This window comes from Rhinolophus ferrumequinum, chromosome 9, assembly GCF_004115265.2.
Source record: "Rhinolophus ferrumequinum isolate MPI-CBG mRhiFer1 chromosome 9, mRhiFer1_v1.p, whole genome shotgun sequence".
Lineage (NCBI taxonomy): Eukaryota > Metazoa > Chordata > Mammalia > Chiroptera > Rhinolophidae > Rhinolophus > Rhinolophus ferrumequinum.
In genome coordinates, this window is record NC_046292.1 from 8,939,666 (window position 1) to 9,083,844 (window position 144,179).

Sequence of the window (144,179 nt, forward strand, 5' to 3'; positions counted from 1 at the left end):
TCTCTCTCTCTCTCTCTCTCTCTCTCTCTCTCTCGGTTTATTTGTGAAACCTGCAGCTTACTAGGAAGCTAAATTGTATAGGTTTAAAACCTGGTTCTGATTAGGCACATTCTTTCGCCTTTCCTGGCCTCAGTTTCCTCAGCTGTAAAACGCGGACAGTGCTTATCACACAGGTTTGCTATGAAGGTGAAGGAGATCGCCGTGTAAGATTTATAGAAGCCGGTGGAGAAGAAGAACTGGTATCATTGGGGAATTTTTAAGTCTACTTACATTCCCATTGGAGATGTGTTAGAAATTCTTTCATTTCGGTTGTACAATTTCTTATCTTTTTAGGAGCAATGTTGAAGGTCTCCTGGCTGCCATGCCAGCAGGAGCTCTGTGGTGACTGTTATAACCATATGCTGTCTTTTAAATGCACAGTGTTTTTAGTCCACACCTATTTGTTCTAATCCAGCCACATCAGAAGAGCCAGGGAGAAGAGTTTTCTTTTTCTCCCATTAAAAATATTTATCTAGTGTTCACTATATGCCAGATAGTTCTGGGTACTGGGATGTTGGGTGAGTGATGATTGTCTCCTCTGGAATGGTACTGCACGCCAAGGTACAAAATCAGCCAAGACCTGTACTAGACGTAGCTGTGGAGAGTGGAGTTTCATTCATGTTATATAGATTTAGACAGAGTGTATTTTATACTTCCATCCCCTAAGATAGAAATGGCCTATGAGATGTGATAAAAATGTCTCAATTTCCTTCCCTTATCCTCTAGCAGAATATTTCACCTTTTCAAAGAGGCAAAGAGTGATATTTAGCATATCAGGTAATACACACTCATGAAATCACATTGTATTCATGGTAGTTCATATCTTTTTTCATTAAATTGATAATATATATATAATTATTTATCCTGGGAAGTAGGACAGGTTGAAAAATGTGAACATGGTCAAGAAAACTACACAACGTCTGCTTAGTGGGGAATTCAGAAGTGCTGAGGGTGTGCCCAGCGTGGCAGGCTGGATAATACCCCCCCCCCCCCCCCCCCCCGAGATCTGTGCCTGTCCTCATCTCCAGATGGAAAGAGGATCTTGCAGATGGGATTAAGGGAAGGATTTTGAGATGAGAGGATTATGCTGGATCATCTGGGTGGGTCCTAAATGCCATCCAACGTATCCTTTTAAGAGGGAGGCAAGAGGGAAATCTGACCACACACAGGGAAGGTGATGTCAAAATGAAGCAGGAGAGATTTGATGCTGGCCCTGAAGACGGGAGTGATGTGGCCACGAGCCTAGGACTGCTGACAGGCACCAGAAGCCTGAAGAGGCAAGGAACAATTCTTCTCTAGAGCCTCTGGAGGGAGTGTAGCCCTGCTGACACCTTGATTTTGGCTTCGTGATACTGATTTTGAACTTCTGGCCTCTAGAACTGTGAGAGAATGCATTTCTATTGTTTTGAGCCACCCAGCTGGTGGCAATTTGTTACAACAGTCACAGGAAACTAGTATGCTCAGTCATTTCAGATTGACAGGGAGAACGACCAATGATCACTCTGTCAAACGTCTCTTGGCATGAGGCTCTAGCCTACGTTCTGGTTCACCATGTCACTTCTAACTTAACATTCCTGTCTTTTCCTTTGCATCCTATTGCATGCCAAATGGCATATAGCTTTTCTTTCAATTTTTTTATTTGTATGCCAGTGTTTTGATTGTGGTTGGAATAGTGGGAGTCTCCTTGATTTTCTTTTTTTCTTTTTGGGCAGATACTGCAGATGATTTCTTTTTTTTTCCTTTTTCTTTTTTCAGATGATTTCAATGCATGGATCATGTCTCGAGGCTTTGATTGAGGTAAGGGATGGAAAAGTCTGATACCTGCTCTGACCCACAGCAGAGTGCACTATTTTAGTGACCAGGCCCAGGGGCATCTCTTAGATCTAGGGTCTCTTTCCCTTGAATAGCGGAAGAAATAAGCCAGCTCATGAGGTTTGCTTTCTTTTTTTTTCTTACGTTCTGTCCTGACCCTGCCACTTCTTAAGGCCTTGATAACATTTGCTAATGAGGTATCTTCATTTGTTCTCTATATCTTACCAGGCCATTAGCTACTGCATAATCCTTTTGCAATAAGGTCATAGCATGATATACATTGATACACCATGTTTTCTAAAGATTAAAAACCCTAGTTACCTAAATGGACTTCTGGACTCCTTAAGTTTCCAAGGTATACCGCATCTAACCTAGTGTCTATTCCTTAGCGTACATCTTTTCCCAGAGGCCTAATGTTGTCTATGACATTTAGACTCTTCCTGATTTCCTTCTCTGGGCATAATTTTATGCTGAAGTATTCATGGCTTTAAATACCATCCATAGACTGATAACTCCCAACTTTCTATCTCATCTCCAGTCTGCACCTCTCTCAACGCCAGACTCCTTTCCAACTGCCTGCTGGCCAATCCCCTTGGACGTCTAATAGACACCTCCAATTCAACCCAGTTCAATTCCAGGACAGCATGGATTTGTCTGCGCCTCGGTGGTCTATTTGTGTCCTCGTTTGTAAATAAGTTCCGTAATGACAAGGCCCATGTCATGTTCTGTGCCAGAGCTGCAACACCTAGAATGGTGCTGGGCACACAGCAGGCAGGCGATAAATATTCGTTTGCAACGAATGAGCAAATAAACCCAGCTGCATCTGCCCTCTGGGGAGTTTGATCTTTTGGGGCGAGACTAGGCTGGTCCTCGAGAAGAGCGAAGAATGGGGTTGATAATATTTAGTGATGAACCCATTTTCCTTCCCCTCTGCCTTTTATGAACGGCTGTGGATTCTTGTAATAACTTTTAATTGCGCAGAATCCCAATCGTTCGGTGCGGTCACACTGGACGCGGCGAGCAGCGGGCGCTGGCCGCTGGGGTTTTCTTCCAGAGGCGTCGTCGTTCGTGGGCTCCGCGGTGTCCCTGAGAGGGCCGGCCCCGCCAGCGCGAGTCGTTCGGACGCCGGGCGTCGGGGCCCCGGTGGCCCCGGGGAGTCAGGGGCTTGTGCGACTCGTGGTCCAGTCCTGCGCGGCCCGGGTCGGGGACCGCGGGTAGGCCGCGCGTCCAGGTCCGTGGGGCCCGTGGTCGTCGGGCCGTGCGCGGCCGCAGCCCTCCGCGACGGCGCGCTGGGCTCGGGCTCCGAAGGCCGCGGCCGGCGCCGCCCGACGTCACTTCCGACCGGAGCCAAGATGGCGGCGGCGAGGCGGCGGGCGCCGAGGCGGGCGGAGCGGCGGTGGCGGCGCGGGCGACGGCTCTCGGCGCTGTGAGGCGCGGGGGTGACGGGCGCAGGTAAGAGGCGGCCTGGGCGGGCGGCTTGAGGGACGGCGGCGGGCGCGGCGCCAGGACGCCCGTTCTTGCCCGCGAGGAGCGAGGCGGCGGGGGCGACACGCTGGGGACTCGGGCGCGCAGGGCCGGGCGGGCGGGCGGGCGGACGCGCCCCCTCCGAGGCGCTGGCGTCCCGGGCCGGCGGGGGCCCCTGAACGAGACGCGGCCCTTCGGAGGCCCGGGGTCCCTGCCGGCGGCGCCCGCGCGCTCCGCCCGGCCCTGGGGCCCGCCACCGTGAAGTTGTGGGGTTCGCTTTGTGGACGTTGGTTCGCCGCGCGCCCCGCGAGGGGGACGCGTGAGGGCTGCGGGGCGGCGGAGCCGTTGGCTGCACGTCCACCGGGACCCGCCGTCCCGGGACTGCAGCGACTCAAGAAGGGGGTTCCAGGGCCGTTCCCATTTCAAGGCGTTTTGCCTCTAATCTTTTGTGTTCACATCGAACGTGTCTGGCACACTTGCATCCTCAATTTGTGTCTTGCGTCTTTGTGTTTCCGAAATACTTTTTGTGTGGTTCCTACCTGGAAATCGTCCCCCTCAGTCTTCCTCCCGCACACCCACCGCTGTTTTTGTTTTTAACAGACGTGCACGTACAGATTATTTTGTTACTAAAGATGTTCACGAACCTGTTTTTGATGGTGGCAAGTGAGACATGAACTAGACCGAACAGATCTAGTTTTTATGTGTTTATGCCCAAACCTCCGTGGTTCCTGGCGACCCACGCGGGGACCACTGAACCACGGCTGGCCACCTTCTGTGGGGCGGTGACCTGCGGGAACCATCCCACGTTTAACCGGGAAGCCCCCCCTTCCCTTAACTACGCAGATGTAATTTCCCTCCCAGAGGAAATGCATGCTGGCCCCTCATTTTTCATTCAATGTTGTATTGAGGTTTTCGGTTTTATTTCAGAAGTGGAACGCCTTTCGGTGAATCCCGCCGGGTCCTTAGACCCTCTTTATCCAGAACGCGGCTAAAATATTTCTTTAAAGTTTTTGTTTACTATAGGTTTATTGTTAAAAGCAACCACAACGTTTAACAACATGCGGGACCTTTCAATGATTGATTCTCTTACCTGCGATACCAGAGTTCATGTCATTTTGATCACTGGGTCCTCGTATTTGGAAAATGTAGGTCTTTTTAATTTTTTAAAACGTTATGAAATTTGCTGTAAAAAATACTAAGTGAGACACATAATCATATGTTCTTTATAAGGGGTCAGTTTCTGAGATGGCATGCAGCTGCTCCATTCTCCAGAAGCTTCCTTACAAACACTTGACCACACTCTTTGACGTGTCGAATCCCTCCCCAGCCAGGAGAGGACCTTTATTTCAAGATCATTTTAGTAAAATCTCTCTTTTCAAACTAGGGAAACTGAGATTGAAATTCACAGTGGGACTAACATTTGTTTACAGCTTCTGGTACTCCAGGGCCCTTTTCACACATCTTTTTTGGTTTGATGTTAAAAGTTGGTACATTTGAAGTGCTTAGAAAAGTGCCAGGCACATAATAATAAAGCTCAATAAAGCTGCTTTTTTCCTGATTCTGAAGGTGGTTTCTTTAATTGAAGAGTTGGCATATTCAGATTTTTTTTCTCATTTTGTGGACAGTTCCTGAAACAGTACGGTTCAAATTTGTAATAATGTGTGAGTTCAAATTTGTAATAATGTATTAGTTTTGTAGGTCCAAAAGTTTCTCACTCTAGAACAATGAAAAAATAAGAGAAAAGCACAAAGAAGGAATAGAAATCAGCCATAATCTTCCCACTGCTCAGATAACCACTGACCATTTTGGCAGACCTCCTTCTCATCTCTGGTGGTGTGCATGTGTGTATTTCTTTACTTATTTGTATTTATGCACTTAATATATATTTACATTTTATACAGGATTGATATCATATTGCGTATATTGTTTGTAACCTGTCTTCCCTTAACAATATCATGAGCATATATCCATGCCGTTAAAATTTCAATATGATTTTAATGGTTGTGTAATACATGAATGGGCCATAATTTATTTATCAATTCCATATTGATCAGTAAGATTTCTATAGCCCAAGATTTTCTTTTCATGAAGATTTGTTTGAAAGGCTATTCTATTGTGAATTTTAAAGTTTTGCAATCTTTTAAGATATGTGAAAATGGAAATTCTGTTTTTTAGTCCCTAAATACGCATTTTCCCCGCCAAGGCAGTTATAAGAAGCAGCAATCAGTTTCAGCTCGCCTTTCTTCTCCCTCAGCTGGGTCTGTGCATTGCATACATACATATCTCTGCACGCGTATTCTTTTGATGATTGTTTACATTAGATGTTTTATTTATTCACGGGACTGTTTCTTTAAGCTGCTGATCTCTTTTCAAGTTCCAGATCTGATTTACAAACCTTTTAAGTCCTGTTAAGTCATAGACTTTCCGGGATGGAAAGCACCTTAGGTTATTTACTATTTTCATGTCTTCTGACTTGCTTTTTATGCTATTTTTAATACCGATGCAGGGGGGAAAAAAAACCTGGGCTGCTACTAGAAAACACTGTAGTGGGGAGTGAAAAGGGAGTAGGTGGACAGGAGGGGAAAATTGTCACACTTGCATGGCGGTGCAGGGAGTTTCCAGATGATGGGAACATTGCTTGACAGTCATTAGTACTGACACTGCTGACGTGGGCCCAGTGCTGTACGGGTTGACTGGAGCTCCTCCGCGAGGCTGTCACCCTTCAGTCACCCTGCACAGCATTTGGTTAGAGGTCTGCAGGAGTGGGCTGCCGCTCTCCTTTTGAAGTTAGAAGTTTATAGATAGAGCCATAAAAATCTCCGCAGCGCGACTGAAAGCTGTGGATTCCATTACTGAAAGCAATACTTAGGTTCCGTGAAAGCAGGGTTTCTTCACCTGGGCGCTATTGACATTTTGGGCTGGATGATTCAGTCGTGGACACTGTCCTGTGCCTCGTAGGCTACTTAGCAGTATCCCTGGCCTCTACCCTGAGCTGCCAGGAGCACCTCCCCCGAGTCAGGACGACCGATAAGTCTCCAGACATTGCCAGGTGTCCCTTCGGAGGCAAAGTCACTCCAGTTCTCAACCACTGCATTAAAGGACGCTCCTCTGACTGGATGGTTGAATCACTGAAGCAGTTTATGGAATCGCTTTAGTCAAAAAACTGAAAGAATAGACTCTGGCTTACATGAACTCCACCTTGAAACTGGGGGAAGGATGTAGTGGCCTGTGGAAGTTCCCTCTTATATGTGGCTTTATGATGTCATTGAATGGTCACTTTCAGCCCTTCTGCTTTGGCGTCTGTTGTGTGGCAAGGGAGGAAACAAAGCGAGGTAACCTGGACTCGGAAGAGGTTTGTTTTCCTGACACAGGGTCAGCATCCCCAGTCTGGAGGTTAAATCATTAGGAAATTTGAATACATTTTCCTAGCGTCGAGGCATGGTGAATAATTTACGCTTGTGGTCTAGTATACTGGATAGCACAGACACAGCTGTCTTTTCTCCTAGACAGTGAGGCTGTTGAAACACCCCCTTGAAGACTGATGTTCTACCAAACTAGTTTTTCTAATAAAATCTTTTTTTTTCTTTTTTGGAAACAACCAGTTCACAGGCTCCAAAAGTAATGACTTTATCTTGAGCAGAGAAGGTTTACTTACAAAGTGCTTATGTAATTTTAATTTATTACTTTATAATGTAAAGATAGCTTATTGAGCTTCGTGGCAAACATGCATCATTAATACAGCTTTCCCTGGGTGAAAAACTTTTACACTGTCACATCTTTCTTTGTAAACCTGTATTTGTAAATCTATAGATAGTATAGATTGAATTTTAATGTGGCAAATGTACTCTAGTTAGAACTTACTGATAAATAAAACACAAAGAGATGTGCTGCTGGACCATTTGGTAACGGGGTGGGGGATGACTTTCTGAAGTACAGAATAGCCACATCATTTCCCTGGAATGAATGCATGTGGCATTTAAATACTCTTTCTTAGGGAGAATGGCTTTCACTACCCACCCCCACCTCCCTGAAGCATGAAGTAGAGTTATTGTATATAGTAAATCTGGTTCATTTGGGGTGAAATATGCTTACAATATTTTTCTCAGTACTGTATAGTATTTATTCTTATAGTCTTGGTTATGTCATACCTATACTGTGTTTTCATTTATTAGTCCTTTGGAACATGCAGTAAAGGAGGTTTCACTGAATACTTGTATATGTTTGCCAGCCATTTTGGTGAAAAGAGTATTTTGTGGCTCTTGCAATAAATCATATGATAGGCTTTGCTTTGAAAGAGCTAAATTACTTCTTGGCACAGTTTGCCTGAAATATGTAACGCTAAGTGCAACTGTGAGTTTGATTACCGTGGGCAGCCTGTCTGGAAATTGGTTAAACCTACAGATTTTACATGTGCTTATAAGTAGTTCCACTAAGACTACATTAAACCCTGGTGGGGATTCGGTGGCATTTTCAAATAGTTTAAATGCTGCCATCAAAATTTGAAAAGAATTTTGAGATTCACCCGGCACTTCTGTCCTTTAGTACGAGTCCTGTGCATAACCCACGACCTTACTAAGGCAATGTAAATTAAGCACAATTTGGAGTCTGAGTATAAAAAGGACATTCCTATGTTTCTCACTTTGTGAAGCTTATTTTAGGGACTTTGCCATTATTCGGAAAGACCTAGTTTTCAAGTCCATCTGAAAGGAGAAGTTTTAAAAAGGAGGACTCTTGAAGCTCTGTTACCACTTGTTAGAGGTCACTGAACAGGTCCTGTTCACCTGTTTCAGGAGGTAAATATGGTACCGATGTGATCCCCTAGTAATTTAATTGAGCTTGACCTCCGTGTACAAATAAACTACAGCACGGACCAAACACAGAGACTGTGTTATTTCTGGCAGTGGCAGGGGTAGGTCAGTTACCCTCTCTGGCCTCTTCTTGTTTGTAAAGTGGGGACAATGATCACTTTTTTCAGTGGGATGTTTTGAGATGAACAGATGAAGACTGTGCCAGCAATTTGTGATACTAGATTTTTCAAAAAGATTAATAGCATTTTTCTTAGATATTTCTCCTAATACACTAGCTGTAAAGGGATAACGGGGCACAGTTACTGTTGAGAGAAACTTGCAAGTTATCTCTGGGTTCTTAACCTTTTTGTCTTCCCCCTTCTGCCCCTACTGAGAATGGTGGAGGGGGTGACTTTTTCCTAGTCCCTTTCATGCCTTTCACAAAACCAAATCCTGCATCTTCTTCTCTTCTCTCTGGATATTGCTTCCTTTGGCGATTTCCTCTTTTTCTGGGTACCCCTTTGTGGCTGAAGACTTGTAAATCTCAGTCCCCAGCCAGGAAGGCAGTCGGTGCTGGACTTTTCATCCCCATTTGAAGGATGCATCTTTCCATGTGGGTGTCTGGCCTCCCCTCAAAGTCTTTCAAATGGAGTTCATGGTCTCCCACTTAAATACCACCCCTACTCCTGGCTGTTCTACCTTTAAAATACATTAATTCTCCCGGTCAGTCACATTTCACATTTTGCACCCATCTTCACCATCTCCTTTTATTATACATTTTGTCCATTCTTCTCTGTCGTGTAGGTCACTTCTTTGGTTCCTTTTAGCTGTCACCTGTGATTCAAATCCTTATTGCTGTCATTGCAGATTCTAACTGGCAGCCTTTCTGGCTGCCCTCTTTCCACCTATGTTCTCACTGTTTCCTGTCAACTTAATCTTCCTAAACTGTTAGACATTGTTTTGTTTTTGTCGCTCTCCTCAGAACGAAACCCCGTGTGGCTCCATATTGTTCTTCCAGGTGGCCGAAGCTGCCTTCATGATGCGCAGACATGAAACCAGGCTCTGGCTGGGGCCTCCTGCCCTGCATGCGTTCATGGGCTCTTCCATCTTTGTCTAAGGCCTTTAGGGCCTTTGGAGTGGGTCGGGAGTGAGGGTGGCTGGAATAAACTCACGCAACATCTGGGGGGTCCTACTCACGGAGTCAAGTTTACATTTAACCTGGAACTCACCCCTCTGCCCTGCTACAGGCTACGCCATCTAGTCTGTTACTGCTCTTCACAGACCCTCACGTGGGTCGCACTGGTTTACCACAGCCAGGACCGTGTTTCCCTGAAAATAAGACCTCGCCGGACCATCAGCTCAATGCGCCTTTTGGAGCAAAAATTAATGTAAGACCGGTATTATATTATACCAGGCCTTATATTAAAATAAGATCAGTCTTATATTAATTTTTGTTCCAAAAGACACATTAGAGCTGATGGTCCGGCTAGGTCTTATTTTTTGGGAAACATGATAGCATCAAGAGAGTCTTTCATTGTTTTTTTTTTTTTTCCTTTTTAATCGTAAATGGGGAGGCATTTATCTTTACCTTGAAACAAGAACTGCAAATAATTTATTTTGTGGAAACCCACTTTCCTTTAAAAAATAGAGACTCAGGTATGTACGACAGCTTCTTAAACTGTAGAGAAACACACCAACATTGCTTTACAAACAATAGGCATTGCTATTTTAAAATGCTCCTGAGAACAGAAGTAGTGACATTTAGAGGGTAGACTCCAAACCTCAGGTTGTGTTCGAAGTAGAAGAGTTGCTCCCTATCAAAATAGTTACTACCTTAATAAACTTTTGGGGGAAGACCTTGAGAATCTTGACGCGATATGTGTGCCTGACACCTTAGCAAAGTATAGTGAGTTGTCTGTCACTCTCTGGTATAACTTCCGATTTTGCTTTAGGTTGTTCACTGATCAGTTCAGGAATCCGCCTTGTCATTCATATGTCGTTTGTGGAACACGGGTTTTCCTGTGTGTTCTGTGTAGGAAAACCCCCACATGGCGCTGAGCAGCCGTTTGTGAGGTGATTGTATTAATGCTTAGAGAGTCTTTATATGAGGAAGTGAATACGTGAGTGCCAGCACTGGTGTGTAACGTTGTTGCTGAAGCTTCCGTCCCCGTCAGGAAATTCAGAAGTGTTTTGCCGGGTTCCTGAAAATCTCTGTGTTTTGAATATTTAATCACAACAGTAACATCTTCATTGGTAATTTCATGAGGTGGAAAAACAATAACTCAAAGGGGTTAACTGAGAATTTATTTTGGGAATTGTGAAGTGAACAATCGTGGCATCTTGCTTTAGAAACCGTGTGTTTGAGTTGGAAGTTTGACATTTGAGTGTTAGGAAAGAATCGATTTAATTTTCCTTTTATAGTACTTTAAAGTTTTTATACATCTAACGTAGGGAGGAATTAGAAAAGTATCATTTTATAGGAACTTTTTTGATTTTAATGCTGTTTTTCAGAATATACAGTCAAGAGTTGGTTAAATTGAACTTTTCTTGGGGATGGTAGGACTTGTAATATAATTTTGAACCTGTGGCCCAGTTCTTATCAGAGCATTTGTACCCTCATCCACCCACTCTTTCATGTGGATTTTTACATCTATATTTTTTGGCAATTTGTCTTGGAACTAAGGAAAGGAAATTAACTTTTTCATTCAAGGGTATTTTGACTGGGTGGAGTTACTTCATCCAGGAAAATTGACAGTGATTTTTTTATTTTTTATTTTTAGCACCATACGAAAGAATATCCTGTTAGAGTAATATGTTTTTATTTCTATAGAGGAACTAGGTAGTTTTAATTGTGGGGTTAGAGGGAATTACTGTAGAAACCCTAAATTCAGAAAACCTGAAATTTATGATGCAATAAATTACATGTTCAGTGCACTGTAATGATTAGACGTATAAATTTAATCAAGATACATAAATTTAGCATATGTTAATAGCTGTCCATAACCTCAACTAAGTAGATGATAAATAGTCAGCAATTGCTAAACATTTATTGCCAAGCTAGCTTTTCGTTAATGGATGCTTGGAGCAGTATTTTTTGAAAAATTTCCCCTTAATCTTTTTTTCCCCCTTTTTTCCAAGTAAAGGAGAAAGATTCTGAGGGAGGGAAAAACCCTAGAGTGCCGTAATCTACATTTAGATTTACAGTACTTTCCTAGGACATCCACCATTTCCTATTTAATATTTTACTATGGTGTTGTTTACCTTACATCTTTCAAACAGAAGCTCTAATCAACCCCATTTTCTCATTGGAGTTCTAAAGCAGACACTCTGCTTTTTTCCCTCTGTTTCTGTGGAAACTGTTTTCTGTATGCAATCCTCCCACCTGCAATAAAGTCACTAAACTCTGCCTCCTTATTAAGGTTTGTGTCGGGATATTGCCCTATGAATTTGGGGAATCAATCAGGCCCTGGGATATTTGCGTGTGGAGTTTCCTCAATGAGCCTCATTGAGGAAACCGATGGATTGAAATAGGAGAAATTACTGGTTTATTTGTGAGCATTCTATTGTCTGTATCGCTCACTTTTAGGTTGGGAAATTCCTCTCTGTTATATCTCTGTTAAACCATTGCCTTTTTGCCTTGGGTAGAGATCATTCTAGAGGGTGAGAGGCTGGAACACTCAGTTTCCAGCTGTAAGAGTTTATACCCTCTGATTCAGCAATTTACCAAATCTTCTGCATTCTCTGTCTTTCTCTTTATACACACACGCACGTGCGATCTCTTTATTCTTAAAATGATAAACATACCAGGTTTGATTTTTTTGGTTTAGCTTATTTAATTTGGTAATATAGTCTGCCTTTTAAAGTAAAAGTTGGGGCTATGGTTTTTAGTGTGAAACTAGATGTTCTAAATGATTATCGTGAAAATTGTTACTTTAGAAAAGGAAAATGAATGATTTTTCATTTAGCAAATTCCTGGGCAGATTCAATATTTATGAATTACGTGCTTTTGCTTAATCCAACGAGTAGGTGCTAAGTATTTTCATGTTGCTATCTAGAATTTATAGGTTGTGATTTGGTGATTCCATTCTTCTGATAGGAATTATGAGTGGTAGTTTTTTTATAACGAGTACACTAGCTGTGTTTATAAATGAGTAAAAATGGCTTTTGAGAAATTGGCATAGTTTAGATTTTTTCCTAGACTTTCCTTCTAGATTTTCTAGACTTTTCAGATTACTTTTCTGGCACTTTCTGGATTGCAGGAATCTTTTGGTCAGAGTAAGTTAAGTGTTAAACACTGTAAATCTACTCCACTGATAGCTTAATCATCTTTGTGTTCACCAAAATGATATTTATCTACCATAAAAGTTCTACTTTATGTAGTTTTAGAATATTTTTTTATCTTATGTAGGCCATGCACTTTCTAAGACACCTGTCACAAAAGTTTTTTTCAAACTTTTTTTGTCTAGTCCCTGTTTTCACTGCATTTATGATCTTTTACATTTTAATGCAACCACACTAGTTTTTATTTCTGTTTTACTATTTGTCCATAAGCTATATGTTGCTTCCTGAATCTTAAAACAATTTCTTCTGAGTCTTGATATTACAATGTGGAATTTTTTTTGTAACTTAAAGTAATTATGAAATATTAGTGACCTCTAAGTGAATGTTGTAAATTTAATTATTTTACAGATAGCCCCAAAAGATCTAAACTTTTCCAAAAGAATAATTGTAAAATACTCTCAGTGATTTACAGGTGAACAAGCAAATCAAACCAAATAACTATTTTCCTAATTCTCTCCCCTCCTTCCCAGACTTAACTAATCTTAAAGAATGTGCTGCTTTGCCTTTTATATAGTTTTGTAGTTCTTACAAGTCTACAAAGGGCACACATGACAATTGAACCTCTTGTATGTGTTAATGTTACTTTGTGTCTGTCTTTAGTTTACTTTGCCTTATCTCAGAGGATGGGTTGTTGGGGTGCGTAGAGACTGGGGTTGCAGCATTTGGCTAGAGAATGGGGTGCTGCATATCTCTCTGTTTTCTGGTCTGGCCCTCCATGTCAGATGACAGCAGCTTACCAGTTGTGCTGGTGGTCTTGACACTTTAAAGGACCAGTATTTAAATAAAGACCCTAATTTTATCGTTGCTGTACTGGTATTGATCGTGTATAATCAAATCATCTTTATGATATTAAGTTAAATATTCGTAAGGATGATTTGTCCTGGAATTTGGAAGCAATAGCTTAACAAGTTAAGTACATGTATGTTATTAACACCTTGGATATGTAAAATCAAGCTCAGGCTCTTATTTTTCTAGGAGTGTGTGATATTAGTAAAGAATGGTTGGTGATAATTTACATGCTCTGTATTTGCATATGTGCCTAATGTACTTTATCTGATAAATGTCAACAGGGTGGAATGGGAGGGATATGTAAAAATATTCAAGAGGGTTTGGTCAGGCATAGAAATCCAAAAAAGAAACTAAGGCATAAGCCAGGATCAGAGAAGTCCTAGGGATTTTAAGATTTTCAGTATTTACCTTTGGAAAACCAGAGGTATTTAATTGTTTAGCATTTTAAAAAATTTGATAGAATTAAGAGTCAATGATATGTATGGAAAGATTCCTCTTTGTCTCTACACTGATAGGATTGCTAGTTCAAGGTCTCACGTTTGATAAGACTTTGACCTTGAGGTATTAAGTGGGTATGTAAAAACAGTGCTATTGAAGTCAACACTGAGTACTCCTGTGAAAGTTATGTAGGATTGCCATGACACTTCTGCAGGGGTTCTGCGGTGCTGGAGGAATCTTAAGGAACTTCTGTCAGTAACAACTTTTAGAGTCTACAGTTTAGAGGTTTTCACCTGGGAGGGTACTGGAGACATGTGTAGGTATTTTTGACATCAAAATGTGAGTAGGCACTGTCGGCATTGATTGCACCAGTGCAGTGCTAAATGGCAGTAAAGGGAGGGACAGTCCCCCACGGGGAAAAGTTGCCCAGCCCAAAATGCAATGGCCCTCCGTTGAGAGACACTGCCAAAGTCTCAGTTCTTTTGTTGTAACATCCCTTGTTTTTAGTTTAGTTCAGTATAGTTTAATAAAGAATTTAACTTAAAAAATATCATTCGAGAAGTCAGTGTTGATTTGCAGTGCTTTTGATACTGTAAAATATTTTAGATGTATAATTTGACAGTGTTAGGAGTCAAGAGGGAGAGAGAAAAATGAGGGTCTGGTTCTTATCCATTAGGATTAGAAGCGATTGGCAGGAGGGTCCAAGCACACAGGTATGTCGTGAACTCTTAAAAAAAAAAGTTAAGATCCTTCTTTTCTTTGGAAAGAAATGATGAATGTATCCCTGTTTGGACAAAGAGGGAACAGGCAGTGTAGAAAGTCAGAGAGAAGATTATTAATTATATAACAATCTGAATTATATTCTAAATGTTTGTTAAGAAAACGTTGAGATTCATTAAGATAACAAGTGAAAGAAAATGTTTTAAGTACAGTTGGCCCTCTGTATCCATAGGTTCCGCATCCGTGGATTCAACTAACTGAGGATTGAAAATATTTGAGGCAAAAAAAAGTTAGGTTGTTGCTGATGTAATATGTAGCTAGGTGGACACTGGTTGTATCTGTACTGACCATGTATAGACTTTTTCTCTTGTCATTATTCCCTAAACAATACAGTATCACAATTATTTACATAGCATGTATGTTGTATTAGATGTTATAGATAATCTGGAGATGATTTAAAGTACACAGGAGGATGTGCGTAGGTTATATGCAAATACTACACCGTATTATAAAAGGGACTTGAGCATCTGCGAGGGGGTCCTGGAACCAATCCCCCCGCAGATATAGGGGGACGAATGTACATTCATATCTTAGTTATCAGGCTTCAGATGTTAGGGCATCTCAGTTTTTTCAGTTGTGCTTGTGGGCTAGCAGCTACAAAAGGGGAGGGCAAGGAAAAGATAAAAGTATTAAATAAAGAGGGAAAAACAAATGCAAAGCACATGGAAAGAAGAAGACGGCATCTCAGAAAGTGGCAGCTCCTGTCCTTAGGGTACAAATCCTGGTGTCAGCTCTGCCTTACTCTCGCACTTTCATACTTAGCATCTCATTGGCAGCACATCTTGGGGCTTTATTTTCAAAAAATATCCAGGATCCAGTTACTTCTCATGTCTCTTCTACTGCCTGGGCCAAGCCACCATCATGTCTTGCCTAGATTGGGGCATTAGCCTCCTAAGGGGTGTGCTTACCTCCACTCCTACGGTCTCTTAAAATCTATGTCACATTAGGTCACTTCTGCCACCTCCAACCTCCTGTAGCCATTCTGGTTAACAGTGCTTACCTGGCGAAACCCACATATATTAACGTAAATCTTTGTAAGGATGATTTCTCCTAGCGTTTGGAAGCAATATCTTGAAAAGTTACATACATGTAAATCAAGCTCTTATTTTTTTAATATCTAAATTTTCTTGATTTCTTATTCTGCTCCTTCTGCCCCCCATGCCTTTCTGACATCAGCTCCTCCACGTTCCCTCTCACTTTGTGCACCAGCCACCCTGGCATCCTTGCCCCTCCTCAGACACCCGGGCACACTGCCATGTAGGGTTTCCCACTTCCTCATGATGATGCTGCCCCATGCCTTCCAGGCCCATGGCTCTCCTGGCTTTTTTACACAGCTGTGCTTTTCTCAGTGGGCTTTCTCTGACCACACTGTTGGATAACAAACAGGCAGAGGTAGAGATGGATGGAGCTTAGAATCCCTGTCTCCTCTCTCTCACTTCTTTTCCTCTAAAGCACTTGCATTTTCTGATATACTACACATTTTACTTATTTAGTTGTTTATTGCAGGTCTCCTCCCCTAGAGGGCAGGAATCCATCTGCTCACTGCTTACAAACAGTGCTTGACACGTAGTAGGTGTTCAAGTGGAGGAAAGAGTAAAAAGTTAGTGAAATATGCTTAAGCAGCACAAGCAGAAACCAAAATTAGACCAGACTGAGTTATCATAACCTCCTTGAATCGGTGTCTTGTTAGTTGAGGATGCCAGTACTTCCCTTTGTGAAATTAACTGAGCTGATTTATGTGAAGGTAGCACGGTGGGTGCTGGTCTGAGGAGCTTTATAAGTGAAAGGTACGATGACGGCCCTGATGATTCTCGTGAGAAGGAAAAGACAAAGCAAAGGAAAAGGTAAAGCACTGTATCTCTTTCCACAGATCTTTCGTTAAAACATTTGCATTTTACTGCAGGATTTTTTGTTCTGTTCCTCAGAGAACTCCCTGTGGCCAGTGTTAGTAAATCCACCTCTAAAATCTTAGACTCGTGACATTTTATTCACTCCCGGGGGGCCTGAGATGTCACACATGAGCCTCCTGGTGGAACTGGAATTTGTGGCGGTACCACTAATCTCATCACTGCTGGGCACTCAGTTATACATTTGTAACTTCATAACGACCCTGAGTCTCACAGAGAAGGATGGATTATGTTCAGTCTAGGATGTATACTAAAGAAGGACGTGTTACGTGTATATGAGAAAGAAGCTCGATATTACAATGGAAAGGAATGGACTTCTGGGTTAACCTCCAGTTATCGAAAGTGTATTCACTGAGTACTTACTAAGGGCTTATATTCGTTCAGCTAGACTGAGTGCTCTAACAAGATGCAAGCTACACAATACGTTCCCTGTGCTGGTTATGAATAAAAGCTACTCGGGTGACCAGTCCCTAACTTAAACGTAGTGCCTTGGATTGTTAAAGGTGACCAGGTGAGTGTGGTTAAGTAGTTCCAGGAAACAAACCCCGAACTACCCTTATTAATGTCAGCGCTGTTCTTTATGATGGTGGGTAGGCAGTATCTTTTATGGAGATGTCATTAAGTTACACGTTCTTTGGTTTATTAACAACTAGAACATAGAGTTATTTGGGGGTCTAGGAAGGAGAGAGAATTATTATAAATAAGTAAGTTAATGAAGAAATAGGAGAATTATGCTTAATGGTGTGTGTATGTATACAGGCTGAAAACAGAATATTGCAGTAGAAGTGCTACTTAAAGTGGCATGATTTTCATTATTAAAAATGACTTCAAATGATTCCTAGGATCTATGTTGCAGAAAGGACCATCTTCATAGATTGGTACTTAGAAGCAAGTATGTCATATGCATTTATAAGAAATGATTTTGTCTTGTTATCTTATACTATTAATCCATTGAACAAAAATTTTAAAGGAATTATTGTAGTTCTTTCCAAACAGCTTTTTAAAAACATTTGCATTTTGCTACAAGGTTTTTGTTCTGTTCCTCAAAGAAAATTCCCCATAAAATGTTATTAAATCCCCCTTCTACTTCAGGAACCTGAACAACAAAATAATGTAACGCGGTCTAATTGTGTTTGTATTCAACACAGTGTTGATATAAGTAAAAGGACAATTACTTTGCATAATAAGTTACTCAGCACTGCTTTGTGTTTCGATTAACAAAGCTGATGTATTTCTTAGGAATGATGCAATTCCAAAGCAAAAATTTGATGTCATTCTAATGCGTCTGCTTTCAATTGTAGAGCACAGGGGAGCCCTGGAAAAGATTAGTAAGAAATCTATTTTATTGTAGCGAATAAATCTGCAAAGTATGCTGTCAGCACAGATTGGAGTGGATCTGGCATGGAAGTGCGTGGTGAATAGCCCTCTGAGCAAACCCTACAGTGCTGTATGTGGTTTTAAATCTCTGTAAATGTGTAGGCAGGTACATATTACAATTGTCTGTTTTTCTTTTTAGGGCTCATGTAATCAAAGAAGTTTCTTTGTTGTGTGTATCTTTTCAGAACACAACAGGAATTGAAAATGAATCAGGTGAGTTTAAAAATAAGAATTTATACAAATACATTACCTAGATGTTAGACCAGTTCTTGATTTTTAAAAGATAGTAAAGCACACACATTCATTCCTCCCAGATTTTCCTTTCTGTTTCTTAATGCCATTAATGAGTTCATTGATTTCATGGAGTGGGGTGTGCATTTTTCGGTGTGGGTTCGCATTTCTGCGGGGCCCTGAGTAGAGGGCTCATTCTTAGGGACCTTAGCTCACTTTTCTTTTTTTTACCTCTCCTCTGCCACACACTAGTGTTAATCTTTAGTTTTTTGTTTTGAAGCTTATTTTAATACTTTTTATTTTGTAAGTTACCTATTGGTTGAAAAGAGAAGATTGAAAGTTCTTTTAGAAACCAAAACCGATCAAATGGGAATCTTTAAGTATCCTGTCCTTGAAAAACCTGTTCATAGAATAGAAACGAGGGCGGATACTGAAAATGTTAAGATGTGCTTCTCCTTACAGTAGGGTGTGGGATTACCTGGAAATTAAACAGTTCTGCTGTGGATATTTCTTCAGCCTCAAGGGTGTTCTGATAAGTAGAACCAGTTATGTGTATTTAATGTTTTCTCAAGTAGGATTCTTATTTTCTGGTCTTAATATTATTCACTTGCAGTTATAGAAATTTATGGGTGTCAGAAAAAATCTCTTTTGAAATCTTCATAAACACATTTTTTTAAAAATGAAGGACAAAACATAAAAATGTGAAGTCTATCATTTTTAGTGCTTAGCTTAAAACTCCCAGGCTTGAAAATATTTTGCATCCCTCATCCACTGCAACTTCGGACACCTTTTTATCATTTGCAGGTGCCTCTAACCGAGACCACAAGTCCCATTTTATTAGGTGGCCAAGTTTCATAAGTCCAGTCCTGTGTTGCATTGAGATGTGAAATTTTTGGAATGGATTCTTTGATTTCTTTTCATTACTTTCTTTATCAAAAATATGTTTATTTTAATGCAGAGGACCATACATCATAAAAAATGAATCTGGCGAACACATGGGACACGTGGTTTCTATTATTTTAAAACTTGCAGATTTACTGACATGCTTTTGAAGGCAAATTATTTTTGAAATGGTAAAATGGGGGAGGGAAAAGAGAAGAGAGTGGATTTTCATAGTCATTGCCCATCAAAGTTGTGTGTATGTATATATGTCATAGACTTCATTTATGTTCCTATTTTAAGACTGATTTTTAATGTGAACCTTGTCACCCAAAGGAAAGTGGTTTCTGCTGCGCAGGAACTGTTGTCAGCGGAGTCCCGACTTGGGATTAGAATGATCGTGAATGCTTCCAAAGTAGAATCGAAATACTGACATAGCTTTTGTTACATCACTGTTCAGCAGTCATTTATTTCAGGTGCCTACAGCCGTAACCTTAATCATGCTTCAGTTCTCACACCGTGTTAGGCTAGTAATATTTTGTTTCTAATGTATTTAGACCTATTTGACACCTCACAGTTTCACTTTAATATTTCACTTATATCAAATGAACTTGTGTTAAAAGAAAGTCCACATGCCACTCAAAAGAGTTGTACCCGTTTTTGTTTGGGGGGGCGTGGAGGTGGCGGGGCTCTTACAATTTCATGTTGCTTTTGACAAGTTTCAATATTAGATCTGCAGAGGGCTGCCTTTGATGCCAAATGGCAAATAGGGATGGAAAAGTGTCTTCTTATGTTTTAATGGTTAGCACGTTTCTGATTTAGATATAATTTAAATGGTCTGGCAGTAATGTGACTTTTATTTGTGTTATAAAAACTATCCACTTTTTATAAGTAAAGTTTTCAGCATCTTTATATTTTCATTATTTGAGGAATATTAGTTGCATGACGTTTAATCTTGATTATTTTGTTATGGCAGAAAATCTGTGAGTGATTTCAACAGTTGTCCCAGTAATTTTTAAAAATTAAGAATTGTTTCAGGACATTTTATATTTTTCCCTTTTGTATTTATTCTCATTTGCACCCAGTGAAAATGAGCAATGAATACTTGAAAAACTTCAAAATAATTACACAAAATTCAGATACTAAAAAAGTCTTAACTTGAACCAGATTTTTTCTTTTTTTTTAATTAAAATCCCGATGGTGAGTTTAGGGTTAGATTTTTCTCTCTAGGGACCGATCAACATTGCTTTGGATTTTAGCTGTCAGATCTGTCTCTCATGATGGGCATGGTCGCTAAGACAATAGCACAGAATCGTTCATTCATTGTGCCTGACAGCTGAGGTTTAGGGACTAAAGGATCCTAAGAGTGAGCAGACCATGTTGTTTACAAGGCTAGTCCTTTATAGGAAACAAGAGTCCAAAGCCCAAGGCCTCGTGGTATTTTAAGCACTGACTATTGAAGCACCATTCCGAACTGCTCAGTGTCACCAGTGTGTTTCACGTCATTTCTGGTGTGGTAGCATGGCCAGGCTTTCCCTCTGACCCCAACCCTGAGCTCCTGGAGCCCCCACACCCACATGTTCTTTGTCCTTTTTTCCTTTTCCGGTCTGTTCTCCACTCAGCACTTACCCCTGTCTTACTGTCTCATGTCTACCCAGTTTAGAACCCAGCTTGCTTTGCATGTGAACCTTTGTTCTTCCAACTGAGCCCAGGCTTTGTTGGCAGGCGAGGGCAGCAGTCTCTCCACTTCCTCCCCTCGGTCTCCAGTTTCTCTTCTCTCCATTTGCAAATCATAGGTACCCTGTACTTGCTTCATTAACATTCCACATCCATCCTAATATTTAGCTTTTGAGATATTCCACTATTTTCCTTCTCTTTTTCCTAGATTTACCTAGGAGGATCCAGAACTGTATAAATGGCTCTCTCATTGCATAAAAAATGGAGAGTTCCTTTTAGTAGCTCCTCAACGCTCTTTTGTTCAATGTCCTATGATGTTGATGAGATGCTGCAGGAACTTAATTCTTGTTTGTATCAATTAGCCTATGGTAAAATTGGTTTCATTATATCACTTGAAGTTGCAGAACCTATTGATGATATTAACTGAGGACTTTGTGTACTTTATAGAACATCCAAGATGAGCAAAGTTCATAATGCAAATATGCTCATAGTAGTGTAAAGTATATATGCTAGAGTTTACTACCACTTCCTATGTAGTGAGTGCTTAACCAACATGCCAAGCACTTTGCTAAGTATTGCATATACATTTTCTTATGAATTCAATCTTTGCATTCGCTTTAGGAAGTCTAGGTTTTATAACCATTTTATGGATGAAGACATTGAGGCACAGCGTGGTGGCCATGGCTTGCCCGTGATCACTCAGAGAGTAAGTGGTAGAGCTCCAACTGATACTCAGTCCTGTCGGATTCCAAAGCCCAGGTTCTTGGTCACCGTGCTACGCTGCTCTGTCAGTCAGGATCAGTTACGCTACGCTGCGCTAACAAACAGGCAGCTCCAGAACCTGAGGGGCTTAACACAGCAGCCATTAGTTCTCGTTCTCAGTACACATCCAGTGTGGAGCTGCCATTGTAGTTGCTCCAGAGCCAAGGATGCTGGTGGTTTTATCTCAACACATGTCATTTCTGTTTACATTTAATTGGCCAGAGTTAGTGTGCGGCCACATCAAACTGAAAACTCTGGTAGGAGGAGCAGTGCAGTCCGTCAGGTGCCTGGGAGGAGAGGAGAACTGTAGTACTTGGGTACCGCTCCAATGATTGTTTTCTACTTTGTTGAGATAGTAACATCATAACACTGTGTAAGCTTTGGCCTTGATTACTAATTTACTGAGTCACACTTAATTTTTTAAAAAGAATCTTTATATAGTTCAAATTGCTACTAATATTTGAAGTTTTCTGTCAGTACAGTAGCGTAGGATTGCAGCGTCTCTACATCCTGACCAATAATCGATGGTATTGCCAGTAGCCAGTAGCAAAGCAACTTAGCAATTTAGCCTTCTAAACTTGTTTTAAAGTTTTATATAGTAAAATAACAAAGGAAGCTTTTAATCACTTGATGCTGCAAGTCCAGCCCTGAGAATGGTGACAAGCCCTCCAGAGTCCCGTTATCTTCACTGTCCTGGAGGTTCATTCATTCCCTCATTCATCCGCATAGACCGCATCCCAGTGTGTTGTGGGCGCTGCAGTGAGCCGGACAGACAAGCAAGGGCTCTGCACACAACTTACACACTCACGGAGGGAGACAGTTAAAAAGCAGGAAGATAGTATCAGATAGTGACAGGTGCTGTGAAGACAGTGCAGCAAGGTAATGTGATAAAGAATGGTGGGTGAAGGTAGGGGGAGCTTCTCTGGTTAGAGAAGGCTGTTCTGAAGAGGTGATGCATAATAGAATAATAAAGTAATAATAGAATTATTAATAATAGTCATAGAATACTAGATTCAAGTAATAACCAAGAGCCAGCTAGATGAGGATGTGGGCAAGAAAATTCCAGGCAGCATGAACAAGCAGTGAGTGCAGACGCCTTGAGGTGGGAATGAGCTTGCTGGTTCAAGGAACAGAGAGCCAGCCAGGGGCGAGAGCGTGGCAGGCGTCTGTCACTCTGGGACAGGATGAAGTTGGTGTGAGAGGCATAGGTCAGACATAATGGTCCTTAAAGGCCATGGGAAGAAGTTTACATTTTATTCTGAGTTCAGTGGGAAGCCATTGGACAGTGGTTTTTCCATATTTAAACCATCACGCTCCCTGTGCTGTGGAGACTGAATTGTAAGGGGGCAAGAGTGTGGTAATACGTTCGTTCACTGTTGAGATTAACACCGTATTTGAGGACAGTTTCTTCACTCGGACAGCCTAATGGACCTGCCAGCTTTTTGAAAGAGGCAGTTTTTATGTCTTTCAGAACTATTTGACTGCTGTTCTTTTCCAAAGACGGTGTATAAGAGTTTCTTGTTCTCTGTCCCCATCTGCTTATTGTTATTGCGGTCTTACTCATTCCTTACCCAAATACAATTTAATGCTCTCTCAGTAAACTGAAGCTTGTTTGATCCCCGCCCTCCCCCGCCCCGTAATTTGCCCTAAGAATAGTCGTTACGAGTCTTGATTGCAAGTTTAAATGAAGAGTTGCTCATAGGAATTTGAGTATTTTAACACTATTTAATTCTTGGATGTATTTTGCTGATAACAACAATTGCTATAGTGATTATTAGTCTTGTAGCAATAATATGTATCTTATTTTGAATGTACTATGATGTGTTCTTAATATTAAGCAATATTGCTCTCCAGTGTTTGTTTTGGTCAAATTGATATTTAAGAAACTAGGTGCTTTAATTAAATCAATTAAATCTGATATAACAATTCATGGTCGTTCTCTGGGTGGAGTGTGTAAAGGGAGGTACTTATATAAATTTAAATGAAATACCAGGAAAATTTGCTCACTCTTATATTCAAAAAATCAGAACATCAGTACATGTTGTCTATGGTACATGCAACCTTATGTAACAGTAGTCAGTGCCAGTGTTATGCTGTTAGCAGAGTTTCCGACCTCATTCCAGTGACTGTTTATGTGTGAGTGAGGAGAGGGAGCCGGAAGGCTGGTTCCTAGGTGCGGGCCACACACAGTGTGCCTGGAGCAGAGCAGAAAGAAGGGAGAAGGGAGTGAGCAGAGAGGTCCAGGGCTGGCTCAGTGCCCATGGAAAGGACCAGAGTGCATACACTCCCTGGGGAGAAGGGAAACTGCTGGAGGGTTTTAATCAGAGGAGTGTTAAGAGTCGGGTTAAAAGAAATCTTGAAAGAAAACCAATAAGATGCACTTAAGCCACCAAAGAAACAAAATTGTGCTAAAAAAATATTTTTTTCTATGGCATTGGTATTTTAAAAAATTTTTCTTATGCATTCAAGTTTCATTTCAACATGATTTAAAGACGAGAATGTAGGATTTATGTACTTATTTTTCTTTAAAAATCAACTTTGAGGTATAATTTACGTGTAGTAAAATGTACTCAGTCCTGAGTTTTGCCAAATGTCTGCACTAATGTAACTACCACCACTGTCAAGATCCAGGACATTCCCAGCACCCCAGAAAGTTCTGTCTTGGTGCCCTGCAGTTATTTCTCCCCCTAACCCCTACCTCAGGCAACCACGTATCGGTTTTCTGTCACTGGATTGGTTTTTAAGAATTTCACATAAATGGGGATCATACCCTTTTGTGCCCTTTTGTGTTTGTCTCCTTTTGGTCAGCATAATGTTTTTGAGATTAGTCCATGTTGTGTGTGTCAGTAGTTTATTTCTTTTACAGAAAACATTTTATGAGCGATCATCTGACCATATAGAGATCTGTTCATAGTCGTATTTCTAAAGATTTGGTGAAATCCTGGCATGGCTTTCTGTCTTTCATTTTAGGTTAGCTCCTTCACTTTTTTCCGAATTCTGAAAACATAGCATAAAAAATTGAAACCACTTTTGATGTTTTAGCATATTATTAACATATAATTATGTTTTTTTATAGGTGATTATAAGTGCAAATTTGCTTTTTCAGACTTTTTTAAAAAAAGACTCATAAGTAAGGTGATTTCTATCAGTTACGACTTAAACCTCAAATAATGAATGTATGTATAGTTCAGGAAATTAACGTATTTAATAATGATGGCACTTTAATTTCATTTTGAATCAAATATTCTACTAGATAAATTAGCAGTTTTTAAAATAAAACCTGGGACATTGTCTTTCTTAATGAAAATATTAGATTATTTCTGAAATTTGAAAAAAGTCTAGCAACTTGAATAGCATTTCCTTATATGACTTCCAGAGGAACAGTGGCAAGAAGGCTTACATTTTATGTTACCCTGATATGAATGCTTTGGTAGAGAAGAACGTTATGGGATTGTTTAGCTCTGCCTCACTTTTGCTGTCTTGTGACCCACATTCCACCTTCAGCCCTCACGTTGCCACTCCAGCTTGGTTGGGCAAGTCACCTGACTTCTTGGGTTTTGCTTTCTTACCTGTTAAATAGGGATAGCAGTGGTGCCCACCCATGAGTGTGGTCAAGAGCCAGGGAGTTGATAAACGTAAAGCACTCAAGCTAGTGCCTGGCATGTAGGAAACCCTGTGTGAGTATTAGTACGTCACCATTATTCTTTTCAGCCAATGATTCTGCCCCATCAAATACCTTCTTACCACTGACTGCTTGAGTTCAGACCCAGACATCCCTCGTTTGGACTGTTACAGAAGCCCCCTAATTGATTGCCTCACCAACAGTCTCTCTCCACGAACCATTTTCCATGTGTCCTGAGGACTGTACTTACACAACATGAATCTGACCATGGAGGAAATCAGAAAAGTAGGTAGTTGTCATGGGTTGTTTGGAATGTCTTCATGGGTGAACTGGGATTTGAACTTGACCTGGAAGAATGTAGAGGATATTGACTGGCAGAAGAATTGAGGACCAGAAGGCCCAGTGGCCTGGGGTCGTTATTAACCGGAAGCCTGAATTGGGAAAGACCCAGAGGAGTGAGAGCACCTAGTTTGGGGAAGGGAGGAAGAGCCAGAGGGTGGTGCCTATAGGGGCCCAGTGGAGCTTTTATGAGTAACCTGGGGATTTTCCTGTGATTTCCTCCAGTAGAATTTGTGTTTAAAATAAAGCGGCAGACAGAGCAAACAACACCATTGGACGTGAAAGACTGTAGCTCCACAGTTTGCTGTCTTGGATGAAGACAGTTTGAGATGTTGCAATTCAATTTCACCAATAACAGACTCACTGGCAGGCAGCAGAAGGCTCCTTCTCCTGCTCTCCCCCACCCCATTCCCAGCCTGTATCAGAATCTACCAGAAAAGGGAAAGGGGTATGTTGGGTTGAGAAAACGCTCAGGTATCTAATATTGTCTGCTCCTCTTAAACCTTGAAAGTCTCTAAAACCAGTAGAGCAACTACTGGGTTTTATTTAGAAAGTTTTAAAAAAGGGTTTTGAATCAGGTGCTTTATAGGAAAGTTAATCATGAAGGCAGAGGGTTTGTAGAAGTTGAGTGTGGAATAGACTGGAAGCCAGGAAACCTCATCACATCTCGTCACGCCCCTGCCCCTAACCTTCCAGTGATGTCTCACCACTCTCCAAATGCAATCCCGTCTCTGTACCCCGACCTTCAAGGTTCGGCAGGTTCTGGCGGTGGCTGCCTCTGCTGTCCCTGTGGCTCACTCTGACCGGGCCCCAGTGGCCTCTTATTCCTGAACATGAAGCCCTTTGCCTCCTCTGGACATTTCCCTAGAACGCTCAATCCTTCACGTGTGGGGCATTGCCATCTTTCAAGTTCAAATCCCGCCCCACCCCAGCAACCCTAACTAAAGCAGTGTCCCCTCCCTTTCTCTGTCACACATTATATTTCCTTGACCCGTTGGGAACAGCCCATCAGTCTCCTGTGTTAACCTGAGGGCTGTAGGCAGGGCCCTGGGTTGCTGCTTTCCTAGGGTAGCACGGTGCTAGCCCATGGGACACACGTTGGACATGACAGGACGAGTGGAGATTGCTGCGTTGTTTCATGTTTGAAGGATGATGGTGGCAGTGGGAGTTAGAGAAAGGCATCAGATACAATAGAATTTGAAGACACACCAGCAGCATTAGACTCTGCTGGCCACTCTCCTTCCTTGAATCTTCCCTGCCTTTCTGACCCCATGCTCTCGGTGCCCCTTCTTTGTGACGACTAGAGGTCTCCTATGTTGCTCCTGTTCTTCTCTTTCACTCTTAGATAAAGGCGTCCTGAGCACTTTGTCCTAGCTCTTCTCTCATTTTCTGCCCCCTGGACTCCATTACCAGTGGAGTTCGTGGCTCTTAGAGCCATGTCTGTGCTCCGAGACCTCTTGGCAGTTGACTGCCAGATACTTGTTTGTTTGTTCACAGGGACTACTGCTCTGAGCTAGGCATCCAGGGCCAGGCAGCAGGTACGATGGCCAGTGAAACTGAATCTGCCCTGCGTGTCTGCCACCTAAACTTGCCTCTAGTGGAGGGGCCGTTAAGCCAGCAGTAAGTGCTTCAGGATGCAGAGGCTGCAGAGGGAGCCTCCGGGGACACCCCGCCAGGTAGGACAGTGGGACAGGCTTCCTCTGGGCAGGGCAGAGGCCGGAACACAAATGCAGATCGGTCCCCTGAGGAATCTCCTTGCCTTGGTGGGGTCTCAGCCCCACCGTCCTGGGGCTTAAAGGCAGAGGGTAGGAACTCGCTTCTTGCTTTTCTTTCCCATCCACGCAGGAGGCCAAGCGGGCATTGATGATAAGCTGTTGGCTTTAATATATTGAAAGCACATATCCCAGTTTATTCTAGTTCACTTTGTTCTCCTTTAATGATCATCAGTGAAGTCCTTAAAATAAAAAATAAAAAACCCTTGTGCTATTTTGGGGGAGGAGTCCCTTCTGTTTCACTCGAGGAGCGGGGTCGGTAGGGCCCAGATGTGTGGATCCAGCCCTCCTCCCTTGCTGTCCTGGTCACCACTCTCGTCAGCTTTGTCACTAGGAGTCTCTTGTTCTGTGCCTCAGCCCTGAGATCAGGAGCTGGGGGGCCAGAGGTGGTGCAGCAGTTCTCAGGCTTTTTGTTTATGTGGATCATATCTTTGGATAGTTACTGTGCTAGAAATTGAAACAAAATTTTTTAACTTTTTTTTTTTGGAAGTCATTGTAGATTAATAAGACATTGCAATAATAGTATACTTCTTCACTCAGCTGTCCCCTGTGGTCACTTGTAACTAGTACAGTATTAAAACCAGGAAGTTGACTTGGGGCAGTGGTTGGTTAGACTACAGGCCTCCTTCGTAAATCAGAACTCTTTGAAACAGGATTAAACACTCACCCATCCCATTAGCCAGCAGAACGATGACATTATCACATGGCATAGCCTCCTGAAAACTCTCCTCTCCACAGGTGAGTGAAAAAGGCGAATAACATCTTAGTATTCTCATGAAAAGGGAGGAGGGCAAGTAGCTCTGATCTTGTGGACTCCCAAAAGGGACTTCCCAGGAATCCCCAGACGATAGTGTGAGACCCCCGGGTTTAGTGGTTAAAACATGGACTCTGGAGTCTGACTGTCTGGGTTTTATCTTGGCTCCACTACTTTAAAACCATGCAGCTTGGGAAAGGTACTTGACAGGGCTATTCCATAGCATCGTATTTGAAAGTCCAGCCTTGAAGGCTGACTGTCTGGATTTGAATCCGAGCCCTGCCACTTACTAGCTGCGACTATGGGCAGGTTTCAGTTTCATCTGTAAAAAGGGTCATAACATTACAGCTGAAGTGGTAGCGTAAAGATTAAATGAGGTGATGCATGGCAAGTGCTTAGAATAGTGTCTGAACAGTGTCCTAAATACTCCATCAATGTTAGCTGTGCTCACTGCTCGGACGTGATGCGTGGAAAAAGGTTAGCAGAGACCTTGGCCCAGAGGAAGGAATCAATGTCATACTCCCATAGCTCCCCTCCCACCCCCCTACCCCGCCCTGGGAAAGTCAGCCTGGGCCAAAGGAAAGGTATCAGGGGGAGGAACTTGAAAGACCTTTAAGAGGCTCCACAGCAAGGTCAAAATTGGAGAATCAATATATCTCTAAGGTTTCTTGTGTTAGGAAGCAGGAAAAGAGCAGCTGCTCTAGCCAGTGAGCTTCGTGAAGAGGGGCCGGGATCCTCTTTATTAACCATTGTATCTTTACCTCTCTGCCCGGTGCCAGCCCCAGGTGCCAGCCCCAGGTGCACGCGGGAGGATTTAGTAACCATTGAGTTGGGGAAGAGAGGGAATGCTGTCTGTCTTTGAGTTTGAGGTAGGAAGTTGGAGACATCAAATTAATGAGATCAATTAACAGTTAATAACTAAGTAACTTCTTCAGTTAACTTAAATGTAATACATTAATTGTATTTAATATATACTGTTCCAGATAGGTTCATTGATACAGGTTTGGAGATGGTACTTCGTTAAGCAGTGAAAGAGTTCTTAGGTTTCCTGTTAGTATGGAAGTCCTTGTGACTTCCTCCACACTCACCACAGTGAGCAGTGTTAGAGCCTTAACGTGGGAATGTGCCTTTATTCTGGGGCAGCAGGGAAGGGGTCCTGGGAGGAGCAGCAGCCAGGGCTCTGGTTGGTTCCCTCCCATCCCTCTATGGTGATCAGCAAACGGTGACACATTTGCCTCAGGCATCACCCCGGCCTCCTCACCTTCTCTGCTCTGGACACTTTGGCCTTTTCCCTGTCTGTTCTCTGAGCACACCAACCTTTTGCCTAACTCAGCAAGGGTCCTTGCTGGGCTCCTTTCCTGACATGTTTCTCCTCCATGTCGTCACATGACTCCCTCGCAGCTTGTAGAGTGGGCTTCCTGAGCATGTGGTCTGAGACAGCACCCTGCCCCTCTCCATCACTGTCTCCTTGTGCTGGAGTTTTCTTCCGAGCGTCTGTAACTAGCTGGCATCATATATTTTCGTTTGGTTCTGTCTGCCGTCCTCTCTAGGGTGACACACTGTGAAGGCAGACGTGATGCCTAGGACATTGCCTGGCCCACAGAAGGGACTCAGAAACATTTTAATACATTAATTGAGTAGATATTGAAGTTCCTTTTAGACAAAATCAATCTGGGAAACATTCCCAGGATCAAACTGTGATTCTTTAGTGTGAGAACCAAGATGACCCTGTTTAAATGTGATGTTACATCTCGTACTATCAGGATATGTAGAAAAAAGAGATTCCAGTGTACGAGTGTGCGGGGGAGGAGCTTCCTTCTGTCCCCAAGGTTTACCTGATGCTCAAACTGATGGCTTGGCACTGAGAGCATGTCACATACTCTAAAAAAGGATTCTTACATTGACACGGACGCTTACCTACCTCAAGTTCAAGAAATCCCAGCGCACAGGGGGAACATGCTTTCTGACAGATGACCCCGCTGTTTTGTTTCTGTCCCTCCTTGTTCTAAAAAAAGATTTAAGTTAGTTCACAGGGATCATTTATTCGTTCAAGTATTCTAAGTGACAAGAAACATTTGATGTCTCCTGCTAATCATTGGGAAAGCAACGCTGAATAAGGTAGACGGCGCCTGTCTTCATTGCAGTCTGACGGCAGCCACGTCAAACTCGTAATTAGACAAACGACTGTTTAAAATTGTGATAAGAGCTGTGAAGGAAAAATAAGGGGAGACGGTGATTCTCTGTAGGCAAGCCATCTCACCTCCTACTTCTCAAATCACTCATGTTCTAAAAAGGTCCCAGGCAAATTTCCAGCCATAGCCACTGCAGTGGAGATCCCAGCAGCTGGAAAAGGGTGAGGGAAGGCTCTGGAGCTGGCCAGGGTCCGGATGGCTTTGTGTGGACTCAGGTCCTCCTATTGCAGGGGAGTCCCATTGTAGTGTGAAGGGCACTAAAATAGAAAAAAAGCTTTTCTCAGTAGGTGAATGAGTCCAAATTAAAAATTATGGTTGGCCGAAAGCAGGTAAATAAATGCATAGGAATTTTCCTTATTTCTTTTTCCTGTGGCACTTCTGCTGAGGTCCTTTATATTCACAGGTAGTTCACAAATTTTAATACACCTGGTCTCCAACTTAGACTCAAGTTACAGATTTCCCGTGGGAATGACCATCCCACCTTAGGCGCCTTCTCCTGCTGACATTTCTCCAGACGGGTGGAGGTTTTACAGGGGTTCTTAGGTTGTATTCCACCAAAACCCTTCTTCTTTTTTTTTTTTCCTCAGCCTTACTGAAGTATAGTTGACAAACAAAAGTGTAAGATATTTAAAGTGTACATCATGGTGACTTGATATACTTATCTTGTGAAAGGATTCCCACCATCTAGCTAATTAACATATCTATCACCTCTCATATTTATGGTTTTTTTTGTGTGTGTGTGTGAACACATTTAAGTTCTACACTCTTAGCAAATTTCAGTTTTGTAAAAACTGAACAACAAAAAAACAGTGTTATCAACTATAGTCACCATGTTTTATGTTAGGTCTTCAGACCTTATCCAGCAGAATCTTAACTGGAAACATCACAGTAGTTATGAGCTTGGGCTCTGGGGTCACACAGACAAAGGTTCAAATTCTGTCCTTGAGCAATTTGGACAACTTCCTTAAGCCTCAAGTTCCGTGTGTGTGTGTGTGTGTGTGTGTGTGTGTCAACGTGTGTCAGTGGTGAGCGGGTTGGGGTGTGGCTGGGAGGAGGCCTGACTGACAGTCCCTGCCCCTTGGTCTGTTTGGAGTAAACTCCATCATGCATACAGGAAGGTTCGCACAGTGCCTAGCAGGGGCCCGGAGGGAGTTTTCAGTATCTAGCAGGTTGTTAGTAGTTGTACTGTAATAGTGCCCGGAGGTACTGGGTTAGGTTAGCTGAAACACTGTCATTTCAGAGCTCCTGGGGAGGTTAAATGGTATCAGATCCTTTAAGATCTTTGTTAGGGTCCCATCTGAAAAAGGGGGGAAACCCCCTCTTTCTGTGATAAGTGGCCACATGCCGATAGGACTCATCACTGGCTAGTGCTTGTTCATATTGCTTAATTTATCAGCGTTCAAAATAATTATTATACAGCCTAGGGTTGTAAACTACCAATTTAATACCTTCCCTTTGGAAAAAAATTTGTTCACATTTTCAAACTTCTAGTTTGTAGATTATAAAGTTTTAAAAGTGGGGGCACTACATTTAGAAGTGAGAAAATTTTGCACTTCAGCTAATTAAAAATACAAGACCATTTTCTGGGGCCGTTTTGATAGTCCCACGGTTTGGAAGGCATTTACACTTGGGCTTGGTGGGGTTGTCAGGACCAAGGAGGAAATCGAGGCGGATCGGAGCATTTGTGCTTCTGAAGGGTAGGCTCTGTCGGCCTCGTCCTGCTCAAGAAATGAACCCGCCTTCACATGCCTACTTTGGTGCGTTCCGGGCCTCAGCTGGCCGTAATGACTGCTCGTTGCTGGGGCTCTTATTTCTCCTGAAGCAGCCTGTTGATACTTAGAAGAAATGTGAAGTGCTGGGAGTACTCAAATTTGGATGATATTCTTTTCTTGGCAGAACACATTTTTAAAAACGACAAGGGCATCATTGTCATGGGAAAATTAATCTTTTTAGCTTAGAGTTTGCTTTTTGCCTACGTTGGTTTCTTTGAAAGTCCTTGAGAAATGTTTCTCTTTGCAGTGGGGGGAAAAACACAAAACTCAGACTCCAGAATCCGTTGTTCTTTGCGGTGTCATGATAGACATATCAGTTCTTTAGGGTCTATGTGGTAGCAGTTAATAGACACTTGGTTTTCCTTTGATTTGAAGGTTATTTTAGAAATAACAGTCATGTTTTACCAGTTGGTTTAGATTTCCCCGTTTTAGTCCCTTATATACATATCTAATAGTAATCTGATTTCTTAAGATTACAGTGAATTTTAGCATAAACTTTGGTTAGTAATTGTATAAAGTTCTCTATTTCTTAGAGATTTTGAGATATTATGGCGACTTTGCTGTTTAATTACTTGATGGACAGTGGTACATTACTGTTTTCTGGAAAGGTCGCACTTCCATTGAAGGTCCAGAATAAGTTGTAGTGTTCCTGGTTAGAATGCTCAAGCCCCTGTCCAGAGGGTGTTTCTGGAGAATGAAAGCGTGAGGGTGGGTCCCTTTACAGTCTGTGCCGAAAGTATTCATTTAAGTAGGGAGTGTTGCTTTTGAGTTTTTAGTGTTCCAAAATGCTGGTGGTAGCCTTTGACTTAAAAGTAAGCTTAAGCTGTATTTTGCTGCCAGATGATCTGGGAGTTTAAAGTAACATGTTGCCAGAGATTTACATATTTTGAAAATGGCTACAGGTGGCCGCAACAAAATAGATTAACACAGACATGCTTGAAGGTTGCAGTGGTTTCCTTTGGAGACTCACAGACAAGCTTCAAAGCAACTCTCGAAAGCATCAAAGCAACTCCTGAAAGGCGTGACATGAGTTGTCTTGGTCTGGCTTGCCAGTTTTAGCTTTCAGTTACATTTTTGCATATTTGCTCATTGGACCAGGAGAAAAACAACAGCTAACTGGGTTTTCTTCCTTTTGCTGTGATCCTTCTGTTTCTTGACTTGCAGAACGCTACTGAGCCTGCAGCAGCTGCTGAGACCCTGGCCGAGGTACCTGAACATGTGCTTCGAGGACTTCCGGAGGAAGTGAGGCTTTTCCCATCTGCTGTTGACAAGACTCGGATTGGTGAGTACTGGGGTCCCAGAAGGAGACAGGGAAGGGAGAGCAGGCTATATAGCCAGGCTTCCTTTGGACATTTCAGGTAGGGGGCTTACCGTAAAGCAACAGATTGACGTTCTGACTTGGAAGATTGTGTGGTGTTTATGCAATTTCCAGTCAAAAGTCCAGGCTGAACATAGCTTATGAATTTAAACCAGGAATGCTGGCACACCGACCATCCTGTGTAACTGACTCAGCCCAAGTGTCCCCCTTTCTCTAGGTGTCCCAGGGGCTCCTCCCCCAGAATGTATTGCTCCCTCACCTCTGATTTCACTATGACCGGAGTGTGATTACGCTATTATATTTATTTCATTATTTTGTACTTGTTTTCACATCTGTCCCTTTCTTTGCTTGGGAGTACCTTCATTTCTTATTTATCTTTATGCCTCTAGTGCCTGACACTTTATGGACCTCAGTAGGTATTTGAATGAATGATGACCTAAGTGTATCTGAATGCTTCAGGCTGGGATTTCTTGTTGAATTCAAGCCAAGCTTTTGTGTATTTGATCTTGTTTTTGTGTCCTAATCTTTAGTCAGAAGACCAAGGAAGTAAATTATAATAAAAGTTTCATCCAAGTACAGTCTTGGAATTTATCAAGTTTATGTCCCATTTTCTTTTTTAAAGATGTACTTCTGATATTCCAGTTTATGTGTATATGAATACATTTTTAATAAATGCCTTTTCTATTTCTCATTGAAAGTGGTTCAGTGAGTAACTTGAGCATTGAAATTGTATCATTCACATGAATGTGGTTGATTTTATAACTCCACTAATTGATGATTAGCTGTGTTATCAAACGGGATTCCCAGAAAAGCAGAATTCATACATCCTAGCTGAACGAGACTGGCTGAGACTCCATCCTCCTGTACATGAGAAAACAGAGGCCAGAAAATGAGGGGACCTGCTCACTGATGTTGTCAGTGAGCGTCACTTCTGGGCGCTGGTTCCCTTGACTCTGGGCGGTCTCCTGCCATTTCAGCCACTGCTTCTCGTCTGTTGACCTGTGGTCAGTGCAGAGGAAATAGAAATACCCCTGAGAATCCCACAGAGCAGCAGAAATCATGGTTGTGTGAAACTCTGAAAAGTGAGTTGTTTCAGTAGCTAAGTTTTCAGGAAACTTAGCGAGAGAAAAGAGGGTTTTTCACTTTGAGCAAACTTCAAAAATATTTATTTGTAAAACTATATTTCTAACCCTCTATAAAAGCAACTCTGTTCATTTGAGACAATTTAAAATCTGTGGAAAAATGGAGACGTTTAGAATTATTTATAGTTGCAGTACATTCTGGTAGTTTTCTCTTTAATTGTGATGGTGCTATTCTCCAAGTATTTGTGATTGTACTGTCTGGATAATTTTACGTGTAAAAATTAAAAACAAGTAAATATAAAAAATTATTTTTTTTCCTGCTATAAAAAAGTAGGATATTTATAGGCCATTTGGAAAATACAGAAGAATAGAAAGAGGAAAAATAAAAATCAACCACTGAAGACTTGACTTAATTTGATTTCACTGTGATCTCAGTTGATTTAGCATTATTTTGTTTTTAGGCTGTGTAGCCTTTGAACCATTTTGTGAAACTGAATTGATTTTAATGCTTCAATCTTTAAAATAACCACATACATCATAAAAATATTGATTTTATTTTCTAGGTGTCTGGGCCACTAAACCAATTTTAAAAGGCAAAAAGTTTGGGCCATTTGTTGGTGATAAGAAAAAAAGATCTCAGGTTAAGAATAATGTATACATGTGGGAGGTAAGAAAGAATTCTGGTTCTTTGTTTATCAGAGTTCTATACATTAAAAAAAAAATCATTCTATTCTTTTAGTATTTTACATTTTGAAATTGAAACAACCATTTAAATGTGTTCCTTAAAATCGAGAGTATTTTTATTAAGGAGAATATGTGTTTCCTTGGATACAGACTGCTGTTTACTTTTATTTGTATTTTGAGCCTGCTTGGCTGTCAACGATAAATGTCAAATCCACTCGTTATATTGCCTTGTTCAGGGTGTGTGCAGCCAAGACTTCCGTCTGTGACTTTACGGACTTCCAGGTAGATGCCATAAAGACACCCCAAGGTGGCCGCACATAAAACACTGCTAGGGTCTTCTTTGTAGTTTAGAAAGCTATCTCTGTTTTGCTGGAATATTCAGAATTGAGTATATTTAGCATATGGCACGTTTATGTAGCGCTTTGAACTCTTCAAAAGGCTTCCGTTCTGTTCATGTCATATTCTCCCAGCAACCCTGGGAGCCAGCAGTGCCTTAGCACAGTCCTTGCGGAGGTGAAGTGGTCAAGGACAGAGGTGAGCTGCTCCTCCCTGTGGGGCCCTCATGTTGAGAGTGGTGTCATTGCAAAACGAGAACCCACGTCTGCTGTCTGACAGTGAGACAGTTCAAAATGTTTCATTTGATTGCCTGTGTTCAAATTCTACCACTCGAGCTTTGTGACTCTGGGCAGGGTACCTAACCTCTGGCGAAAACCCTCAATTTTAAAATGGAGAGAATACAGAACTTTCTCAGGAAGATAGCTATGAAGATAAAAATTTGTTGTTACTGTTTACTGGCGAGTTGCATGCGAATTCAGCACTGATGTGGAGTTGAGTTCCGATCAGGTGCTCCCAGCATGCCCCTCACCTTCTTACAGGAACTCAGTGGTGTGACTCCTTTTTAAAGCAAGTGAAGTTTTTCAGTGGTGAGGACAAGCATTTCTATCAGATTGACTTAAATTGAATCACATCTGTTTCACATGTAAACATATAAAAGCTGAAAACTAAAGTATGCCTAGGAATGTCTGGATACTTTCCATCAAGAAGTTCTGTGGCATTTGTACATTTGAAGTATATTGCTGTTTTTCTCGGTGCTGTAAGCAGTGTTTCTTAACTTGAAAATTCCAACAGTTTTTCCTGGTAATTTTGAGTTTGTTGTGAATTCCATATAGTAAATCTGATAACAACCCAAGGGGCCTTAGGAAATGAGGATTTTCCATGAGAATAATTCCGTTATACTTTTTCACCACTTTTAAGGTGAAATTTTTTTATAGAAAATATTTATAGAAATATTTATAGAAAAACTGCCTAGTCAGAAAAATGATATTACCCTGAGCGGTTACGAATTTCTTAACCACAAAATTATGCTCCAAAATAAACTCCATTTTTAATTTTAGAAGCTTCCCAAGGGAAACTAACAAATATTCTCTCCCAGGTTAGCACTTATCTGAGTGACGATGTTAGGACCTGGGAAATATGTCCTCTAGTTCTGTGTGTAGAACGCTAAGCTTGAACAAATCCATTAATATTTGCCCTAAATTTATGGTCCGTATTTTACCCAACCTAGCAGTTTGATATTGTTGGGCATGTGGTATAAAATATTAGTAGTGCCTTTTGTCCATTAAGCTCCATTTGTATTGAAATAGTAGCTTGGTGAAAATTGTGGTTTGGCACCATGACGTATTAGGGACTCGATTTCTACTATAAGCCTCTTAACATCCCATTGTTAAGATACTTCTACTTCTATACTACTCCAGTTTGTGAATCCTTAGGACATTGCCAGCTCTTGTTGGTCAGGTTTAAAGATTTAGTTCTCGTCAGGGCTGGCTTTTCCTTCCTGAAAAAAAAACGAAAAAAACAAAAAAAAAACTGGATGCCATTCAGATAGTTCCAACTGTGAGGTATATTCCATACAGAAAGTTTTAAGCCTTTTGCTCTGTTACAATAAAAGTGTGTGTGTGTGTGTAAGTGAGTGTGTGTGTGTGTGTGTGTGTGTATATATATATGACATATATGTAGAAGTATGCATTTTGGCAAAGTATAGGGAGCATAAATTGTAATGTACATATTTCTTACAAAGAAGAAAATAAGAATCCAGCTACAATTTAGTATTTCCCCATTAAGTCATTCCAACCTTCTCGCTCTTATCCTCAGACTTGCATCAGAATGCTTCTTATTAATGTAATAGAAACTGCTTATCATTAAAATATCATCTTGGCATCTGTTCTTCCATTAAAGCCCCTTAAGAACAGCTTCTCTTTTAGCAGCCGGGTCTTTTGCCCCAGCTAGAACGCCATTTGAAAGCTAATCAAAGACAAAGTGTTAAGTTGCTTTTCTTGAGCCCTGATTGTCTAACACAGTCTTAAATCCTCTCAGCTTTCACTGAAAACATTCTATGAAATCAGAAATAACAGGCGAGAAACAGTAGAGTATCCGCAGGGTGAATGCACAAAACAGCCAGGTTCTCCAAAGAGAACATTGTTTGGTCAGTTTCTGGTGGGGAGCTGCTAGCCGGCTGAGATGCTGGATGTACTACTTCCCCTGACTGCCCCGCACACGCTGAGAGCAGTCTGCAGTAGTCCACAGCTGCTTGTGAGGAAAGCCTTTTACCTTCACTTCTGTGGGACTCAAATTGCTTCTGATGAACAGAACTTTTGAGTTGTTTGAGTACAAATTATATTAATGTCTTTTTAAAAATAGACTTCATTTTTTAGAGCAGTTTTAAGTTCACAGCAAAACTGAGCAGAAAGTACAAGGAGTGCCTGTAGGACACCTCCCACTGTCAACATCCTGCACCCAGATGGTACATTTGTTACAATCGATGAACCTGCATTGACACAGTGGTATCACTTCAGGGCCGTGGTTGACATTAGGGTTCACTCTTGGTGTTGTACATTCTAATAAGTTTTCTAAAAATTATAAAGGCAGTACACGCTCATTGCAAAATATATAAACAATACAGAAAACTATAAACAAGAAAGTAAAAACCATCTGTGAACATTTTGGTGAACATTGTTTAAACTCAGTTTCTCTGCCTCTCTGTTTTTCTTCTGTCTCTCACACTGACTGGTACAGATACAAACACCATATATAGACATTTCATGCAAGAGAGCAAACAATACATGTAGTTCTTAATGGGCTTTTTTCTTTCAATATGTTATGGACATACCTGTGTCAAATACTTATCTACATCATGATTTCTTGTGGTACTCAGAATTCTGTTCTATTCATTGTTTAACCAGTTGGACATTTAAATAGTTTTAATATTTTCATGATATTAACAATTCTTCAAAGTATGAAATTCATTCTAAATATATATTTGATGACTTGTGTGGTTATCTTAAGATAAATTCCTAGAAGTAGAATTAAGTGAAAAGTTATTTTGTACATTTTAATATTTGGTAGAATTTCCCTAACAGACCTCCAAGAAGGATTGTACTAATTTACGTAACTACCAAGACTACATATTTCTTCTTAGCTTGTTAAAACCCAGTGTTGTTAATCTTTTTAATAGTTTTTTCCCCATTGTTATAGAGAAAAACTGATAATTCACTGCTTCTGTTTGCATATTATTCAGGCAACAAATTTTGCGTCGGGGATGGAGGGAAAAAGTAGAATTGTATTTCAACTAAAATTGTTAGAGAAAGTATATCTCTATAATGACAAGACCTTAATTTTTTTAAAAAGTGGAAACAATCAGCACTGTTATGATTAGATATTAACAAGTGTGTTTCATAGTCTTTGCTTTCTCAATTTGTTGAATTTCAAATTATTTCTAAGTTAAAAAGGGAAGCAAGAAAAAGAGTAGAGAAGTCAACCATTTGATTCTACAGAATATTTCTCCAGAAAATACTGCTCAGCTCCTACTACTCCTCTCCAACTTCTAAACCATTTGTCAAAGTCGTGTCATAGAAAAAGACGTAGACGACAGGGGAAATCTAACTTGCCACCTGTTTTTTATAGTCTTGGAGCTGAGAGTGGTTTTTACATTGTTAAGTGGATTAAACAAAGAAATCAAATGTTTTGTGACACATGAAAATTATATGAAATTCAAATTTCAGTCCATGAATCAAGTTTCATTGGAACACAGCAGCACTCATTCATTTACATATTATCTATGGCTGCTTTGCCTTAGGGTGGCAGAGTTGAGCAGTTGCAACAGAGACCTGCAGTTGTATGACCTGCAAAACTGAAAAGATTTATTGTCTCACTCTTTATAGAAAAAGTTTGCCAATCCCTGGTCTCAGCGTGGGGAGAAGAGAAGCAGTGGGAGTGAGTGTGGTGATGTCTGGTGTCTTAGGTTAACCTTAGGGAAGCTGTGTGGTTAATAGCAGTGCAAAGATTTTGAACTTGGTACTTAAAAGTGGGCTAGCTGTGGAGTTAGTTGTCATGGCAACGGCTGGGCCAATCATATTCTTCTCCTCTCAAGAACTTCAGGACAGATGAGGACATTGATGTACAGAGAATTAAGCAATCTTCCTGAATAAGTTAACTTGTACTCAGATTAGCAGCTTGGTCTGGTGCAAAAAAAAATAATCTTTGAGGGTTTATTCATTCGCTCATTTGAGTCCTATTCATTAATTTGTGCCATGTGCTGGGAACTGTCTTCATTTCTGGAGCAGCGATCTTGGCCTATAGCATTTGTGGTATTGTATAGACTATGGGAAGTGCCCCGTGGAGATACTTTTGGTGGAATAAAAGAATACTGGAGATGCCCCGAATCTTTCCACAGATGAGAGTGCCAAGTGCTTGCTTGGTGTCTTAAAGCTGTTACTCCTAGCGTTCCTTCCAGCAACAGAGCCCAGAGATTCTTACTCTTCTTTGAAAATCTCCCCAAAAGATATACAAATGCACATATATGCACAAAATTTGCATATGATTTCTAGGGTATTATGCAATTCCTAAACATCCCTTGTCTAGACTTGCAATTTCTAATTTAAGAACGTTTTGTTCATTCAGTGGATGTTGGTTGGGGTCTACTGCGAGCTGGTCAGCATTTATTGAGTATCTCTTGTTGGGAGATTTTCCAGAAACATTTGTGTATGAAACTTAAAGTAATTTCAGAAGAGAGGGTTAAGGGTCAGCCGATGTGAGGCCATGGTAACGATGGCTGTGGGACTGGGCTTTGCAAGCTTGAGAGGCCCAGCTATTTAGTTTTTAAATTTGTGTTGTTGGCTGGTTTATTTGGAGTAAAATATGCTACCGCCTATTGGACTCTCTTTCATTTCCCTTATTCTAGAATCTTCAGAATATTTTAGATACGGTGATGCATTTCAATAGGTCTTAAAAGAAGGCTCTGATTTTCAAAACAAGTCTGAGGAGGGCAGTGGTTGGTGTCGAAGATCCAGTTTAGTCTGTAGCCACCAGACAGTTACTTCTATAGGGTGATAGTTTTATAGTCCTTCCCAAGCCCCCCAGGTATCACATTCTGTAATTCAGAAACAACTGGAATGTGAACATAGCTAACGGTGTTAATAAAATTCTTTATAACTTACAAAAATACAACTTTTACTAAATGTTTTCATTGAAATGCTCATATACCAAAATCAGACTATAAATGAGGATAACAAGCTTCTCATAGATTTGATTGGTTACAAATGAGATGATGTATATGAAATATTTGACATAGACGTCGCTGGCTCAGTAAATATAGTATTAGTTGATTTGAACATCAAAGAAAAATACCTGAATTATCATGTAGAGGATGACTTTTTTTTTTTGGTAGTCGAGTACTTTTTAAAAGATCTCCAGTGTTCATTTTTGCTTAGAAGTTCTTTTCTAATGTTAGAGAGTATGAACCAAAAAATTGGAATACTGTGTGGGAGACATCCTGAAATTGACTTCTGAAAGCTGTCTGAGTTATTTACGTAAGGAGTACATGCTGTACAAGCTGGGCTAGTGGAGAAGGGACCTGTATACTGTTTCCCACTTTCCCTGTCTGTCCTGGAAGACAGACAATACCTAATTATATTTCCATTTGTTTAGACAGGGAAAGTAGAAAATGGTGTACAGATCATAATGTTGGAAACTCAACAAGCTAGATCCCCAGGGCAATAAAAATGAAAAGGCGCCTCAAACCATAATGACAAACTAGAACCACTGGAATGGAGCTTGGACCTTCAGGAGAGGGTCTGTCTCCATCATCGTTGTGTTAGAGCCTTGGAAGGAAGGGCACGTCCAGCAGCCAGCCCGTGGAACGGCCTTGTTACTGTAGACTTGAACTTTGGGGGGCTGGTTTGGGTGAATAAAAGACTTAGCTCAGCATGAGGGTGTATAGTATGAGGAGGTGTCTGCATTGCCCTGTCTTAATTCCTGGGAGTGAATTTCTGTCATAAAGTAAGCTGGTTGCTGCAAGTTGAGATTGGGTGAGGATCTCATAGGCACAGTTTAGGGTTCGAATGAAGGTACGTTTGCATTACATGAATGAGAATTTTTTTTTTAAATTTACACACACACACACACACACACACACAGTATAACAAGCAAATGGTAAGGAAGGATGTAAGTTAAAACCCCCATTCCCCAACCCATGAGGTAACTGTTTAACAGTATGGTTTGTTCTTTGTAAACCTTTCTCTGTATGTCATGAGGATTTAATTTTGAATGTGTTTTTAAATTGGAGTGTGTGAATTTAGATGATTTCTTTTGACTATTTCGAAATGACTGGATTAAATTAAATCCAGTCAGAATTTAATTTAATCTGGATTAAATTAAATCCAGAAACTGGGTGATATGAGAATTACGTTCTGACAAAGAGTCAATACCTAGTCTCTGCTTAGTGGTAGAGTCAGGAAGGAGGGCCGGCCTGAATAACCTAGGGAAGGTTGAGGGTGGGAGGAGGGGCTGGGAAAGAGAGAAAATAGAAATGTAGGAGCGAATGGCGGGACCAGATTTGAATTCTGGCTCTGACGTTTAGTGACTTCAGTATTCTAGTAAAATTACCAACCTTCCGTATTGTCCCTATATATAAAAGGAGCTTAATGATATTTCATAGGTCTTGTAAAAATTAAATAAAATAACATAAAATATCTAGCTCAGTGCTTGGCATAGAGGTGTTTCCCTTTTTTTCAGTTCTTTCCCTCCAAGTAGGGAATTTCCATTTGAAAATTAACTTGTAAAAATTATTTTCCTAGTACGTAGTCCACAGTCAGGTACCCTTGCTTTGTTATAAGGGACTGTTTTATAAATTGGGTCAGGGAAAATTATCCATTATATGGAAATATTTCTCCTTTGGATCAAGTTAGCTTGAGTATTTCTTAATCATATAGATTTGAAAATAGATTTGTTACATATCATTTATTGAGTTTGAGCCATGTGGGAGTTTTATCTGCTTTTACATTGTCTTTTTATCTGCTTTTACATTGAGGAAGAGATTCTGGTTGGTTCTCCACTGTCTTTGCAGGCTTATGTCCTACATTACACTACCTTAGTGTAATGGTGTTATGGCACTTTTACAGTCTAGTGATTTGTAGTTATATTAAGCAAAATCCTGTCTTCATTTTAAATATTAGGTTCTGTGTGTCAGTCACTGAAATTAATTTTATTGGAAACCAAGGTTTGACCAAGCAAGGTAGGAATTTATAAAAACACATATAATTAGGAACATCCCAGTTCCTAATTAGAAGGTTAGACTCTCAATGAAAAAATGAGAATGCGACATATTTTTTAGAAATGTGTGTGTGACGATGGGAGGAGCAGGAGGTGGAAGAGGAGTGTTTTAGTTTGGCATTCAGCAGGCAGTGGCTACTTAGGTTTTCATTCATAAGAATCACTTGCTCTCCCCACCCACTTCCCTTTTTTACTTGGAGATTATACTAAATCAGTGGAGAAAAAAGTAGATAATTCTGATAAGCAGAAGAAAAACTAAAATCATGGATAATCCCACTTTTCAGAGAAAACCATTATTGGCATTTTCACTTACTTTTGGAGTATTTTTTTCTTCAGGTATTCATGTTTAAAACAAAAATGGTATCGTATAAGCCATGCTTTCTATAAATGGCTTTATTCAGTCATCAGTGTATTGTGACTATCTTTTATACCAGTAATGCATTTCTACAACTTCTGGTTACCGTTTTTTCCTTCTAATTATAGAAATACTGTGTTTATTGGAAAAATTCTTAAGGAATACAGAAATATAACAGAAAATAAAAGTTTCCACATAAGCCACTTCATCGTGTACACAGTAGTACTTTGTAATGTTTGTTAAATATTCTGCTGTATGCGTGGGTTATCATATTTACTAAACCCACAGTGTTTTCCATTTATGAATGAGTTAGAAACAGTCTGTAGTATAAACGTCACTGCCTTGTACATCTCTGTGTACACATCTGGGTACAATTGCCCAGTTATTTCATGAGGATAAATTCCTACAAATGTGTATGCTGGTTAAAGAGTGTGTACATTTTAGTGTTTGTTTTTTGTGAAGTACTGCTAAATTTCATCTAAAAAATGATACGAGTTTATTCTCTGATCGGCATTGATTGGGGGAATGCCTGCTTTCTAATCTTGTTGTTTTTCCTTAAACAATTTTACCAGTATGATAGATGAAAATGATATAATTTGAAGTTATTTTTTATTATCATTAGGTAAGTTTAATTTTTTTTCTTCACAAGGTTTTGGCCATGTATATTCCTTTGTGAATTACTTGTTGCACATTTAAAACATGGAGTGTGCATCTTTTTCTGTAAATTAAGCATGACTTTGCAGATGCCTTTGTCCCTTTTGAAACAAAATGAGCTATGCGTAAAGAACTCACTCAAGTGGAATACCTTGCTATTTGCAAAAGTCTGTGTGGACCTGGGAGCCAGGAAGTTCTCGCACGGCCTGTATTGTTATCGCAGGCTGGTAGGTCGCCTCTCGATGCCTCTTCCCAGCTGCCTTCTTTCACTGTGTGTGGGTTTTCCGGCATCATCTCTCTTTGTCCCTCGCTGTCTGTAGCTGTGTTGGTATGTGGCTGGGGAGTGAGTGGGATTCTGCCATCCATTGTGACACAGCTAAACAAGACTTTATCCCTAACTTATTAGTAAAACCTAACTAATAAGGACTGACAACGTTACAGGATCAAGTACTCCATTTTCCTTCATCATGCTGGCAAACATGACAAAAATATCTCTTAAATATTTTAAAAGTGAAGCACCTTATATTGTTTTGGTGTGCAGAGTTTAACTCTACATTTTGCAGTGTTATACTGTCTCTTCATAACATACCATTTGGGGGCTGCTCTTTCTCTTTGTTTTAAAGAGAGGAGTGTGTGTGTGTGTGTTTGTGTGTGTGAGAGACGGGGGGGGGGAGAGAGAGGGAGAGAGAGAGCTCTGAGGGTGAGTGTGACAGTGAGTTTGAAAAGGCCTTGGGTGTAAAATGGATAACCTCTCTAGAATGGTGAAGATAGGTGTTTTAGTAAACAACAAATTTTTGAATAAACTCACTGGGGGTACTTACAGGATAGTGGAAACATTCTCCTTAGCCCTTACAGTGATTAAATACGGACTGCAGAGCACCTTCTAGCATGGTTCCTGTCACACAGCAGGTGCTCGTTAACTGACAGTTACACATTTGTGTATAATGATATCCTGTCATTCATTCCATAGTCGTTTCGTGAGAGCCTGCTCTTAGCCAGGCACTGGCTGAGGTATTGGAGTGCTGCAGTGAATGACAAGGCTAAGATGTCTTCTCCTCCTGGAGCTCATCCTCTGGTGGGGGGAGACAGTCACTGAGTGAAATAAATGAGTGGCTCTCATACTGTAAAAGAATGTAAGCGCTGTGAAGAAAAAGAAATTGGGTTTGGGGGTGGCTGGGGCTGCTGATGGAGAGAGGAGGATTTGTAGTTTTAAGTAGGATGATCAGGGAAGGGACTGGTAAGTAGAGGCCCAGCAGGTCTGGGTTTAAGCTCATCTGTACTATTACTAGTTAAGTGGGTGGCGTAGAGAAAATTATTTAACTTTTGATCCTCAATTTCCACATGTTAAAATAAGATATTAATGCATCTGCTGCATGGGGTTAAATGAGATAATGTGGAAAGCATATAGCATTATGTCTGACATCTCACCCCCAACAGAAGAAAGTATGGCGGGCACTGCCTCCTGGCAGTCAGGCTCTGAGACTCAGGCATGCCCATAGAGCAGAGTGGAGAGTGGGGACTCTGTTCCAGAAGGGAATAAGTGATGGGAGCCTTGGCTCTGCACATGTAGGGAAGAAATGGAAGCATCGAGATTCTGTCCTTTCTTCCTAAAGAGAAAGTAAAAGATTCATTTCTTTTACTTTGTTTTTGATAGGTCTGTCACCAATTGATTCTGTGTTTCTATTTACGTGCCTAATCAAGTGTTTTACAGTCTAGTTGCAGGGAAGTAAAACATGTATGTATGTATGTATGTATGTATGTATGTATGTGTGTATATACAAGGATAAAGTTAAAAATAGTTACTATTAGTTTGGTGCAAAAGTAATTGCGGTTTCACAGGTTAAAAACTGCAAAAGCCGCAATTACTTTTCCACCAACCTAATAGATTTTCTTTAAAATGAAGGAATGGTAAGTGCTGGAAGCATCTGGGAGGAGGCGCTGACTGAGATTGGCTGATCAGGGAAAGCTTCTTGCAGAGAACATTTGATCTCACTGCTGAAAAAGGGGCCGGGTGTTTGATCTCTCTTTTGGGAGGACACTGGTATTTCCCAGAGATGTCGCATAGCACCTCAGTCCTGACAGATGCTCTGGGTAGAGGGGTTAAAGGGTGACCTGAGTTTGCAGAAGCATCACACCTTTCATCCACTTGGAGGTTCACACTGCGTGTTTGTTTGCTCCTGAAGTTTTGTCAGCCCTGCAGTGAAGGGACCTGCTGAGCTGTGTCACCTCGCAGGACTGGGCCCCACACTCGACCTGCACAGCCAGCCAGCAAGTTCAGGGTTGGGTGCTGCCAGCTCCCTCTTCCAGCTCTATCTTTAGGGAATGGAGTTGTGACTTGTCCTTGGGTCCATATTTGCGAATCATTTAGAGATCATGAAGCATATTTATTATAGCTCTCAAGTTGAGGAGAAAACAATTAACTCAAGCCCAGACAGAAAAATAAGGAGGATTACCCAGTTTTGAATCTCCGTTTTTATCCATTTTATTTTTCTTTGCTGCTTATTTATTTGGTTTCTGTGACATGCTTTATAGAGTACTTGCATATAATGACAAAGAATTTGTAAAAGTTGAAAATGGAAACATTTGAAAGCTACTCCTGTTTTAACCACGGTGTTCTTTTCCCCCTCCCAAGGTCTATTACCCAAATTTGGGTTGGATGTGCATTGATGCCACCGATCCACAGAAGGGGAACTGGCTGCGATACGTAAACTGGGCTTGCTCCGGAGAAGAGCAAAATTTATTTCCACTGGAAATCAACAGGGCCATTTACTATAAAACTTTAAAGGTAAGAGTGTTAGAATGAGTCTGCCGTTAGTTACTTTGCATGCGTTTTGCAAATACTGTCCCTAGTCATGGCTGACAATAACAACCCTGCAGACCTTGAAAGGATTGTATTTGAAAGTGGTTCATCGACACATCGAAAGGTCTGTGTTTTAAATATACGGTTGCCGTGCTTCGTGTGCGTAAGGGCACTGAAGCATGGAGATGGTGTTAAGTAATTACATGCTGCATCTTTATAGGTCCTGATAAGCGTGTGGCAGCGACTTCCCTCCTCTTGAGACACAAATGCATTGGGACTTGTCTGTCGGGCAGATTTATGCAACTGTAAGAAACTGTCAATAGCGGTGGTTCTGTGTTAACTGAAAACACATTCTTAGTCTTCAGTGTAATGTAGCCTTGAATTAGCTTTTCTTTTCCCTAACTTTTATTCAGGATGGGAATTCAACAGAACATTTTCTTCCTGGGGTCAGATTTTTATTTAGAGGCATTCATGGTTGAGATGAAAAGAAGAGGAAAGTCATGTTTTTAGGGTTTGTGGTGAAGTCAGAGGTCACTGAGTACATTCAGGGAAGTTAGTATTAGGATACGTTGCGTGTGGCTGCATTTCTGCAAGGAGCAAGCCCCTGTCCGTCTCCCGTGTTGTCATGTTCTCTCAGAAGGCAAATCTGTACTCTCAGTGCATGGAAATGTTCTCAAACGCGGAGTCTTGAGGCTCTAAAGATAGATGATTGTTGCTTTGTGGAGTAGATGTATTTCCTAAAATTGCTGTAAGGCACATTTCTCTTTACTCACTTCTATTAAAAATGTCATAGATTAGGGGACAGTCCATGAAAGAGAATGATCTCCATGGAGTTGAAAACTTTAGATGAGCAAGCATTTAAGATGATAGTTAGCTTTGCACATGCTGGGTTTTGCCTGTGTGACAGCGCAAAGACTTCTGGGAGTGTAGTTAGCAAATAGCTGCTTCATTTTCCTTTGCTGTTCTTTTCCTGTTGTCTTTAGCCAATTGGACTTCCTCTGCTGCATATACACCCACTTTCTCATTTAAAACTTGTACAACCTTCTCTCCATTTTCTTTCTGCTATATTGTAAAAGCATGATTTTCTAGTAGGTATGATTATGCAGTTTTGTTGCACTGAAATTTGAAATTAGATTCAAAATATGATTCAGGAATTCATTCTGTTTCTCAAATTTATTTAAAGTAATCGTGGCATTGGGTTGGATCTGTGAGACCGAATCCTGGTGGAGATGAAATGCCAGCCGGGGGATGAGTCTGAGACAATCAAGGGAGGTACCGATGAGGTTCCCAGGGAGAGCGAGCCCAGGGAGATGTCCGGACACCTCGGAGTGCCTTCATAAGGCTGTGTTCATCTCTGATAGCAAATCGGAGAAACACCTAGAAGCAAGAGACATAGTGTTTTGGAGAGTGAACTCTGAAGCCAGACTTCAGTTTAGATCCGGGCGGTTTGTGTGACCCAAGGCAAGTCATGGTGACTTGACTAGCTGTGTAACCTTAGGCAAGTCACCTTTCTGTGCCTCAGTTCCCTTATTTGGAAGATAGAGCTAATTGCAGTATTGCTGTCATAGGTGCAGGGTGATTTCGTAGGTGATTACGGGCAAAGCTCTAGCGCCTAGTAAGTGCTAAATGAATGACAGCCTCTGTTTTGGGGTGGGGCGTGATGGTGTCATGGTTAGGAGTGGGGCCTAGCAGATTGCCTTGTGAGTAGATTTTGGCTTCCAGTTGTGTGACCATGGCAAGTTACTTCAACTCTCTGTCTTAGTTTTCTCATCTGTAGAAATGGAGGTAATAATAAAATTAATACGTAAAGTTGTTGTGAAGATTAAACAAGATAATATGTGTAAGGTTCTGTGAAGTGTTGCTAGTCTAAGCCAAATACTCAAGTGTTAACTAGCTACACTACTGCTAGTATTGTTACCTACCTTCGTCTGAAGTAGCATAGTTCTGATCTTTGTAGATCTCCCCCAATTCTGACCTTTGATGTTTGCTCAGGTATGCACAAGACCTTTCAGATTTCTTTTTAGTGGTTACCCAAGTATGGATGAAGCTTTCTGTGGGTTAGACTTTGTAAACAAATTACGTGTGATGTTCTGCGCTCTATATCACTTTCTCAACTATCACTCGGATAATTGGAAAATCCAAGCGCTGTTTTTGTTTGTAATATGATTAAAAACTATTTTAAATTCCCAGAAGTTAACTGTTAGCCTGCTATCCATTCATTCTTCTATTCATTAGTTTGACAAATATTTATTGTCTAGTATGTACCAGGTATTCTTCTGTAGCAGCAAACAGAACAGATAAGGTCTGTGGTTTCGTGGAACTTCCGACTTATGGGTGAGGGGGCAGATAATAAGCAAGTGAATAAGTAAACAAAATAACTTCAGATCTTGATACGTGCCTTGAAGACAATAAAATGTGATAGAGACTAGGTAGGGGGAGGGCAGCGTCAGCTCTAGTGAGTCAGGGAAGACAAGACTTGAACGCCCCGACTGGCACGGGAAGCAGCAGCCACACAGAGTTTTCTGTGGTGAGAGCACACTCGGAGGAAGGGCCCCGGTAAGACAAAAGGCCTGGAGGTAAGAATAAGCTAGACATTTGGGGTTTTCTTCCCCAAAGGAATAAAGCAAAGGTCCGTGTGGCTGGAATGAGAGGCATGGTTAGATGAGGCTGGTGAGGTGGGCAGGGGCCAGATCATGGGGGGCCCTAGTGGCTTGAGCGGAGAAGTTCGAGATTTTCATCTTTAGTTCACCCGGGAGTTCAGACGACCCAGGAGTTGAGGTTGTCTGACCTGTGACTGAAAAGATATTGTTGCGGAATAGACTGCAGGTGGGAAAGCATGGATGTGCTTTGTGTGTTCCCATTATTCTAGAGTATTTCTCTTATTTTGACCTAGTGTTAGGAATATTTATTGGAAGCCCTGACTCTTCCTAATTTGTCTGGTAAAATTTCAAGTTTATATAATATTTACTGAGATTTAGATAAGAGAGTATGCTTGGTTCAGTAAGTCTGTCAGAACCTACAGGAAAGTTAGGAGGAGTTTAAAGTCTCTTAATTGTTGTTATTTTTTGTTCAACATCAAAATACAATATATAAAAAAAGAGGTTTGAACTTCTGGCTTTATTGTTTTTAATGTGGGTTTGTATTTCCTGTATTTAAGAACATAAATTTTATTTTATTCTGAAATTTGACTTATAAAATCTTAAATGTGCTATTTTCCTCTTCATAAAGGTCTGTTATTTGTGTATCTGTTTTAATATGCAGTTGGGAATTATATAGCTCGATAATACAATAGTCACCTCCGCTGCTAATGATTTTGAAGGTTATTCAACACCTAACATATCACGTTGCTTTTAATATAGCTACCCACAAGCTCATTAGCCATTAAGAGATTTTGTATTAGATTTGAGGTAAAAACAGATTCTGATGTGTTTTTGTATTGTGTTTTGCGACAACAAAAGAGAGAATGCCCCTCTAAGTAAAGAGTTTGTGCTGATACGTATTTAACTTCACTCAGTTGCTGGTACTGTTGGTACTCCTCAGAGATTGCAGTGGCGTGACCATGGAAGCTTAAGCTCTGAGTCTGGGAGGTATCACGAAAATGCCCAGTGGGTCCCTTTAGACGATGTTCTGCTTATGCTCTTTGGGTTAGGAATAAATTCCGAATATATTTTCCTTACTCCTTCCCATGTTCTTTTTCACTTTGGTTTTATTTAAGTCTTTACATATTTCTGCAAACCCTAATCATTTCAAATATTATGATATCATCATTTCATGAATATGAGACAACAGAGAAATGGAGAAGCAAATTATACATTTGGAACTATAAATTGTTCATTTAAATAAAAAAGCCTATTCCTTCAACAGAAACAGATTAGCTCATCAGAGTACCAGAAGGCATTTGGAATGGCTACTTTAACTAATAAAAATCTTATGTATTGACTTGTAAAATCTTATATATTTCAACTCATTAAAATCTTGTATGTATTAAGTTTTTTTTGATTTAGGTTTAACTGACTCAAGAAAGGCAATTATAATACATAATTTAATAAAGATGAGAAGACGGCAGGTTTAGCCACTGTTGGGGGAGCAAAGAGCGGCTTGTTCTTTTGTTTTAAAGAATTTAGAATATTTTAAAATTTGGACTATATAAACAGTGAGTTCTGCATAGAATGAAACAAAATAATATTTACTTTCAAGGGTATCATCTAGACTGGAAGGTATGTTGAAGCGAGGAACTATGTTGTTCCAAAACTGACATAGGTGGGATTCCCCGCGCTCCTAAAAGAAGGCCATAACCACAGTGCACTGATCAAACTCGGGACACTAACTGGCAGTATTAGCTAATCTGCACGCCTTACTCAGATTTTGTCAGTTCCAATCAGGTCCTTATAGAAAAAGAAAACTCATTTGCATTCAGTTATAATGTCTGATCAGCCTCCTTAGTTTGAACAGAACCTCAGCCTTTGCTTTCGTAACCTTTTAGTTTAGAGAGAACTGGTCATTTCGTAGAATGTCGCACAGATTGGGCTTCTCTTATGTTTCATCATGATTAAATTACATTTTCATGCATTTGGGGCAGAAATCTCTAGAAGTGATGCTTTGTTCTTTTCTGTGCATGGTGTTAGGAGACACATAATGTCTATTTGTCTTACAAAGATAACCATTTTCTCCTTTGTAATTAATACATGTTTTATGGGAGATATTTTGAGACCGTGCAAGTATTCTGTTACTCAGACTTTCACCTACAAGTTTTAGGCATCCGTTGATGATTCTTGCCTGAATCAGTTATTACTGTGATGATTGCAAACTGGTGATTTTCTAATTCTATTATATATATTTTTTCATTGATTAGTTGGGTTCTACTTTAAGGAAGAGCTTTCCTTCTTAGGTGTTGACTTGTTCATTCATTAATTCATTCATTGTTTCTTTCGTTCATTTATATCAGTATGGACTCATGGATTCTAATTTTATTCAGTGGGTTTCAGGTGGAATTTTACTTGTGTGGATAGGATACTCTTGGAACTTGTTGCACAGATGAATCATTGTGAGAGAAACCGATAAGCCATTTCCTTCAATTCTATTTAGGAGTATAACCTTTCCCTTAGTTTTTCTTCAGGTTATTCTAGATGTAATCAGTATGATGGTGATACATGCCCTCACTACTCACATGGCTGTTAAGAATGTTTTAGGAGCATATTACATGTAGGTATTGTTAGGCATTTCTTTCTAAATTTGTCATGTAAACTCCATGTGTGGTGTCGAGAGGCAAGGCGGTGAATTCTCCATAGATCGAAGCAGGGTGGTGGCAGTGTGTAGATAATATACTGCCAGGACACTTGTGTGTCCTCTTCTTTTTTAGCCTTTCCATGGTAGAATTAGCAGTGACTTATAAATGTGGGGTGGCACATAGTTCTTCCTTATCACGCTTAACTTGCTCTTGGAATCTGAACCGTGCACTGGTCATTAGTTTTCAGCAGTTCTTTCCAAACCGCCTGGTTCTTTCTAATTGTACTTTAAATTTCTCATCAGCTAGATTTTGTGGGCAAAATGGTTCCGTGTTTTATTTTTCCTTCTGCCTAGGTAGTCGTGGGGCTTTGAACACTAAGATTCGGCAGCCTATGGCAGTTTTGAGTTTAAAGTAATCTCTCCTAGTCAGATCCATAGTGGCCATGCGGACCCCCAGGACAGGAGGCGGGAGGGAAGTGAGGTCCTCCCTCCAGCAGAGGGTCCCTTCCCGCAGCCACCCAGCCCGCAGCCGCAGAGGGTTTAGGAGCCCTTCCTGCCGGGCTGGCCTCCGTCTCGCCACCCCGCCCCCGCCCGCCAACAACCGCCGCTCTGATTGGCTCGGCCCCTGTCTCTTCTCTCCCCGCAGCCAATCGCACCGGGCGAGGAGCTCCTGGTCTGGTACAATGGGGAAGACAACCCCGAGATAGCAGCTGCGATTGAGGAAGAGCGAGCCAGCGCCCGGAGCAAGCGGAGCTCCCCAAAAAGCAGGAAAGGTAGGAGCCAGCCGATGCCCGCTCCCCTGCCACTCCGGATCCGCGCTCCGGCGGAGCCCGTGGCTCTCGGTGACCTTCTCCGGACCGGCCGCTGGCCCGCGCTCCGGTCCCCCCCCCGCCCCCCTCCCCCCGGGACGCTGCTGAATCACGGCGCCGGACGCCGCTCGGGCGCTTTTCTAACTTGGGGCCGGGAATCCGGACGTGGAAAAGTGCGCGGACCCCAGCGCCGCCCTCGGGCTAGTTGTCACTTCACTCGGCGGACATCAAAAATAGCTGGAATTGCGGGCGGGAGCAGCAGCCGGTGTCCCCCGAGCCGCGCACGCCCGGTATATTCTTAGCTTTTTGTGCTATTTGCCAGTGAACGCGTCATAAAATGTGTTCCGAGAGTGACATTTTCCGCTCTGGCAGATTCAGTGGCCTCCTGCCCACCCGGGACTGTGCGGGAAGGGCCGGACGCGCTGTGGCGGATGAGCTCGCCTCCCCCAGAGGGCAGAGAGAACTGGCCGGGCCGGGCGGTACACTGCCCCTCCTCGAGGGCCGGGCCGGGTAGTGTCACTCCACGCGGGGTCGGGCCCTGCCACTCCGTGCCCCTGGGCGCCGGGCCCTGCCGCTGCGCTGGGCTCCGGGACGGGCCCTGCCACTCTTCACCCCACCCCACTCCACGCGGGGCCAGGCCGCGCCGCGCAGGATTGCAACACTCTACAGGGGTGGTTTAAGGTCTCAGCACAGCAGATCTTCCCGAAATTAGGCCATTAACAAAATGGAAGTTGACGACTGTGTTGTTTTGTCACTTTTGACTCAACTCCAGTAGTTTTGTTTTAATCACGTTTTCAAACCAAGGTAAAGAAAGCGTAGTCAAACTTAGAAAAGGGAGGGGATGATTTCCGGGTAGGAAAATAGTTTAATTGGATATATTGTATTTCCAGCTGGCACTTTGACACGTTGTTGGGATTTTTTTAAATGAAGATTTTTTAATGTGAATTCGTGAATATATGCCAAGGCACAGTGTGGCAGTTTCCTACTAATAATACAAAACTTGTTTTTTTGCCCGCCTTAGTCTTAACTAAATTTTTGTTATCTGTCTGGACTTAGTAGTCTGTCCTTTACTCAGAACATTGCAAAGTGATTTGTGGAAGTCATATTGTAAATAAAATCATGACATAAACTTGATTTTGGAAAAATGTAAAAGTAATATTTAAAAATGTAGGCAAGAAGTCTTCTGATTTTCCTATTACATATTCTTTGTATTTCACAGTGTAATGCAAATGCATCTAACTCATCCAAGGGACAGTTTGTGGGCCTTTTATTAAATGCATGTTCTCTGTTTGTTGAATGTGATTTTGTGGCTGTTTTAGGTCATTAAATACTTTGATCCTAAATCAGGTGATCAGGGTCTAAAAAATTCCCAGATGGTTTTGTTTTGTTTCAATTTTTTTTTTATGGTGTTAAGTGAGTATTGAGATTTTGTTGACATTAGGCTTAATGCATAATTGTTTGCAAACTCTTCACATAATTCAACTTTTTCCTTTATGTAGTGTTCATTTTATTTATAACTAATGTCACCAGCCTTTCCAGGTAAGTTGTGATTTGCAGGGGCTGGAGTTTGGGGAGAAGGGGAAATCTTTACTCTGCGACTCAGCATAACTAACTCATTATTATTAATAATATATATAATAAAATATAATATTAAATATATTCATAGCTTAGTGGAAACTTTAAAGCTTTTCTGTTTGGCGTGCATGTTTAGAACATTTTATTATTTTTTGCTTTTTCATTTTAACCTTTTTAAAAAATCTATTCATTTAGTTGGATTTGGAGGAAAAAACTGAAAATAAACCTTTTATTTTATCAGTGATACATGACCTTACATACCTTTATTTTTAAACCTCGATTGCTGGGTTTTTATGTCATTGAGTAGTTCATATTTCTTATTATCCTATTATTATTTTTATAACTACTCTGGGCAGCATAGAACCCACTGAATGTTAGGTTTTAATTAAAATACATGAGGCTAACTCTTGGAACTTAGTCTGTTTCCAACAGCTTACTGGTAAAGAGTCCTGTTTGAACTTTATGACCTAAACTTTGGAGAGTTTAAATAATGAGTCAAACCTTTTTGGTTTTTAAATTAAATACTCCATGAAAGCTAATTTATAGCTTGCAAAGACCTGAAATGAAGCACTGTTCATATTAACTCGGTTCTATTTAGGTCTTATGTGTGACCTCAGACATGTAAATACCCTTTCAGGCAGTGATGTCAGGGAGTAAATCAACATAAATTTCATTCAGTAGCAATGTTAACTTAGTGTTTCTGAAACCCAGATGTTGAGGACATGTAGCTGACAGGTAGATTGACAGCGGGCCTAACTATTTCAGTTATGAGGCCGGCAGAGAGAAACAAAGGGTTGAATTCTTCCTAGTTCTAGGCCCCGGCTCCTTTGCATGACAGCTGCTGAGCCTACAGCTGTGTGTTGCATGTGGTGCCTTTTAGAGTTCATTGGATGGCTGGTGCATTCTGGGCAGTGAAAAGCCCGATTCCTTCACATACAAAGTGGCCCCTTCTCTCTCCCTCTCTGTCTGTCTCTCATTTATTCAACTAATGTTCCTTAAGTTCCTGCCATGTGCCAGGCACTCTGCTAGGTTGTACAGCGCGATGGGGAGCGAAAAAGAAGCAGTAACTCTTCTCATAACGCCTGTGGTCTGGAGACAAACATTAAATCAGTAAGTTGTGATCAGCACCTAGATGGTTGGCATGGAATAGGCCCTCAATAAATATTCGTTGATTGGCAAACAAAGACGCACACAAACTTGTAGTGAAGGAAAGGGAACACAGTGCTGTGAGAACACAGTTCACATTGTCTCTGATCAGGGAGCATGCAGTTTTGCCACGGGCCAAAGATGTGCACATGTTGGGTGTTTTGAACTAGAATGTTGGATTCTCAGTTTTGCAATTAGCCGAACTTCTTACTTGTCCAGCAGCTTCTTACATGTCCAACCAGTCCATGAGGTTGAACATGAGAAGTTCGTGGATGGGACAGATTAAACTTTTCAGGTAGAGACAAAGGGAGGGTTTTCAGTAGGATGGTTCAGGTTATTTTAATTCAAACCATAGAAAGATTATGCTCTCAAGTAAAGTAGAAGGGTCGAATTTGGAAGTATTGACCATCTTCTCCACCTCTGTCCCTTATTTGTCAGTGTGAGAAACGAGAGATTGATTTTGTTTGTTAGCTGTAAAAATGACTGTGGGCAAACGTGCTTTTCAAACATAGAATAGCACAACGTGTTGGTGCCCTGCCCTCTTGGCTACATTAGAGCTTTACCTGACGTTCTTTCAGCCACAAGAAACAACAGTGGCTTTATACAAATGGGCTTAGTGGGCTTAGTGGAAGGAATGAAAAACACGGAACCCCTGTTTTTTTAACCAGGTGACTGGGCAAGTCATGTTGCCTTTCTGGGGCACAGTTTCCATAGCTTTAAAAGAGGGTGTCAAAACATGGAGTGATCCTTGTGCAGCCTGACCTCACAGGGTTGCTGTCAAAGGATAGCAAAAAGGAGCAGCTCTGTACTGTATTGAGTCCGTGGTATGTACCTGTTAGTGCCACTGACAGAATGTGGCTGACAGCTATGTACATGTTTCTTGCAGAGGAACCACTAAGTTTGTGACTCATTTTGTCAGTCGTGTTTGTAGAGCACCTGCACAGGCTCCGAATCAGCAGTGGGTGTCCCCTCGCCCTTCCATGGCGAAGCCTCACTCTGGCCATTGGCCCTTATTGTAGGCCTAGTTCTGACCTATTGACATTCCTGTTCACAGCAAATTAGAAGGTGAGAAGAGTTATTTATAGCAGCAAGTAGTTTAATAGCTGAGAGCTGGAGAGTAAAGAAGACAGAAAGTTTGTAAGAAAACCAGTAATGAACGATAAAGAGCACTGTTCCTTAAGGTCACTTAGCAGGTTCAGATAATCCTTTATAAAAACTTTAAATGGTTCCTGAGAGTATCCACTAGTTTATAGTATTTGTCTAGATGACTTTTAGTCACCACAGAGCAGTTAAATCATAAATCAGCTTAAAAAGGCAACATTTCATCTGTCTCTACATTCAAAATCATTGCAATAAAAAAACCTTGGTACTGTGACGAGCACTCTATTTTTTTGACATAGTACCTGTTTGAAATTACTCTCTAAAGGTGACAAAGCCTATAGAAATTTATAGGCTTTAGGGAGGTAAGAGATCCACACGCAAAATCTCTTGGTCTGAGGAGTTTTAAAAAATGAAGTGCTGAACTAAAGGCCTGTTGGCATTGAGAGAAGGAAAAGGGAACTCTGGGCGGGAATGGCTGGGGCCTCTTTCCTTAGACTGGATGGCAGGATGGGGTGTTTCAGAGCGCAGAGCCGCCTTGGGACTGCGAGGAGGTCAGAGCCGTGGTGGCCGTGGCTGGTCCGTCCCCCCAGCCCCACCCAGTTACCTAACGAGTGTCTGCTGTGTCTGTGTCAGACACTATTCCAGGTGCTGCAGTTACAGCAGAGAACTCCAGCCACCAAGTTCCTGCTTTCACGGAGCTAACATTCTAGAGAGCGAGGGGACGACCGGCCAACAAAATGAACAAGATAGGTCTTGTCATGAGAGAGAGAGAAGTATGGCTGACCATAGGTTGTAGCCAGGGGTGGCTTTTCGGTGGCTGTGACATGAATGACACAGGGATGGACCCCGTCAAGTTCTAGGGGCTGAGAGCCCCTGGAAGAGGGAGCATTTGGATGTTACTGTTAGCATTTGGGGACATTTATTGCTGGGCTGGTACGTAGTGAGGGCCACCTAGAAACTCGCATGCGTGTTTCTGAATTATGAAACTCAGTTCTGCAAATGGACATGGGGGCCGCTTTTCCACCAGGCGTTGAGCTTAGCATCTTGACTGTCCAGGGCGGAGCGTCCAGGGCGGAGCGTCTCTGTTGTATTGCAGCTCAGTGCAGATCAGACTTCCTGGGTGTGTTAGCTTGTGTGTGTGGGGTCCAGGATAAGAAGGGGGTGGGCAGGAGCCCTTGGTGGTCACAAGTGGAGCTGTGGAGAGGACCTGTGGGAAGTCAAGTGAGGAGGGGAAGAAGGGAAGAGCAACACGTGAGGTGGGGACAGAAAGCCAGGGACATGAGGTCACAGGACACTGCTAGACAACAGGGAGAAACACATGCAGCAGGACACAGTAATGAGCCCGGGGTGGTGCCGAGTGGTGCTGAGCTTAGCCTCTGCTCTGTGCTCTCCAGACCTCCATGGAGGAGGGAGTGGAAACTTAGTGAGGTTGGGTCACTCGTCCAAGCTCACGGCCAATGAGCGGCAAAAGTCAGAACTCGAACCCAGGATTCCCATGCCTTCTTCTCTACAGAACGTGCTGCTGTTTGTCTGCTTTCACTTGTGGTGGACAACAGAGGAGAAGTGACAAGACTGGTTCCACTTAAAGTTAAAATTAGAGGAGACATTGAATAAATGCAGAAAACAGGTGGGCTTCAGTGGAGTTTGATCTCCTCACCTACCATAGCAGCTGGCAGCTGTTTCGGGCGCCTTGGCCAAAGTGGAAGGGCGGAGGCCCCGCGGTGGTGCCTGAGGATGATGGCAGACGGGCCCTGAACCTTCTGGGTGCCTGGCGGGCAGGGCGTGCGGCAGTTGGAGGTGGCAGTGTTTCTGTGGAAATACGGCCCCAGCATTAAATGCCCTGTGGCTTGCAAGCGTCTCACGGTCGACCCAAGTGAGCGTGTCCTCGTCCCCTAATGTAGCTCTCGCTGCCTTGTAGCTGAGGATGTCTGCTGAGACCGGGTGTCCCATCTCTGATGGCTGCCTGCCAAGTTACCACTTCTGCCTTTGGGGTGGTCCATTTTTGAAAGCTCAGTACAGTTTTAATATGCGTCAACGGTAGGAGTCAGAATTTTTTTTTACTTCTAATTCTGCTACTGAATTGCTCCGAATTTAGGTAAATCAGCTGGTCATTATTTTTGTTTAGTGCCTTTGATTCTTACGTTATAACCTTGTTCACAGGGAAATGATATGGATTTATTAAACATTTTCAAAGCATTTTGCAAAATTTTCACTCATTTTAGTGGATGAATTTTTAAAAATCCCAGTATGTGCCATGATAGATAACTGCTTCGAACATCATAATTGAGTGTATTTGGAAATACGCTCGTATGTTGTGCGCTGACTATACTTGGGTTGTTCTGGTTCTCCTGCCCCTATGTAAATGGAAAGGTGAGACTTGCTTAATACAGAAAAAAGGGTTGATTATGATTACGTTTTCTAAACAGTGAAAAAATGACAAGACCCTTATTGTGGTGGGTTCAGAATAGTTTTAGTTCATTTTTTAAAATTCAGTTGCAGTTTGACAATAAAGAAACAATTTGCTGTGCTTTATTTAAATGTGAATTCTAGGTTCTTTTTCTAAATTACAGATGTAATTACTGTTTTTAAAACTTATTATTTCCTGAGCAGTTTGACATTCATGTTTACAGATGAACTATTATGTGTGATCTTAAATGTTCATAGGTGAGTGACAGACAGGAGAGCATGGTTTTATATTTGGAGTTGCTTCTGAAGAACTGAGAAACTGGATAAACACTCCAAGAACACCATTTTGCAGGTTAAAATGAATAGACATTTCTTTGAGGTGAAGGTTGTGTGGAGAGTGGAGAGTTGTAGTGTCAGGTAGACTAGCGTAGTGCGCTGTGTCTGTTCGTATTGTACGTGCTGCCAAGGACTGTTCTAAAGTTTGGTTTTATTAATGTTGGTACTTGGTTGACATCGTTTGAGGAAGCTGAACCACATGGAGAAGGAAGAGTTACTCGAAAACACTGTTGTTTCTCAAACTCAAAAAGATAAACGTTGAAAGCAGCCATTTTTCTTTTTTACCACTCATATTAAACGCGTGCCAGACATTACAGGAGAACTTGGCTGAAATTGTTCATTATGATGTATTTTGATAAGGACATTTGACATTTATCTGCACATCGTGTCATTATGTTTGGAATTCTGCTTTGTGTTGACGGTGACCGTGACAGCAGTTACGCGTTTCCTGAGCACGTCTGGCCAGTGCCGAGCGTTGTGCTTGGTGTTCCATGTCCTAATGGTCTGACTTGAAATGTGTTGGTCTACGACGCTGTGAAAGTGGTAACGCATTCAGTAGAAACTGGGTAGGGCACGTTGTGGCGTCCGGTAGGTTAAGTGCTTTCTGAACTGAGACATTTTCGATTTACAGTGGGTTTCCCAGGAGGTGACCCCATCGCAGGTCGAGGAGCCGTCTGTACGGCATTGTTAACCCCCCCAGTGGCCCCGCCAAGCAGTGAGCATTGTCATCCTTCGTAGAGGAGGAAAAATGCTCAGAGGGATTCTGTGGTTTGCCCACGTTCATCCAGCTACTCAGTTACTTGGCTCCGCCTTGCCTAAATCGTTTTTATTCGTAATGTTCTCAGTAGGACAGTGTTTTACAAGGTTTTGCCAATTAGCCAAGATAAGTTTTCACTACTTACTTTAATCCTAGATAATAAGGCAGTCTAGTGTGATTAAACGAAGTCTTGTATTGGAAAGCTAAGATATGGTGAGAACTAATGCCTGCATTATTGCTTTGGGGGTTTATGGATTGAATAGATTTATTATTTTCCTTTGAGCGCCTCAAATAAACAATTTTTAAAAACACTTAACAGATGGGGGCAGCCGGTCAGCTGGTTAGAGCCGTCAGCTGGTTAGAGCGGTCAGCTGGTTAGAGGGCAGTGCTCTTAACAACAGGGTTGCCACTTGTTAACAACAAGGTTGCCAGTTCGATCCCCGCATGGGCCACTGAGCTGCGCCCTCCACAACTGGATTGAAACAACTGCTTGACTTGGAGCTGGTGGGTGGGGGTGGGTGGGAGGACCCACACTTAAAAACCGAAAACAACACTAACAGATTACATTTTATCCCTTGCTAGCTGTTGTCTAAGTGTTCTTTTAACAACATGTTTGTCAGGTTGGGCTTTGGGCGTTGTTGTAAGTTTTATATTATTTTTGAAATCTGCAGTGCTGATGGCGGGGGCTGAGTCCCAGATAACAGAGCTCCCTCATTTGGTCTTCCTGGTGATTGCAAGAAGCCAGTGATGGTCAGCTTCCTCTTCTGCAGTGTTGGTCTGTTGAGAATGGCCAAATGTTGAGAATTTCTGAAATAAATAGAATTTTTTAAGTTGCCATTGAACTGAGAATTATGGATCATGAACATATTTTAATTAACATATACTCTAAAAATTAACTCTAGAAATTGTAAGTACAATTCTGATTTGTTTGTGGATATAATTGGGTGAAATCGTGTTTGTTGTTAGTTTCTTTCATTGTCTTATGACGTGACACTAATAAAAGATAGGGGCTTTTGTTTTGTTTTGTTTTGTTTTGTCAAATGCTCACTGGGGGATGCATAGCTTTTTATATTTTCCTTTTTCCTTTACGAGGAAATCATTTGAACTGTTTGAAGTAGTCAGTATTTCTTAAGAGGTTTTGTTTGCTGATAAAGCTGTTCCTATTCTAGCTGCTTGACTCATTCCTGAGAAAAAGCATGAAAGGAAGCAAGAACGAAAAGAAGTTGCCCTAACCTGTCCATGTGTGCTCTTGAATTTTCCTAATGAGGGGCAGGGGTTGATTTCTTCATTGTATTTATCTCACAGTAAAGTCTTCAGAATATGTGTGTATAACATTTTTAGAACTTCTTGAATTTTTAACAAAATGTTGAAAGTTTCTACCTGAAACTTGTACTGAGAGTTCTTTATTCTGTTGTTCCTTTAAGATTTAGTAAGTCCCTATCAGCCCTCCCTCCCACCCCCACGCCTCAAACACACGTCGTCGGCTAGTCAAAACTGCTGTGTAGTAATCTGTTTTCATTTTTCAAATTTCTTGGGCATTTTCCTTTCTGTTCTACCCTGTTCTCTAAAAATTAGGAAGCAGTAACGTTTAAAAGGTTAAAACTTGGTGCATGTATTAAGGGAAAAAAGTCCTGAGGGATTATGGGTAAGAGACTAGAAAATTTTCAGCGTTCAGAAACATTATTGTAGCCGTTTACTCTTCTCAGTTTTGTGTTTATGATCCTGAAATTTAAAAATATTTTTGATGGAAGTGTTAATCTGGTAAATGTTGTATAGTTATTTTAAAAGTACTGTATTAATATATTTTTAATACACAAAGAATATTTGAATGATTTCAGAAGCAAGAGATGTGGTCTAATGATAAATATTGTATGTGTGTGGTGTATAAAAATACTAATTTCTAAAATAAGAGTATGATATCTAAAATCCTTGCTAATTTGATACTTTCAAAACTTTCACTTTTATGTTTTTATTGGTTTAATCAGTGTCTGAATGACCGAAACCTAATTTCACTCTTAATGAATTAGCTGTGTATTGCCAGTTATGTATAGTTGCAGAGGATTGTCTTTGCTTTGGTTAAAAAGAAAAGCAGTCAATACAACAGGTTAAAATCTTCCCCTCCTTAATTTCTGTTAAAGCTATAGTGATAAAGTCTTTTTTCTTGTACTTAGAATCCTAACTCTTGATGCAGTCTTTTGTAGGTTTCCTAAGACATCACATGCCACAAAAATGAAGGCAAACTGGTTTGTTCACCCGTGTTTAGAACCCCTAAACCAAATTATGTGCGGTGTCTGAAGTTGCAGTGCGGTTTAGACTGGGCAGCAACTGATTGCCATGCCTTTTGTTCTTTGGCTTCTTCCGTTCAGTTGTCATTCTCTTGCCAATTTGAGGGGTAGAATGTGCCTTTCTGGTCCTGTAGACTGTATTTTTTGTTTTTAACATATGAGATTGTCAGAAGCTGTTTTTCCATGGAATAAAGAGACTGCTGGTTTTACGGAGAATGAGGTCCCTGTGAGGACCCAGGGCTCCCCTGCCCCCCCATTTTCTGTGGTGGCACCTGCGCTGTGAACGTGATATTTGGCACCAGTGGGGACCTGAGTCTTCTATGCCTCTCCACCAGGTTCAGGCTGCAGGCAGCACGTGCCGCTGGTTAGCTGCAGTTTTCATTTTTTCCACATGGAACAATCTTCTCTGTTTACACATTAGAGATTGTAATTTGGTAGGATTTACACTGGAGTTGAAATTGCAGTTTCCCTCTCACTGGCATCCAAAACAAATAATAAAAAGGAATAACTATCAACAGTCTCACTTTTGGTTGGAATTTTGAACAGGGACTTAAAATTCCAAATTTGCTTGTTTTCAATTTTATTAGCTGCTAAATGTATCATCACAGGAAATACCTTTTCCTTGCTAGGTGTGATCATAGGAATATTTCATAACAACATCAAATTTGAAGCTGAATAAATATCTATTTGCAGTTTTGATTCCTTCAAAATGATAAATTCAGGCTAGAAAATAAATCACTGTCTGTATGCCAAGGTAAATTAAATTCATGGTTGCTGTAGAGTGTAGAAAATAGAATCAAGAAAAGTTGATGCTTAGCTAGTTCTGACCCTCCTCAGTTTTAGAGAGAGAGGGCTTCTAAATCTCATGGACAATTATCAAAAAGTGTGTGGAATTGGTCAACTTTGTTTTCATAGTGAACGATTGTTGTAACCGTTACTCCCCTCACCCCAACTACAACTTCAATTTCTATGCTAAAGCACATGAAAAACAAACAACTACCCAAAGTTTTTACTAATGGGGTGGAAGTATCCTGCTCGGGCTTCACTATTCCTTCTGTATTAAATAAACTTGATCGGTGCTTTGCAAAGGGATAACTTGTTTAAAATGAACCTGAAATATGTGTGTATGTTGGGTAGAGAAAACTGCTGCCCCAGCTCTGCCTTTGGTGCTGGGAGCTGTACCCTATGTGGATTTGATTGTGACATGCTGGCACATACCCTGGGAATTACGAGGCCAGATTCAAATCCCAGTTCCACCAGTTAGTAGCAGTGTGGCTTTGGATGGGTTACTCTCTTTGTCTTGATCAGTTTACCTATCTGTAAAATGGGGACAAGACCTATCTTGCAGGGTTGCTGTGAGCCTTGAGCGAGAGCCTCATAGGAACATGTGTGGCACACTGACCTCGGTTCATTCCATTGTTATTGGCGGGCACTGGCAGAATTAGTTCTGTGATAACACTGCCTGACCTTTTTATCTTACCATGGCACTTTGGGATTTTAAAAAGAATGAACAGTTTCAATATCTAATGTATCCTTTTAAAATTCATACGTGAATGAAGTAGATTGCAAATTAGGTAAGAGGGAAGAGCTGCTTTGGATTTGCAACTGGACACACGTCACGAGACTGGATTATGCCTCAGGTGCTAGACACCTGCTGCTCTTCTAAAAGCTGTCTTGTTTCACTAGTTACCCAAACGAGGACACCGGTGGCTGTATAGGTTGGTAGATTAGATAACTCTTGGAATTTGATTCGTTGCACGGGCCTGCACAGAAGTAGACATGTTTCTCTATTTGCTAGTTGCCCAAATGGTTTACTATTTTCTTCCTGCTCTTCTCTTACACTGATATGCTCCAAACCACTCATGGCTCTACTGTTACAATCAAATTTTAGGCAGGTGACATTTTGGATGAATTTTGGATACATTTTCTTAGATGTTAAATTATCAGACAGCCTTGAAAGTAACTGTGTGGGAGCAGTTTCAGTGCCATATGTGATAGGTAAGGAAATCTTGTCAGTTTACATTCTTTTGCATGTGAAATCAGGAGGAAATAAAAGTGAAAGAGCCATTTTCTTAGAAGTTACTGATTAAGATGACGATGCCAGTATGAAGGAAACAAATGTCCTGATTATCTGTGCAGCATTTTTATTGAGCAGGCTGCGGATTCGGCGGTTTTTCAGGGATCACACAGGAGTATTCCTGTCGATACACACATTACAGGAACTCACCACTCGACTTTGTAATAATGTAGGCGGTCCCTGAGCCCCCATATTTTGTGTTTGTCAATTTGTGACTTTCTGAGGATGGGAGCCTCAGGTGTTACGTGATTTTCAAAGGGGTCTTAAGGCTTCTTCCCCCAAAGATTAGGACCCCCTGAAGTATGAACTAGTATGTTTAATTTTAAAAATTAAGCAGAGACAGCAGCAATAAAATCAGTGGGTTACAGACTTAAAAAGTGAAGTGTACTCACAACTGCTGTTTGAGCCTTTATAATACATGTTGATGGGGACATTAGTGGGTGTTTGCCAGCATTCTGTCTTCTCTCGGTTAAACTTCTGTCCTCGTTGGATTGTACATTTCCATAATGATATCTGGGTGGGATCGTGTGAATTGATGTAGAACAAATGAACGAAACAAATGGGTGAGTTCGGAATTGTTAGTGGGAGCAGCATGTCATTGTCTTCATAAGAAGGAACATATGCTGACAATTTAGACTTGTAGGCGTGGGGTTTCTGTAATTTGTGTAGTAGAGTCTACTGTGGCTAATCCTTACAATGGATTCATTTATTGAGTCTGTCAGACACTGGGCAAAGTTCTTTATCTACATCATCTCACTTTCTCTTCTGGACGACAGTATCAGGTAGTTATCAGCAGTGTCATAGTGAGTTGCCATCTGCCCTGAACAGGATTATTTCTCATTAATCCAGTTGTGGCCCAAGGTTGCGCGATCAAGTTTCGGGTTTGTGAATTTCAGTTATTGTGGGCTTCTGTTCTTTGAGGACCTGTTTTATTGAGTGCCACCCCAACACCTGGGAGGGAGAGGAGAGCCCAGTCCAGGAGTGTCTTGCTTTAGTTAGGGTCAGCTCTTTGCAGGGAAGATGTGTGACCCGGGGGACACAGGAACCTTGGGGAAGCAGGTAAATCAGTGACTGGGTTGAGAGTTGAGCCCTTGCCTCCCAGCGTGGACACTGGACGAGGAGGCAGCTGTGCTTCAGACCATAGCTCTTTGTAAGCCCTTCCTTTCTGGGGGAATTATTGTACCCCCATATTGCGAAAGAGAAGCAGCATCATCAGTGCAGGACAACATGGGGCAGTCCCTGGAGACCAGCACTGAGTAAGATTCAGTGTTTCTAGAAGGCTGCGATCTCAGTGCTGGAGCCTGCTAGAAAAGCTGGAGGGCGGGACCTGAGGAGTAAGGAGGGCCCCTGCAGCTCCCTGGGCGTCCTGCTGCGCCTGCTGGGTGGCTTTTGACTTCACGTTCCCCACCCCCATCTCTCTCTCTCTCTTTATATCACGTTATGTCTCTTTCCCTCCCTTCCTTTGCCTTCTCCCCTCTGGCCTGCTTTCTTCCTCCCTCCTTCTTTCCCTTCCCTTAAAAAATTTTTTTTTAATGAAATACAGCTTTTCGGGGACATTTTTTCCACTCAAAATTTGCTCTTGTTGACATTGGTAGGGTCTTTCTTCAAAGGGGCTTGCTTTCCCCAAAGTTAGACATACAACTTCAAATTTAAATTCCTTTGGGGCAGACATCTTTGTAGTAGAATATAGGAATTCCCTGTAGCTCTTCACAAAGTGCCTTGTAGATAATAAGCACCAAGAAAATTGATCAAAATTCTTCTACTTCCCCATTATTCCAGAAACTTGACAAAATATGTAGGGGGAAAAATTTTAATCTAGCAAAAATAGTGAGCTTGGACTAAATTTGAATAGTACTGTAGTCTGATGTAGGCTAGTATTTCAGAGAATGAGATGTGTTAAGTAGGCTAGGCATTTGCTTTTAGGTGGAGATGTATAAAAAAAAATCTAGAATTGAATCTAAATGTAATTTTTATTTAAAAAATTACTTTGTTTACCTTTTAGTTTCATTTCTGCTTCTTGAGTCTGAAAGGTGGCTTTGGCATTTAGTTTGGAGTTTGTCAAAGGTGAGTTGGTGCCAGCTTGTGCGCATGTGTCAGTGCGGAGCCGGCTACCCCTTCTGGAGTGACTGGTACTCCAGTTCCTGAGCAGATAGAGGCACAGCTGCTGGCCGGAAGGGGCTGGAGGATGGTCGAGGTCTTGGACACATGGGAATGAGATCACCTAGCTGTAATCATGATGGGTCTTAAAAATGATCCTGGAATGAAAGTGTCTCATTTCACGGTAAATTCAAGGGACTAGGTAGTTTAGTATTATCTCTGTAAGTTCTCTTGTTTTTATAAATGAATTTCTTAAACCTCTACCAAAATATGGCATATTCAAATGCCATTGTCTAATTTTTGCATTTTAGGAGAAGCAGAATAAAAGCTAGTGGAACGGTGATCATGACGATCACAGTTGACTGCCAAAACATTGACCCTGGCTGGAGACCTGGGAGGCACTCAACATGATTGTTTCAGTTAGATTTCTGATTAAATAATGATGGGTGCAATAACCAAGTGCAGCGAAACAAGAAGATTAGGAGGCGTGTGGCTGTTCAAAAGGAGGAGACAAATTAATTGTTTTGTTTGAAGTAATGCTATGCATAGGAAAAGAGTTGAAGGGTATACACCAAAAGCTAAGTGGTAATTTGAATGCTTAATCAGTTTTGACTATTTAATAATGTCTGTTATGAATATTTTAAATCTCTTAAATTTTTGTAGCCTCGTGTCTTGTGGATTGGGAGTTTCAGAGGATAGGGTTTTTTCCCGGACACTTATACTGGGATGTACAGGTAGAAGTTGGAAAACAAATACTTCAGCAAGACATTTTGCTGTGCAGACAGAGGAGAAAGTCGGGCCTTCTCCAAATTGTACTTTTATAAAATTACATATGGTCATCTCAACCAAGAGAAACACTTTCAGCTTTCTCATTAATTTTGCACTTGTAGGTATTTTTTAAAAATCTCTCATATAATTTTTGCATAACATAACCAACTGTTTATCGAGAAAACCTAGAAAATACGACCAGGTAGGGGAGCAGGTACTGTACCCTCATCAGCATCTCATCAGTGGGGCCACCTGCCAGCGCCTCAGTGTGGGCCTCTCAGTTTACATTCATGGATACACTCAGGCTGAGTTTATTAACCAGTGATGTGGTTTGACCATTGTCCCTGTGAGCATTTCTGAAAACAAATGTAAAGAATGAATTTTCAGTGTTCCTTCACAGAGTCTATCTAGATTTTACTTCCTAAAAATATTTTTAAACTAAATTTCGTAGTTAAGTCATCTGGAATACAGTACTGTAAAAGTTATCATGGGCTATGAGACGGAAAAAATGGCTTTCCTTTTAGTGGGGACTAACCAGTTCTCAAGGGTGTGGCTGTCCCCTCTGTTGTAGGGGATTGCCAGGCACTTGGAAGAAACCCCCTCCCCACGCAGTTCCCGTCCTGGTTGGTTCGTCCACGAGGGACGGATAAGCTGAACTTGAATGAAGTCCTGTACTTCGTCGTCGCCAATGCACTTTTTATGAGGAAGGTTTTCAGACTTGAGATGTTTTTTCCCTGAAAATCCATGAGAAGAACCCTGGAAATTAAAATAATTATAAAACAACAGGCGAGACACTTGTTTAAGTTTCAGAGGTATTGAGTTGGTCTCTAAAATCATTTTGTTTATGCCTCAAGATCTTTTGAGGTTGTAAAGAGCATAAGGAAATTTAGTGCTTTCTTAATCTGAATTTACTGAAGTTTATTTCTAGTATTTGGAATTACCCAGTCAAAGCCACTAAAGCCCGTTTTAGAGAAATTAAAAACGCCCTTCAGATATGCTCCCATCAGCCTGACATTTGGAGGAGCTGGGAGCCGGAGCCTCGCTCGTGGCAGCCAAGGCTGTGTAGCAGGACCAGGCATTCCAGGAATTTATACTGAGATCTGCAGCACCACAGTATCCAGAACTTTTCCATTGTTTCTGTTGGAAGCAAAGCCTAGAGCCCTGTTTTAATACCATGAACAACTTAAAACTGGAGAGGTTTTGTTTTTATAATTTGCCTCTAGGTTACAGACAGTTCTTGGTAAGTTTAGCTACAAAAAAACCAAAAAGATTTGAAATTATACCGAAGGAGCTTAACAGATTTTTTTTTACTATGAAGTACATTTCGCAGTTACTTTACATGTAAAAGAAATCTATAGATCGTGTGTAGTGTATTACTTTCATAAACACCAACTGTAACGGTGTGTTACTGCTTCCGATTTCTCTTTCAAACACCTGGATGATAGCCTAAGGCCCCGAGTGGCTTGTTTACCCACTGATCTCACCCTGGCCTGCTGTGAGGGCCACTCTGGTCATCTGATGAACATGTCCACCCCCTGTGCTGTTCTGTCAGTCCTGCTGCCCCCGGTTTCCCGATTGTCCTGTCAGTGGCTTTTGATGACCAGGGTACCTAAGTCAGTGTCTTCTTTTTTTAAAGTGTACGTTAGGTATTCAGATGGACTGTCAGTTCCTTGTGAAAAACTTACATGTCCATTTCCAGCTTCTCTCTGCTCATCCCACCCACTGCAGAATGGTCACCAGCTGTCAACAGCTGCGCCGTAACTCTGACTGCCCTGTACCAGCTCACACACAGCATCATTTTGGTCATTCTTCAAGCAGACAACTTTGTTGTTTCCCAGTGAGTCACTTTCCTTACTACCGTATCTGTCAGAGTGCGTGGGTTTTTTTTTTTTCAATTCTGTAAAAAGTCGTTGAACATGAACTTCATGCTTTTTCCCCAGTTAAGCTTTTCTTGCTTTCAGAACTCGGACTTACTTCCCTAAACCAGACACCCCTGTGCTTACATCAGTGCCATGCTGGCCTGCTGTCCGAAAATCACACCCTTGCTTTCAGAAATTCAAAGGAATATATAACACCTTTAAGTATTTATGTTGATTTTCTCAAACTTGTCTGAAATACACATGGCACTGTTAATTCTCTTTTTTAAGGGTGAAATTAGAACCCAGAAAGTCACTAACAAGGGTGCTAGAACACAATGAATAGAATAATGAATTGGGTGGGAATAAAAAGTCTTAGTTTTGTTACAAACTTGCTGTGAGATTTAGGCAATTCATGTAATGAGATAGAACTCAGAGAGGTGTGTTTGGGAAGCCGACGGAGACCATCTTTAAAGCTGCTTTTGCGCCAAATCTTAGCCACCTTCTCTCTCTTACCTTTCAGTGAAACCCTTAATTATTCCATGTCTATTCCATTCTCTAAGGTAATACCCTCAGCTTAGCTGAATACTTTGTAGAAGCCTTTCTTCAACCTCGTATGAAAGCGTGCTTCAGGTTCCTATGAGGGACCCTCTCATTTAGGGGTAGGAAGAAGAGGAAGATTTTACGAAAGAATGGTCACAAAAGGAGGAGATTCTAGATGATAGTGCCCGAAGGCTGGGGAGAGCAGTTTTAAGAATGTAAGACCCACCAGGCTGTCAAACGTGAAGGAGAAACTTGGGGCAAAGGAAGGCCAGAGAAGTTTTGGATTTTGTAATTATGTGATCCGAGGTAACCGTGGGAGGTGGAGTTGCAGTGGAGTGGAGAGGAGGAAAGTCCAGGTGCAGGGATCCAGGGCTGGGTGCAGTGGTGAGGACCTGATGGCCACAGGCACGACCCAGCTTTTGGGGAGCTGGTGTCTGTCCCTGTGCAGGGCAGCCCATCTCCAAGACGTCTCGTGGAACCGCTGTGCCGCTCGCGGGTGGGGCCCTGCCTGGTGTGGAGTCAGCTGGCTGTCTGAGTAAGGTGGTGAACTCCCAAAGATTGGGTTGTCCCGTCTCCGTGCACTGAGACTGAATTCGGGTTTATGCTTGGGAATCGCATAGCTCCCCAGTGAGGAGGCAGCGCATGTCGAGTTTCGTATGGTTCTAAATTTAATGTCTGTAAATCACCAAATGCATGAGCCTTCACTGTCATGATGAATTTTTAATTTAACTTGAACAGGCATCTAGAATTTTGCATTCCCTCTGATGCGTGGACATTTTTAAGTGAAACAATATTCTCTAGAATTTCCTAGTGTTTGTCCACTTTATTAGAAGAGTAGAACATAGTCCCGAACTTATTCATGTGATGCTTGAGGCAGTTTGGGTTTTGCTCCTTGCAGCCCAGGCAGCAGCAGTATAATGCTGCATTGTCTTTACAAAGTGGTCATTATGGCTGTCAGGTTTCTCTGGATGGCAGCGACTTCACTAGAAAATCCCATTTTATGGATACTGTTAATGGTGAATCATATTTGCTTAGATTGGGTTCTGTTGACTGATACTTGTTTCTAGCATAAGATAAAATTGAAATGGAAAAAAATTTGCATCTCAATTTGATGGTTCCTTTTTCTATAAATGCAGAGGAAGTCTTTGTACTAAACACTTTCATTTGCCCTTGACAAAGTGAAATAATGGGTATAAAGTGCTTTGTAAAAGAATAAGAGACTCATTATGCCATTTTTGGTCTCAAGAAATAGATGTAGCAGAAAGAGCACTTACAGCGTTATCATCCTTGGGTTTTAATTCTGACTAGAGTTTGAGCAGATGACTTCGCATCTCTGGTCCTTGGGTATCTGTAAACTGAGAGGCATGGATGGGACTTGGGAATCTTCTAGCAGAGTGGTACGTAAGTGCTAAGAGCTTCAGTTTTACAACCTGGGCATGGCACAGACCTGCGAGTAAGTATATCACATCCTATCCCCAACTAAGAGCACAAGATTTTTTTTTTTTTTTTTTTTGGTGAAAACCTTGGTGCTAGATAACTGCTGTTTTCCTTCTGTTTCATTCAGTTTTCTTCATCTTTATGTGTGTATTTCTTTTCCTTATATGCACAGTTTTGTCCTGTCCTTCATTATGTTCTTTGTCATTTCCATTTCACTTTCCTTGTGTTTCATTCCTGTATCTTTCTTGTTTAGAGCAAGTGGAGCACGCAGCTGGCAGTAGCCTCTGTGTAGGACCCTTCAGGAACCTGATGGTAAGTGCACACGTGTACTTACCAGGCTCCCAGCGGGCTCTGCGGGACCAGCTCTCGAGGCGCCTCCTGCCTCACAGAAACTAACAAGTGTCTTGTCCCCTTTGTAAAAGTTGTCGTTCAGGTTATTTTTGGTTATAGGCTTGTTTGTGTTTTTCCTTTAATTTGATTACATGTAGAATAGAAACCAAGTATGGGGAAGGAGGGCGGCGGAATGTACTGATTTAAGGAAATGTAGTAGGTTCCACCCCTGTTACTGCAGTATTTGGCTTTGTGAGTGACCCTACCCGGACCTAAGTGAGTCAGGACACCCAGCTTCTCATTGCTGCCCCTTAGACTGAGGAATCCCTGTGGGGCCCTGCTCTGCAGTTTCTCTTGCAAAATAGCAGGGAGGAAAGGTGATTTCAGTATCTCCTTGTATCTCTGTGGTTCTCATGGGAAGTAGCTCGAGTGTTAGATGGTTCTGATAAAGACTGAGAAAATCGTCTCGTGTCACATAATCTCAGTTCCATGAATGAAGATAGATTCATGAGAGATGATGTGTTTCCATCATAAACTGAGTCTATCAGTCATCACCAAAAGGTACTTTGGAGGTAAATTTAATTGTTCTATTCCTTCGTCTTGTAATAAATGTACAGATTGCAGAGCCCCATATGTCTTTAGTGACCCATGCTTGTGTCCAATATTAAATCGGTTTATCCCAGTAGTTCTTAATCTGGAGAGCTCCCCACCCCCATCCAGGCATTGGGCCATGTCTGGAGACTTGTGCTTGTTACAGCCCTAAGGGCGGTGGTGCTACCCCTGGCTGGGATCTAGTGGTGGGGGTCGGGCGCTGCTCCACATCCTCCGAGCCTCAGGCAGCCCCACGGCAGCTTGATCTGACCCCGTGTCACATGTGCTACGGTGGCGATGTCCTGGTATCCGGCCTGTAGCAGCCTGTGGTGGGAAAGTTGTTAGCCTTCTGAATAGGATGCAGATGTCTCCACCACAAGTGACTTCTCTTCACAGGGAGTCAGGGTTTCCTGGTTGTGGTTTTGACAGAGGGCAGTGGTGGCGGCCAGGCACTTGTCACTGGTTAGGTTTGCTGAGTCCAAAAATAGACGTTTGACATCTAGTGTCAATTAGGTGTTTCTTTTAGGCAGGGAATGAAACTTTAAATAGCACTTACACCTTTTAGTAAATCCGTGATATCATTCTGAGTACAGATTAATGAATGGTATTATTAAAGTTGTACTTTGCTTTCTTATATGTCTAGAAATCTCATACTCTTTACTTATTGGCCAACTTGAGCAGTTGCAGAAAATCTTTGAATTGCTTTTGCAAGGGATTGTATTGACATTTGTATTTCTGTTAAATTTTACAGTGTGACTTTTTAATGTATGTAAAGTTTATGCATAAGAAGGCAAGATTTAGACCGTATCTCCATTTTCATGTTTTTCGAAAGCTTCTACCTGCACAAAATAGAAAGTAAGAGTCAGTTAGGAGAGGGTCATATTCTTTGGCCCGTTAAGGGTACGTGAGGTGCTGATGTCCTATGACATGTCTTCATCCAGGGAAAACCTTTTCTGAATGCAACTTTTGAATTAAGCGTCTGAGGGCAGCAGGAGCCCCATGACACGGATCTGAGGAGCCGGGAGCTGCACGACTCGAGCGGTTACATGAGGACCCAGTCATTGGTGTTTGCGTTGTTTACTCCCCGTAATCTGATGGACTGGGCGCCACACATGGGAGGGCATGTGTCATGGTGAGGATAAGAAAACTGGTTGAAAGGATTAGAATCCAAATTCCCTTAAGCATAACTGGATTCCTCAGGAGCCCATGTCATCATCAGATTGACGCTGAGTGCCGTTGACAAAGGGAGAAAGACTGGAGAAAGGGAGAAAGAGGAGGCGATTTCTTGCAGCGTGATGTGACGTGTTTGCATGGCCTTGCCCCTTGCAGAGGGGATTGGTTCATGATCCTTCCACCTTGGAGACATGAATTGACCTCTGCTCTCTCCACACCAGCATGTGGTTCCAGTGAAGTCATGCTTGTGTCCTGAGTTCCATTTTAGCTGCCTGTGGAAATGAATGGACTGATAGGAAACTTATCTTGAGTGAACTCCTACATAGTAGTTGCAGAAAACTTCCGTTTTCTTATAAGCTGAAGATTCAGGGATTTAAAATTTGTTTTTGAAGACTAACATTAAACGGCTAGTTATTAACTATTTTATACTTCTTCTCCTATGGTAGCTCTTAAATATTTATCAGAATATGGTGGTATTTGGGGGATTAATATTTGCTTTGTTGTAATTGATGTTTCTATTTTTAATCATCATGATTTTTGCAATGATATTTTATGTCTCTGACCCCGTTTTTCATGTTATCTATATTTTAGTTAATTGTGCTGCTCTCTGGTGAGCAGCACAATTCTTGGGTAGGGAGAATGCCATTTCTGGGAAGCTGGGAGTGGTTTCTAGTTTGTAATTTTACCAGTTCAGAGAGAAAGGTGGCAAGAGGCTTGCTCCGAAAGAGCAGGGACAGCTCTGGGAACTTTTGAGGCCTGGTTAAAGAGAGCATTGAAGAAAGAGAAGGAAACTGTTTGGGAAAGATGAAGAGGAACTTACTCTGAATCTGAAAACGGAAAAGCAAAAGCTACCAGGCACGGAAACTTAAAATGTAAAAAATGGCACAGAAGGATCACAGAGTCTGGTAAAATCCCCAAGACGGGGCTTCTGTGCCTTCGGTGGTAGTACCTTCTGCAGAGAATTGTTTTTCCTGCTGAGTATCTTCGTGACTTGAACAGCTCACTGTTCCAGCTTGTCAGAAATGTGCTCATTTTTATCTTATCTTCTGAACTGTGGTATCAATTGGAATGCAGTTAGTGTGTCCTGAAGTCCATCCTCCAAATTGTTAATGAAATACTGAATTCTATTGGACCCACCAGAGGCGAGTCCCTCAGGACGCTGAGTGCTGTCTCGGCTGACAGGGAATTATTCATCCTCATGCTGCATTCGATGTTTGAGCCATTGTGCACGTGTGTCCTTTGCAGTGCAGCACAATCTCTTTCTCTTGCTTTACTTTGACAATTATCGATATTTAATGTTTTCCGCTGATGTGCTTCTGACAAATAAGCAGACTTCTGCCAGTCCCTGTTATGTGTGTATTGAAACTCAGTGCTGTTACCTAATTTTCCTTTGACACCAATATTGCTAACTTTTCTAGAAGATACAGTGGTACCTTGGTTTTCGAATGTAATCTGTTCCGGAAGACCGTTCGAGTTCTGAAACATTTGAAAACCGACACACGGTTTCCCCATAGAAAGTAATGCAAAATGGATTAATCCATTCCAGACCTTTAAAATCAACCCCTAAAACTGCATATTTAGCATGAATTTTGCTATCTAATGATACCATCGATCCATAAAATTTACGGCGTTCGTAAACCGCAATGTTCGTCAACGGAGATGTTTGAAAACTGTGGTACCACTGTATTATCTGTTAGTTTGATAGCTATTATAACTACGAGGGAACTAATGACCCACATTCTCAGAAATACAGGATTAACAGGATTAATGGGTTTCTTTTTTTTCTCTGACATGACTTAAAAGTATTCACATTTATCATCTGTTCCTTTCTTTAGGAATTTGAACTGATAGTTGCCTAGAATTAGACAGTTTGCTGTGATTGGATTAGTAATTCACTTTCAAGAATTCAGGATAATAGTAAGTGAATGAATGAATGAATAAATACATATTGTGTTTCAGGGAAGAAAAAACCCCAGGAAAATAAAAACAAAGGAAACAAAACCGAAGACATACAGCTGAAGACAAGTGAGCCAGATTCCACTTCTGCAAATATGAGAGATTCTGTGGAAGGTAAGCTTGGGTATTGGGATTGGCATGATTTGGATTGTGTATCACCAGTTACTTTAATTTTGTATGTCTTTGGAATGTCCTTCTGAGAATCATCCAAGAACTCTTAAGGGTTCGACAGGAAAAGGGCCTCTACGTTTAATAGGGGGAACTGAGCTTCCCACATCAAACCTCCCCTTCAAAAAATTATTAAAGACCTTCCTTGTTAAAAATGAAAAGTATTCCCTGGTTAAAATAAAATGAAACATCCTATGTGTTGGCGTTTATAAATTCTAAAGTTCAAAACCATCAAAACAAAGCTATGGGGACAGAAGTCAGACTGGCAGGGACATGAGGTTTCTGGGGTGTAGTACTAGTCCATCACTGATGTGTGGGTGGGCACGTTGGTGTGTTTACTTGTTAAACATTTGGTCTTGCTCTATACTTACAATTTCTACACCTTAGGTATGTTTTTACTTCAGTTAAAAATTACTTATGTAAACACCTTTGATTTTAGATACCAGAATGAAAAATGTGAGAATGACAAGTGTTTCTGTTTTTTGTTAGAATATAAATTCCTGTTTTGGCGCTTGGTGTTTCTCCCCACAAAACTATTTTCTTTACGGTCTCTTCTGAGGGTTAATATTTTAGGTCCTCCATAATAGAAGAGCTGAGAGAGGCCTAGATTGAAAGTTAATCAGAAAGGCAGATGGCTGGGTGCTCATCGCAGTTGAGCCACCATAGTTAGGCTGCCATTGTTAGAAAGGAGGGAGCTATGTCTTAATTTGTTATGTGTCCGGTTGATGCAGAGACTGGAGCTTGCTCAAGAGTTGTTTATAGTGACCCAAAGAGGTGAATTTCAAAATGTAGGCAGTGACTCAAGAAACAATTGCAGGGAAAAAAGACCAACAAAGTATTTTGGATGCCTTTGAAGCTATTTTATTAGCACTGTTTGGGTGATGACATTTATAAAGGATTGTAATTTCCTGTGGCATTTTATGAAGCAAGAATAGACAAGTTTATTTCCCAGAGACTTATGAAAAGAAACTTGAGTTCTGCCTGTCGATAACAGATCTGTTAGGACATTTGTTTGAACAACAGCAACAAAAATACTAAAGAACCTCATTACTGTTCGTGGCAGGATTAAAAAAGAAAGTGTAGCAGCACTTCTCCACTTCAAAAATTCAAGGCAGTTACTTTTTCCTGATGTAACTAACATCAGGTTCCATGAAAAAAGACAATATTTACGTGTTGGTGGACTAGCTGGTCAGATGCAATTGGTCCTGTACAATGTGGTTGTCGGCTTCTGGATGTTCTGTGTGTCCTTAGCAAGTGGTCTATGTCCTGAGCAAGCACTGCAGACCCTTTCTTGTGTTCCCCAAACCTTCCTTTATGTTTAAAATTCAGCAGACCCTGTGGAGTGCGGACACACTTTGATGTGGGTCCTAATGGGTAATAGAGCCGGGCACGTTTTGGCTCGTGTTACTTCGGACGGTTTTAAATCTGGAATTGTTTACCGATCATAGGGAAGGAAATTTTTTTTTTTTTGTCATTAAAAGAAACCACAAATTTTGGCTAAAAATGAACACTGTAAAGAAATTCCTGAGCCTTACAGATGTTATTTTCATTGTTGTCTCATTTCAACATTTTTTAGCAACATGCTGGGTCTTTGTTGAAAATGTATTTGAAAACGGAGGTAGCTCCTGATTTGAAATACATTATCACCATCGAATGACTGGTTTCCCAGTTTGTGGAACACTCACGGAATTTATGAAATTTGTCTGGAGGAGGGAGGGCTGTTTTCTATTTAAAGGCAGAATCATCGTTGCTAGTAAGTGCAGCAACAGATGGGTAAAAGTAAGACTGATATTCCCAGCAAACAGCAAGATGGCTAGGGCAGAATAAGCGAGCTCTTCTCAATGTGCTGCATTTGCTGGGCTCGGGACATTGGCCTTTTCAGCCCCTGCTCCCTCCCTGTACACGGGTAGTCACTGGGTTTGTGACAGGGCTCTTCTCTCTCCACAGTCCGGCCACTTTTTTCTGCCTCTCCTGCTTTTTTCCATTTCCACCTCTCAGTGTAGGCAGCCATCCTCTCCTCTCTCATACCTCCGTGTCATTGTGGTGTGTCCTCTTCCAGCCCCTTAGCCACATCGCAGCCACGTCTCCCTCATGGCACTCTTCTGCCTTAAAGGACCTTAATGGGTCCCCATTGCCCCAGGTAAGTACAGCCTAGTTCACAGTGTGTGCTGTGTTTTGATTCCTCTTGTTACGTGCCCTTCAGTCCTTGCTACTTTTCTGTCCTTGACCTCCATCAGCCTGCTCAGCACTTTATCTAAGAAGCCACATCAGAAGTTCCTCTTCCGTGTTTCTGTAGCAACACGTACTTCCACAAGCGTATCATTAATCTATTTATAGTAGTGTTGCCTGCGTACTTGTATGTACCTCCTGTTAGAGTGACGCTCTCTGCGGATAAGGATCTTGACAGTCTTGTTCACCTAGTACTGGCATGTAGTAAATATTTGTCCAGTGCCTGGGGAAGAGCCGGTTAACAGAGCCGGCAGAAGTCTCATAGCTCTGCCTTTAACTCCCCAAGTATGTACAGTAAATGGGGACCGATGCAACCGAGACCCAGGTGGTACTGGAGAGAAAGCAGTGTCATGGACCTTCTCTGTCAGCATTAAATGTCATGTAATAACTCCTGTCTTAGAGGCCCCTGCTATCCCTGTGTTTTCTTCCAACTACTACCCCATTTCTCTGCTTTCCTTTGTAGCTAAACTTGAAAGAGTTGCTTATAGCCTCCCAGTGTCTCCCTCCTCCTCCCGTTCTCTGGGGCACTCCACTAGGCATTTGTCCCCAGTACTCCACTAAGACTGTTGTTGTCACGGTCACCATGCCTCCACCTTGGGAAATGGAGTGGTTCAGTTCTCAGTCCTCATCTTACCCAACCCGTCAGCAGTTCTAGACAAAGCGGATGGCTCCCTCCTTGAAACTTTCTTTACTTAGCCTAAGGGCCACCACTCTCTTGGCTCTCCACATACCTCACTGCCATTCCTCCGACCTCTGCTTACTGGAGTCATCTGGGGGACTAGCATCCTGACTTACTCTCCAGGTGAGCTTGTCCGGTCCCATGCCCCAATATCTGTTTCTGGTCGGAGGATTTGTACATTTCTAGACTCAGCCTCTCTGTTGAACTTGAGTTGTATATAACTAACTACTTAATATCTTTACAAGCACATCCAAAGGAAACGCTTGGTTTTCCTCCAACACGCACCCACACACAGACCAAACCTGCTCTCCTATCAGCCTTCTACCATTTAGTAAACAGGATCATTGCAGTTGCTGTGGAATCTCTCTTGACACCTCTCTCACCACTGCCAGTCCACAAGCGCATCTTGTCAGCCCGTCTCCAGAATCTATCCAGAGTCTGACCACTTCCCACCGCTTCCCCATGCCACCCTGCCCTCCTCCTGGAGGACGTGGCTCTTTTGTCTCCCTGCTTCCACCCTTATCTACCTGGAGCTTTCTGTCTTCTTCATTGCCGCTAGAGATTCTCTGGATTAGAAAAGTCAGTTATGTTATATTTGTCTGTTAGAACTTTCTGGTAGTTCCCTGTTTCACGCAGTCACGGCCAACAGCCTACACATTCCTGTGTGAGCTGGTTGCCTCTGGTTACCTGTCTGATCTCCTTTCCTCTCCTCTGCTCCTCCAGTCCCTCCCCCACCCACAGCCTTTTCAATGTCTCTTGCCCTTCCTTGAGCACATCTGGCAGGTTCTTGACTCCAGGTGTCTGCATTTGCTGTTTCCCCTATCCAGAGGGCTTCCCACCCCCAGATATTTGCATGATTCACTTTCTTTAGGTCTCTGCTCAGCTGTCACCCTACTAGTGAGTCTTCCCCTGAACACCGTCGCCGGGGTCAGGCTGGGTTTCTCCTGGGCCTAGAGACTCAGAAGTGACTTTAGATTGCTGTTCCTTCTTGAGGTGCTCCTGAGCGCTTAATAATTTGATCAGGTTTAGAAGGGATGCTCTCTGAAGTTTCTTTTACTTGAAAAAATTTTGACCACGTGATTCTGGAAAATGTCCTAGCTTCTAAATACGTAGTTTTTAGTCAAGAAAGAGGGAGAGAAGCGTTCCATTCAAGACAGACTGTAAGGAGCAAACCCGCTCATAGGTAGCAAATCTTCTTATTTCAATTTGGAATCGTGAGAAATTGGAATTCACAGCGAGTCTTCAGAAATTAAGTATCAGCTACTCCATCCAGCACAGTTTTAAGCACTAGAGTTTCTTTAAACAGAAATGTGTTTATATATGTGTGACCACACACACCAAAAAAATCTAAGCTCCATGTGACTCTGTTCATGTTACATCTCCTCACTGCCCAGTGTGTTGCCGGGTGCAGAGCAGGTACTCTGTAAATATGTGCCACATGAATGAATGAGTGAATGGAGAAATGGATTCAAATTCAGTACAACTTGATAAATGAGAATGTAGAGCTATTTGTTAATCATGATCTCACTTACACATTTTAAGTGACAAGAGAAATAACTTGAATAAATGAGAATTGATCATAAAGTGGCTAGTGTTGGCCTTCACCTCCATGGTTCTGCTTCCTGTGCTTCCTAGGTTCCAAAGAAGAGGACGAGAAGCCTTCCGCTTCAGCAGCTGAGCAGACAGCTATTCCTCAGGAGGCGGTCAGTCAGGATGTGCTTCCGGAACCAGGAGCCCCTCCCCCTGCCTGCGAGCCACAGGCAGAACCAGACAAGAAGCTGGAAGCAGCGCTCTGTGAGGGGAATGACCTGGAGGAAGAGGAAGAGGAAGAGGACGATGAGCTGGAAGAAGAGGGGGAAGAGGAAACTGACGTGCCAAATGAAAGTTCTGTGACGGAGCCAGAAATACGGTGTGATGAGAAGCTGGAAGATTTATTAGAAGAACCAAAAAACGCTTCAAAAGAAACTCTCGAAGATTCTCCAGAGGTAACACCCATTATTAAGATTCGCAAAAGTAAAGATGAGGCCAATGGTGACGTGTTTGGAACATTTATGTTTCCATGTCAGCATTGCGAAAGGAAGTTTACCACCAAACAGGGCCTTGAACGTCACATGCACATCCACATATCTACCGTCAACCATGCTTTCAAATGCAAGTACTGCGGGAAAGCGTTTGGCACACAGATTAACCGGAGGAGGCACGAGCGTCGCCACGAGGCGGGGCTGAAGCGAAAACCCAGCCTAACACTACAGCCCTCGGAAGAGCCAGCCGACGGCAGAGTCTCTGGCGACAGCGGCACTCCAAAAGGCGGCTCGAAGGCTCCCTCTCTTGGGCAAGACTGTCTGACCTTGAATTCAGAGAAAACTTCCCAAGAAATAGTCAATTCTTCTGTTGTAGAAGAGAACGGAGAAGTTAAAGAGCTTCATCCGTGCAAATACTGTAAAAAGGTTTTTGGAACTCATACGAACATGAGACGCCATCAGCGTCGAGTTCACGAGCGTCACCTGATTCCCAAAGGTGTGCGGCGAAAAGGTGGCCTCCTCGGAGAGCCACAGCCTCCAGCAGAGCAGGCCCCGCCCGCGCAGACCGCCTACGTTCCCAGCACAGAGCCGGAGGAGGAAGGGGACGCAGATGACGTGTACATCATGGACATTTCCAGCAATATCTCTGAAAACTTAAATTACTATATTGATGGTAAAATTCAGACCAGCAGCAGCACCAGTAACTGCGACGTGATTGAGATGGAATCCAGTTCGGCAGACTTGTACGGTATAAATTGTCTGCTGACTCCAGTTACAGTGGAAATTACTCAGAATATAAAGACCACACAGGCCCCCATCACAGATGATCTTCCTAAAGAGCCTTCCAGCAGCACAAACAGTGAGTCCAAGAAACGGAGAACTGCTAGTCCTCCCGCGTTACCCAAAATTAAGGCTGAAGCAGAGTCTGACCCCGTTGCCCCCTCATGTTCCCTGAGTTTGCCTCTTAGCATATCAAGTACAGAGGCCGTGTCTTTCCACAAAGAGAAAAGTGTGTATTTGTCATCGAAGCTCAAGCAACTCCTTCAGACCCAGGACAAGCTCACTGCTGCTGCGGGGCTTCCGACGCCCGAGATCCCTAAGTTGGGGCCTGTCTGTGTGTCCGCCCCTGCGTCCATGCTGCCCGTGAGCTCAAGCAGGTTCAAGAGGCGGACCAGCTCCCCTCCCAGTTCTCCACAGCACAGTCCTGCCCTTCGGGACTTCGGGAAGCAAAGCGATGGTAAAGCAGCGTGGACGGAGGCCGTTCTAAGTTCCAAAAAGCCCAAATTAGAAAGTCTTAGCAACTCTCCGGCGTGGAGTTTGTCTGGGAGAGACGAGAGAGAAACCGTGAGCCCGCCGTGCTTTGATGAATACAAGGTACCCAAAGAGTGGGCCGCCAGTTCCACGTTTAGCAATGTGTGCAACCAGCAGCCCCTGGATTTATCCAGCGGTGTCAAACAGAAGGCGGAGGGCACCGGCAAGACTCCGGTCCAGTGGGAATCCGTCTTAGATCTTAGTGTGCACAAGAAGCCTTGTAGTGACGCCGAAGGCAAGGAATTCAAGGACAGTCCCTTGGCGCAGCCCGCCTGCAGCACTGCGAAGAAGAGGAAACCAGCCACCTGCATGCTGCAGAAGGTTCTCCTCAGTGAATATAGCGGCCTCGACGCGCCCACAGACAGCCCCGCAGATGTGACCAGGAGCCCGAGTCCTTGTAAATCCCTGCGGCCCCAACCCGATGCTGCCCTTGGTCCTGACTCCAGTTCACCTGCCCCTGCTGTTGAGTCCCCACCTGATGTTTCTCCTTCATCTCCTGCCCTGCAGACAGCCTCCCTTTCTTCCGGGCTGCCGCCTCTCCTGGTCCCAACCCAGCCCTCCTCCCCTCCACCCTGTCCGCCGGTGTTAACGGTCGCCACGCCGCCCCCTCCACTCCTGCCTACGGTGCCTCTGGCAGCCCCCTCTTCCGGAGACGGTGCCTCTCCTCGTCCGTGCCCCTCCCCACTCTCCAATGCTACTGCCCAGTCCCCGCTTCCAGTTCTTTCCCCTACGGTGTCGCCCTCGCCATCGCCCATTCCTTCTGTGGAGCCTCTCACGTCTGCTGCTTCACCGGGGCCTCCCACACTTTCTTCATCATCTTCCTCCTCGTCCTCCTCATCTTCATTCTCTTCTTCATCCTCCTCCTCTTCCCCTTCACCACCTCCTCTCTCAGCAGTGTCGTCTGTTGTTTCCTCTGGGGATAATCTGGAAGCTTCCTTTCCCATGATATCTTTCAAACAGGAAGAATTAGAGAATGAAGAGCTGAAAGCCAGGGAAGAACCCCAGTCTGCAGTCGAACAGGATATTGTTCAGGAAACATTCAACAAAAACTTTGTCTGCAATGTCTGTGAATCACCTTTCCTTTCCATTAAAGATCTAACCAAACATTTATCTATTCATGCTGAAGAATGGCCCTTCAAATGTGAATTTTGTGTGCAGCTTTTTAAGGCTAAAACTGATTTGTCAGAACATCGCTTTTTGCTTCATGGAGTTGGCAATATCTTTGTGTGTTCAGTTTGTAAGAAAGAATTTGCTTTTTTGTGCAATTTGCAGCAGCACCAGCGAGATCTCCATCCAGATAAGGTGTGCACACACCACGAGTTTGAAAGCGGCACCCTGCGGCCGCAGAACTTCACAGATCCCAGCAAGGCCCACGTACAGCATATGCACAGTTTGCCAGATGATCCTTCAGAAACGTCGAAAGAGGAAGAGGAGTTAAATGATTCCTCTGAAGAGCTTTACACGACCATCAAAATAATGGCTTCTGGAATAAAGACGAAAGATCCAGATGTTCGGTTGGGTCTCAATCAACATTACCCAAGCTTTAAACCACCTCCCTTTCAGTACCATCACCGAAACCCCATGGGTATTGGGGCGACGGCCACAAACTTCACTACCCACAATATTCCACAGACTTTTACTACTGCCATCCGTTGTACGAAGTGTGGGAAAGGTGTTGACAACATGCCCGAGTTACACAAACACATCCTGGCGTGTGCGTCTGCTAGTGACAAGAAGAGGTATACCCCTAAGAAAAATCCAGTACCACTGAAGCAAACCGTGCAACCCAGAAATGGAGTGCTGGTTTTAGATAACTCGGGGAAAAATGCCTTCCGACGAATGGGACAACCCAAAAGACTGAACTTTAGTGTGGAGCTCAGCAAGATGTCGCCGAGTAAGCTCAAATTAAATGCATTGAAGAAAAAAAACCAACTTGTCCAGAAAGCAATCCTTCAAAAAAACAAATCCGCAAGGCAGAAGGCCGATCTGAAAAATGCGTCAGAGGCCGCCTCGCACATCTGCCCATACTGTAACAGAGAGTTCACGTACATTGGAAGCCTGAACAAACACGCCGCTTTCAGCTGTCCCAAAAAACCGCTTTCTCCTTCCAAAAAAAAAGTTTCCCACTCATCCAAGAAAGGTGGACACTCACCACCACCTGCCGGGAGCGACAGAAACCACAGCAGCCACCGCAGGCGGACCGCGGATGCGGAGATAAAAATGCAGAGCATGCAGGCTCCCCTGGGGAAGACCCGAGCACGCAGCTCAGGCCCCGCTCAGGTCCCGCTGCCCTCCTCGTCCTTCAGGTCCAAGCAGAATGTCAAGTTTGCAGCTTCGGTGAAGTCCAGAAAACCAGGCTCCTCTTTAAGGAACTCGAGCCCGATAAGGGTGGCCAAAATAACTCAGGTCGAGGGGAAGAAACCCAGAGCTGTGGCCAAGAATCACTCTGCCCAGCTCTCGAGCAAGACGTCGCGGAGCCTGCACGTGAGGGCGCAGAAAAGCAAAGCCGTCCTGCAAAGCAAAGCCGCTTTGGCCAGTAAGAAAAGAACAGACCGGTTCAATGTAAAATCTAGAGAACGGAGTGGGGGGCCCATCACCCGAAGCCTCCAGCTGGCAGCTGCTGCGGACCCAAGTGAAAACAGGAGGGAGGACGGCAGCGGCAAGCAGGAGCCGAAGGACGTCAGGTAAGCCGTGTCCCAGGGCCAGAGGACGCAGAGCTCAAGAGTGAGGGGGCGGGAAAGTCGGTTGGAAGAAAACACTGCTTGCCCAGTGGCTTGTTTTTTCTGTTTCCTGTGTAATTTTGACATACGCATTTAAAGGAAATGGCTGTTGGCTTCAGTTGTAGGCATGTGAAGAAGGGTCACTGCTCTGCAGAGATGGATACTTAGCTTTTGTCTCAGGCCTGGGACTGCCAACGTGTGCCATTTCATTTAGGGCCCGTTGTGAATTGAATTTGCAATCAAGGCAAGCTCTCAAAAGTGCCCAATTAGGAAAAGGCGGCGTTCTCTTAAACTTCCTTCATATCTTGGGTTGTGTCTCAATGTCACTTGTATTATTTCTGGACAATGTCTTCTGTTAAAATGGATCACTGATTTCATTAAAACTACATTGCAGTCTTGTTTAATATTTCTGTGACCCAAGCATAGTTACAGTAAATGAGAATGCTTCTAGTATTCCGTGCTTTTCTTCCATTGTTTGCATTTTAAAACTCGCCTCATTGGTTAAAATAAAACACACCATATTCAGTTTTAAATGCCTTTTTGTCCCCCGCCCCCTCCTGTCTCCAGGCATAGGGTGATAAACAGGCCAGATCCCAAAAGAGAGGACTCTAGGACAGAGCTTAGCACCTGCATTGAGGCCAGACCCCCTGGTTCCTTCAGGCACATGTCGAAACCCAGGGCAAGTCAGCCTGGCTTGTCATTGCCTTTGTTTCCCCAGGAATGATGTGAGAATGCATCTCAGATCAGAGGTGACTTCACGGTTTTATTCTGTGTTTTCCCTATATTAGTAACACATAAAAAGCGTAGGGCAGTACTTAAGTTGGTTACATCGACTTCTCAAACTTTCTAAGTTACTTAAATAACCTGGCTTAATAAACATTCTTGGAATTCCTGCTGTTTCCTGAATAATGCCTACACGTCATTCTTGTGAAGTGCTCATCAGCAGATGGAATTTCTGCGAAGTACTTTAAAATCTTGTCCTTTCAGAGTGAGCTGCCTGACTAGGCTTTCTCGGCTGTAGCTCTCATTGTCTGAAAATTCTTTGGTGTTTCAGGCAAACATAATTAGCATTACCTGGAGAGCAGGCTGCCATTGAGGGGCGGCCATGAGGACTCAGGTACTGTTAGCACTGTACAGCCGATGAGGTAGAATTCTGGGTGCGGGCGTGCCTTAAGTCCTGGCTAAAAGACGGAGAGGAGAATCTTTAGCCATGGCTGATTAGAACAATTTACTGTGGGAACACAGGATCACACTTGTAAAAAGCGACTTCAGAAACGTACTAAACAGTTAGTGACTGTAGAGCTCATTCAACCCCTGGTCTCTGGCCGCAGCACATAACGTAGGTAGCACCTAGGAGCTTAGCCCTGGTGAAAAGAGCACCTGCTTATCAGCTGTTAGAGCTGCCTGCTTGTAGCAAGTTAACTGTGTACCTGTTTGTACTCAGCCTGTGTTCTGGAAGTTCCACACCGTAGGACGTTCTTGAACTGAGTCCTTTTCAAGGTTAAAGAACCAGAATGCACCCTCATTTCATGGACTGTTCTGAAAACCATCTCCTGGCTGGTCGATGCTTTAGAATGTACTGTGTGTGGATCTCCTCTGGTCTCCAGTAGAATCTGAGAGAAACTCATTTTGTACTGGATCCCATTTTTACAGCTCAAGGGTCAAGTTGACATGAAAACCTTAAAATAACTGTACAGAAAAGTTCTCTGAGTAGCTAGAACTTGATGAAGTTCGTCAGGAAGCCTCTTCCGCATGCGTCCACTGCTGTTGGAAGAGCCCCTAAGACTGCAGAGGACCACAGTGCCTAATAAAAGTCTCTCTCTTCTTTTGGCTCCAGTTCATTTTAATTCTTTTGCTTTGCTTCATAATTAACAGGGTTACGTTGCGGGAAATGAAATTTGGCCTAAAAGCAAACACAGAAGCATCAGATAAGGAAACAGTATTGTGCTAAGTGGTAGATGGTAGTGGCAGGCAGCTGTGTGTCCCCTCCCCCCGGGAATCCCTGGAGTGGTGCTGTGGACACATCAGAAGGACGTGTGTCTTACACAGGGGTCCATCAGTTTGAAGCATTTTTGGGAATTAGAAAACAAAGGCCATTGTATGTGATTATCTGGACACGAGAGTGGGCCTTTCTTCAGGGAGTTTGCTGTGGTCTTAGTACATGCATTTGGTGTAAAACTGGGATTCCTGAACTTGGCCATTCTGCTGGGGAACGAACACTTGTTGTGTTACACTGGTAAGGAGTTGTTTTAACCACAGTCTTCTTCCTTTTCAGTGTATTTCTACTTGTATGTTTTATTCAAGATGATCTCATGGCACATGTTTAGAAATAACTCGCTTTCACTCTGTTTTCAGTGATTTTGCTTTACTTCATTGTATATTCAGGGGCTTACCACAGAGCTGGCAGCACGTCCTTTCCTGTGTATTTCATTACAACGACCTGTGATTAAGAGTTAGACCCCAGCATTCAGACACTTTTACATTGGAGGCCAGTTTAGGATTCCACAGTTTTTTCAAGTATGTGCTTGCAGTCAGCCATGTGAATAAAGTTAAGCGTTTTCAGAATTTTCCGTTTAACACAGAGGGCTCAGCAGAATTTGCCAGTTGGCCATTTCCTGGAGCACAAGCCATCGTCCCAATCGGTGTAAAAACACGTGCTCCAAGTCCTTTTCTTAGGACAAGGAGCAAAGGACAGCAGGCATACCACCCACCTTTAGATTGTCCTGTTGCCGCGCCCAATGCAGTGTACCCTGTGTTGGGCTCACCTTCCCCAGGGAGCAGTCGGAGCCTACCTGTGGCTTTTCTGTCCGGATGGATTTAGATCTCATTCCCAGGGGCTATAAAAAATGGAGGAGGAAAGAGATTCTATTCTTCATTCCCCTCTTGCCCATCTTTGGTCTTTGTAAATCCCAAGGTGTTTTTACATTCTGGAATGTTCCTTTTAGAGCACCTCTATGTAAAAAATACTGTTTTCATTGCGGCCAATCAGAAGCACTTAAAAGAAGGAGAAGGAAAATGAAATTCCAGACCAAGTTTTCCCATTCACCTTGAATTGATTAAAAAAATAAAATGACGTTAATTTGTCACATACCCATCTCTGCCACACCACTCCAGATAGGGCTGTGGCCTTTTGAGTAGGCACCCAAGTTCCTGCGTCCCTTCAGAGTCCTTCTGTTGTTGTCTTAATAACATTTGTCATGTGGTCTGCTCACTTTTTTTTTTAACATGGTCAATTCATGTAAGGTTATGTTACGTTGTCATTTATCTTCAGTTTTCTTATTTTCTAGGAACTTCCTGTAGAAAAGCCCCCCAAACAAAACAAACCTTAATTGACTAAATAAAGATAATGCATGCTCAACTTAGGATAAGCACTACGGCAAACGATACGAAATCTACCAAGCTTGCAAGACCCGTTGAAGCTGACTCAGAAATCCTAGCACACAGCTGATTGCCGGCAGGCTTCTTGTGGTGGTTAGTCAGGCGTCTGCTGCTTCGCTGGTGCCCAACACGCGTGCTGGGCTTCCGGGTGATTGAGATGCAAGAGAGCATTCGTGGTACGACGGGCCAGATGAACTGGCTCGTCGTCACGGGACTGATAACGCAGATGTGAGTGGGGCCCTGGATTTTGGCACATAGCAGAGGAAGCAATGATTTGAACTTAACCTTGCAAAGCAAGTTCTCTGTTTTATCAATAGTTTGTTGTAGATTTCAGGGATGACAAATTCTAATGCACTCGTTTTACGATGTTTTGGTCACACACCAGCTCTTGATGCCTTTCTTTTAAATCAGTAATAGACAGAGAGAGAGGCCTTTAGCTTCTCTTAGCCTGTTCTTTTTTTTTTCCTTCTTTTTTTAATCACAAGCCGATTGCCAGCATGATGGAGAGGAAACCAGATTGGATATGGACTCCTTTTTTATGCCTCTTCCATTGTCATGTTTATCTATCCAAATGGACATCCTCTCAAATAATTATCTGGCACTAATTTATAACTATTATATTACTGGAGACTATGTAGCAATATATCAAAGCCCAGGATATAAAAGCCCAGGCCTGTGTAGATGTATGTATACACATAAGTATAACTGATTGAATTTATGTACAAGGTTTTACACTGCAATCTCTCATAGAGATTTTTAAAAACTGTTACAAATTGGCCTCTTCCTGAGTATATCATTTCTCCATGCATTACATGCTTTCCCCCTAGTTAATGACTGAGTTGGTGGAAAATGGCTAGGTTTTATTCATGGTTTTTTTTTTTGCTCTCCACTTCAAAAGTAATCTACCTCTTAAAATTTGTAGTTTAATACTTGTTTGGTGAATTTGTGCCACTTTAACCCTTTCACTATCATTCCCATTTTGTTACATTTCTGTTCTGGGGACTTTTATGTTGAAATATTGTATAAAGCATTTGTAGCAGTTTAAAAATAAAATATTTAAAATTATTTAAATTGTTTTGGACGCTTCAATTGTATTATATGTGATTTACATTTTACATTTTTGTTTGAGTTGTTAACCTGGAGAGTGTTCTTGTATTGAAGTTTGCTGTTAGTTATTTTATTGTTTCTTGTTGGAGAGTTATTATATAAAAGACTATTCTAATGAAAACATTAAAATTTACAATTTGACATACAAAAGGGGTTGTCCGTTGATTTTAACCACTGTAGCCTTTTAAGAGAGAAAGAGGTTAATTGTAGATAGATAAGAGTGCTATTTGCTATTTTTACCCCCTTCCAGCATGAAATCATTTGAGCTTGTCAGATGTACAAAAGTTTTTTTATGCTGTTGCTAGCAAGCACTTAATAATAACGAAGGGGGAATTCAAGTGATACGTTTTATATAATTGTAACCAATAAAAACTTTCTGAAAGCTTGTGAAAGGACTGCATTTTGTACCTCATTGGGAGCAGTTAGCGGCAGAAAATGAAGGGGCGCATAGGAAAGGTGTTCAGAGCCTGCATGCTGTGGTGTGCAGTGTGGAGTCCACCCAGACAAGCTCAGTTTCCTTGTTTCTATTTGGCGTTAACTGCATATTTGTTCATTTTCATTGCTTATCTACCGTTTAGAGTGTAGACATGCAGTCAGTCGGAAGTGGTGCTAAGAAGTACCAAGAGTGAAATAGAGAGTTTCATATGTGGGGTCTCAGCTTCCTCTGTGCTTGCTAACAATTTACTTTGGGGATTTTTATTGTTAAGGATCCCCAAAGAATGACACAAAGAAGTTGGAACATCTCTAGGAAGTGTATGTGGGATTGCTGTTTGTCTTGAGATTAAACATGGTTGAACACCAGGCAGTTTCATAGTCCTACGTGATGGCACCTGTCATTCTCATATTTTCTTTATATCTGTGTGTCATTCCTTCTTAGGGAAAGGCAGTAAATCTGAAGGTCTATGACCTCTGGCCAAACGTCCTCATCTCGCGCCTATATTCCCATGTTAAAACGCCCAGCAGGGAGGAGGAGACAGGAGATGGATGGAGTCAGGAAATAGCTTTCAGTGTTCGTTGTTTCAGATGGAGTACTGAGCACACCGCACTGGGAGGGGGGTGGATTCAGTCTTGGCCGTCTGCACACCTTCACCCCTCCCTCCACGCCCGCAGTGAGCAGGTGGCCAACAAGTGCCGTGTGGCCTGCGTCCCGCCGTCGGTGGCTTATCCTCGGGCGAGTCATTGTGCCTTCTGGATCTTAGTTCCCAGTCTGCCAGAAGTGGGAATGGACGAGATGGTCTCGGTGTTTTCCTTCTAGAAGGTCTCTTACTGGGCATGGATGCTGACAGACTCTCTCCCCGGACCGAAGGAGCCAGGGCAAGGCCTGTCTTGCACTCAGGTATTTACTCAATGGAGGAGTCCTCAAGAAGTCACGGAACTCCTGTCTTGGCAGGAACGAGCTGCCCCATTTTGGTAGCTTTTACTCTATGGAGTTAAACATTAAAAAAAAATTAAAAAGTTAATACCTAAAGCCGGATGACCCTGCTGCTGCTTTGAAGCATGTGTCGCAGTTTCTGATGACAAATTCCTCTAGAATGGCTGTTTTAATTTGGTGGTTACAAGTACTTTTTGCAAGATGTTTTACAGAACCACATTAGTTGATGGAACACCTGCTGTATACCCGATGTGTTGTAGGTGCCTAGGTGACATGAGTGGACAAAAAGCCCGACCCTGAGGGAATTTAAACTTGCGCGGTGGCGTTCCCCGCCTTTTTAGACTTCATATCAGAACCTCCTACTTTTGTCACAGTTCCTCCAAAGGCTGAGTGGTCGAGAAGATGCTTCTAGCTTAGTCTTTGAGTGTGAATCTCAAAGTGCTGACTTAATACTGATGTTAAAGCGACTACTAAACTTACAGCTCGTTTAATGCATTTGATAGTTCATGTGGGTTTTGATTGGCTATTGAACCTCACTTTGGATAGATTGGCTTATACCCATAAAGAAGTTCATAAAGGGCAATTTACCTTGAAAGTGGATTAGAGTACAGGTGGGTGAGAAGAAGTTTCTCTCTGATAATAAAGACCACACGTACGGTTCACTAGGGATCAGGCTGATAGTTATAAAGGTTTGCCATTCCTGTCGTGTTAGGAGGCCCAGCAGCCCGAGGTCTTACCTCCCTGGTGGCACCAGTCCTGCTGCTGTCACTTCGGGGTCTGATCTCTCTTCAACCAGTGGCTGGTCAAGCACTCCTAAGGGTATCCTGAAGTGTTGAGTGTGGTCACGCCACCCTGAGGGACTGGGGGGAGGGGAGAGCTTGAGCTGACCTGTCTGATGACACCATGCTGGATGCCAGGTACTGGCTGGCAAAAGACGAGAACCACGCCCTGCCCTCTAGCTCAGTGGTTCTCAGACTTAACCCAGAGTGGTCTGGCTGCCAGCTCCGAGGCCCTATAATCAGACCTTTAAATTAGGCTATCTGGGGATTGGGCCTGCGTAGCCTGCAGTTTAAATTTCACAGGTAATTTCAGTGCACACTGAAGAATTTCTGCATTTATGTAGGAAAAATAATGTGGATAGCTCTTAATTGCTGAAGTACTTGTGTATTCTGGTTTGAGCCTCGCATTTCATCCTTACCGTCATCCTGCAAAGTAGTAACTATCCTTGTTCCCATTTGTCCGAAAGCTGTCCAGTTCATCTGGGGGGTGAGGGTAAAGGGCTGTGCTGAAGCCAGTCTCGAGCCCTGGGCTGTAGAAAGGTCTTAGTGGACGTTATGGAAGGAAGAGGTGATAGGCCTCAAGAGGGAAAGGAACAGCCAGTTTTTGCAGTTTCTCAGCCTGTTTATTCCAAGGCCAGAGCCCCTGTTGGGCCCCTCCCTCCGGGTGCCTTGACCTTCCCCTGGGAATTTGCCTACAAGATGCAGAGCCTAAATGCGCGGTGCTCTGGGATTTGGGAAAACAAAACCAAAACTCCAGTTTGATGGGAATGATGCCATCCATACATATTACAGTTAAAATTCTTCCTAATTTGAAACATCAGTGTAAAAAAAAAAAATGGGAAAAAAACTTGAGGTTTGAGTGGGTGCAATGTAGAGGGAAAAATGTAAGACTGCTCACTGGTTGATCGGTGCAGGCTCTGTGCCTCAGTCTCCCATTTGGGGACCTCCCGGGCCACCGCCCCAGCTGCACTGGTGCACTTCAGTCCTTTGCCCACCCCACCCTTGTGCTTCTTCCTCCCAAGTGGAAACAATCTGATATCTCTCTGGGAGGATTCAATGTGGCTTTCAAGTGCTTTCTGCGCACAGGTACTGTGCTAAGCATTTTCCAAACTTGAGTCTTGACAGCGTCATGAGGTTGGTATCATTTACAGATGGAGAAACAGACTCGGCGGGGAGTCCCGAGGTCTTCAAGTGGCGAGCTGGGATGTGAACGGCCTCCAAGCTGTACCATCCTTTCTGTCATTTTTACAATATTCTTTTTGTTTTGTGTTTTTAAGCTTCATTTCCTTTAAATGTAAAAGCCTCCCTCAAGGCTTTTCCTGCAGTAGTGAACAAGCAGAGTTGTCCCTTTGTGGGTAAGGAAATCTTCCTGGTGCAGCGAGGCTGTCTGAGCAAGGAGCTGCTCTTCGGAAGACATGTCTAGTCTCACTCTTAACCGTGGAATATGCTGCTGCCCCCGTCACAGGCCTTTCTGAGTCCAACTGATGAGTCAACAAAAACCTGTTGAATGGAAATCAAGCTCATTATAATAATAGGCTGTGGTTTTTGAAAATCGTTCTAAAGAAGAGAACGGGGGTCATGGGAGGTGTCTTCCAGTGTCACTTGGGAACTTGGATCTGTTGGGCATTACCCTCCCCACCCCCACCCCGGCCTGCTCTCCTACCTTAGCAAATAGTGGGTTCTATGTACAACAAAGGGTTAAGTTTTTGCCAATAGTTATTTTTAAAGTACAGGGTGAGAGCCAGGAGGGTGTTGTGTGTGTAGGTGTTATTTACTCTGTAGATTAAGAAGAAGAATCGGAGAATATCATGACTGCATTCAATGACTTGCAGTTGGAGAAATTACATTCTATTGGGAGACATTAAAAGGGGCTTGGAATTGCTTTTATGAGAATTAACTTGCCGAACCTATTGAGGTAGTAGGATTTGTCCGCACTTCTGTATTCAGCCTCACGTGGACCTGCTGGATTCCTTTTCAACTGCCTCTTCTAGAAAGTGACCCAAAATGCAGGCGGATGTTCCAGAGAAAAAGATTGTACAAGAAGACGTTAGTGACTAAATGTGCTGCCTCTCCCTGTCCAGTTTACAAACCACAGCACCAAGCCAGACAACCGACGGTTTTGAACATTCCTTGATGGGTGCTACCCGAGTTACCCAGTGAGTGGGGAGAAAACGGGGGTGTCGTCATTTCAGTAACGACAAAGCTACAGAGGGATCTAAAGTACAGGTTTCTGTTCTGAGTCAGGAAGCATTTAAGAAGACTTTCATAGCAAGGTTTAAAGAAGTCCCTACTCTCCTGGAATTTTGCTCAGATAATCACTGAGTCTTAGCATTAAATGTAACTTTTCAATAGGAATAATTAGGAACCCTGAAATTTGTTTCACAGGTAAGTTTATAACAAAAGGGGATTTCAGTCTTAGGATACAGTTCTGGCAGTTTCAGTTTTTTAACTTAAAAATAGGATTTCAATTGAACAGAATTGCATTTGTTTTAGTATTTAATAATTGCCAAAACTGTAATGTTTTAATATTCTTACTGGAATGAAGTTATTTAAAACTCACATGGATTCAATTTTCCTTGTGCTAATGTTCTCTTCTCCCTTTTTATAATCACATCCAATCTTTGCCAACCCAGCTTGAGTTCAGGGACATTTTCAGATGGCTTCCATTTGCAAGCTATTATTGGACTTGTGAAATCAGGCACATTCTGCAGTAGTGATTCAGCCATTCAGAAAACATCTTTAAGGGTCAGGCTGGATCACGAAGGTATCGGGCTGTAGGTCTGATGGACTCCGTCCTGTGTCCTGGGAACCGCAGACGGTCTCAGAAGGTAGCTGGACGCTGCTGAGGGAGCCGAGGGTACTCCTGGCCATTCCTACGTCAGGGGCCCTGTTCCGAGTGCTTTGCTTGGCTTTTCATTGTCTGACACTCTCCTGCCGCCAGAGGGAGAAAGCGTTCTCATATACAGGGAAATCGAGGCTGGAGAGGGCATCACTCACATTAGGTCACACAGCTGGAAGTGAGAGAGCCTCAGACCTGGCCGTCGGATTTCAGAGCCATGTTCTTAAAGGCAGAGCGAAAACACCTAATGCACTGTGTCCCGCAAATGTCTCATGCTGATGTCATCGCCCAGAGAGCGGGCTTTGCTGCAGAGAGGCTGTGGAACTTCATCCATGTGGAGCTTCGGTTCAGGGTGGCGGTCATGATCAAAGAATGGAATTCAGAGTTTAGAATTTCCCTGCGGCCCCTTGCCTTCCGTGAAAGTCGGTGCGGTTCAGGCCAGCCCTAGTTTGGTTTGCAGGTTGCGCTGTGATTTCATCACAGGCGGTGGAATTTAGGTGAGGGCATTGGCTCGGGCCCCAGAGCTGCTAATCAGCTGTCACCTCCTCCAAGAAGCCTTCCCTGATCATCCCGTCTGAAATAACTGCCATTGTCCCACTCCATCTCCTGACTCGGCTCTGCTGTTTTTTGGAGGAACTTAACTCTTCCACGTGTTTTGTTAACCATTGTTGACCGAATACCTCTCCTCCTAGAGTGGAAGTTCTACCTGCGCAGACTTTGTTTTGTTCACTGGTGCATTTCCAGCCTGTACAGCAGTGCCTGGCATGTAGTAGCTGCTCAGTAAATATTTTTAACTGAATACCATATTTGAATCCTGGCTACATCACTCCGTAACCTTGGGAAAGTTATTTCATCTCTGAGCCCCCGTTTTCCTATCTGTAAAATGGTGGTAAAGATCAGTCTGACCCCAAAAGCTAAGCTTGTGAGGACCACAGATGCTGCCTGCCGAAGTAAGTGCTTCATAAATGTCAGCTGCTGTCATTATTATGTCTGAAACATACCCTCTCGAATAATCTCACATTGAACCCGATTGAAAGCCGTGGGTTCTGCTCAAAGCTGACTTGCCACATATGTGGTTTCATGACAGCACAGGTTGCAGCAGCCGGAACATGTCCTCATCTCTTGCCTCTGCCCAGAGAGGGCCCTCAGGTGACTCCTGGTTACGCCATCAGTGACCCCACGGGCTTTTGCTGTGTCTCAACTGGGCCTGAGCTGTTCACAGACGGGCTGCAGCTGCTCCTTTTCTGCATCAGGTGCTCCCATGCAGCCAGCAGAAGTAGAGAGAATGAGCAGTAAAACGGGAAGTCATTTTTCAAGTCAAGATGAGAAGAGAGGTGATTGGTGTTATTCTGTCAACCTGCCATATAACTATTTTTCCTGGTGTTCAGTTTCAAAGCTGAAATGTACATTTTAGAAGGTACGTTCAGAAGAAAACATTTCATGAGCACTAAATGAAGCCATGAAAACTTAACGAGGGAACCGCAGTTCACTGAAATAATGTAAGACAATCACTGATATTTTCAAGTGCTTGCTAGCCACTGGTATCAGGGCTTTACATACATTACCTCATTTAATCATTAAAAAAAACCCCGTGAAATAAATACTGGTATGTTTTCCCATTTTACAGATGGAAAAACAGGCACAGAGGAATTAAGCAATTTGCCCGAGGTCACAGTTGGTAAGAGCAGAGCCAGGAAACAAGTCCAGGGAGTCTGGCCCCATCTGTCAGTATGAGTCAGTTCCGCCTGGCGTCTGCAGATCTGGGAGGGAAGGCCTGGCTGTGCGGGTTCTTCCCAGCGGCAGCTCCTTTAAGAAGCAGGGAGACTGCTTGTTGGTAAGCAAACTGCCGAGCGTGGACAACAAGCAGCAAACTCAGAATGCAGGAGGCGAACACTTGCTCCTTCCTGATCCTGGTCCGTTTGTCTGTTCTGGGGAGGTCGGACTACAAGGTTTCAGCCAGGCCTGCTGTGAGGACCTGTGCTGGGGCCGCATGTGCCCTCCTTCGTGACAACGTGGTTTCCTATTTTCATGGAAGTCTTTCCGAGCCATGGTTGGCAAGTAGATTTCCATGTGTGCACAGGGAGCCACTGTGGCTGGATTCCGAGGCAGGGTCACACTCAGGGCCAGAGGGCCGGGTGCCTGTGTCTGCCGTGGGTGCAGAAAGGAGTGCGGTGGGGGGGGGGGGGGGGGGTGGCGGGAAATGGACCTGCAGCACAGGTGTTCGCTGTCTGCGGTCTAAGGTATCTGTTCCTTCCCTGATCTAAAAACTGCACCGGACACACTTTTACCTTTCCTTGAAGGCTCAAGTAACCATCGTTTAATACTTGGCTGTGGAGAAGTGATGCCCTCAGACATGATGCAGGCACGCGGGATCCAGGCAGTGGAGACGTGACTTAAAAATGCTTTAAGAAGGAGGTGCTCACCGTCTCCTTTTCCACCTGTCACTTATGGGCATTGTCTGCACTTTCTGGCCTCCTTCAGATCCGCTTCTGTTAACCGTCTGGGCTGGGGAGCTAATAGTGGTCCTGTTAATGGCCTCCGCGAATAACCAGGTAGGTAGGGCCCGAGAACACCAGGGACCTCCCTTGCAAGAAGAGCGCGCTCATCCCGTGGATCTGCTGGCGTGTTGCACTTCCTCATTAAAAATGTGTCTTGGCTCTTGGTTCTTTGCTGGTAAGTGACGTTGCTGGACAAATGAACTCTAGATAGGAGAGTGTTAAGTGGAGCACACACAGGCTGCTGTTTTTGAAGCCCCTACAACCCACATGAGTCATAAACAATTTGGGGAGAGAATGAAATAGAAGTTAGGGCAAGATGCATAGTCTTCCCCGGTGAAGGTTTGTTGCCAGGCAAAGTACCTTCGTTCGGGAACAGAATGGTGTTCTCTACGCCTCTCTCCTTTAATCAAGGCTTAGAATAAATATTTTATTTGGTGCCAAGTGTTAACAAATGGTTGAATCTGTAAGGAAGCACCTGGGGTTCATTCCGTCTCATTACTTCTAACGGAAGCTGATAAACCTGCCTGTTGGTATTTTTTCCCCTAATTCAGGATATTACTCCAGAATTTTTTAGAGTTTCTCTAATAACCAATGCATAGGTTTATAGGTGTTTTATACCCGTATCTTCTTCCTTCATATTTAGGCACCATTGAATTTTACGAGTTGAGTTTGGTGAAAACAAGTCTTTGCCTTCCTGTAGGCGCCAACCATTTTGATGAATAAACTTGTGGCAGGTATCAGAGTTGTAATACATGCTGTGTTTACTTCACTGTGGTTAATGATACGCGTCTGTCCCTTAAAACTATTTGTAACAACAGCAGATACAGCCCAGTAGTGCCCGCTGACCGTGGGTGTTTTATTTAGGTGATGTCCTGAGCTGATGGGATAGGAGCTTGGGTGAGGAGAGAGTATTTCACGCGTCCAGCTCCTCTGGCCTTGTTAATTGCAGCATGAGGCCACAATTATATTTCTCATCTGTTCCCAGGTGGTCTGTTCCCTGGTGTGTGAAGGGGCCCTCGTTTGCATTAGTTCACCAGGATGGATATTTGCTTAGTGGACCATCTGCATCAGAAACCACCTGGGAGGCTTCTTAAAAACTCCAGACCTACTACACTCATCTCTGGGGGCGTGAGTCTTTGAAATCTTTATTTTTATCAGCTTCTCAAGTGACTCTGACCCAGAATTCCCAGACTTGGGTCTTAGGAAAAAAGTGACATGGTATCACCCCATCTCATCATTTCATTGACTTACTCTCGGTTTTCATTTTAAATGATTTTCCTTTGCTTATTGACAAATCCTGTGATATATGTATAGCATTTTTCAGCTCTCAGAACACTTACATGTCTTTTTATCCTAATACCCACCCTGTGACAGATGAGCCGGGGAGCTCAAGAGTTAGTGCCCGAGCCGAGGTGGAATTAGAGATTCCCTGTCTTGCCCACTGTTTCTCTTCATGTATCTTTCTGAGGTGTGACCTTTGGTCATTACTTAGGACAAGCTTAGTATCACACCTGCTGCAGCACCTAGCACATGGTAGGCACTTAGTATTATGGAATCGAAAGGAAAAAAGAAAAAAAAAAGATCGCCGCAGTGACGCACTTATCTGACCCTAATTCATGAGTTTGGCTTATAATATGAATTTTGGGGCAATGAATTGTTGGCACTAGAGAGTGTCACTTGGATAAGCAAATGCTCAGTTAAAATAAGGTTGAAAGAAAAGGATTGGTTATCGGTTATTCGGTTCACTATAGCCAGTTACATAGTTAATTACAGTCGGTATTAAAGGGGAGAGCCACGGCACCGCCCTCAAGGTTATGCATATGGACTGAAAGCCAGTCCTTAAACCAGACACGGGAAGGAAGTCGTGCACTAGCAGGCCCCGTCTGGCTGTGAAATTGTATTATATTCTGCCCTCCCAGTCTGCACACAGGCTCCCGTGGCCCTAACTCGGCATCCTGAACTTCCTGAGGTAGATCGATCCAAATAGTCCTTCCCATTTTTAAATCCTTTTCCCCAACTCTGGAAATAGGCTTTTCCTTCTGCCGTCACCAGCTTTAACCCTTGACATCTCTGAAGGGGTCCCTCTCTTGAAGAGCCTCCAAAGTACACAGCCTGGGCTGACTTTCCTTGCGTTTTCTTATTTTTGCTGAAAACAACGGATCCCTTCCTCTTCCAGCTTACACGCTGGTTGGCTTCACGATGTCACATGCGCTTGACCGGCCTGCACGGTGCAAGGTGCTCACCTTGCCTGTTTCTGCACCAGGCGTCTGCCCCACGCTCCTGAGTCAGGGCTGCTGCACAGGGTCGTGACCCCGCTGACCAAGTCAAGGGAAGGGCCCCAGCACTTGGGGGATGCAGGCCTCCCGTTGCACATCACGCCGTCACCGAGTCCTGCACGTTCACCTAAGCAGTCCCTGATGTGAGAACACCTTGCAGAGTCCAGGGCCTGGGAGGGTGGGGCGGTACCAGGAATCTTTCTGAGCTTGTTAAGAGGACCAACTGTGGGTAAAGGGACATAAATATAGTTGAAACTCAGCTGATTTGCATGTAGCCGTAGTAATGGATGCCCCTTGTGGACCCTGTAAACCATCCTGTTGACATTCGTGAGGACAGCCTGGGCACTTCCGGTTCCCAGCCTTCAAATGTGGCCGAAGGTCAGTTTTATTTGTTGTCTTTAGTATTGTACCTGGCGTGACTTAAATAGTATCCAAACCAATGAAGGATGAGCATAGAGTTGCTTATGAAAAACAAGTCGAATGCTTAGAAAGGCTCATAGGAATTTGCCTGAAAACTGCCATCCAACTAGGTGTGCGTGAGAAACAATGAAAGATTTGCATAAAGGCATAGGTTTTTGCACTCAGATTGCTTTCATAAGTGTCTCCAGCTCTTGCCCCACGTGAGACATTAACTGGAAATCAGAGATGACGCATTATGGGTGTGATTTCGTCAAGAAAGATAGTGCAGATGTTGGCCCTTCCATTCATTCATCCATCCGTTCCTTCATTCAATGACGTTGATCCAGTGCCTGCTGTTACATGCTGGGCACTGCTCTAGGAGGATATGGCAGTGACAAAGCTGACACAAGTCCCGACCTTCATGGGACTTAGCATCTAGTGGGGGAGAAGACAGGCAACAAACAAGGAAGTAACTATATAAAGTGAGATGGTAAGTGCTGTGAGGGAAGTGAGCAAGGGAGGACGAGATAGAGAGTTCTGGAGTGAAAATGGGGGCTTCCATTTTCAATACAAGAGTCAGAGAAAGCCTGACTGAAAAGGGACCATTTAAGCAAGACTTGGAGGGGAGGAAGCAAGCCTGTGGACGTAGAGGAGGAAAGCACCGGGCCAAGGGAATGGCAGGTGCAAAGGTCCTGAGGTGGAGGCATCCCGGCGTACCTCAGGAACAGTGAGCCCATTGTGGCTGCAGGGGAATAAGGACGGGAGGAAAGCAGGGGCCAGTTTATACTGACCGTTGCAGCTGTTGTAAAGATTCTGAGGGGAGGGGTAAATTTGACCTGCTTTTTGTAAGAGTCACTCTGGCTGATCTGTTAAGAACAGACTGACAGGAGCCAAGACTAGAAATACAGACTTGGGAAGCAAACGTGGCCACCGAGAATGGATGGTAGGTGGGCTGGGCTGTGGCAGTGGGATTCTGGATGTATTTCGAAGGGAGAGCCACACCATTTGCTGAGGATCGGACGAAGATTGGATGAGAGAGAGAAGTCAAGGACGATGACAGGTTTTTTTGTGTTTTTCTTTTTTTCCTAAGCATCCAGATGGGTGGATGGGCTGCCATTCAGTGTTGAGGTGAGGACTGCAGGTGGAGCCAGTTTGTGGGTGACGTGTGTTCCGGGAATTTAGTTTGGAGCATGTTAAGTTGGAAATGCCATTAGGCATGGGACGGGGTGGGGGCCGGGGCGGGGGAGATGTGGAAGGGGCTGTCGAATATATAGGTTTGAAATTCAGAGCAAAGCACCCGGCTGGAAATAGAAATTTGGGACTCCTTGGAGTACACAGGTTGTTTACAACATGGGGTTGGAGTCCCTGAGGCAGTGAGTTTAACAGATAAAGAGAAGAAGCCCAAGAATGGAGCCAGGGTGGGGGGGGCTCCAATGTTGAGGGTGGGTGAGGTGTGGAAGAGCCTCGGAGAGCTCTGGGCCCAGGGTAGGGAGGGGACTGCTGTGACATCCAGCCGCGGTGGCGGCGGTGGATTCAAACTGGGACCTTCTTCGGGTGGGGCAGGCTCTCCCGGAGTTGAGCAGACACTCTTTGCTTTGCTTTTCCAAGTAGCTTTTCCCTCCACCATCGTAGAACATTTTGGGGCCTGCACAGCAGGTGGGGATGGCCCCCTGACTTTTCTCAGGAGACGTCTCCACCACATTCTACCTACCTTGCCTGCCATTTCTCCAGATGGTCAGCTGTTTCCATCTGGAAAACCGTATCTGCAGCAAGCCAAGTGTGACCCCAAGGAAAATCCAGGACCTGACCTCTCCAGTCTGCTGCTTGTGAAAGGCAAAAGACCCCGTGTGACCAGATCTGTTATTCAGTCAGAGAAAGGCCTGGGGAAGAGACCTGATGACGTCTCCTTCCAATTTGCAAACTCCTGAATCCTCTGTGTAAAACGCGTTCTGAGACTCAGGCACGAAAGGGGGGCAGGAAAGATTTGGGGGTGAGGGTCGTGGGTAGTAACAGTGCCCCACCCCCCATCCCCGAGGAGTGGCTTTCAGGTACAGAAATGACCTCTTCTAGAAGCCCTTTCTTTTTTTCCCCTGGGGGTAAAGTAAGTTATGCATTCTGTGCTCCCTCCACCCCAAAATAAAGCAAAAGACAATATGGTCAAGTGAAAGAAATCCTAAATGTATTCCATATGTTTGACAGAACCCACGTCTTGGGGTGTAAGCAGAAACTGCATGTTTGTGCGTGCGCACACACAGTCACTCATGGTGATCGCTTCTGCGATCAGTTTCCTTCCTTGTTCTGAGCTCTGGTAGCTCTGCTTTTTCTCCTTAATGCCCATCACACTTCGTAATTTTGTATTTACTTGTGTGTTATGCAGGTAATAAATGACCTTCCCATTCCGGAACGCACATCCCTTGAGCTCCAAGGCCAGCTCTGCCTGCTTTCCTGCTGCACCCGCAGCGCCTAGCACAGGTGTTGATCGATCAGTATTGATGACAGCCTTGGAACGCCTAGTCTTGTTTAGTGTGTGGACAACAAGGCTTGCACACCTCAGCATGCCCTGTGGCGCCACATGACAGTACATGTGTGTGTGCAGAGTTGGAAATCTGACTCCCAGAGAGAATAAATCAAATCAGGACATACGGCTTCATATGGCTGACTTCAGGCAATTTCTGTCCAAAAAGGATAAATTACATTTTTTAAGAAGTGGTGCTTACAGGGTGCCCCCTGAGGCTGAGCACAGCCCAAAGCCATCCCCTGGCAGAATTCTCCTTGTGTTCTCAGAGAGTGTGTCTGCCTGGCTGTCCACGGTGTCCCAGTACCTGGCACAGCGCAGGCAGTCGATAAATAGTTATCAGATAAGTCGGAGAGCGACGTTTGGGGTTTATGTGTCCTCCTCCCAGACACTGCCTGTCGTCACATTAAGGACTCAGAAATCCTGCAGGGACACGCCTGTTTGGCTTTGTGCACCTGTGCTCTGGAGATAAATGGCCAGGGGTTCCATCCCGGCTGTTCCTCTTGCCGGCTGTGTGTTCTTGGGCAAGCTGCTGACCCTCTCTGTGCCTTCATTCCTCCTGTATAAAATGTGTAAGCATCTCATAAAGGTCTCATTGCTCCATGCCAAACACTGGGCACAGAGTGTAGGAAGCGTGGAAATGTTAGCTGCTATGAGGCAGATGATAACGAGGACGACACATGTGGCATCTCGGAAAACCTGTTCCACCGAACCTCGGTGGGGACAAGCTGTGACCGTGGGAGGAGCATTAGGAAGGTTTTGATTTCCACGTCAGCCAGCGCCCAGACAGGAGTCGTCAGTGCCCGGTGGTGTCTGGTCGGGCGGGTCAATGAGCGGGTCCTGGTGTGGGCTGAGCAGCCCAGAGTGGTCAGTCGGTCTGCGTCCAAGTCACTGAGCCTCTGAAGGCTGCCTCTGTCTCCCGCCTGTAAGACAGGTTGGTCTGTCCCAGCCCTAGCCGCCCTGCAGCCAGGTGAGGCAGCCAGGACACGGTGGGGGCTTTGGGAGCAGGGGTGGGAGCAGACTTCTAGCCAGGGCTCACAGCCCATGGCACGCTGGCCCTTTGGGTAGCGTGGTCACCCCACGAACGCCCTGTGTAGGCGCATAGCAATCGTGCCTTTCCCACGGCCCTGCCAGCCCTGCATCTGGACACCCTGCCAGCCAAGCACACTCAGGTAGGTCTCAGTGACGCCTCAGGTATCAAAGGAGACCCCTGGCCTCCCAAGAGGCTGCTCCGTCGAGGCTGCTGCCTGTCTGTGAGCACCCTTGGATGGGCACCAGACGTCAGGTTCTAGAAATCCTGTCACCAGAGCAGATGCCACCCAGGGCTTATGAGACTCTTAGTCCTAGTAACTGCAAACGTGGGAGTTGTCCCTGGATTCATTTAATCATCTTTTGAACTTCTTTGGCCCAAGTCAGCTTTAAAACAGGGAGTGGTCCTAATAACAGTCTTAGCTTGCTTATAGACTTACCATTTGAAAGAGCGTTTCCACCTGAACCTCCTGGGAGGCCTATCCGTGCCTTTCTGTCCCCGGCTGAGGACCTGCTCTCTGTGCGTTCACGTCTTGACACACTTGTTCATGGGGTTTTTTCTTGGCTTCCGCCCGTTCTTAGATGTTTCCTTTAAAGAAAGCAGACTGTCTCGGGTTGGACAGAGAGAAGGAGAAGGGATGGCATTTAGGCGCTAGAAGCAGGACATCGTAGAAGAGAAGTGCAGTGAGAGGCAGAAATGCGAAGGAAGGAGTCACATCCCAGGCTGTGACTGTTTCTGCAGGTGTGACGTCTTCTGGACTTGAGCCAGGGCGCTGAGCGGAGCAGGGAGGGTGTGACGGGCAGAGCTCTGCCTGTGGAGTCGGGTTTAAAGAACTGTCCAAGTGGGGACCACGTCCCATGGTCTGGGCGAGGCTCCCTCCCGGAAGCCACTTCCTTGGATGATTTGGTCTGTGAGCACCTCTAGGGGTTGAATACATCTGGAGCCTGGCTCCAGGCTTGTCATTTGTTCAGGGAACATTCTCTGCGCACGTCCTTGTGCCGGGCCCGGCAGCTGACAGGTGGCTGGGTGAGAAGTGAGTAGACAGGCTGTGCTCTCGGGGCTCAGTCCAGTGGGCGAGGCAGGAAGGTAGGGGGCAGTTACAGAGTGCTTGGTGCCCTCGCCGGGGGCACCGACCTCCCAGGTTCCTTTTCCCTAGTCCGCTGGGGCTTCACTCTGCCCTTCCTCCCCGTCATGAGTGTCACCAAATAAGCAGTGAGCCCAGCCGTGTCCCCTCACTTCTTCCCAAGAACAACTTGCTGTGAGACCTTGAGCAAGTGACCTCCTTACTCTGGCTCAGTTTCCTCGTCTGAGTGAAGGGCCGCTCGGCATGCCTCTGGGGTCCCCTGTCCCTCTCCTGTCCTGGCAGGGAGACAGGTGGCCACAGCAGGGATGTCCCCACTGGCAGCTTCCTTTGGCTGAGGTCATGGCAGGCCGGGGCAGCCTTCCCGTTGACTGGGTTGTGTTATGAGCTGTCGTATGCTGGGTATTTGGAGTTCAAGCCAAACAGGTTTGGGGGAACTAATGGCCTCGGGAGACCTCAGGACCTGGCGTAAAAGGCCCACGGGGCAGGAACATGATTGGTCTTTTGGCTGCGTGGGGGCCAAACCGGGAGCCAGCATCGGGCACAGGGCGTCCGTGAGAGCTGGTGAGACGGAAGGAAATCCATCTGCTGAGAGGAATCTATTGGCTCTGGAGTCAGACTCCTGCGACTCCTGGTTCCCTCTCTCCTTTCCCCCTTCCTCCCTTTCTCCTTCTATTCACACCTCTCCCTGTGACCTTAAACTAGTTACTGAACCTTTCTGTGCTGCTGTCCCCTCAGCTATAAAAAAGGCACAATAACCCATCGCACGTGGTTAAAGGGACAATTAAATGAGAAAACCGCCCGAGCACCGCTAGCAGGGCCGTGATGCCAACCCCTCAGGTGTCAGTGGCGGCACCCCACCGCCCTCAGCCCCCACCAGCCCCCACCAGCCCCCACACCTCCACTCCAGGACTCTCAGGGACCTCCAGGCCAGTGAGGGTTTCAAACCGTGGCCTCCGTCCCCCAAGGACCACTTTCATTTTCCTCCCGAGCCCTCGCCTCGCACTGGAGACTTTCTCTACAAAACATCGCGAGGCTCTAGAGCCACTCCCACCCCACAACCTCGGGCTGCAGAACCAGGCCCCTCACACACTGCCCCCAGCAGGTTGCCTTGGCTCTGCTAAAAGTGTCCCGAAGCGCCACCACTCCCCCCACTTCAGTGTACAGATGCCTCTCCAGGGATCTTGTTAAAACACAGATTCTGACCCAGGAGGTCTGGTGGGGGCTGAGTGGCCCCTCAGGACTGCCGATGCTGCAGGTCCGAGTGGATGGATTGAGACCGGTGGCTCTCAACATTGGCTGTCAAAACTTCTCAGGGCCCAGGCTGCACCCAAACCTACTAAATCAGAAACTGCGGGCTGTGGAGCGGGCGTCAGGGTGGTTTTCAGACCCCTGGTGACTCCAGTGAACGTTGGAGTTTGGGACCCCCCATGTCAGGGTCCTCTGAGCCAACACAATTCCAGCCCAAAGCCAACTCCTGGCTTCGTGGGGGGATGGGTGTCTGTTCTGTGGGCAAAGGCTCCACCCCATCTGGCTTTTTGGGATATTGAGAAGAGCACTTTTGTCCCCATCACTCCACGGGCTGTCCTGGAGGGGCCCCAGGCTCTGGTGTCTGGTGATCCTGGATTCAGATCTTGGCTGCAACTCCTTGGCCGAGAGTGTAGACCTTGGGCTTTCTCAGCATAGCCCCTGCCTCTGGGCTGCCGGGAGGGTTTGAGGAGCTCCAGGAGCACCCCAAAGGGCTTCTGATGCTGCTGGCGCTCCATGAATGAAGCCATTTCATTTTTCCCCTTGCTTGACATCCTCATTTTATAGGTGAGAGTCCCGTGGCTCAGAGAGGTGGAGGCATTTCCCAGAGGCCACACAGCAAGTCAGCCGGGGACCCAGGCCTGAAACACCAGGCTCCCACGTCCCAGCGCTGCGCCACTTCTCTCACCCCCCTGACTCCCAGGGGGCCTCATTTGAGTGGCAAGGCTGCCCTGGAGTAGAAGAGGGCTTCCGGATGTGGGAAGGTGGGGCCAACCTTTTCTGGAAGTGGCGGGTGGCTGGTGTCAAGACGCGGGCAGTGGCTCCTGCAGCTGCCACCTGTGGGCCTTCACCCGGCCTCCAGGGAGTTTCAGCATCGTCTCAGGCTGTCATACCTGGGCACCTTAGCTTCTGCCTTGCCTTCAGCAAAACGCAGAGCATCAGAGGCTGACTTAAATGCATTGCACTCCAAGGATTCGTGGAGAGTTGTGTAAGCCTCCTGCGGTGGCTGTGAGGCCCAACCAGTGTCGGGATTGTTCCAGGAGGTCCCTCCTGACCCCTGCAGGAGGAAGAGGTGGAAGCAGGGCATGGCAGGCAGGTAGGCAGGGGTCTCAACTCAATGCCCAGGCAGCCTGGCAGGGAGCATGGAAGAGCACGTTGGTCTGGTGGGGACCCGAGAGCCCTGGAGAGTGCCTCCTGGAGCTGGCAGCTCCTCCGTCCCAAACTCTTCCCCTCTCTGCCCACCAGGACCGAAAACTCTGACTGAGCGAGCTCTCTGGACCCCGACTCCTCTCTAGAACTCACTTCTTTCAGGCGTTTGTCTCAGCCTTGTCTGGGAAGCTGCTGTTACCACGGTTACCAGCAGCCTGTGGGCTGCTAAACGCCACGGTCAGTGGGTTTGCAGTCTCGTCTGCTGTTGGCAGTTTGGACGCCGTTAATCCTCCTTCCTTGCAATTCTTGCCGCCTTTGACACCACTCTGTCCAGCTTTCTCCGCATCCCGTCCTCAGTCGCTGGACCCCTCCTCTCTGTCTCCACTCCCCTGGGGGCTCACCTAGTTCACCTAGACGTTTCTCCCTTGGGTGTCTAACAAACATTTCAAATTTAATCCTAACACTGACCCCCATGAAGCCAAGTCCTTCACTGCCGTCTTCCCCAGCTTGGTTACACGGAAACCATCGGGCCCTGGAGTCTGTCCCCTGCCCCAGCCCCCACATCCAGTCCATCAACAAATCCTGTCAGCACTGCTTCAAAAAACGTATTTGAATCCAGCCAGTTCTCAGTACTCCGTCACCTCACCTGGCCCCACGGTCCAAGCTGCCCTTGTCTCTCGCCTGGGTACCGGCGGTCACCTGGGAACTGGTTTCCTCCATCCCATTCTTGTTATCCTTCAGTCTGTGCCCGATACAGTGGCCATGTCAGGTCATGTCACCCTACTGCCCAGAAGGACAGCTTGGCTGCCACCTCACTCAGGGGCCTAGGAGACGCTCCCATCTGCCCCCTCTTACCGGTGACATTGCAGGCAAGTTTCACCTCGGGACCTTTGCACGTGCTGTTCGCACGGCCTGGAACACAGAGGGCCCAGGAGGTCTCCCTTCTCCGCCTTGCAGCCCCGCCCACCACCCCCCCACACACTTCCTTCTGAGCGCTCGTCTGCTTCGTTTCTCCCCGTACCGATCACTGCGGTCAGACGCGCCACTTGCTCATTTATTCACTTTCTGTTTCTACTAGGACGTCACCTGGTGAAGGCGGGGTTGTCACCCTGTTGTTCTCTGCTGTATCTCCAGTGCTCCCGCCCCTCAGTGACAGTGATTGCGCATCCGGGGGCTGTGATGGCCCGCTCTGACAGGGACTAGAGGAAGAGGCTCTCAGGAGGTGGGGCGGGTAGGCTCGGCCTCCCTGAGGGGTGAGGATTAATCAGGGGCAGTCCTCATGGGGTCACATTCCCCCACATTCCTGCAGCCCCATGCATATGGGACGCTCCCCAGTGTGACCAGTAGAAGCGGCCTCTTGTGTTAACAAGCTCTTCTCGGACATAGCAGGGCAGCCAGGAATCTCGTCATCTTCATCGGCTTTGCATTTCTCTGTGAATGACCTCTTCGTATCATGACATTATCGGTTCAATGACGGGATAGGCTTTGCCCATTTTTATTTAGTTTTTGTCGTTCCTTCATCTCATCTCCCTGGCCCTAGTGTCCCCTGCCACTGGGACGGTCCTGGTGATGAGAGGCTCAGGTGTGTGGCCGCCACTCTGCGATGTCACCTTCTCCCCAACGCCCCCAAACCCAGGTAGACCACCTGAGGTGAGGGAGCCTCCTTTCCTGGTGACTCATTGGCTCATGGAAACACCCCAGGCAAACAAACCAAGGCTGTTAAATCCTCAGAGGTCCTGTGTCACTCTCTGCTCAGGACGTGAGCTGGACCTTTCTTCTCTCAGAAGCTTCTCAGAATTGTCATCTTCTCCCCGACCCTTTCTTCAGTGTAGTTTCTTGTGTGTAGTCAGTGTATCCAGATATGTCCTTTACCAGAAACCACTGGGAAGTGAACAAGACCATGGCCGCCCGGGAGACAGGAGCCCAAGTCTTGGCCTTGCAGTGGTCTCAAGCTCCCTCTGAGACAGCATTTTTCCTCTCTGGGTTACGCTAAGTCACATGCAGACTGTGCAAGGTGAGGAACTCTGTGTGTCTTATTCACGAGCGCTTCCTGGGCAAAGCACCTGGCAGATAGCAGACTCCTGCCTGCTGGGCAATGGTCTTGGTGCTGGGGACACGTCAATGACAAGAAGCCTCTGATGGAGCCAGAACAAAGCCAAGTAGATACAGAGTATGTTGGTGGTGAATACAGTAAAGGAAGTACAGTAGCCCCCACGCTTTATCCGTGGGGGACACGTTCCAAAACCCCCAATGGATATTACTTACATATACTATGTTTTTTCTATACATATGTAACTATGATAAAGTTTAATATATACATTAGGCACAGTAAGACAAAAACTAATAAAATAGAACAATTATAACAACATACTGTAATAGAAGTTATGAGAATGTGGCTTCTCTCTTTCCAAATATCTTATTGTCCTATATACATAGAGCGTGAATACGCGGGACAAGGAGTGGTTCACGTCCTGGGTGGGACCAAGCGGGAGATTTCATCACGCTACTCAGAATGGTGCACATTTTAAAACGTATGAATTCTTTATTTCTGGAATTTTCCACGTAGTCTTTTGCAGTGGTTGACTGTGGGTAACTGAAACGATGGAAAAGTGAAACCAGGATGGCTAAAACAGACCGGAGACAGAGTTTCAGGAGACGGTGTTCGTGATTTCAAATAGGGGGCGTCAGGGGAGGCACGTGGGCAAGGACTTGAAGGGGGGCTGGGTGAGCCCTTTGATGACCGGGGGGGGGGGTTGGGGGGGGACAGTTCAGGCAGGGAACTGCAGGTGCAAAGTCCCTGATTCAGGAACGGAACTGAGGAAAGAGAAATGGCAGAATGAAAGAAAGGATGCATCCTCCAGGGCCAGGAATAGGTTAGCTCTGTCCTCTCGGTGCCTTCAGACGATCTGACGAGGGTTCTGAGAATTGAGAAACTACCGTCCAAAGGAGACCATGCTGGGGAGGGTTGCCCTTTATGAGCCCTCGCTATGAGCCGGGCACGAAGGGGTGTGTTAGATTCATCCTCTCACATAATTCTCCCCAACCTGTACAGATTGGGGGTGGGGCTGGATAGCGTCAGAGGTCTCGCTGTGCTTTAAAAGTCCATGAGTGTTTGTTCCATTTAAGCGAAGTTTCCAGAAAGCTAAAGAATAGAGAGCATTCTACAAGTGGATGGACAACTTTGAGCAACATCTGTGTGGAGCAGACGTCTCCCGACTCCACCGTGATTTGAAAAAGTTGAGCCACGTTGTGCAAAAGTCTTGTAGTAGAGGTAATGCTAGACTCCCCTGCTTTTTAAAAAACAGTGGATGCTGGTCTTGCTCAACCCTTTCTTGATGACTTGGATTTAGAATTATGAGTGTTACCCACCTCACCAGGTTTTAGGAGGGGTGTCCGAGGAAGCCTGGTAAGTCTGACTTCGGCCCTGCACTAATTGGGCGCAGGTTCCCTGGTGTCTGAAGAGCCGGGCAGTGGGAGTATGCTGGAATCTAGAATCATTTCTTCATTTTTTAAGTTTCCAGGGTCTACTGTTCACTCACGCAGATTTAGGTGCTGAGGATACAGTGACTAGCAGACCCCATCAGGTTCTGCAGTCACGGGACCCTCGGCTCCAGGGAGACCCGCATTCCTCACGCAGCCACGGAAGTAACCAGAAGCTGCACGTGTAGGGGCATGGCCTGAGGGTGGCCCCGGAAGCGGCTCCAGACGGTTCCCACCCTGGCCCTGCGTTGGAATCACTGGGAGCTTAAAATACTCAGCGCCCCCCACCCCCAGAGGTTCTGATGTCACGGGTGTGGAGCCTGGGCTGAAGGCCACCAGGATGAGGCTCAGTGTGGATGTGCTGAGAGAAGCCCCCTGAAGCTGGGGTAACAGTAGCTGAACCGAGTGTGACGGGGCCGGGGAAGTCAGCGCGGCAGGACTCTATGCGTAAAGAACTTGGTCCCCATTCGGGAGCCCAGGATTGACAGTTGCAGCAGAGGCATGTCACGATCTGATTTACTTTGTGGGAAGAATATGGTCACTCTTCTGTGGAACAGAGGGGAGGAGGTGCCAGCATGGCAGTGAGGAGGCTGGTGAGGACGGGGCCTTGTAAGAAACCACACGGGTTGTGAAGGCAGATGCCAGGCTCGGGCTCTCACACCACTAGAAGCATCCCACAGGTGCTGAATTCCTCCCAGAAGGCAAAGTGCTCTCACATCCCCCTCCCTTGGCTCTCCCCAGCCCCTCTCTGCGTCGTCAGGTCAGCAAGGTCAGCCTCCATACAGATGAGGAAACCGAGGTTGGGAGGCCCGGTAAGTGTGAGGATGGGAACCGCACTCAGGTTTCTAAGGGCCATGCTGCCTCCTGCAGTGTTATGAACTTCTCTCGGGATGTGTCACATGCTTCGCATCCGTCATTTAGCAGGGCCACCCTCCAGCTCCCCCTAACTGCCACAGTGCAAATACGGTGCTAATAGATATCAGAGTACCAGTATGTGCTGTGAAGAGCTTTCTCGAATGGTCACAATAACCCTATGAAATTGCTATTCCCATTTTGCAGATGGTGACACTGGAGCTCAGAGAGGTCCATGACTTGCTCAGGCCACACAGCTAGTGAGTGAGAACCAAGAATCATGAGGTCATTGTGAATTAACTGCTACTGTGGTGGGGACTGGAGAAATTGTATTTATTTCCAGAGACGCTGTCCCTCAGCGCTTAACATCTTAGCTCCAGGCAGCTATTGGGCTCTTAAGAGTTCTCTGACCAGAGGAAGGGTTTCATGGTCAGGAAGGAGACTGTCCCACTGGACATCACTGCCCCAGTCCCAACAGGAAACACCTAGGTGGTGACCTGGTATACACCCCAACATCGTCACCCATGGAGCTGAAAGGCCTGAGCTTCGCTATCTGAGACTCAGTTTCCTCATCTGTGAAATGGGTATAAAAGTGCTTGCTCTTCCTACTTCTTGGGCTGCTTGGAGACTCTAGAGAAAGTACTTGAGAATCACATGGGCTGTGTGCATATCAGCCTGCATTGTCTTCCACTGGGCCAGGCAGTGGGCTGAGGGCTGGTGACAGGGACCTGCCTGTGAGGGCTCTACCTAGGTGGATGCCCACGGTTGGGGAGAAAGCAGGTACCCCAGTGGAAACCGCTCTGGTTGCTGCCGCTGACGGAGCCTGAGGGTAGAACAGAGGCAAAAGGAAGCAACAAAAAAATGTGTGACAGCTAGGAGGTCTGGGAAGTCAGTGGGTGTTAGCGTTGGTTGATTTGGATTTTGAATGTTTAATAGATGTGTAATGATGGTAACAGAGAGAGGAAGAACCTGGGAGCTGGTGATGCAGGGCCAGTCCGTCTCCAAAGCTGCTACTCGCTCTCCTGCATTGTGCTGGAGACATTTCCTCAGAGAAGGGACAGTGTAGGTGACCTGTGATGTGCCAGGACTATCCCTTACTCCCCAACTCACCCAGGACAAGGGTGTACAAGTCGTCCACGTTTTCAGGCAGCCTCGCAGCTGACTGTCCCCTTCTACAGTTGGGTTGGCTAGCCGTGGGGCTGTGCCAATACTGAGTTGCCAGCCAGCCCATGGTGCCCCGACAGGCCCCCTCCTGGGCCTTGGTGGGCCATGAGGGGCACAGGCTTGCTGCTGAGCATTGGGTGTCCGTTTTCTGCCTTGATTTTTGCTCAAGTAGTAGGTAGAAATTGCTGACTCCGGGTCTGAATCACATACTCTCACACGGGCAGCCGTGAACCTTGGCTGGGAGCCAGGCCCTCTGAGGGGATCTCCTTTGTGAAAATAGCAGGTCTCTTCATCTCGTCTAAGGCTTTTCCCTGACACCTTCTTTAACCATTTGTCTGTTTATACAGTCCTTTATTTTAATAGGTGCGTACTTAATAGGCATTTATTTTAATAGGTATGTATTTTAATAGGTATGTATTTAATAGGTATATATTAACATTTTGAGCTGGATCATTCTTTGTCATGGGGACCGTCCCGTGCACTGTAGGATATTTAGCAGCACCCCCAGCCACACCCACTAGATGCCAATAGCATCCTCTCTCCTCTCAGATGTGACAACCAAAAATGTCTCCAGACATTGCCAACGCGTGCCCTGGTTGGGAACCACTAATCTTGGAGACGGGCGTCATTCCCATCTCTTGCTCCCTTGGGCAGAGCTGGCTCCCAGCCAACACCTGCAGCAGCTGAAGTTCCTGGAAGTTTCTGCCCGCATCACCTCCCACCTCTCCTGACCTGAGGCCCTGCTCACTTCCATTCTTCCATCTAGAAGGGCTGACTTGGCACCTGGGACAGCTCACTGTGCCTCCGTGTCCCCATCTGTAAATCAGGGATACGCAGTATCCACCTTAGATGGTTGTATGAGGACTAAGATAGTTGATATATGGAAAATACTTAGCACAGTTCCTGGCACGTAGTGAGTGCCATTTGTGTCGTTCCCATTCAGTAAATATTTACTTTTGTTGTGCCAAGCTGGGCATGCAGCAGTGAACAAGGCAAAGGCCCTGACCTTGGTCTCACAGCTCATGAGTAGGGCAGACACATTATCTTGTGATTGTGATTCAGTGTAACAAGTGCTATGACAGGGAAGGACGAGGGGCAAAGGGAGCCGGCAGGAGGGACGCCTCATCCAGGAGTTAAAGAAGGAAGGCTTCCTGGAGGAAGTGGTATCCCAGCCGGGATCTGAAAGATAAGTACGAGTTAGCTGGGTGAAGGAAAGAGAGGAATAACGGTCCAGATTCCCTATCTTAGGGGAAAAAATTAATTAAAACTTTCCTGAACAACAACAAAAAAAATCCAATTTTATAGTCTGTAGTAGCAAAGAGGGACAAACTGTGTCACAGTCTCTGGGTTCTGCATACCCTTTCTGTGATCCCCAACATGAAAGTGGGGATAGAGGCACAGTGAGGCCAGGGTAGAGGTCGAGTGTAGAGTTCACAGCCTGGAGAGGACCTGGGCCTCCCTCCTCGCCCCGCCACAGGCTATGGATGTAACTTGGTGCTTCGGAGGGAACAGTGCTTTGGAGGCAGGTGGGGAACAGTACACCTGGAGGTCCTCAGGACGGCCCTGCCCAGCTCAGTGTCTCAGAATCCAGCTGGTGGTTGCTACGATAGCATCATCACCTTGGAGGAGAGGGAAGGTGGTGGATGGAGCATAGTGGAGCTCACATAGGTTCAAGCTTGAATCCCATTGGCCTCGAGGGGCCCAGAGAGGGTGATGCCAGCACCACGGCCTCCCAGATACTGTCTTGGGCACAGGCTGGGCCCCTGGTCATGGTGTGTTTTTTTCCTCTCCCTGCACAGCTACAGTCTCCGCCTGGCGACCCGATGTCCTGCAACAGCCACCGCGTACATCACCCGGCAGTGTAGGAGTGTCAAGGCCACGGCTGCAGCTCAGCTCCAAGGATCCCTCTTCAAAGAGTAGAAGCTTCATCTGCTCCCTGACAGGTACAAGGAGGGTAAAGAAGCTTCTGGAACCATCTGGGTGGCTCTAGGGACAAAGGAGGCTGGGCTTGGGTCTTGAGGTGGGCTGGGAAGGCGAGAAGGGGTGGGCATGATGGCTTGTGGAGCACCGCCTGTGTGCCAGGTGGAGTGCCAGGCCTCCTTGCAGGGAGGACTCATAGTGGCCCAGAGCGTAAACCGTGGACAACCTGGGTTCAGATCCCAGCTCTGCCACTTACTGGCTGTGGGATCTCGACAAGTTACTCAATCTCTTTGAGCCTCAGTTTCCATATCTATAAAATGGGGACAACAATAGTACCTACTTTATAGGATTGTGAGCATAACAAGTGTCAAATGTATGCAAAGCACTTAGAACAGTGTCTGGCATATAGTAAGCACTAGGTAAGTATTAGCTATCATTGGTGTAATAATGATAATAATAATAATAATAATAATAATAATAATACACAACATTTAATTGAGAACTTCAGAGGCTTTAAGCCCAGAAAAGATTATAGAGTCCCTATTCCCACAATGTATTTGAAAGTAAGAGTAATACTAATCTGTAAAATATAAAATTTCATTTATGTTGAACCAGAGGTCTCTCTAGATTTTGCTGATGGTAAAACCAGAATCCATTCACAGAAGCCAGACTTTTCATCTTCAGGGGCTAGGCTTTGTCAGTGATTTTGAGCAGGCTTGGGCTTCTCTGTTGGCGACAAAGCCTGCCTTCTTTCATTATGTCCCCGAGACCAGCATCTCAAGCATGACTGGAGGACCCTGTGCACGAAGACATTAGGGCACCAGTTAAAATACAGACCCCAGGGTCCCACTCCAGTGTACTGAACAAGCATGCTGGTGCCTAGGAATCTTTATTAGCAGGTGGCCCCGTGGTTCTGGGACACATTTGAGTTTGGGGTCCTTCGGAATGCGAACATAGCTGTTTAAGGCAAGAATGGGTTGAATTCCAAAACTCAGGGGTTTTTCGTGTGGTGCCTTCCTGTCTTCCACCTGCCCTCCCAACCCGATAACTCACTTACTCCCCCCTTCCTTAACATTTGGAGTTTCTGGGCTTGGCCTTATTTCTCTGCGGGTTGGAGAGGGGCATGAAAATAAAACCCACCTTCCCCAGAGAGTCTGTTGTCTGCAGCAGGAACTGAGCCTGCATAGTGCAAGGTTGGACTGGACACCAAGATAGCACAGAACTGGAATCATCCCTCTGCCTTCCCATTTTGCAGTTGGAAAAATTGGGGCCTGGAGAGGCTTGGCTAGAGTCTTCTGGAGAATGGGAGGCAGTTCCCGAGTCTGGGTACCACGTGTGTCCTGGCAGCGGCTGCTGCATGGACTTCCGTGTTGATGGGCACGAAGGGTGTGACTTCCAGCGCAGAACAGGTGTGCTTTGCAGTCGGAGGGAGAGCCAGGTGTGACTGGTTGACTTCTACGGAGACTGGGGCATTTCTGTTGGCCACTGCAGTCTTAGCCCTGATGAGGCCTTGCTAAGTCATGCTCTCCCATGCGGCCAGGGCACAGCCCTCGATGGATTCATTCTTTTCCCTTATTTTCAAACACTTACACTTCCCAAGATCAGGAAGTCCGAGATCAGGTGCCAGCATGGCTGGTTCTGGCGAGGACTCTCGTGAGGTCTTGTAGAGGCCGCCTTCTCATTGTGTCCTGATCTGGCGAAGAGAGGAAGTTTGGTGTCTCTACTTATCTGCTTATCTAATCCCACCCCACATTCGTGACCATCTAAACCTCCCAAAGACCCCCATCTCCGAGAACCACCACAAGGGCCCAATTGTGGGGGGCACAATTCAGTCCATAGCACTGTAGCACAGTTCCAGAATGACTTTTAACATGCCATGCGTGGCAAAGGATTTCAGCACAGCAAGGGATGTATAGGTCAACACCCTCATTTTACAGAGAGGGAAACTGACACAACGAGCATGTAGTCGACCTGGGAGCAGAAGTCGAATCTGCTGACTCCTGGAATGGACAGTGTAACTACTTTGGAAAACTGTCTGGCAGCATCAAGTGAAGCTGAACAGACTCATACCCCAGGACCCAGCAATTGCCCTGCTAGGGATCCACTCAGCAGAAGTGTGTACACATGTGTGCCAGAAACCGCATACAAGAATGTTCGTATGCGCACCCTACTCCCCAGCTTTTCCACTCGGCATAAATACGTACACGTGTGTCCCATACAAGTCTTTCAGACATGTATGAGGATGTCCTAGCAGCATTACTCATGATGGCCGCCACCTGGAAACTGCTGGACTGTCTGTTGGCAGTGGACGAGGCAGGTGAAAGGGGCGTGATGCTGCAACAGAATCCCATGGCAAGGAGAGGGAAAGAACTACACCACATGCTGGCAACCGCGAAGCCCACAGACACAGTCCACGGAAGAAGCCAGTACAAATGATATGTACTGGTTGGTTCCATTTATTTAAATTTAAAAAAACGGGCAAAATCAATCTCTGGTGGTAGAGGTCAGGATGGTGGTTATTCTGGGGGTGGGCGTTAGTGGTCGTCTTGGAAGGGGGAGGGGGCGCCACCGGGGACTTGGGCCCGTTCTACTTCCTGATTCGAGTGCTGCTTACCTGGTGCGTTCAGTGTGAAAATTCATCAGGCTGTGCTCTTCTCTGTGTATGTGGTCCACTTCAATACAAAGCTTAATTGGGAAAATTAAGTTGGGATAATGCTTGACCAGCCCAAGGAAGGCGCTGAATGTACAGCCAGCGTTATTTATTTACTTATTGTCTCCTCAGCACCTGAAGTGACCGGGAATCAGTGATGCCAAAGGGACTGGCCTGCCCTGCAGCGAGGACCGACCGGTTCCAGTTCTCTGAGCCCACGAGTCAAAGGGAAGGAGCGCGCGCGCGTGCATGTGTGCGCGTGCGCGTGCGCGTGCGCTCGGTCTTCACCTGAGCTTCCTGAGCCCCAGCGGGGCAGGGAGGCGGCTGATTCCACAGGGTGGATGACTTGGGTGCAGCCCCCAGGACTGTGTTCTGCAGCTCAGCCTTGTTGTGGGGGGCTGGGGGGGGTCTCTCGTACTATGCAATTTTTCAAGAGCTCCTTGATCCTGCTTGTTGCTTTTCGAGTTGTCCTTTACCATGGCGGGGACCTTGGTCTGGCCCAGGGGTCACCTCCAGTCCTTTCCCAGGAGGGCCTTCTGGAGGTGGCCAAGTTCCCCTTCCAGCCACCCTGCCGCCCACCTCCCTCGCCCCCCACCGTCCCCGGGAATCAGTAGCCTGCAGACGCCTGGGAGCCTCGCTGACCACGCCCCCGGCCCGCCCACTTGGAAAACCCCTTTCTCGGCCTGAGCATCTGCGCTGCCAGCTCGAGTCACTTCCAGGTTTGAAGTTGTAGTCAGTCCATGTGCATCCAGGGGAGAGCCGTCATCCCCATTTATAGATTGGGTTCCTCCCGGGGCAGAGGCAGGGGATGATGGGACCTTGGTTGGGGGCAGGGGGCGACGTCCTATGTGCTCCTCTGCCTCACTTGGCGGGACCATCAACACTTTTAGTGTCAGAGTTTCTCAAGTTAGCTGAAAAGGGAAATGAACAAATTGGGAGATGAAAAATAAGTTGGAGGATTAAAAAGCTTAGGGGGAAGAAAAAGACATTTCCAGAAGCCATCAATCACCTGCCAGGGAACATTGGAGGTGGCTTCTGCCCTCTGGTGGGACAGTCCATGCCTCGGATAAACGGGTGAGCTGAGCTCGGAGTTTGGATCCAGTTCAGAGAGGGTCTCAGGTTTTGTGTCTTTGGGGCAGACCTCAGACGAGGATGTCTGAGACCACTCGGGGGCTGTTTCCTCAGCTCCATTTTCAACGAACCCCAAACTTCCAACCCAAAGTGGAAGAAGGGAACAGAAGAATACAAGTGGTTACACACAAACAAAGGGACTTCTTTTTTCAGGGCTACTATGGTTAATCTTGCAATGCTGTAAATATGTACGTAGACACTTTTAAAAGCACGTATTTATGTCCCTGACTGTAAATGCCCCATTTTTAAAGTTTTATAATGTGTTATTTAATTAATCGGTCGACTGGCTACAGTGTGGGCTCTGATAATGGTTCAGGAGAAAATTCTGGTGAGATCCTCACATGGGCAGAAAAATGCTGATTGTTGGCCTAATGTCACAGTTTTCCAATTTCTCATCCAGCTAAAAACCCTTGCTTGTTTTACATTTTCATAAACTGGAAAGAATCCTTTTGCCCGCTCCTAAAATTAACCCTCACCAGCATGAAAATCTGTGGCTGTTCTTTATCCTAACGATACAATTTTGTTCTATCAATGTCTACACTCATGAACTGTACTCAGCTTCTCAGTTCTTAAGGGTTTTCCTCTCTTGGCAGTGAGGAAGGTGTAATGAACCCCAAACTTCCAAAGTCACCTTCAGCCAATGGAGAATTCTGGAAATGTTTTTTTTGCGGGGGGAGGCTGGGGCCACTCATTTTTTTGCATGTGCAAATGTGCTGGTCTGCTTTCAACACTCTGAGACTGTCAGGAAAACTGCTATGAATGTTCCAGACATGAAAAGGGGGAGTGGTCTTAGAAAGAGTGGTGTTTCCCGGTCCACGGTGGCTTTGGAGAGAGGGCTTAGATCTTGGAGGAGGACAGTTCTGTATCTGCCATGTGAAGAAAATTAACAATAAAAGTGTGAAGTGCGATTATAAGGAACAAGCGTGGGACTGATCACTGTGGCATGTGTGTGTTGCCTTCCATTCTGGTGATTTCTGTGTCACTGGGGTGGCAGTGGGCTAGGGGTGGGTAGTTCCTGAGGGCTCTGCTGCAGCACCGAGAGAAAGCTAAGGCTTCGAGGAAGGTCCCCGTGGAAATATCTTCCCTGGTCACTCTGCCTTCAAATCTCTCCCAGCCGCCAGCAGTCATTGAAGCCATCGCGCTAAGACTAGGAAGGCCGCCTATGATTACAAACATATTTTCTTTAAACAGCTTTATTGAGGTCTAATTCATACACCATATAATTTACCCATTTACGTGAACAAATCCATGGTTTTTAGTTTTCAGTTTCCAGAGTTGTGCAACCATCACTGCTATCAATTTTAGAACATTTTCATCACCATTTCTGACCCCTGTTTCTCCCCAAGCCACTGGGCTTTTGCTTCAACCCAGATGCACGGCCATACCAGAAGCGTACATTTAAAAGTACGGGCTCAGGGTTCACTGGCCTGGGTTAATGCCAACTCTGCTCCTTCCTGGCCCTGTGACCTTGGGCTGGTCACTGACCTCCGTTTGGTTCCTTGTTGTACAAGGGGGTGATCTCTGCGCCCACCTACCTGCGTTCTAGTGAGGATGTAAATTAGCGACCAGCTTGTCTCCTTAAGGTGAGTTAACTTACCTGCCTCCGGGATCACCTGGCTGATTGTTGAATGAGAGATTCTTGGCCTAACCCCCACATTCTTTGAATCAGAACCCCCCTTGATGGGTCTGGGCCACCTGCATTTGTCAGCTCGCTCCTCTTGTCCCACCAAGTTTAATGTCCACTAAGATCAAGGACTATGGCCACAGCAATAAGTGAAAATATACATTCCTGGCCTGAGCCAGACCACCTGGTCTCGGGGTGGGGGTGGGGGATGGGGCCTGGATGAGCCAGGTGCTTCTGGTTAATGCTGATTAAAGTCAAATGGAGGTATGAAGCCCCAGAACTGCTTGGCCCAGGGAGTGGGAAGCATGTCTCTGAGCTCTCTGCCCAGAAGAGGGAGGCCTGGGCTCCCTTCAGGTGTGAGGTAAAGGCAAAGGAGCAGTGGTCTGGAGTAAGGTTTTGGGGTGTCCAGCTCCCCCTGACCCACTGAGGGCGAGAAGCATCAGAATGCCCCTCCAGCTTTGTCTTGCGATGGCTGAGAAAATGAGCTGCTGACCTCCAGCTGGAGGGGACCTGTGCTCCCAGAGGGTGGCCTGGCTCAGGTCCACCCCTTTTTTACAACAGGCTGCTGGAGTCAGGCAGGAAGGCCTCGCCTGGGGGAACGGGAACCTGCAGCCTGGATGGAGGGCAAAGTAAGTTTTTCCCTTCTGATCTGCCCTCCTCCTCTGGCAGCAGGTCACATAAGGGGCAGTTTGCTGGTAGGATGAGGCAGGGGGAATCACTCCTTGCCTTTATCACTGTGTAGGAGTCTCTCTGTGCAGACCCTTTTAGTGGCCAGAGGGGAAAATGAGGGGGTTTTTATTTTAAATGCCACTGCTTCTGAGGAAAGTTTGCCAGATAAGGTCCAGTATGTCCAGTTACATCTGAATCTCAGATAAACAACTAGTGAATTTTTTTTTAAGCATGTCCCAAATATTGCACGGGGCATACTTACTGTCATGCAAGGTGTCCTGCGGGGTCTCTGCTCCCGCTCCCCACATAAGAACGCAGGACATGGTGAGGCCAAAAAGGAACACCCACGGAGCCATAGGTAGGGGAGTGTTGGGACAGAGCCCCAAAAAGCAGTTTCCAGGCTCTCGGCCTCACGTGGAAAGGTGCTGGCTCAGGTAGTAAATGGCCATCGACTGTGATCAAATGGCCAGCAGCTGTGGCTAGTTGGCCGTCAGCTGTAACCAGTGAGCCATTGGCCACTAATATAACTACTGTGGCTAGACTAGCAGAAAATGGGAGCTAGCAAGAAGATGGTAGCTGAGCTAGCAAACGGCACACTGAGGGTTGAGAATTGTGTTGCTCCTGGTTCCTGTGTCTCCAACCCAGCTGCCAGTGAGAGTATAGTGGTGTGACTCCCCTACCTATGGCTCTGTGGGTGTTCCATTTTGGCTTCACCATGTCTTGCGTACTTATGTGGGGAGCAGGAGCAGAGACCCCGCAGGACGCCCTGCATGACAAATGGCGCAGCGAGCAGGGTCCCCCGCACGACAGGGAGTCATACCACTATAGTCTCGCTGGTGGCTGGGTTGGAGACACAGGAAGCAGGAGTCACACTATCCGCTACCTGCCGTCCACTTCTCTGCAGTCCGCAATCCACACTCTGCTCTTGCTAGCTCAGCCACCATCCTCTTGCTAGCCCCCATTTGCTGCCAGCGTAGCCACGGCAGTGATATTAATGGCCAATGGCTCACTGGTTACAGCTGACGGCCAACTAGCCACAGCTGGTGGCCATCCAATCACAGTTGACGGCCATTTACTACCCGAGTGAGCACCTTTCCACGTGAGGGCGAGCGCCTGGAAACTGCATTCCTGGCTCTGTCCCCACACTTACACTAAAGTCTTGTTGTTGATCTGAAATGAAAAGGTAACCACGTGTCTTGTACTTTTATTGGCCAAATCTGGCCACCCTATTCAGAGGGCTAATTCCCTCGGCGATGCTCTTCCCTTCGGAGATGACTTGCCAGGTTCCAGCTGGTCACTCTGAGAGCTTGTCAGCCAGCCCTGGCCCTCCGCCCAGCAGCTGGGGCAGTGGCTCCCCCTGCTCTTAATTATAGCTCATGCCTTGGATGGGAAGGTCACCAAATGTCAAGTGGGGCCCTGAGGACTCTAAAGAGTGATCAAGTGGCTCTTGACACTTGCCTACATCTTGGGGTTGTGGCTCTGACTTTTGTTTCATGCGTAAGATTAAAACAAAGAAAAGCCATCTTACATTTCTTGCCATCTGATGTAAAAGATTCCTTGACAGAGGGGCAAACACAGGAGCAGTGTGGGGACAGAGCCAGGAGTGCAGTTTCCAGGCTCTCGGCCTCACATGGAAAGGTGCTCACTCGGGTCGTAAACGGCCATCAACGGTGATTGGATGGCCATCAGCTGTGGCTAGTTGGCCGTCAGCTGTAACCAGTGAGCCATTGGCCACTGATATAACTGCTATGGCTACGCTGGCAGAAAAAGGGGGGCTGGCAAGAAGATGGTGGCTGAGCTAGCAAGAGCGGATTGCAGTTAGTAAGTGGAGTCGGTCGGTTGGCAGAAAAGCGGACAGCAGGTCGCACGTCGTGTGAATCCCGCCTCCAGTGAGACTATAGTGGTATGACTCCCCTACCTGTGGCTCCATGGGTGCTCCTTTTTGGCCTCGCCATATCCTGCGTTCTGGTGCGGGGAGCGGGGGCTGAGACCCCGCATGACACCCTGCGTGACACATGGCACAGCGAGCAGGATCTCCTGCATGACTCCCCACATGACAAGGACGTTGCCAAATGCCATCACTCTTGGGCAAGGAAGGGCTCCTCCAGCTATGGGCGCCCTGCCCCTTCCCAGGGCCATGCTGGGGGAGCCCTCCCAAACCAGCTGTCGGGGGTCCACATCTGCTCCATCTTACTCAAGTGCCATTCCATGCTGCAGGCGTGGCTGAGGCACAGAGCAGAGGGAAGGCAGGGGTATGGAGCGTGCAACTGCTCCCCGTGGGGCTCAGGGAAGGGCGGCCTGCAGGGTAAGCCATCAGGGGACTGCTCAATCCTGGGGTGTGTCCAGCCCCCAGTGAATGCTTAACCTGTGTGTGCCCCCTCAGCACTCATTCTTGCCGCAGGGCCGATTCTCATGATTCCTTGAACACTGAATTTTTAATGTTTTAATTAGAAAACGTACATTATAGTAACCTGAGAAAATTAGAGAAAATCCAAAGAAATCCCTAGTCACTGATGGACTCTTTCGAGTGTAATCCTTCAGGGTTTTATATAAACACGTATTAGCTGACTGGCTGTGCCACTAACCTCCTATGTGACCTTGAGAAGTTATTGAACCTTCCCGTACCTCAGTTTTCTCATCTGTAAAGTGGGGATTGTCATAGTCCCTTCCTCATAGGGTTGTTGGGAAAATTGCTTGTTACATCAAAAGCACTTGGAACAGTGCCAGGCTCCCGTATGGACTGTAAGTGTTAGTTACCATGTCATTCATACTGGGCTTTTAAACTTCAAGGTTATTATTACTTCTGTATTCCCTTTAATGATGATGGTTGGGGAGTATAATATAGCCATTTAGAAGTTTTCACATGGACACTGGACATCCGTGTACTTATTTGCTCACAGTATGATTATCATGGAAATGGAATGGCCGTGTTAAAGTATGATACAGTCACATGTCACTTGACAGGCGACCCATTCCGAGAAATGCGACGATAGGGATTTTGTCATGTGAACGTCACAGAGTGTATTCATACAACCCTAGATTGTATAGGCTTCTTACTAGGCTGGATGGTCCAGCCTATTTCTCCTAGGCTACAAGCCTGTACAGCATGTCACTGTATGAAAAAACAGGAGATGAAATCAAGCACAAGAGAAAATGGTGCCATCAAGAGACGTGGTAAACGCGAGATGTATGAGGTGGCAGTCTGTTTATGCAAACTTTTTTATAAGTAGAAAGAGCACGCTCTTCATGCAAACTATAGTGCAGTAAATACATAAACCAGTAACGTAATCGTTTATAATCATCATCAAGTGCTATGTGCTATACATAACTGTATGTGCTACACTTTTATACAACTGGCAGCGGAGTAGGTTTGTTTACACCAGCATCACCAGGCACATGTAAGGTGTTGTGCTATGACGTTATGACGTTACGACGGCGACGTCATTAGCTGACAGAAAGTGTCAGCTCCATGGTCATTTTATGGGACCACCGTCTTATGTTTGGTCTGTCATTGATGAGAAGTTTCTCAGCGCATGGCTGTAACTGGTAATCCTGTTGACTACACACCGCGTACCAAGTTCTGGGCTTCGGGTTTGCTTTACGGAAACCTGGCAGAGGTAGGTTCTATCACTGCTCCTCTATTCATGGAGAAGGAAACAGATTTAGAGAGGTTGCACACCTTTGAGGTTGCAAACGGTGGACCAAGCCATCAGTCAGTTCTTGAAGGCCCAAGCGGCAGATGCCCGGTGCCCAAATCCCCATGCGGCCTCCTCCAAGTGCTGCAAATGTCTGAAGTCCAAGGCTCTTCCCTGGCTTCCGAAGGCTCTGCGGTTTGCCTGATGCCACCCAAGTTCCCCACCTCCATCCCCTCTAAATCAGAAGATGCTACCTGTAGCATCCTGCTGGGAGAGGGTGGAAGGGGCTCTGAGAGCCCTCCTGGCAGGGCCCTCCTGGCACAGGGTGGGGTCCAGGTGAAAAGCAGCTGTCCTGGGGCCTGGTTCCTGCTCGGTTCTGCAGTCCTGTGGAAATCCCACCTTTACTGAAGTGCTCTTGGTCTCCTCTAAACGGCTCCCTGGAGAGACATGTGGGGAGAGGTTGTATGCAGAGGGCGGGTGCAGGACACTCTTTCCCTTCCTGGTGACAGCTGGCATCCACGGGGCCTCCCCACCCAGGTGTCCCAAATGGGCTTGTCTGGACTCAGCTCTGAGCACATCTTCTCCGTGGACCCACTACTGCTCCTGACGTTCTAGGAGAAATCTCCAAGCTCAGTGTCCACATGCAGGTGCCTCCAGGGAGCAGAGACCCTGGTCAGGGGGAATGTGAAAAAGGAAAGGGACCAGTAGAAGGTGTGCCAGTGTGACAGAAGCGCCACACCTTGGATGGCCAAGGCCAGATTGCTGGTTCTAGTCCAGCTTTTCTCCCTCTTCCCAAAACGCACATTCATGTCTCCGGGGAACCTTTTCAGGCACGTGTCCCTTGCTTTGGGAGAATGTCTCTCACTTGACTGTGCTCAGCCAGTGGTTGGGCGAGGACTCTAGTTTCGCCTTTCCTCCAGTGAGACGCACCTGAGTTGGTTACAGCTCCTGTGGCTCCCTCCCCTCCTGATTTGACGTCTGTCCTGTGGTCTCTTCTGAGCACTGTCCTTTTGTAGGTCCCCACTGACTGGCATTAATCCACGTAGAAGCCGCCATGGTGGGTAGGGGCCCTGGTCCCATAGGAGGAAGCAGGTCTTTTTAATGTGGAGGTTCTTTGATTGTGCAGGAAGGGAGGGACGCGACAGGCTATAAGGGTAACATTGTCCCCAGGTGCTTAAGATGTTTTTCCCCAATGTAGGACTCCAGAGGTGGCCTTGCAGCAGAGCTAAGACCTGCGGCATAGAGGATGCAAGGGAATAGATTTGCCTAAGGTGAAGGTTTGCTTGCCTTTTAATTTCAAAATATGCCAGTGATCGAGTCTTTAGAATGGGCCAGTTGTGGCACTGAGCTTTTCCACCATCTCAACACCACATGGAGGTCAGTGCCATCACACGGCCCACCTGTGACGAGGACCAGTCTCTTTCTGGCTGCTAGATGTTGGGTGGAGCTGGGGTTCAAACCTGGGGCTGCCAGGCTCTCAGGAGCAGTGGGGAGAGATGAAATAGCTACTTTGCATTGCTTTTCATACTTCCATGGGTTTTTGTTTTTAATCAGGCTCATTGATCTTACAGGCTTGTTACAAATGTTTCTTTTATTTGCATACATTCAACCCTCTGAAAAGCAAAAGGTCCCCTTTGTGAGGGCGTGTGTTCCCCACCAGCTGGACAAGTGAGAAGGGTCAGATGACCACTTGACGGGATATGATGGGGGAGGAGGAGATGTCCCCTCTGAGTGGAGGAAGAAACAAGGGCTGGAAGGCTGTTCTTCCTGAGCTCACAGAGGGAGACTGTCCCCCTGGACAATGTCTGGAGCATCCTCCTCAGACCTTGAAGACCTAAGCACCCTTGGAAGTTGTCGTAGCAAGCTGAGTGACCTCCACTCCAGGAGGGGACTCTCCTGGAATTTCATCTGGTTGGAAGGCTCTGTGCGTCGTCTGGCTGCTGGCTGCATGCTAGCCTGCTCTGACACTGGGCCCCCGGAAATGGGTGGGGGGTACTGGTTTGTGGCTGCCCCTGCTCGTCACCACTGTCGGAAGCGGCCCTTCCCTGGCCGTTGGGGTAGGCGTTCAGGGGACTAGACAGAGATGGCAGAGAGGCTTCTGTGCTGGTGGAACTCGGTCACTAGAATTTCCAGTCATGCTCCTACTAAAATGGTGTTTGTGGGTATCCTCAGTGCTTGTTCCAGTCTTGCTGTTTGTTTTTACCCCAGTTCCGTAACGCTCAGATACCCCTGTACCCAACCTGCCCCTGTGCTCACCACCTCCTTCCCTGCTGCGGGAGGCTCCGTGTTATAGTGGCAGAATGGTTGAGATCTGGGTGTCGGATTGTCTGGGTCTAAGCCTGGCTCTGCCCCCATCTGACATGACACAAGCAACCTCTCTGTGTGTGAGTTCTCTCGTCTAGTGTGGGGTGTTCTGAGGAGGGAGAACGCTTGTAAAAGACGCAGGTTAGCATGTGTCAGCCAGCGAGCCGTCAGTGGATGGAAGGCACTGCTGCAACTTATTCTGTTAGGACTGGCCGCCGATCGTCTTCCGATGTTTTTGTGGGCAACTTCTGTTCTGGGTTGTAGTCGTCTGCTGGGGCTGCCGTAACAAAACACCGCAGAACGGGTGGTTTAAACACCTGGTTTATTTCCTCACAGTTCTGGAGGCTAGAAGTCCAAGGTCAAGGTGTCAGCAGGGTTGGTTTCTCCGGAGGCCTCTCTCCTTCTCTCTGTGTCCTCCCTCACGCAGCCTTTGCTCTGGGCTCATGAACCCCTGGGATCCCTCCCTCTTCTTACAAGGACACCAGTGCTGTTGGATTAGGATCCACTCTCATGACCATTTAACTTTAATTACCTCTTTAAAGGCCCTATCTTGAAATACACATTCAAAGACATCCTGGGAATTAGAATTTCACCATATGAATTTTGGGGAACACAGTTCAGTCCATAGCATGAATATTCTGGTATTTGTCTGTTCAGCTGACATTGCAAGGCAGGTCCACGAGAGAGAAGGCTGAGTCTGTAGTGGCTGTGGGCCGTGGGGTGTATGCAGGGAGTTGGTCTGCGCCTTCGCTTTATTAACCGCACCCACACAGCCCCTCCCAACCCTCCCCAAGGGCACGTTGCCCTTCCTCGCTGGGTTCACGGTTGGGAACCTACCTCTAAGCTCTGGAACCCAGACAACTTTTACCTTTGTACCCTCGCACCATGTACGTATCAGTCAGGATGAGCTATTTATGCTGTGACAACAAACAAACTCTTCGCTGCTGATGACAAGCTCTTATTTTGTGCTCCTAGGACATGTGACTGGCTCGGGACACTTTCCCCATATTCACTAGCTGCTGGGTTGAGACCCGCAGAACAGCTGCTGTCCTGTATTGTTATATTTTTCCTTATTGTAAAATAAAACACAGGTACAAAAACGATCACCAGAAACCAATATATAGCTTGGTGAATTCTATAAACTTCCTCCTCACGACCACCTAACACAGGAAAGGAACTTGGCCAGTCACCCAGTCCCAGCGGCCCCGTTTCCCTCCAAAACGAAACACCGTCCTGACTGTCATAGCAATCACTCCCTTGTTATTTTTTTAAATTCCGTGTTTTATTTGGAGACTAATTATCAATTCACACGTAGTTGTAAGACATAACACAGAGATCCTGGGGACGCTCTGCCCAGTTTCCCGCCGTGGTGACTGTCGTACGTACGAAACCACAACCAGGGTACTGACGTTGAAAAGTTCAAGACGCAGGACGTTCCTATAACTGCACAGATCACCTTTTAGACCCACACCAACTGCTCTCCCTCCCCCGCCCTCTCCTTAACCCCGACAACCGCTAATCTGTTCTCTATCTCTCTAATTTTGTCACAGCAAGAATGTTATATACATGGACTCATACAGTGTGTCACTTTTTGGGACTGGCTTTTTTCACTCAGCATGATTCTCTGCAGAGTCACCCAGGCTGCTGCGTGTATCAGTACATTGCTCCTTTTGATTGCTAAGTAGCTCTCCATGGGGTGGACGCACCAGAGTTGGACCATTCACCCACTGGCAGGCGTCCTGGTTGTTTTTTCAGTTTGGGGTTGTGATGACGAAAGCTGCTATAGACGTGGGTACGTATCTGTGTGAGCACAATTTTCCTTCTTGGGAGTGCAACTGTTGACTCGTGTACTTAGTTTTGTTTCGTTTTTAAGAAACTGCTGAACTTTTCTAAAGCAGCTGAACAGTTTTCCGTTCCCCAATGTATGAGTGATCCCCTTTCTCTGCACCCTCGATAGCATTTGGTGTTGTCACTATTTTTTTATTTTAGCCATTGTAGTTTTGATTTGTGTTTCCCTAACGGCTAATGAGGTAAATCCTTTCATGTGCTTGTTGTCCATCTGCATATCCTCTGGGGAAATGTCTGCTCCTGTCGTTCACCCATGTTCTAATTGTATTGTTTGTTTTTTACTACTGAGTCATGAGAGTCCTTTATAAAAATTCTAGATGATAGTCCCTTTTTGGGTATGTGGTTTGCAGATATTTGGTTCAAATCTGCAGCTTGTCTTATTGTTCTTTTAAGAGGGTTTTTCACAAAGCAGAAGTGTTTCATTTTTTTTTTTTAAATTTTGGTGAAGTCCAATTTATCCTTTTATGGATCATTCTTTTAGTTAAACAACTTTTTGTCTAGCCCTAGATCCATACGAGTTTCTCTTATATTTTCTTTTCTGAAAGTTTCATAGTTTTATTTTTTCAGATTTATTTATTTTTTTTCCTCAAAACATTTTGTAAAATTAGTTTCAGGTGTACAAAGCAGTGTACTAGACATTTACACCCCTCACAAAGTGATAACCACCATGCACCCCCAATCCACTACTCCTCTAACATCATATATAGTCGTTACAATTCCAGTGACTCTATTCCCTATGCTGTACTCCACATCCTGTGGCCAAATATGAGGTCCAACAATTAAGTTCGTGAACTCATCCTAGAAAAAGTGCTACATCCCTCATTGCTGAATATCACTACGGTCACCTCAAAGAACACCCCTTGGGAAGCTATGTACCGATCCCAGTGCCTAGTCCACACTTCAAAGCGATTTGGGAACTCTTTTTCTGGAATGGCCATCAGAGCTGTCGTCGTATTACCCTTGATGTCCTGAATGTCATCAAAATGTCTTCCTTTCAATATTTCCTTTATTTTCGGGTCAAGAAAGAAGTCATTGGGGGCCAGATCAGGTGAGTAGGGAGGGTGTTCCAATACAGTTATTTGTTTACTGACTAAAAACTCCCTCACAGACAATGAATGCCCTGTGAGCTGGTGCATTGTTGTGATGCAAGAGTCATGAAATATTGGCGAAAAGTTCAGGTCGTCTAACTTTTTCACGCAGCCTTTTTAACACTTCCAAATATTAAACTTGGTTAACTGTTTGTCCAGTTCATACAAATTCATAAGGAATAATTCCTCTGATATGAAAAAAAGGTTAGCAACATTGTTTCAACAAGTTCGTGAACTTAATTATCAGAACTTTGTGTGTGTGTATGTATGTGTATGATTATAGTCAATATTCAATATTACTCTACTTCAGCTTCAGATGTACAGCATAGTGATCTGGCATCTACACAGTCTATGAAGTGATCCCCCCGATAGTCCAGTGCCCATCTTGCACCCTACATAGTTTTATGTTTTACATTTAAGCTGGTGATCCATTTTGAGTTAATTTTTGTGTAATGTGTGAGACTTAGGTCAAGGTTGTTTTTTTTTTTTTCTCTGCTTTTGAATATTCATTTCATTGGTATCAGCATCATTGGTTAAAAAGGCGATGCTTCCGTCACTGAATTGCTTTTGCATCTTGTCAAAGGTCAGTCGGTCATATTTGTGTGAGTGGGACTATTTCTGGATTCTCTATTCCGTTCCATTGATCTATGTGCCTGCTGTCTTATGGCAACTGACTGTTTGCCAGTGTCACACGGTCTTGATTATCGTAGCTCTACCTTAAGTCTTGAAATCAGGTAGACTAATTCCTCCACCATTTTTATTTTTCAAAATTGTTTAGCTATTCTGGTTCCTTTGCCTTTTCACATAATTTTAAAATCGTTTTAGATTTTTAGAATAATCTTGTCTACATTGACAAAAAATTCTCTCTGGAGCTTTGATAGGAATTGTGTTAAAACCTACATATCAATGTGAGGAGAATTGACATTTTTACTAAGTTGGATCTTCCAATCAAGAACATAATACAGGCCGGCCCGGTGGCTCAGGCGGTTAGAGCTCCATGCTCCTAACTCCGAAGGCTGCCGGTTCGATTCCCACATGGGCCAGTGGGCTCTCAACCACAAGGTTGCCAGTTCGATTCCTCGACTCCCTCAAGGGATGGTGGGCTGCACCCCCTGCAACTAGAAACGGCAACTGGACCTGGAGCTGAGCTGTGCCCGACACAACTAAGACTGAAAGGACAACAACTTGAAGCTGAACTAAGATTGAAAGGACAACAACTTGACTTGGAAAACAGGCCTGGAAGTACACACTGCTCCCCAATAAAGTCCTAAAAAAAAAAGAACGTAATACGTCTTTCCATTTATTTAGATATTCTTTTGTCTGTGTTGTGTAGTTTTCAGCATAAAAGCCCTGAACATGTTTTGTTATATTTTACCTAAATATTTCATTTTTTGAATGATTGTAAATGGTCTTGAATTTTTTAGCTTTGATGCTCATGTGTTCCTGGCAAGTGTAAGAAAATACAACTGATTTTGTGTGTAGATCTTATATCCTGGAACTTTGAGGTACTCACTTAGTAGCTCTAAGAGTTCTTGGTAAATTCCTTGGGATTTTTTCTATAGCACTTATGTCATCTGCAAATAGGGACAGTTTCTCCTTTTTTGATCTGCATGCCTTTTATTTCCTTTCCTTGTGTAGAATCGGTTTTAATTCTTTTTTAAATATTTGGTAGAATTCTCAAGTGAAACCAGCGAGACCTGGAGATTTCTTTTTTTGGGAGTTTTTGCATTATGAACTCAATTTTCTTAATGGTTACAGGGTTGTTCAAATTATCTATTTCAGATAGTGTGAGTTGTGGTAATTTGTGTTTTTAGATGAAATGAATCAATTTCTTAAAGTCGTCAAACAAATGTGATTATAGTTGTTCGTAGTCATCCCTTATTATCCTTGTGATCCTGTTTCATTCCTGATACTGTTTCTGTTTTTTCTTTGTCAGTCTTGCTGGAAATATATCAATTTCACCAAACTTTTCAAAGAACTGGCTCTTTGTTTCATTCATTTTTCATGTTGTTTCTCTGTTTTCAATTTCATTGATTTCTGATCATTAGGTCTCCTTCCTTCTGCTTGCATTGAGTTTATTTTGCTCTTTTTTTAGGTTCTTGAGGCGGGAGCTTAGATTATTGATCTGAGACCTTCCCTCTTTTCTGATGCATGCACATAGCACGGTAAATTTCCCTCTCAGTGTTAGCTCTGTCCCTGAAATTTTGACCTCTTGTGTTTTCATTTTCATTCACTTCAATGTATTTTTGATTTCTCTTGAGACTTCCTCCTTGACCCATGAGTTATTTAGAAATGTGTTGGTTAGTTCCCAAGTCCTTGGAGATGCTCCAGTTATCTTTTGTTATCGATTTCATTTGGTTGAGTCCATTTGGTCAGAGAATACACTGTGGGCTTTCAATCATTTATATTTTTTGAGATTTATTTTTTCCAGTTTTATGGAGATATAGTTCACAACTAACATTTGGTTTTTCTTAACATTTGATTGTATCTATCTATCTATATGTCTATGTCTCTATATCTATATCTATGAATCTATATAGATATATCTATATATAGATATATATCGTGTTTCCCTCAAAAGAAGATCTAACTGGAAAATAAGCTGTAGCATGATTTTTCAGGATGCTTGTAATATAAAATAAGCCCTAATGCGTCTTTTGGAGCAAAAATTAATATAAGACCCAGTCTTATTTTCGGGGAAATAAGGTAGGGCTTATTTTATATTATGAGCATCCTGGAAAATCATGCTAGGGCTTATTTTCTGGTTAGGTCTTCTTTTCGGGGAAACACAGTAGATATATATCTATCCATAGATAAATGTAGCTATCTATATAGACGTCTATATAGATATCTATCTCTAAATATATCTATAAAATCCCTATCTATCTATCTATCTATCTATCTATCTATCTATCTATCTATCTATCTATAAATGATCACCACAATTGGTTTAGTTAACATCCGTCAACTCACATAGTTACAATTTTTTTTTCCTTGTGATGAGAGCTTTTAACATCCACTCTCTTGGCACCTTCCAAATGTACAGTACAGTATTGTTAACTACAGTCCCCACGCTGTACGTTACTTCACCAGAACTTATTTATCTTATAACTAGAAGTTTGTACCTTTCAACCCCTTTACCCATTTTGCCCACCCCCCACCCCTGCCTCTGGCAACCACCAATCTGTTCTCTGTTTCTATGAATTCTCTTTTTTCAGATTCTCTATAGAAGTGAGATGATGTAGTATTTGTCTTTCTCAGTCTGACTTGTTTCACTTAGCATAATGCCCTCAGGGTCCATTCATGGTATCACAAATGGGAGAATTTCCTTCTTTTTTATGGCTAAATATATTCCATTGTGTGTACACACACACACGCACACACACACACACACAGAGGGGGCCAAAAAAAGTATACACATTTTAAGAAAGGAAAAAAACTGTATTAAAATTACACTAATGGTAACCACTTTGAGCACCTCTTGTCATTGCAGAAGTGAAACGTGACTTGTATTCATTTTTTGTTATCGGGATATATTGTGTATTACAATTTTAATACACATATCACATTTTCTTTATGCATTTATCCAGCAGTGGACACCTAGGTTGTTTCCATGTCTTAGCTGTTATGAATAATGCTGCAGTGAACCTGGGGTTGCAGGTATCTTCTCAAGATAGTAACTTTGTTTCCTTTGGATTTTTACTCAAGTGGAATTGCTGGATCATATGGTAGTTCTATTTTTAATTTTTGGAGGAAGCTCTATCCTGTTTTCCGTAGTGTCTGCATCAACTTACATTCCCATCAATAGTGCACGTGGGTTATTCCCTCTTCTCCACATCTTCTCCAGCATTTGTTATCTTTCGTCTTTTTGTTAATAGCCATTCTAAGAAGTGTGAGGCGATACCTTATTGCGGTTTTGGTGTGCAATTCCCTGATGATTAGTGCTGTTGAACACCTTTTCCTCTGTTTATTCCTTGATCATGTATTACGTTGGTGCAAAAAGTAATTGCAGTTTTTGCAATTATTTTTAGCCTTTTAAACCACAATTACTTTTGCACCAACCTAATATTATGTGGCTAGAAGCTATTCTGATTTTTATACCTTTTTCTTTTTTTAAAGATGTTTTTAGGATCTTCTCTTTATCCTTGATGTTCAGACACTTCACTGTGTGACTCGGCAGGGCTCCCTTTTTCATTTATTATACTTGGTGCGTACTCGAGTGGGGGTTTGAAACTCCCATTTTTAAAAAATGTTATAAAAATAAATATTTCTTTTCTCTTTCTCGCACTTTGAATTGTTTCAATGTTTAGCTCCTGGATTGATCTTCTAATTTTCATTATTTTTAAAAACCTTGATTCTTTTGTTCTATATCTTTGTGAAACTTTCTTAGGACTGCTTTTCTATTTATTTTAACTACTAAGCGGCAGGTACTCTACTCTCAGCTTTCTCTGCCTTGAGGTAGTTATCCTTAGGACAATCACTCTTCCTGCTTCTAAAGTTGGTGGACATTTCGTTTTCTGTCATGTTTTTCTCTTCTTTGTCGCCGTGGGTTTCTATCTTTTTAAATAAAAATGATAATTCTATTAGAGTTTTGGGAAGGAACTAAAATAAGGGCATATTTCTGTCACGTTTACACAACAGTTGACCCCAGAACAACATGGGTGGAGGTTAGAGGTGCTGAACCCCTTGCAGTGGAAAATTCGCGTATGAATTTTGATTCTAGTTGGTGCTTCATATCTGGGGATTCCAACAACTGCAAATCAAAAACTGTTTTCCATCTGCAGTTGGAAATGTGAAAATACTGTTTTCGATCCCTGGTTGGTTGAATCTGTGGATGCAAAACCTGCAAATATGAAGGGTCGAAGGGTCGACTGCATTTATTGAAAAATAAAAAATCCACATATAAGGGGACTTGCGTGGTTCAAACATATGTGGTTTAAGGATTGACTGCACTACTTTAAAGGAAACACTTCATCCTGTAAACAGTTCCAACCTAAGCATGTAAGTAAAGATGCCTTAAAAAATAAGGCCCAGAAATGACAGGTGTTTTGGGACAGCAGTTTCACACAGTGGCTGGTATGTGGTAGCAAGTTATGTGTCATCTCTCTGGAGAAGGCATCACTCCATGTTAGAGAAGAGGAAAAGGAGGATGAGGGTAGATCTGGGAGAAATAGCAGGTGAGACAATTATGGCTTCGGGAATTCTACTTTTCCCAGGTTTTGCGTTTTCCTGCTAGGACCCCGGGAACCTGTTTCTAGCACAGGGTGTAGTAGCCAGCTGTCTGGAGTCCTGCCTGCATATGAGGTTAGTTTTGTGTGCTGTAACTATTGAAACGTATGTTCAATCCAGAGGCAGCTGGAGGATAGAGCACCTGTCTGTTCTTGGAGTCGATAGGGAGAAAAACAGCTTCATGATCTTTTAAAGGGCGAATCTTCGTGATGTGCGATGGACTCTGGCACTTTCGGTCCGCTCAGCACCCACGTCCCCTTCCTCACAATATCTTGGTGCTCTGGGGATAACGTCTGCCCCATATGGGTGGTGTAGGAGGGACAAGTCAAGTCAGTCGTTTGCATTCTGTTTAGTAGCAGATGAGGCATGTTCTTCCTCTCACCTCCTAGCACAGCCACGGGGCGAGCAGAGCACCCACACTCTGTCCATCAGACGCCCTTGTCTGAGACTGGATGCTGTGAGAGTGATGAAACACCAGAAAAAAGTGGTTGGCAGTCATGCATCTCAGCTGTGGCTCCCTGACCAGATACGTGTGCCTTGACGGGGCTCCCACGGTTCTTACTTCCAAGTCCCCACAGATGTCTTAAATGTTCCCGTATCACTTAGAGGTTTGGTTGCACACTGCAGTACTGCTTGTGGCTTTCTTAACTCCGAGCAAGGTATCTATTCGAAGGCTTTGGAAAGCAGACTTTGGTGCAAGGCTGGAGGACCGAACTTGGAACCTAGGCACGGACCAAGGCTGTTCTGGAGGGTTAAGGAAGAGGAAGCGTGCAAATCCTGTTTTAGTAGAAACAGCCACCAGAACAAACTGCAGCTGCTAAGGCATGCTGCTACGTCATTCGGCGACCCCCACATAGCTGCTGGAAGTAGTCCTAACGTCCCTTGGTCTCCACGACTCTCTCCAGATTCAAAGTCTCCGTGGGGAGGGTGGGTCACATGCCTGCCCACTGATTGCCAGGAGCTGGGAGAGAAGAAGATCTGGCTTCCATAGCTAATGGTGAAGTAACTAATACTACACAAGATGGGAACTGCCCCAGGACAAGAAAGGAAGCTGGATTCTAGACAGCCCCGAACGGGCAAGCCCACCACGCTGATTTCCATTCCAGGTTCCCCCCTTTTACATAGATTCTTCACGTTCCCAGAGTCTTTTCCAATGCATTCTCTTTGCTGACCGGCCAGAATCCTGTGTCCTGTCCTCACAGATTCCTCACTGAAGGATGTCTCATCGCTCCCGCACGCGCACTGGTTATTGGTGCATCCTAGGAGTGTGGGAATCTTGAAGTCTAGACTCCCAATTTGTTCTTGTCCCATCCACTCGATGATACGGTTTAGGGGACTAAATGACCTGCACGTCTTTTGCTGATAGCAGTTTGGTGAGCACTGGCCATGAAGAACATGTTTTCGTGTTCTTGGCCCAAGGGCTGGCTATTTGCTTGGACATTTAAGTACTGAGCCTTGGGTGTGGGCCTGTGGAATGAGTCCGTGCGGGCAACTCATTCTTATTTGGAGTATTCAGGCTTGAGTACTTTTCATCAAGGCGTTCATTATCGTCCGGGTGGGGAGGTAATTTCCTGTGAAAACGAACATGAGACCACTTTACCCACTACCGTGATTTCGTTAAGGAGACTTAGCCAGCTCTGGGGGACCAGACCTCTTTGAAACGCTATGTAAAATGTTGTGCACGCGTGCTTACTTTTTGGAGGGGAGGGGCCATGGTTTTCAGGAGACCCAGCGGTCCACAATACCCAAAAAGATTGAGTCACTGACTTATTTCTTGAACTCTGAGCTTCTAGAAAATGACCTTTAGATAGAGGTGATGGTTGCACAATTCTGTGAATTTACTGAAAACCATTGAATTCTGTACGTACTTTAAATGGGTGAATTGTATGGCAATGGAATTATATCTCAAAAAAGCTGTTAAAAATGGACCTCTTGGTACTTAAGCTCTTTTTAAGCTGGGTACTGCCTGAACAATGGGCTCAGCTTGGCTGTTTGAAGCATTTGGGTAATTATTGAGCTCGTTTGTGTGTAATTGCCTGGTTTTAGGTAATGCTTTGGCTCTCGATACACCCAACTATGATTCATCTGTGTGGTGCTTCTAAGTGAGTTATTTGCCCTCTAATCCTGGACTATGGCCTATGTCTAATTTTCTGTGGCGGGTAAAAGCCCGTGCTTATTTCATTTATTGCCCTATAAACTGGGATGGTTATAGCAATGGGAGAAGACATAGCACAAGGGAAGTTTAGCCAAGTTTCCTCACTTCAGCCCCCAACCCCAGTTCCCTCCAGCTGGTATTTTGCACTCTGTTAAGTGATTAAGTATTAAGGGATTATCAAGGGTTATTTGAGGGAAGTGCTAAGTAGCAATGTTGGGAGTATTGTGCTAACACGGAAGCCAAAGCAGAAGGAAAATGGATCTGGGAGCTACCTGAGGTCCCACAGAATGCATCAGAAAATAAGGCGGTCCACACAGAAAGCTTTAGGTAAGAAGAAGTCAAGTGTACTTTGCATGTAGCTAGGGTTTCCAGGCAGGACTTCCCGCCCATTCTCAGGAATTTTTTTCGCTTTCCCATTTCCGAATCCTGAGAAAAGTTGGTCAGGAAATCCGGGAAATTGGCTTCTTGAACCTGTAATATCCACAATGGGAAATAAACGTACTACTCACAATGTATCTCTTATACATGTTTCCTATTTATCGCTAGGGTTTCAGGGTGGGAATTCCGGCCTGTTCTCAGGAATTGTTTTCGCTTTTCCGTTCCTGAGTCCCGAGAAAAGTTGGTCTGGAAATTGGGAAAATCAGCTCCTTGAACCCAGGTGGTTAGTAGTATTGGCCGTCACTTTGTGGAAACGATTCATCGTGGAGAACAGAAAACAGTTTATATCTCGGGATTCAGGGACAAGAAAGTGAAAAGAATTCCTGAGAGCGGGAGGGAATTCCCGCCTAGAAACCTTACATGTAGCCATCAGGATGCAAGTCTGACCGTGTCCTGTACTGGTGAGCGCTCGGAGGGCTCACCGTCACAGCTGCAGGGACTCTGTGCCCGTTGCCACCTCCCAGGTGGCCCTGGGGCCCTGCTATTGGATTGGTGTCACATCCTGATGTGGATGTAGGGTGGATGTGGCCCACCCTAATTGGGTACGATCTCCTCTTGACTCTAATACCCCTGCAAAGACCCTATTTCCAAATAAGGTCCCATCCACACGTCTGGGTGGACATGAACTTGGGGGCATACAGTTGAACCCAGTGTATGAGCTCTGGCTCCAAATGTTCCCACCTCATTAAATAGCTCATGAATCCTCTCACTTGCCTGCTCTCTAAGCCCAGAAGTCATTCTAATATTCTTTCCTCACCGCCTTTCCTTCTGCTTCTGACACATACCCACCTGTACCTGCCTTTCTTTCTTCTTGCCAATCAACATGGCCCAAGCTACCATCCTCCGAATGACTAAACCAGCCAAACGCGCCTCCCCGCTGTCCCGTCACCCAGCTGTGGCCCAGCCTCTCATCTGTACCAGGGGTATCTGTCTGAAACTTAAATCAGGACACCCCTTGGCCTAAACCCTTCCCGAGCCTGCCCACCGTACATGAGAGAAAACTTCAGAGACGGATGGACCACGAGTCTCTCTGTGGTCTGGCCACGGCCCCTGTCCTCACGTCCTCTAATGCTCCTGCCACATGGATGGTCTTTCCATGCCCAGGACACATTTGCCATGTCCTTTCCTCCGTATGTGTTCTGCCCTCTTCTCTACCTCCTCACTTCTTGCCCCCTGTGCCTTTACTGGCTAATTTACCCATCCGGTAGGTGTTTGCTTATATGCCACTTTCTTAAACATCTCTATGACTCCTTAGTTTAAATCGGGCCCCAATTTGCTCCCATCATCCCCTTTATTTTTCTGTATGGCACTTGTCCCTTGCAATTATGCATTTATTATCACCTGTTTAATCTATGTCGATCCTATTAGACGATGAACCCCATGAAGGCCCAGGCCATCTTGTTCACAGCTGTACCCCATGTACGGTGAAGAATGCCTGGGAAAGAATGAAGGCTCAAGTATTTGAATGAATTAATCTCGGCTGTCACCTCCCTTCCCTCTATCCAGTTAATTATGCATCCACTAGATATGTGAGCGTCCACTATGTGCCTGGCCTTTTACACAGCACTGGAGAGAATAAATGTGTAACCTAACCTCCACTATGTGTTATGTGTGGGCTCTTCCTTTTTGTGTTCACTGTCCTGTGGCTGGTTGGAAGCAGACTTCAAACCGTAGAAAAGAATGAGCAAGTCGACACGAGCCTTGCTGCTACAGGCCCACGTGGCCGATTTTCCCCTGCTCTTGTTGGGGAGGAAAACATTCTTTCCTCTGCTCTCTTAGGTTTATTGCTTGGAGCCCTGCGGATTAAATGGACACAAGACAGATTAACAGGAAAAAAAGGGGTTACATGTGCCCATGGGGGCTTCACAGAAATGAAGTGGTGAGACCTCAAAGAGGTGGTGAGACCTGGAGGCTTAGCTACCATTTTAACAAAGAGGGATGCGTTTGTGGAGAAGTGATGAGACAAAGGAAAGGCGTTCAGAGCTTCTCGGGATGGCAGACTGTTAGAAGGTAAAGAGATGGGGGAAACTAATGGAAAGAAGGGTGATGTTAGTAGTTGTTACACACATTCTTCTGATACCATCGCTGGACTGATGAGTCTAGAGTCCTCTGGTGATTAAGAGTAGCTCTGCCCTTTCTGATATGAAAAGGGGGAGAGGGACCCCCCACCAACAAAGGGGAATTTATACCCTGCGTAGGCAAATAGTGAGAGGATAGATAATTTTATTTTGAGTCGCTGTTTCTTAATTGTTTTCAGCTCAAAACAACCCTTACCCCAAAGTGGCATATCTTGGGGTGGCATATCTTGGGGTGACATATTCTGATCCCTTTGGCTGTTTTAGGTTTTGTCCTGCTTGGCCCCTAGGGTGTCTGTGAAACTTCTCACGTTTCAGGCGTGAATCCAAGGGGTGTGGGTTGTGACCCCAGGAACGTCCCTTTGGAATCCAGGTAGTTCCTCTTCTCAGGGCCGGGCACTGGACTTGCATGTTGATTTTATGCAGACCCGACTGAAAGGCATAGGTTATTTTCTTTTTCTTTTTCTTTCTTTTTCTTTTAAAGATTTTATTGGGGAAGGGGAACAAGACTTTATTGGGGAACAGTGTGTTTCTCCAGGGCCCATCAGTTCCAAGTCAAGTCGTTGTCCTTCAATCTAGTTGCGGAGGGCGCAGCCCGCTGGCCCATGTGGGAATCGAACTGGCAACCCTGTTGCCCAGAGCTCACGCTCTAACAAACTGAGCCTCCGTCCACCCCACAGGTTATTTTCTAGGTAAGAGGATGAGGCCTGGAAAGGTGGCCAGGGAATCAGCTGGTCTGGCCAGGAAGTCGGACTCTGGAGGTGATTCGCCTTATTGCTCTGCTGTCACCATCTGGTTTCTCTGCAAAGTCAATTCTGAGCCAGAGTGAATGCTCTGGAGTTTAGTAGGGACTGCTTGTGGCGTCCCCCGCTGTGGAAGGGAGGAGGGGTGTCAGGACTGGACAGAGGGAGAAGTCATGCTTCACAGCTTCTGCTGACCCCATGGGTTGCTTGCAAAAGTTAACAGAATACGCCACCCTAAAATGTGTCACTTTGGCATATCAATTATTTTAAGCAGAAGCCAATTGAGGAGAAGTAGATACAAGAAAAGCTCTCTGCCGTCCCCCTATTTGCCTAAAACAGTACATACATTTGTAAAGGTGTGCCCCCTTCTCTTTACCAGGAAGGACAGAGGTGATTACTGGACCATTAGATACTTATCAGTCCAGAGATGGCACCAGAGGAGTCTACACAACAAATTTTACTATCTTCACACCGTTTGCTACCCTAGAAACTCAAAGTTTTTTGCCCTGGGTCTTGTCAGTTCTCTAAAAATTGGTTCTTCCTTTAAGAGGCTATTTAAGCTGAAGTTCTAACCACCTCTCTGAGTTACTCATCTGAGTCCTCCCATGTGTATGTGCTTTACACTGTTAATAAAAACTTACGTTTGTTTTCCTCCTGTTCATCTATCTTCTCTCAATATAATTTGCAGGGCTGCAGTCAACGTGCCTAAAATGGGTAAGGGGAAAAAGAATAGTTTTCCTCCCTTACACTTGGAAGCTGATATGACCCATCAGAATATCCCACATTAGGCCAGAATGGCCAGACCTTCATATGTCCACTGTCATTTGTCCTGGGAGGTGGCCACCCCTGGAAGTATGTGATCTTGAGCCTATTCACAGTCTTGCAGGGCAGGAAGCACCACCTGCCGTGGGGGCAGCTAGTCCTTCCTGGAAGGGGGGTTTGGGATTCCATGACTACACACTCTTTCTACTCTTTTTGTGCGTAATTCTCAAACTTTCTACAACATATCAATAAGAAGGATTTCCCCCAACTTAGGTAGTTATTGGTGTTCTTGAAAGTGAAATATCTGTGAAAGATTACTGATCATCATTTCAAGGGTCATCCGGATGACCAGCTTTATTGTCCCAAGCTTTTAGACGAATTTGTCCCTGAAGGCTAGAGACCACCTGCTCTGGGTGGCAGAGAGGGCTGTTGCAGGTTGTAGACCCAGACTTTCAGTAAAGGCAACTTAAAGGGGATAGTTGGCAATGTAAGGGCAGCTTCGTCTGAATGCAAAGCTAAGCCTCACAGAGTTAGCAGAATAGAAGAATAGAAAAGGAGCATTAGGGAAAAACACAGCTGAGTTTCTCCCCAGTACATCCCAGCTGCCCCGTTGGTTTGTCTTCTGCAAACTCCTATCTCCTGCCACCTCCAGGAATAGCTTAGGAAGTCATTGTGATCCAGGAGATCAGACACAGTTCGTCATTATCAGGGCTCAGCCCACTTGCTCTGCACATACATTTTGTAAATGTATGGACATTCTTCAGGTTAATTGGCATTCAAAGAAACGGGAATGTTCCGTCCCTTCCCTGTGGTGACCAGGCACCGTTAAGCTTTTCCTAGGTGCCAGGCTGTGTTAAACGCTTTGAGTAGATTATTTCACATAACCCACACAACCCCACGAGGAAGGATATACCTCGTACAGGGTAGGTAACAGAAAGGCAGGGGTTGGAAAGGTTAGCCCAGTTGTCTAGGGCTAGACAAAGAGCAAGCAGGAGTAAGATAATTCTGTCCTGGGTCTAATTCTATAGCTTTTAACCGTGGCCACCACCCCGCCATCCTAGATAGTGTTCCTCCGTATGCTTTCTCTGCAGGTGCCTGGGGGTGCGTTAGCTGGCAGGGGGAGTGAGCAGCTAATGGTGGTCATCAAGTGCCATGAAATTAAGCCGTCATCTAGATGAGGGTTGCAAATGTTGGCCTGTGGGGCAAATACGGCCCATTGCTCTTGAGCTGAGAATCGTTGTTACATTTTTAAATAGCTGAAAAAAAAATCGAAAGGAGATTAAGACTCTGGGACGCCTGAAATGATGTGAATTTCGAACTCGAGCGTCTATAAATAAAGTTTTATTGGAACACAGCCACATTCATTTGGTTATGTGTTCTCTATGGCTGCCTTCGCCCTACAACAGCAGAGGTGAGGAGCTAGGAGGACAGAGACTGTATGGCCCGCAGAGCCTAAAATATTTATCATCTGGCCCTTCACAGACAACCTTCGCCAACCCTTGATGTAGATAAAGACTAAGGGGGATCAAATATGTGGTGATGGAAGGGGAACTGACTCTGGGTGGTGAACACACAGTGTAATTTATGGATGATGTGATACAGAATTGCACACCTGAAATCTATGTAATTTTACTAACAATTGTCACCCCAATAAATTTAAAAAATAAAATTAAAAAAAAAAAAAAAAGACTCACGTTTGCTTTCCCAGATGAGAATGCCTTCCTAAGCTCTTCTGGGAGCTAAGAGGAAATGGGACCAGATCAAATAGGCAGCTGGAGACAAGGCAGAGCATTTAAATTATACATCTGTTTATTTGCATTGTTCTGGAGCATTCTTTACGGTCACAATGGACTTGCTCTTCCTTGGATCATGGTGACCATGCTTATATCCTGGAAAGCTGTAACTGGGCGGCTGAAACCCCCGTCATAGCTTTCTGCAGATGACATGAAGGGGTTCAGAGTAGACAACTCCAAAATATGCCACTTTGACATAAGGATGATTCTGAGCTGCGGGCAATTGAGAAGAAGCAGACATCAGAAAAATACTCTGCCCTCTCCTCTCTATAATTCTTAACCACTGCGGGCAACTCTTGGTTCTTCTCGGTCCAGCGACGGCACCAGCGTAATCTACATAGCAAACCTCACCACAATATTCCTTATCTCCCATTAGTTTCCCCCCACATATTTACTTTCCCACCATTTGCTGCCCCTAAAAGCCTAGCCCCCTTTGTCCTATTATTTCTCTATAACTTGTCCTTTGGTAAGAAGCTACTGTGTTTCTCCGAAAATAAGACCTAAGCGGAAAATAAGCCCTAGCATAATTTTTCAGTATGACATCTCCTGAACGTAAGCCCTAATGCGTCTTTTGGAGCAAAACTTAATATAAGACCCGGTCTTATTTTCAGGGAAACACGGTCTATAAGCCTAAAATGCTATTCTTCCCTTAGTGTTACTCAGTACTGAGTTCCCCCCACGTGTAGGGGTGCTGTGTGTGTTAACAAACTTCTGTGGGTTATCCTCATTCATCTGTTTTCTGGCAGTCTAATTTGCAGAGCCCCAGCTGGAGAACCTTGGAAGTTAGAGGGACACCGGACACTAGACAGACAATTTAGATGGAAGGGGCAGAGCATCAGGTTTAAACAAGGTTCTTCCTGCACCCTGCAGTCATGCATTAGGGGAAAAGTGGAAGGTTGAACACATCCTCTGACGAGAAAGGGAATTGCTCCACACTGAACACTGACCGTGTTGCATGTTTTACCTGGTGTGTAAGCCTCAATAGTCTGGAGAGGAAAATGGCATTCTCTTCCTCTAAAAATGCTGAAGGTGACACTCTGACATCAGGGGATACACACTCACACACAGTTACCTCTTGAGTACCTGCCCAGATGCCAGGTACAGTGCTGTGGATACGAAGACTGATAGGTGAGGTCCATGCCCCTGAGTTACACCCAACCAATGCTGAGGTTGGCATCCAAATCCGGAGCCGTGCGCCTGGCAGTCTGACGTGTTTCTCCTCCAGCACGTTCGTCTGCCAGGGCTTGCATCCCTCAGCAGCTTCATCAGTACATGTTGCATGTCAGATTGACAGCTCTTGACACCACTGATCAAAGCAGCATGACGCAGTGATTAGCACAAAGCGTTTCCACTCAATAAACCGGTGAGCAGTTGCCACGTGTCAGGTCCTCTGACAGGTGCGGAGGCCACAAAGACAAGTGCCAGCCGCTGTTCTTAGGCCGTCACGATGGAGTGATGGGTGCGATGTTAGAGCATGTCGGGGTTTGGAATCGTAAGCAACAGAAGCCGACTTTGGTTAACCTCAGCCAAAGAGTGCGCTGGGAGGCTATGCGATGGTTCATAGGATGGAAGGAAAATTTACACAGCGGGCTCAGAGAGGACAGGCGTGGGCAGCAGCGCTGGTGGTCTAAGGAGCAGGAAGTATAGACAAACTGGTTCTCACCCCTTCCCGCACCTTGATCAATAGCAGGTAGCCTTGGCATGAGAATTGGACTTGACTTTGGTCCTCTGTCCACTCCTTTGGCTAGAAATGGACAGGACTCTGGGTTGACAGCCCATCAAGGCTGTGTCCAGTGATGGAGGGGACCTCCCAAAAGTCACTGCATCTCTCTTACTGGAAGAAAGGGTAAGTGCTGTTGGACAAGTGAAAACCAGGGTCCCTGTGTGCCGTGAACTATAGGAGCATAGAGGGAAATGCCCATCTCAGCTCCAGGGGTCAGGGAGGGTTTCCTGGAGGAAGGAGCAACTAAACTGAAACCAAAAAGACAACTGAAGTTCACAGGAGGGCAAGAAGAAGCAAAACATTACAAACTGAGGGAACTGCTGGTGCAAAGGCCAGAGGCAGGTATTATTACTCATCTAGCAAATACTGGCTCTTCTCTGTTGGTCTCGAGGAGTGACAGGTCATTTTGCCGAAGGACTCCTGCTGATAAAGACCAGAGTCCACGCTCTCCCCACCCCCCTGGAGTCCTTGAGCTTCCCAAGGTCAAATGAAAATCACGGAAAACCTCAGGTCGTGATGCCCTCCTTCCCGGGGAGTCTGCAGGATTAAATAAAAGCTTGGGTTTTCTGCACTGAGAGCTGGTAGGAAGAAAAATGCCACAGTAGCCTTGAGTGTTTTCATTATTCCCCTCTGGCTGCCGTGGGGGAGGCCCCCGGTCACGAGCTGCCTGAACGGATTTGCACTGGCGTTAGTCACAAATTGTGGCCTGACGTTTATAGCAGCTGCAAGCCGCAGGTATTGATTATTTAGGAAAAGAAATGAAGCTGAGACAGCTGAGCAGCTGCCTTGTTAAAAATTTGCTCTTGTCACATTTCGTCCAGGCCGGAGAGAGGGCACAAACGATCCATTTTAGATCTCGTTTGTGTCTCAGCAGATAGCAAGCAGTTTTTATTCACCATCTTTGATTAATCAGCTCCTCTTTATTCAGGTGAAAAATCCACAGTCACCCAGGGGCTCCTTGGAAGGAATTATTGTTCTTTGCCTCTTATGCTCAATTGCTTCTGTATTGTGTCCATCGGGCTAATGAAAGTCAAGTGCATGTCTCTGCTGGCTGTGCGTGGATGGGTTAACACGTCCACTGCCAGTGCCTGTATTTCTCTGGATAAGCTGATGAGTTTCTTCCTCCATCCTTCCAACCTCCACACTGTGAGCTTCCATAGTGACCATGGGAGGTGTGGGAAGGAGTGTGGGCTTCCTTTGCATTCAGGGAACCCTTGGCCATTCCAGTACAGGCCAAATTCAGATGGAGCCAGCCCAGAGATAAAACCAAGCCCTGCTGTGACACCACCTTCCGTGTGGGCAGCAGCCCAGTGGGTGCCTGGGGTTCACGAGCTAAGTGGTACCCATGACCTTCAGCCACACGTGGGAGGCAGACAGACTCCAGCTTGGCCAGGAC

General features: G+C 44.7%; 1 protein-coding gene across 4 annotated transcripts; it reads left to right on the forward strand.

Moving 5' to 3' along the window:
* Positions 1 to 3,286: 3,286 nt before the first annotated feature.
* On the forward strand, positions 3,287 to 116,001 carry PRDM2 (PR/SET domain 2). Of its 4 annotated transcripts, XM_033113400.1 has the most exons (10): positions 3,287 to 3,303; positions 17,874 to 17,947; positions 32,899 to 33,016; positions 34,698 to 34,801; positions 46,065 to 46,217; positions 52,105 to 52,231; positions 74,705 to 74,815; positions 79,413 to 83,793; positions 112,796 to 112,939; positions 115,699 to 116,001. In XM_033113400.1, the coding sequence occupies exons 2-9, from the start codon at positions 17,939 to 17,941 to the stop codon at positions 112,914 to 112,916; spliced, it is 5,124 nt and encodes a 1,707-aa protein (XP_032969291.1). In that variant the 5' UTR covers positions 3,287 to 3,303; positions 17,874 to 17,938; the 3' UTR covers positions 112,917 to 112,939; positions 115,699 to 116,001. The 4 variants fall into 4 exon arrangements, with proteins under 4 accessions (XP_032969291.1, XP_032969292.1, XP_032969293.1 ...); XM_033113401.1 differs by lacking the exons at positions 112,796 to 112,939; positions 115,699 to 116,001 and adding an exon at positions 87,117 to 88,687; XM_033113402.1 differs by lacking the exons at positions 17,874 to 17,947; positions 34,698 to 34,801 and having other exon boundaries at positions 3,288 to 3,303.
* The last annotated feature ends 28,178 nt before the right edge of the window (positions 116,002 to 144,179 follow it).

Bases quoted from the DNA above. Each gene is read 5' to 3' on its own strand.
- PRDM2 (XM_033113400.1), top strand. The intron at 33,017-34,697 runs GTGAGTACTGGG...TTTATTTTCTAG, and splicing joins TGTTGACAAGACTCGGATTG to GTGTCTGGGCCACTAAACCA. The intron at 46,218-52,104 runs GTAAGAGTGTTA...CTCTCCCCGCAG, and splicing joins TTTACTATAAAACTTTAAAG to CCAATCGCACCGGGCGAGGA.